Consider the following 144179-nt stretch of genomic DNA (forward strand, 5'->3'; position numbering starts at 1 on the left):
GGGTGTGCTTTCCCCTCTTTCTCCTATAGTCCACGATCATCTCCCTTGTCTTGCTGACGTTGAAGGAGAGGTTGTTGTCCTGGCACCACACAGTCTCTGACCTCCTCCCTGTAGGCTGTCTCATCTTCGCCGGTGATCAGGCCTACCACCGTCGTCTCATCAGCAAACTTGATGATGGTGTTGGAGTCATGCGTGGTCATGCAGTCATGGGTGAACAGGGATTACAGGAGGGGACTAAGCATTCACCCATGAGGGGCCCCCGTCTTGAGGGTCAGTGTGACGGAGGTGTTGTTGCCTACCCTCACCACCTGGAATCCAGTTCCAGAGGGAGGTGTTCAGTCCCAGGGTCCGGAGCTTGGTGATGAGCTTGTCAGGGACAATGGTGTTGAACGCTGAGCTGCAGTCAATCAACAGCATTCTCACATAGTCATTTCCCCTCTTGTCCAGGTGGGAGTAGGCAGTGTGAAGTGCAATTGAGATTGCATCATCTGTGGATCTGTATGCAAATTACGGTGGGTGCAGGGTGTCTGGGATAATTACAGATGTGAGTGCTACAGGGCGATACTCATTTAGGAAGTTTCCCTTGGAGTTATCAGGAACAGGGACAATGGTGGTCACCTTGAAACATGTTGGGATTATAGACTGCAACAAGGAGAGATTGAAAATGTCAATGAAGACACTTGCCAGCTGGTCTGCGCATGCTCTGAGAACGTGACCTGGAATTGTCTCTTCTGGTATTCCGAGAGAGAGGAGGGAGAAGCGACGAAGAGGACACACATCAACACTCACAGTAGATGGAAAGACTCCCGTCTGGACAGACAGCAGGACAAGAAACACAGACATGAGACATCCATCAGAGGAGGGAGACAACTATGCTCTATGACATCAGAGGGCTACTATGGCTTGTTGACCAAACTTCCCCCTGTAGGTGTGCCAAAGAAGATGAGAAATTCTTCAGTAATCACTGAAACATCTGCCCCTCCTCTTATATTCCCCCATAGAGAATATAACTGGCTTTTGACTGCTGAAACATGCTGGACAAGTCAAGCTAGTATTATTGATGTATGGTCCAACTTCCAAGCTGTCAACATTGTGTTTATTCCTGACGTCTTGCACTTCTGAGATTTTAACGATTATCTACGATCATGATTACAGTACAACTCCAAGTCTCATCTGATTACAAGTATATTGAGTGTAATAACACTGGCAAGGTATACAGAGTTCGTAACGGCTTTGCTCATGTTGTCTGCGGTACTACTTTGGGTAACTGCCACCAAAGTATTTCTCCAGAGAATAAAAGAGGGAAAGAAGCAAATTAGGTTTCTGTTCAGGCTTTGTTTTCAGTTAATGGATGGGAAACAATCCAGGGGGAAGAGAAAAACTCAATTGGTTCTTTTGCATAAGCACATACTTGGAAACTATTATGTGGATAATCAGGTTGATTTAAACTGAAATATGAATCCCTCCACATTATGGATCCAGAGATGTATAACAGATATTATGTTAGACAACTGCCTTCATTCAACCTGAGTTCCAAACTGTGGGGGAAAGAGAATGGAGTACTGCCTAGAATGGGTGGTCTGTTGATAAAAATAGAATAGTCCTCTTGGAAAGTTACCACAGTCTGAGGGGCTTTGTTCCGTCTAGTAATTGTTTTCTAAGGGTCTGTTACTCAACTGTCTCGACCCATGATGTATATAAACCCTGGATTGTTGATCCTATGTATTGGCCATTGAGAGGCTTTGAAGCCACCGGTCGGCCATATTGGCACTCCCCAGTAGGAGCAGTCCTCTATAATAATGAATGGAATTCTACAGTATTTCAATTAAATGTTTCAAGTACAAAATTACATGAATTTAAGTAATATTTTGTTGTAGTGGGGATAGTAACATTATACTTTTGAATTTGATTTAAATTGTACTTTTTAAAATGTAGATCACATACTAATAATTTAAAAGTATGCAATATGGTGTCTGTAGTAGAATAAATGTGGCAAAAACTAAAACAAATGTAGACATTAATACATACATTTCTATAGCTTCCAAAATATTTTTACAATGGTGGGAGTGCCAAGATGGAGGCACGGTGACTTCAACACAGCACCCCCTATCAGTCATCTAGTGTATATTTAAATCATTGGTCTCACTCAATCTAACTTTAACATCTTAAATAAGGACCCAATATTTCCAATTATTTTCTGTGATTGAAACTCCAAGGCCAGCTGAGCCTTTCCTGACCTGTCTGTTAGAGAAGGATGATTGAAAAAGACAGCCGCTGCAGCTGAAAGACAAGAGAGTGCCATTAATCGGGAATTCAACAAACACATAGCAGACTCCTGAGAAGAAGCAACACCACTCTTGCAGATGGTCTTGTCAGTGGTGAGACTATAGCCATACAGTGATGTACCCTTTGGAAGTGGGTATCATTTAGCCTGGTCCCAGATTTGTTTCTGCTGTCTTTCCAACTCCTGGTGTGATCAATGGACATAGGAGTTGGCAAGACAACACAAACAGATCTGGGACCAGGTTAGGTATCGTTGCATTTGGGGTAAATAATGAATGATGATTTGGGTGAATGTTTAAGGGTTAATATGGGAAGTAGAGTGGATTTCAATGCAGCAGGTCAGGTTTGATTAGACCACCCGTCACCAGAGGAAAGGCAGATGCAATAAAGTGTCTCGCTACAGCTTTTGAACTGCCAAAACCAAATCCTATTTTATTAAATCAATTCATCACTGCTGACAAAAAGTGAAAGCATGCAATTTGATTCACTCCAACTGAGGGGGAAGATTTCTACCTTCTACTAAGTTAAATTGATTAACTTCTAAATATACGTTTTTTTTCCCCTTTGTCATGCAACTCACAACAAAGTATAAATTGTACAAAATGCCACTGACTTATAAAGAAAGCACATCTTTGCTATTGTTCTATAACAACTCTGGACCAAGCACAGAAACAAAGGATTTAGCGTTAGCTTGAGGATATGCCAATGGGAGTTCACTTGGTAATAAACTCATGACAGCACTGTGCAGTATTTGCTGTTGTCGTCCGTTGACAGATAACAAGTAATGCTCTTCTTTTAAATGGCCGTATGTAAATCTTTGCTGCAGATCAAGCTGCAGCCTGACAGGGTCAAACAAGGTTCAGGCTTTGATCATCGACCAATCAGAAGCACCGTATAATCAGCTGCCATCTAATAAGTCTATCTGACAGCCATCAGGTCTTCCTATAAAAGAGCCATTTTATTAGGAACAAATTATTTACATTACATTTAAGTCATTTAGCAGACGCTCTTATCCAGAGCGACTTACAAATTGGTGCATTCACCTTATGACATCCAGTGGAACAACCACTTTACAATAGTGCATCTAAATATTTTAAGGGGGGGGTGAGAAGGATTACTTTATCCTATCCTAGGTATTCCTTAAAGAGGTGGGGTTTCAGGTGTCTCCGGAAGGTGGTGATTGACTCCGCTGTCCTGGCGTCGTGAGGGAGTTTGTTCCACCATTGGGGAGCCAGAGCAGCGAACAGTTTTGACTGAGCTGAGCGGGAACTGTACTTCCTCAGTGGTAGGGAGGCGAGCAGGCCAGAGGTGGATGAACGCAGTGCCCTTATTTGGGTGTAGGGCCTGATCAGAGCCTGGAGGTACTGAGGTGCCGTTCCCCTCACAGCTCCGTAGGCAAGCACCATGGTCTTGTAGCGGATGCGAGCTTCAACTGGAAGCCAAAAATTATATCCAAATAAGTCCCCTTTTCTTTCCTTCGGGTTGGCTCTGGGGTCACAGTCATTTGGGGTCACGGTAATGGCACCACTCATACATGAGTTAACCCCTTCTTTGCCTTCTGTAACGGCTGTTGGAAGGAGAAGGAGAGAACCAAGGTGCAGCGTGGTACGTGTTCATGATCTTTTAATTACACTGAACACTAGAACAAATAGAACAAAACGGAACAAACGAAACAGTCCTGTCTGAGACAGAGACAGAAAACACCTACCCACAACTCCAGGGCGAAAACAGGCTGCCTAAGTATGGTTCTCAATCAGAGACAACGATTAACAGCTGCCTCTGATTGGGAACCATACCAGGCCAAACACATATACAACATAGAACAAATATACAACATACAACATAGAACAAAACATAGAATGCCCACCCCTTTCTCACGCCCTGACCAACCTAAAATAGAGACATAAAAAAGGAACTAAGGTCAGGACGTGACAGCCAGAGTGGAAGGTGACACTGGCAGCTCCTGACTGACGAGCGGCTCTGGCAGCTCCTGACTGACGAGCGGCTCTGGCAGCTCCTGACTGACGGGCGGCTCTGGCATCTCCTGACTGACGGGCGGCTCTGGCATCTCCTGACTGACGGGCGGCTCTGGCATCTCCTGACTGACGGGCGGCTCTGGCAGCTCCTGACTGACGGGCGGCTCTGGCAGCTCCTGACTGACGGGCGGCTCTGGCATCTCCTGACTGACGGGCGGCTCTGGCATCTCCTGACTGACGGGCGGCTCTGGCAGCTCCTGCCTGACGGGCGGCTCTGGCAGCTCCTGACTGACGGACGGCTCTGGCAGCTCCTGACTGGAGGGAGACTCTGGAGCGTCCGGACTGGAGGGAGGCTCTGGAGCGTCCGGACTGGAGGGAGGCTCTGGCAGATCCGGACTGGAGGGACACACAGGAAATGTGGTTCTTAGAACAGGCATAATACTCACCAGGCTGGAGAAATCTACTGGAGGCCTGGTCCTTGGAGGAAGCACAGGATAGACCGGTCCGTGGAGGCGCACTGGAGGTCTCGAACTAAGGGCCTGAACAACCAGTCCTGGCTGGATGTTGATTTTAGCCCAGTACTTGTGGGGCGCAGGCACAGGAAGCACTGGGCTGTGCAGACCCACGGGAGACACAGTGCGTAGGGCTGGTGCCATATAACACGGACCGAGGAGACGCACTGGATGCGCTGAGACCAGATGCGCTGAGCTGGCTTCATCCCTCCTGGCTCGATGCCCACTCTAGCCCGGCCGATACGAGGAGCTGCGATGGGGACACCGTGCGCTTCACCGCATAACAGGGTGCCTGCCCGGTCACTCTCTCTCCACGGTAAGCACGGGAAGTTGGCTCAGGTCTCCTACCTGACTTTGCCAATCTCCCCGTGTGCCTCCCCCAAGACATTTTTGTGGCTGCCTCTCGGGCTTCATTGTCAGCCATGTTCCCTCGTGCCGCTGGTTCACCTCTCCTGCTGCCTCCGCTCTCCTGGCTGCCTCCACCTGTTCCCATGGGAGGCGATTCCTTCCAGCCAGGATCTCCTCCCATGTGTAGGATCCCTTGCCGTCCAGAATGTCCTCCCATGTCCATTCCTCCTTCTTACCACGCTGCTTGGTCCTTTTGTGGTGGGTAGTTCTGTAACGGCTGTTGGAAGGAGAAGGAGAGAACCAAGGTGCAGCGTGGTACGTGTTCATGATCTTTTAATTACACTGAACACTAGAACAAAACGGAACAAACGAAACAGTCCTGTCTGAGACCGAGACAGAAAACACCTACCCACAACTCCAGGGCGAAAACAGGCTGCCTAAGTATGGTTCTCAATCATTGACAGCTGATAGCTGCCTCTGATTGGGAACCATACCAGGCCAAACACATAGAAACACAAACATAGAACAAAACATAGAATACTCACCCCAACTCACGCCCTGACCAACCTAAAATAGAGACATAAAAAGGAACTAAGGTCTGGACGTGACACCTTCTCCTATTACCCCTGCTCTGATACCTTGACTTGGGGAGGAGCTGCACCATGGAGCAGAGGTAACTCAATTTGGTGAAATGAATGTCAATTCTGAATCATTCATGTCTGAGTTTTTTATCCTTAAGGTCCCTTACGAGCAATAAAGAGATGGAACAGAGATTAAATTAACGAGTCTTCTCTAAGACAAATTAAGTTGAATTGAGATGACCATTTGAGGAGTATGATGAACAGAGATTTGATCCTTTTCCGCCCAAGATTCCAATCATGTCTGATGCTTTTCTCTTTAACTGACTAAAGAGCAACAGCTGAAATATCATGAGGAGCTACAGTATATTAACATGGTATCATAAATCAACAACTCACGGGCACAATAGTATAGATAGGTACAACTGGATAATACCCTCAATGGAAGTTGTCACACAAATGTGCAAACATCAGGCTATATTATGTCACTTCCAGCTGTATTCAATCTGACCTATAAAATTGTAACACATGGAAAGTTCTGTTGTATTGCATCTCTAGCTAGCAATAGTGAACACTAAACTTGTAAGTTAGAGGACACATTCTTCCAACACAGGCAACTACCTCCGATGACAGCCAAAAACAGACCCACAGATACCTGCACGAGCACAGTCACAGAATTCTGACACTGTATACTTCCACTGTGTTGTACTGTGCTGCGCATAAAGTTAACATTGATTGTGAGTTTCTGGACTATGTCTTGACTATTGTATACTGTATGTATTATAATTTTGATTGGCAGCCATGTTAGATTTCAAATGTCCTTGAGCAAACAACCCACAGGGCAAACACTGGTTGAATCAACGTTGTTTCCACGTCATTTCAATTAAAGGACTTTGAACCCATGTGGAATAGACGTTGAATTGACGTCTGTGCCCAGTGGGAAGCAACTTTACCAGAAGAAACTGTTGATTTAATGTGAAAGAAAACAAACTTGAGTACAGCTGCACACTGGGCTAAAAAGAATCCCACGTGTAAAGTGCAACCACAAATACAAAGATGGATGAAAATTGCTGAGGGCATTTTCAATATCACAGTCATCGGAGCTCTCATTTTGTTGGCGCAATCAAAACAAACATAGTCCATTGGAAAAGACAGGTGCCGTCAATTATAGGAAAAAAAGAGACACGATTTTGGTCCCAGCTGTGAGTGAGAGCATTTTCTCAGTCTATGACTTCCAGCCGCATTGCGACACTGTCAAACTGATATTTACATCTGAATCCTCTGAACGAAACGACTGTATTCCTCGCATCATGTGGTCAGCCTTTTTCTCGTCATCAAACAAAGTACAACATACAGAGTACAGGGATGCTTATCTGACTGCACATGCAGAAACAAGAAACCACTAAATGAGTTGTACTACTACAGGTAGCCTAGTGGTTAGAGTGTTGGGCCAGTAACCGAAAGGTTGCTGGATCAAATCGCTGAGCTGACAAGGTAAACATCTGTTGTTCTGAGGAAGGAAGTTAACCCCCGGATGCTGTGGATGTTGATTATGTCAGCCCCCCGCACCTCTCTGATTCAGAGGGGCTGGGTTAATGTGGAAGTAACATTTCAGTTGTACAACTGACTTGGTATCCCCCTGTCATGTACTACTACTAAAGTATGTGTAGGCCCAAGGAGGGGAATCGATTAAGAGTATATAAAAACGTTCTAAAAGGAGGTGACTAATAGAAGAGATAAGAAGTTACGGTAACAGGTGGATCCCAATGTTTTATGATAATGCCTCCCTGTGGTTGATACATCAATCCTGTGGATTTGCACTAAAACTCAACTATTTGGCTAAAGCTCCACCTAGGGGCAAATGTGCTCACTTACAACCAAGAAAAATGATATGAACATAAAGACGGGCATAAGTCATTTATTTTTATGTAAAAAGTTTAAGTTGTTGCTTAAACTTGTGTGATACCAGGGGAGAACTGGTGTTTCATGACTTACCCAGATAACTATCAATCCAGTACAGTACAGTACAGAGAATGACCCTTCTGTATTTTCTAGTTGCAATGGAAATTATTTACACAGTTTAACCTGAATATCTACACTGACATTGGAAAAGATACACTGGATACTATTTGTGTAGCTGCTACGGATATAGAGCAGGGAGTTTGTCCTTGAGAAGCCAGCGACATACTGTACCGTGACCATATGACAGGAACATGATAAGCACCAGAGGGCAATGTTGTACAGCAAAGTGACCCTCCTCGCCCTCTAGTGCTGTCACATACTGTACTGAACACACACGCAGCCAGGAATCATACCAGTCAGAGTGTGTGGCTCAATAAAGACACAGTCTCATGGATGACTGAAGTTTATAGTTTGAACTAATGGTATAGTGTGTTTCATCAACATTTCAATAACATTTAGTAGGAGAGGTGTGGTACAGTATACAGCAGATGTGACTCTGGTATGCAGTGGAGTCATGTAAAAAGGAAATCATTTTCTGAGAATAAGGTGTATGATTAAAGGTAATGTATATGGTAAACTATGTATACATGTTTATATTTAAGCAAAAAGGCCGGGGGGGTGTGGTATATGACCAATATACCAGGGCTAAGGGCTGTACCGTTAGCCGTGGTATATTGGCCATATATCACTAACCCCAGAGGTGCATTATTGCTATTATAAACTGTTTATCAATGTAATTAGAGCAGTAAAAATGTGTGTTTTGTCATACCCTTGGTATACGGTCTGATATACCACGGCTGTCAGCCAATCAGCATTCAAGGCTCGAACCACCCAGTTTATAATATTATAGCATATATCATGCTCATGGATTCTATGTATAAAGTCACTATAACAATGAACAGGAGAGAGGTTAAAATAATAGCCGCAATGTGAGACACATTATACAGAAAACATATAGGTTACAAATAAGTCCACATTTGTGGTATTACTAGTAACCTAAGCAGGCTTAAAAGACTCAACTTGAACTTCCTTCTTTTTCAGTCCCAGCAGGAATTTCTGCCAGGCACGTGTTTCTACATAAAAGAAAACAAAAGAAAACAGGCACAATGTGCCTTTCAACACTGCCAAAAACCCAAAGCGTGTCAAATACTGTTGGAGATTCAAAGTCTAGAGATTGCGTAACTTTCACTGGAAACATATGTTTTCGATGTAAATGAGGACATGAAGACTGGTGGGGTTCCTGCTGATCTTAAACAAGTCTTTCTTTTATTTACTCTATTAAAACTCGATGCTGTGCGCCAACAACAAATACCTGTGGGCACCATCCATCTGGAGAGCCCTATCCATGCATGCATGCCTTGCATCAATGCTATGGCCTAGTCACACCCAGAACCTGAGCAACTAACTGTACGGATGATCAAATTGTGTTGCGCCACTGCAAAAGTTGTGTAGTCTGAATTATTCTTTCTTTTTCAACTTACTGTTTGCTCTCTTGGGGAAATAGCTAAAGGGTGAAATAACATAAAAGTCACCTTTGGAACTGAGTGAATTAATCTTAAAAATATACACTGTATATTTCAAAGTCAAAATGGAGACATACTATTCTATATCCTCTCCTCTCTAAATTGTTTATTTTTTCTCTCTCCTCTCTCCTTTGTTTGTTCCCTCTCTCAAGGAAGTCATCCCATGCTGGGAAACAGACATCGTTTCTCTCCCAAATGTTCCAGCTTTCTGCATAGCAAACCTGACAATTTTCAATATCCTTACTTTCCTTCTCAATGTCCCTCCACAGTAAGGGAGCTTCATCGATTCACTTGTTCCACTCGCCTGTGAAGAATAAGCTTCTGTATTGTGGTGCGGGCAGGTTGGGGGGGGCTTCACCCCAGCAACCACAGGCTTTGCTCTGGATATGTGTGTGAAGATAGGTTGGCCTGAAAGCCTGCTTCCTGGGGCCTACATTTCACTGTTATATAAGTCTCTGACAGCTAAAAGCTTTTACCCTCTCAGTTGCCACAGCGACCCAGTCCTGACAGTCTGTAAATGTGAGGTTATGGTGTATCCATAAGTATCTCCTTTCACCCCAACACTGTGTCCTAACGGGCCCTGGTTAAAAAAGTAGAGCACTAAATAGGGAATATGGTGTCATTTGAGACACACTTATGATTCTCTGCAACCAGTGCACATGAGACAACGCAAAATCAATCTCCTCTATTGCACTCGGTTTCTGATTAAACGAGGCACAATTTTACAAATTGTGGGAGATGTGGAAAAGTGCAGTAGTGAAGTGTAGCCTGCAGAGGCATGTACTATACGTACTGTAGATAGTCAAACAGTTCCCTGGCTCACAGCCACATCACAGAACCCCCCACAGATTGATAAAAGAAGATACTCAGCGCCGGTCAAAAGTAGTGAACTATGTGCCATTTGGGACACAGCCAGCATATCTCTCCAGGAATAGCTGGCCCATTCAATAGAACAGGGCCTCTGAAGGAACAATCCCATTCAAATGACTGCCACCTTGCATAAGACATAGAGCATACCGGGATCTCAAGCTCACTCATTCATCATACTGTAGCAAACATTTACGGGGCTGAATGTTAATATGACATCTTTATAACTACATGTAAACCTTAACATAGTTCACATTGTTTGTTAGATGGGCTGACACACACACATACACCGATTGTTATGTTTGTATGAGGGACAGCCATTGTCAAGGGTAGCTAGGCTACACTAACCAGCTTTGTCTGTCCATGACTATTGTGTAGGGGCTTGCCCACCCATTTGCGTCAGGTCTTTGCATGGGAGTTTTGATGTACCTATGGAAATATAATTATGCATCAGAATACCAGGTCTGTCATGAGTGTTCCAGTCAAATTGTTGTGGTCTAAGGGTTGTTGTCCCTTCTGGTAATCCTATTTCTATGCATACCACTTCCCCTTGTGTGTATAGTATGTATAGTGTGATATACCACTAGATAGCCTCTGTGTATGTTTAAGGAGGCAAGCCAAGCCTTAATGGTTCAGAAAACCGCCCTCTTAACCACAGTTCCAGACCAGAACGATTGTGTATAGCCTAGTCAGACAAAATGATTCCCCTTTTATCATCTCCACTTCACCCAGCTGTTACGTAAGCATTCATTCTAATCAAAGCTGTCACTGAAACGCTCAGGAGAGTAGAGGGAGAGAGAAAAAACAGTGGAAACACGATATAGATCAGTTGATGTGGATCCCAGGCACTTCATGGAAACATTGACAGAGAAAATCTATCTAAACAGCCCTTGGTTGGATGGGAGATTTTCATGATAAACAATCATTTAGATCATCTCCATGTTGGAAAACAGACGCAGTGATGATGATGATGGTCTTGGGTGAAGCTGGAGGTGTGGGGAGTTGGGGGTAGTCATCACCATGGTTATTATGGGCTCTCTCTCACGTAGAATGATGGTCAGAGAGCAGCAGGGTCTCTAAGGGGCCTCTCTGACTGGCAGCATTACAGCATGTCCCTAGACGCGGCTGCTTGGTCTACCCCTGCCATGTAAAACAATTCACCGGTTCACAGGTTGTCAATAAAAAAAGGGGGGCTTGGATTTGACGATCATGTTTAGTATGTGTACTTTGAGAAAAGATCATTAATGAATGAAATAATTGTCTGATTTGTCATATTGGGCACTCCAAAGGAGGTACCTAAAAGACCATGTGACAATGACCCTGTTCGTTATCAGGTTTGACTAGATTTGAAGAGTTAATCGTTTATCGCCATTGGATTATACTTCATGGTCATATAATGCCATTCGGTATAAAACAGTTTGGTATTATGCAAGCAAGAACAAAACAATCTCTTCCAAGGGTCTGTTCTGATTTCAATTATGGGAGGTCTACAGGTTTCATCCATTTTACTTGTTGCCATTGGAACAGAACCATCTGTCTTCAGGGCACAGTGGGGAACATGGCAAGGCGCTTCGGCAGATTATTATCATTTTTTTTCACACTGATCTATAAGACAAAACGTTGAATTATTGGGATTTTTGGTTTCACATGTACAGTGGGGCAAAAAAGTATTTAGTCAGCCACCAATTGTGCAATTTCTCCCACTTAAAATGATGAGAGAGGCCTGTAATTTTCATCATAGGTACACTTCAACTATGACAGACAAAATGAGAAAAATATCCAGAAAATCACATTGTAGGATTTTTTATGAATTTATTTGCAAATTATAGTGGAAAATAAGTATTTGGTCAATAACAAAAGTTTATCTCAATACTTTGTTATATACCCTTTGTTGGCAATGACAGAGGTCAAATGTTTTCTGTAAGTCTTCACAAGGTTTTCACACACTGTTGCTGGTATTTTGGCCCATTCCTCCATGCAGTTCTCCTCTAGAGCAGTGATGTTTTGGGGCTGTTGCTGGGCAACACGGACTTTCAACTCCCTCCAAAGATTTTCTATGGGGTTGAGATCTGGAGACTGGCTAGGCCACTCCAGGACCTTGAAATGCTTCGTTTCCCGGGCGGTGTGTTTGGGATCATTGTCATGCTGAAAGGCCCAGCCATGTTTCATCTTCAATGCCCTTGCTGATGGAAGGAGGTTTTCACTCAAAATCTCACGATACATGGCCCCATTCATTCTTTCCTTTACATGGATCAGTCGTCCTGGTCCCTTTGCAGAAAAACAGCCTCAAAGCATGATGATTCCACCCCCATGCTTCACAGTAGGTATGGTGTTCTTTGGATGCAACTCAGCATTCTTTGAGTTTTTACCAAAAAGTTATATTTTGGTTTCATCTGACCATATGACATTCTCCCAATCTTCTGGATCATCCAAATGCTCTCTAGCAAACTTCAGACGGGCCTGGACATGTACTGGCTTAAGCAGGGGGACACGTCTGGGACTGCACGATTTGAGTCCCTGGCGACGTAGTGTGTTACTGATGGTAGGCTTTGTTACTTTGGTCCTAGCTCTCTGCAAGTCATTCACTAGGTCCCCCCGTGTGGATCTGGGATTTTTGCTCACCGTTCTTGTGATCATTTTGACCCCACGGGGTGAGATCTTGCGTGGAGCCCCATATCGAGGGAGATTATCAGTGGTCTTGTATGTCTTCCATTTCCTAATAATTGCTCCCACAGTTGATTTCTTCAAACCAAGCTGCTTATCTATTGCAGATTCAGTCTTCCCAGCCTGGTACAGGTCTACAATTTTGTTTATGGTGTCCTTTGACAGCTCTTTGGTCTTGGCCATAGTGGAGTTTGGAGTGTGACTGTTTGAGGTTGTGGACAGGTGTCTTTTATACTGATAACAAGTTCAAACAGGTGCCGTTAATACAGGTAACGAGTGGAGGACAGAGGAGCCTCTTAAAGAAGAAGTTACAGGTCTGTGAGAGCCAGAAATCTTGCTTGTTTGTAGGTGATCAAATACTTATTTTCCACCATAATTTGCAAATACATTCATTAAAAATCCTACAATGTGATTTTCTGGATTTGTTTTCTAATTTTGTCTGTCATAGTTGAAGTGTACCTATGATGAAAATTACAGGTCTCTCTCATATTTTTAAGTGGGAGAACTTGCACAATTGGTGGCTGACTAAATACTTTTTTGCCCCACTGTATATGCAAAGTTAAACTCTCCTTCTCACAGCGGGCCACAAAGCAATGTGTGTGCGTGCGTTTGTGTGGCTGTGTGCATGTTTGTTACAGCTATCGTTTCGTAAGAGATCACTGGAGAACATGAGAACATGCTGAAGCTGCGAGACCCACACCCTAGAGGGATTGTTTCATTAGATGAATCAATAAATATATTGCTTTGGCCACTATCATTCCTACAATGCGTGCAACGTTCACCCAATGTTGTGTCTAGTATAATATTACATTGGGCTTTTAGACTCCAGAGTAGGCCATGAACATTAGAATGTCCCACCCCTTTGGAGACAGCAAAATATTTGGCTCTCATTGGTTGGTGGTTGCATGCAATTGGTTTTGTAACTTCAACAATGGACCAATGCTAAGAAGACCAGGGTCATGTTCATCTGGCACCAAACATAAAAGAGTAGGCTGAAACTGGGAGGGACTACCTGGACTGAAGAGTGTCTGCTAAATAAATGAACTGTAAGCCACTCATTTTTATTTCCGTTGCGAAACATTTAAAAACTGTTTCAGATGCATGCCCTAATGAACACAGACCAGATTGGTGTGTTCTGATTCAATGTTCCTTGTGTGCAGACCCTGCACAGAATACCAGTGTTCTCCAGTCAACAGGTGCTCCTCCTTGACTCACCATACGGCTTTGGTTAAAAGACGGCGTCATCGGGATCAGGGCATGGACGCCTTGCAGACAGTGTTTTCTCTCTTCACACCTGTGTTAATTTATAGTATAGGCTCTCGTTTGATCAACACAGAGAGACAAAGGCCAATAGAGCTCTCAGGTAGAGAGGCGATGACTGTGTTTGATGTTGCAGCTCTGGGCCATTGCCTAAAGAAGATGGATTACCTATGTTCTAGTCATGAACACATTCTGGCTCTTCTTAATGGGGCCATGCTGGCTATATGGCTATGAGTTGTAAATGATTTAGCCAATGAAATGCTCAAATCAAAAGAAACTACTGGACCTCAGCCTCAATGACCTCGCTGTTATGGTCTGGAGAAAATGAGTTTGCATTCATGTTAAATGTTGATAACACTTTAGCCGAAACTAAGACACTAAGACAAGAATGCATTGGGGTGTGGTTTAAATGCGTTGTAGAGTTGTTGTCATAAACATGCGTGACCACCTTATAAAAATCTTCTCATAATGATTCAAACTATTAACAACCATTTTGTGTCATTGAGGCAAATCTGCTATGTAGAGAGACATAACATGTAACTAGCCTTGTAATAAGACATTATAAAAGGCTCGTCATCAAACGTATACATTTTTAAAAGCCTAGTTTGATAATAATTGAATGACAAATGATGTACACTAATCCAATTTTGGTCATTTTATTGGTTTTGGAAATGATCAACACCAGCAAATGTAAACCCCTGTGAGTCCAGTTCTACCACACTGACAGAGTTATTCACATTCATGTGTCAAATGGCACCCAAAGTCTGACGGGTGGAAACTGCATTGGGATTGTAATGTCAAATCAGACACGTGGTAAATTGTATTTTCTCGATTCCTAGCTCCCTCCCCTCTGACCTTCTCCTCCAATGTGTTTTGAGGAGGCAAGGAGAGAGGACAAGAGGAATCGAGAAAATACAGTTGAGAAAGAGCTTTGGTGTTGACAAAAAGGGAAGTTACTGAGAAACGGCGTGACTAGTAGCCATTGCAAGCAGAACCCTTCTGACGAGAAACCAAATAAATGACAAACATTACCTCTTCTGTAAGTTAGTTAATCACTGATAACTTATTTTTATCGTGAGGGTAAACATATTATTGTGTCTATACAAGGCACCATACAGAGGACATAATATCATTTGACTCGAACAAGTTGTAACAAAAGCCACGTAACAAACTTTCAGATTTGCACTCAGAATTCTGTTAAATGACTTACGTGTTGAACATTTCATGTGACGGGATACATTTGAGGACAGGACAATTGTCTTGCAGAATGCAAGCTAACCCTAATGTTCATCACAAAGGATTCAACAGGAACAGAGGTAACAGCTAGGAACGTGTTCAGGAGGGAATAAACATTACAGTACACAACATTCAGCACAACATTAGAACATGCCTTGTCACTGGGGTTTGCTACTACTTTATGACACGATCTACAAAAGGCATGTCCACAGACTCCATAGTAAAGACAGACGAGACCTCTTCCAGCCATGTTTAAGGCAATTTAAAAGCATTTCCTACAGGTATTCTTCTGTACTACTGGTTATTTTTGATCAATATACATTTTCACAGAAAGCAATATTACAATCAAACAAATAAGTTATAGACACACTCAAATAAGTCAATCACATTAACAAGAATACAGAAATAAAGAATGACATATATTATTTTCAGACAAAGTTGAGTGCAGCAGATTGTGTTGGACGTATTGGACCTCTGACATGAGATGTATGCTACTATGCTGCCTGCATGAGCTTTACCTGCCATCAGACCTACCGTACACATTTAAAGGCATTAATAAGCATCAGTAAGAGTGGGGATTGTTAAACACGGTGAACATCTTGTTTCATGCAATGTTGAGAAGTCTTTGTGCCAGTTTCAAAGACATAGGTTAGGCATAGATAGGCGATTACACAGTAGCATGGCCCAAAAATATTTTGGGCATCTCAGATTGTTCTGGCAATTCTCGCATAAAAACTTTACTGGGAGGAAGGATGTGTAACATGCTTTTTGAGAAAAGTGGCCATTTTAGGCCCTTTTTAGACCTACCTATACATGCCTCCTGTAAGACCCTATGATCCGTAAACGGTACATGGTACAGACATCATGGTGTCATTATACTCCTCTGAAATATTCATTATGGCTATAATCTGAAATATATTTTTTCACATTAATATCTCAAAAGTGCCCTTTTTGATTTAGCTTATTTTTAAACATTTTGTTTGAAACAATATACTCTTCGAAAACATCACATTTCCAGAGTGGGCTCTCTACTACTTTCAAAGAAATTATAAACGCTATACATCACTCGATCCCTCCGATGTCAACAATTACAGACCAGTATCCCTTCTTTCTTTTCTCTCCAAAACTCTTGAACGTGCCGTCCTTGGCCAGCTCTCCCGCTATCTCTCTCTGAATGACCTTCTTGATCCAAATCAGTCAGGTTTCAAGACTAGTCATTCAACTGAGACTGCTCTCCTCTGTATCACGGAGGCGCTCCGCACTGCTAAAGCTAACTCTCTCTCCTCTGCTCTCATCCTTCTAGATCTATCGGCTGCCTTCGATACTGTGAACCATCAGATCCTCCTCTCCACCCTCTCCGAGTTGGGCATCTCCGGCGCGGCCCACGCTTGGATTGCGTCCTACCTGACAGGTCGCTCCTACCAGGTGGCGTGGCGAGAATCTGTCTCCTCACCACGCGCTCTCACCACTGGTGTCCCCCAGGGCTCTGTTCTTGGCCCTCTCCTATTCTCGCTATACACCAAGTCACTTGGCTCTGTCATAACCTCACATGGTCTCTCTTATCATTGCTATGCAGACGACACACAATTAATCTTCTCCTTTCCCCCTTCTGATGACCAGGTGGCGAATCGCATCTCTGCATGTCTGGCAGACATATCAGTGTGGATGACGGATCACCACCTCAAGCTGAACCTCGGCAAGACGGAGCTGCTCTTCCTCCCGGGGAAGGACTGCCCGTTCCATGATCTCGCCATCACGGTTGACAACTCCATTGTGTCCTCCTCCCAGAGCGCCAAGAACCTTGGCGTGATCCTGGACAACACCCTGTCGTTCTCAACTAACATCAAGGCGGTGGCCCGTTCCTGTAGGTTCATGCTCTACAACATCCGCAGAGTACGACCCTGCCTCACACAGGAAGCGGCGCAGGTCCTAATCCAGGCACTTGTCATCTCCCGTCTGGATTACTGCAACTCGCTGTTGGCTGGGCTCCCTGCCTGTGCCATTAAACCCCTTCAACTCATCCAGAACGCCGCAGCCCGTCTGGTGTTCAACCTTCCCAAGTTCTCTCACGTCACCCCGCTCCTCCGTTCTCTCCACTGGCTTCCAGTTGAAGCTCGCATCCGCTACAAGACCATGGTGCTTGCCTACGGAGCTGTGAGGGGAACGGCACCTCAGTACCTCCAGGCTCTGATCAGGCCCTACACCCAAACAAGGGCACTGCGTTCATCCACCTCTGGCCTGCTCGCCTCCCTACCACTGAGGAAGTACAGCTCCCGCTCAGCCCAGTCAAAACTGTTCGCTGCCCTGGCCCCCCAATGGTGGAACAAACTGCCTCACGACGCCAGGACAGCAGAGTCAATCACCACCTTCCGGAGACACCTGAAACCCCACCTCTTTAAGGAATACCTAGGATAGGTTAAGTAATCCCTCTCACCCCACCCCCCCTAAGTTTTAGATGCACTATTGTTAAGTGACTGTCCCACTGGATGTCATAAGGTGAATGCACCAATTTGTAAGTCGCTCTGGATAAGAGCGTCTGCTAAATGACTTAAATGTAATGTAAATGTAATTTACATTATAGGCCATTAACCAATCACAGCCCTCCAGCACATTCAGCAAATCACCAGTTGAGAGAGTTCCCTTTGAATCCATTTTCCCATTCACTGTGTTGGTGGTACTCATAAAATATATCATCATTTTAAAAATAGCAGAGAGACCACTGAAAATGGCATGTACTTGTAGAGTACATGATTTAAAACAACCATGTCAGATCCATGGGAAACGTGGCTATCAAGCGCTTTAAAATGCAGTGGCCTTTATCATAAGTTCAAAACGTGTGAGTGACCATTTCAACAGAAACATGTCCGTGGACCATATCAGTACGAGCCAGGCCTCAGGAGTAAGGGAGTAGAGGATGAATGCAACACAGCACATGTGCAGCTTGGTGTAGGGCCAAGGGATCAAAAGGAATAGCGGCATATAACAGGGAACACATAGGCAAGTCATCCCGAAAGGGCAAAGCACGACACAGTAAGCCTGATGTGGGGAAACAATCTAATTGGACTTCTCCAATAGAATATAGAAAGACCACAAGGGATCATGTTGGTGTGGAGTAAATCTGAAATGAGTTTGGTCCAAAGCTGGAGGCTTTAGGAAGCAGGAAAAAGGATGGATTTGGGAAGTTTGGGAAGGCAGCTTTTCCCACACATGCGTGTGTTTGGGCTTTTGGAGATCAGACACGTATTCTGATCAAACAGAAAACAGGTGTTGGGTAATCAAAGCTGCTCCGGATGTGTGGCCGATGTTTGAGGCCCACAAATGTTATGGACTAAATCAGAGACAGACCCGGATGACCTCGGGTCCAAAATGTCAGAGTTAAAGGTGGGGACACATGAATAATGGAATTTATCCAGATACTGTCACACACTGACCATAGTTTGCTTTGTATGTTTCTATGTTTTGTTTGGTCAGGGTGTGATCTGAGTGGGCATTCTTTGTTGGATGTCTAGTTTGTCTGTTTCTGTGTTTGGCCTGATATGGTTCTCAATCAGAGGCAGGTATTAGTCGTTGTCTCTGATTGGGAGCCATATTTAGGTAGCCTGTTTTGTGTTGGGATTTGTGGGTGGTTGTTTCCTGTCTTTGTGTTTTCTGCACCAGTTAGGACTGTTTCGGTTTTGCCACATTTGTTATTTTGTATTTGAAGTGTTCAGTTTGTATTTATTATTAAATAAGTTGAACACTCACCACGCTGCGCTTTGGTCCTTTCCTTCCCAGGAAGAAAGCTGTTACAGATACATTAGGCTGGACTTTCATCGAGGGCTATTCACTGACAGTTGATTAAGCGTGTGTGTGTGCGTGTGTACACCAGTATCGCTCCCACGACTTTCATGGTGGTAGTTTCTCTGCATTTTCGGAGAGACTTTGCAGCAGGTTTTTCTAAAAGTTTTCCTCAGATGTTTCAGGGATGAGGAACTTAAGGAAAAGGTCCCAGATACAGTAGACCAAGTGTCTGTACAGGGTAAGAGTCACAGGTTAAAGGTCAGGGGTCTCCCAGAAATCAACTCTTCAACATTTCCTCCAAAAGTATCCACCATTTAACTATCGACAGTTACAGGTGGACATTTTAAGTTTGTTTAAAATGTTGAAAACTTCATCATTTGGAGCTTGCGAGTTTTACAATGGGCCAAATCACAACCTGATATTTCTGCAACAAAACAAATTCCCCCATTCACACAAAGGCATGATTTAGGCGAAAGCATACAGCCGAAGAGGACCAAAACCTAAACTCCTACGAGGTTCAATGAGCCAAATTACTTCAGCAATGGAATCCTTACAATTGGCCGTGTTCTTCGTTCCAGTGAAGAAAATTCCTGAGACAACTCTCGTGATTTTAACAGCATGTTTCAAACACTACAGGGACTTAGTTGAGTCGTAAATATATTATACTGTACCTTACGCACACACACCTTATTTGAACATTTCAATAAGAAGATTAGGGTGATGCATGCCGCTATAATCAAAACTGATGCATCTTAAGAACAAAGGGCTGGCAATGTATAAATCATCAGCTTGACCCAATGGAAACGTGTCTGGAAAGAGGTATATCATATGGAACACGCTATAAAGCTTGGCTGATGCCCACTGATTCACAACCAGCTCATCACTTAGCTTTAGAACCCTTTATCAACTCCTCATGCCATGTTCCTTCATAATCTATTGTAAGACCATGATGTCAGGTTCTTTAAATCATAGCCAGACAGACAGGCAAGTGACGTAGTGTATATGACTCTGTTTTTTGTGTGTGTGGTCACCTGTTTATGTAAGGGTTCTGCAGAGATTCCAGTGCAGTCTGCCGGTTTAGTCTGTATTTGTCCGAGCACAGCACTTCTGAGAACAGATCTGTAAACACAGAAGAGTACAAATATAGAACTGAGAGGCCATATAGGACTCCACAGAGAAATCAGAACAGCCAAGGTCACCAAAAATATATTAACTACAAACATAGCTAGTTGGATAAAGTAAAACCAGCAGTCCCTGAAATGGCTTCTTAGAAAAATCAATAATTAGTTTACAAAATTTAATTTACATGAAATGCCATTGTATTGCACGTAAGCAATATAAACCACCGTAATACAAATGAATTGTATGTTTGCAGAGGTAGATAGGAATGAGCGAGTATGGGCCAGGGGTTTTTCCTGATCATTTGCTGTAATGGACCAAAGTTACAACCTAGTTTATTTTTCATGGTCAGGTCACAAGGTCAGGATAAACTCCTGGGTCCTGTTTATTTGTAATGTTCATAAAATAGTACATTTGAACGTAAAAACTAAAATTAGCGTTTCTTATTGAACATGTCCATAATCCCTCCTGGTTTCAGTCCATTTTCTTCCATTTGGTGCCTAATGAACATGAGCCTGCCTGTTCGTTATTAGTAATCACTTGCCTGGTAGTAGTTTCATGAGGCAGTGCATGGATTGCTGCTTGGTGTCCTCCTTCTGTTGGTGGCTGTGCGCCGGGGGGTGCTGGGCTGGTAGGCTGCCCCCATGCCACACCTCCTGCAGGACCCGCAGGGTACAGGTCAGGTTGGCCACGCTCACGTTAAGCCAACTGCAAGTAACAGACACATCAGGGATGTGATCAGGACAACATACTGTAGATATATTGAACAAAAATATAAACACATGTAAAGTGTTGGTCCCATTTTTCATGAGCTGAAATAAAAAATCCCAGAAATGTTCTATATGCATAAAACGCTTATTTCTCTTAGATTTTGTGTACAAATTTGTTTACATCCCTGATAGTGAGCATTTATCCTTTGCAGAGATCATCCATCCACCTGATAGGTGTTCCATATCAAGAAGATGATTAAACAGCATGGTCGTTACACAGGTGCACCTTGTGCTGGGCACAATAAAAATGCAAATCTAAAATGTGCAGTTTTGTCACAACACAATGCCACAGATGTCTCAAGTTTTGAGGGACCATATAATTGGCATACTGACTGCAGGAATGTCCAACAGAGCCTTTGCCAGAGAATTAAATGTTAATTTCTCTACCATAATCCGCCTCCAATGTTGTTTTAAAGAATTTGGCAGTACATCCAACAGGCCTCACAACCGCAGAACAAACGTAACCACGCCAGCCCAGGACCTTCACATCCATCATAAATGTCATCACAGTAACTTTAGTTGAAATATCAACTTACTAGTGATACACCGATATTACATTTAGGCCAATACCCAATATTTTACTTGACCCCTCCCCCCCAAAAACGATACCGATAACCAATATTATGCATAATTTATGCATTCTAGTACAGTTAAATACTTAACACACACTGACGCAGCGGTCTAAGGCACTGCATCTCAGTGCAAGAGGCGCCACTACAGTCCCTGGTTCGAATCCAAAAAATCTAGTAAATCACATTGTAGGATTTTTAATGAATTTATTTGCAAATTATGGTGGAAAATAAGTATTTGGTCAATAACAAAAGTTTATCTCAATACTTTGTTATATACCCTTTGTTGGCAATGACGGTCAAAGGTCAAACTTTTTCTGTAAGTCTTCACAAGGTTTTCACACACTGTTGCTGGTATTTTGCCCCATTCCTCCATGCAGATCTCCTCTAGAGCAGTGATGTTTTGGGGCTGTTGCTGGGCAACACGGACTTTCAACTCCCTCCAAAGATTTTCTATGGGGTTGAGATCTGGAGACTGGCTAGGCCACTCCAGGACCTTGAAATGCTTCGTTCCCCGGGTGGTGTGTTTGGGATCATTGTCATGCTGAAAGACCCAGCCACGTTTCATCTTCAATGCCCTTGCTGATGGAAGGAGGTTTTCACTCAAAATCTCACGATAGATGGCCCCATTCATTCTTTCCTTTACACGGATCAGTCGTCCTGGTCCCTTTGCAGAAAAACAGCCCCAAAGAATGATGTTTCCACCCCCATGCTTCACAGTAGGTATGGTGTTCTTTGGATGCAACTCAGCATTCTTTGTCCTCCAAACACGACGAGTTGAGTTTTTACTAAAAAGTTATATTTTGGTTTCATCTGACCATATGACATTCTCCTAATCTTCTTCTGTATCATCCAAATGCTCTCTAGCAAACTTCAGACGGGCCTGGACATGTACTGGCACGTCTGGCACTGCAGGATTTGAGTCCCTGGCGACGTAGTGTGTTACTGATGGTAGGCTTTGTTACTTTGGTCCTAGCTCTCTGCAAGTCATTCACTTGGTCCCCCCGTGTGGTTCTGGGATTTTTGCTCCCGTTCTTGTGATCATTTTGACCCCACGGGGTGAGATCTTGCGTGGAGCCCCATATCGAGGGAGATTATCAGTGGTCTTGTATGTCTTCCATTTCCTAATAATTGCTCCCACAGTTGATTTCTTCAAACCAAGCTGCTTACCTATTGCAGAATCAGTCTTCCCAGCCTGGTACAGATCTACAATTTGGTTTCTGGTGTCCGTTGACAGCTCTTTGGTCTTGGCCATAGTGGAGTTTGGAGTGTGACTGTTTGAGGTTGTGGACAGGTGTATTTTATACTGATAACAAGTTCAAACAGGTGCCGTTAATACAGGTAATGAGTGGAGGACAGAGGAGTCTCTTAAAGAAGAAGTTACAGGTCTGTGAGAGCCAGAAATCTTGCTTGTTTGTAGGTGACCAAATACTTATTTTCCACCATAATTTGCAAATAAATTCATGAAAAATCCTACAGTGTGATTTTCTGGATTTTATTTTCTAATTTTGTCTGTCATAGTTGAAGTGTACCTATGATGAAAATTACAGGCCTCTCTCATCTTTTTAAGTGGGAGAACTTGCACAATTGGTGGCTGACTATATACTCTTGTGGGCATTTACATATGTCCCCATAACCAGTAAAATATAATCAAAACCAATTTCTTTCACTTATTTGCTGTGCTGTTTCGTTGTTCATTTGTTCAAATGGCGTTTCATAGAAATCCTGGTGGAAAATGAAATGACATTTTCCACCAGGATTTCTATGGAACGCCATTTGGGTCTTTGCGTGTCAAAAAAGATACACGTCAAAAAACACAAAACAATCTGTTTCAGTAGCTAGCTAACTATATAGTTATAGCCACAATATTGGACTTTGCGGTTAGCCTTCAAGAAAAAGTATGGCATAATTCTACTATTTGTATTCATTTGCATCACTGTCAATGACACTTTTATTTTGAAGGCAAACTGCAAATTCGACTAATCCTTATTGTGGCTAACTTCACAACACATAAACCAGGCCGGGCGACACTCACTAGCCAGATGAAGCTAGCTGGCTGCTTATAATGTTAGTTTTGGGCAACAGGGTTAAGTAACTGGCTAGCTATTTATTTTCATGAACTGAAGTTCAATTTCAATTAGCCGAACAACAAGTGGCAACCTAGCTAATACTTACAAGGATTCCTAAATCATTGCTAAGAATAATGAAAATGACTGCAGTTTCTACTGGTCATTGTTTTCAGGCTGGTTGTATTGGTGCTAGCTAGGTACCATGCTAAAGCTAGCTAGCTACCCCAGAAGTTGCGGTCAAACAAATATTACCAACGCGGTATTGTAAACACATCGTTCGTGGCCGGTGTTTGCATACTTTTTTGGTACAACTTTGACAGTGCTACTGTATCTTTTTCTACACGAAAAGACCCAAACAGCATTCCATAGTATGAATGTCGTGAAGCTAATAGCAGTGGCACTATTACTGTGTAACTCCGAAAGGGCAACATCTGAAAAATAGCGCACTTGGTAGTGTGTACCGGTGCTTGACCAGTTGGCGAAAGCCAACATCACCCACGACAGAGAACAGTTAGTTGATTGTCAAGGGCAATGAATTCCATTATCTTGGCTTTAATGGATGAAATGTCTCTATGAAATGTTGTTACTCTTTCAAATGACTGCTTGATCCACACAGCAGACATTGTGGGCTAGGTTAGCAACATTTTACGTGGCGTCATTACGTTATGTACCTACTTTATATACGTGGTAGCTTTGACATCGGTTTTTAACATCGGCGTTAAACTAGACATTGGGCCGATACCGATGTTAGCATTTTTAGCTAATATCGTCCGATTCCGATATATTCACCGATATATCGTGCATCCCTACAATTTACTTCTGACAAGGTAAACCGTCCACTTCTAAATGAAGACGTGTGTATGACGATGCTGTCACATGGAGAGGACATTTTATGCCCAACAAGATTAAAACCTGTTCGCAAAAAATACATTGAATAGACAGTATGACACACACACAAACAATAGGGTCCACTCCACACTGACTTATAGCATAAAGGCACAGAACGCAACAACCCCCATCCACATGTGCAGAGGTATTTTGAGCACAAGGTAAACGGCCGTACTACATTCCAATAGCCTTACAGAAATGCAGTAGATGGTATTAATCAACTAAACAAAAGTCGTCCAAAGAACGTGCCATGCTTGTAAAATGATCGGTGTGTTTACAGTCATACATACACAGGGAGAGAAGATTTGCTGTTGGTCTCTTGAGTAGGGTTTACGCAAACAGTGTACACAAAAATGGTTTGTATCCAGACTCTATTCAATTGGATGAGAGACTTGATCAAAATCAATGAATAACACTCTGCAGATGTTACATGATACTGTAAAATCCACAAAAATATGGTTCATGGCACATTTCAAGGCCCTTAATTTAGTTAGTTCATTACAGGTTTTTTCTTTACACTGCTGAGGGACATGGACGGTTCTGAGAAAACATGGATCTCTTATACCCTGTCATTGTTAGTATGTTTCATAACAGCGAGGCTGGCTTACCAAACCAATACATGATGACATCTATGTGGAACCACGATGTGGGACTGTGAGAAAATGTTACTATAAAAAAGCCTATGAAGGATTGCCTGCTAAGAACCTCTCTCAAGATTGATGTGAGCAATTATTGTCTTTGCACATACAGTATGTTGTATGCCTTGGAGGGAGAGAGAAGATAAGTTCATATTAAAAATAGGTTCCAATGAGAGTCTACTTCAGAGTTCAACTAACAAATAACAATGACTAGGAGTTCTAATGAGAAAATACAACTTATGTAACACAAGTCAAATGGATTCCGTCCAAACATTTGATGCATATTGAGCTCAATACTTGTGCTTGACTGAAGAAGCTGTCATGTCTCACAGAGCAGCTATGAATTCTGGGAAGTGGACCGTGAATTTTGTTTTGCCACGGATCTCCTACTCTTCATGCCTCTGAAGTTTACTCTGCTCATTAAAAACTTAGAATGTGGACAATGATGAGTGTCCGTTCAATGCCGCATACCAACCGGAGACAAGTGCATTAGCCTAAATAATGGTCGCTTACGACGACAGAGACGAGTCGAAAACACAAGCACATGAGCACAAGGTGCCGCGACCAAACATACTCTCTTCCAGACAAACACTTAAAAAGTGCTTTCTTTTTTCACTAATTTGGGGAAATTCTTTGGACTTTTCGGCAGATCCTTCTTAAAGCATTGGGAACCTCCCAAGTCTCCCCCGTCTATAATGTCCTGGGATGGCTGGTCTGGTCTGGGCTGACATGCACGCGGCCGTGGTTTATGTCTTGGGGAAGCAGCAGTCACTCCAGCTCCTCCTACCCAGTCACTAGGGAGGTTTATAGCAGCCCGACTGCACTATTTCATCAGGAAACACGGAGGCCCTGGAAACACTCCCAGCAGGGCCTTGCACTCTTTGATACGCTGTGATGTCTTTCACAGTCAGCATCAGAGTACGTCATGTTCACATTGAAATAACGTCGCCCTAACTTAGTGCACCCGGTGAAGGTCTTCTGCTGTGAGTAACGATATAGGGAAACCAACCTAAGAAGTAAGCCTACTAAAGAATGGTATGTTTCACAGTGGGCGATGTTGACTCTGGAAAAGATCAGGCATCTTGATATATCGATGAATGGCACCCGTGTTTTCCCACCACCACATACTATCTAAATCCGTTATATTGTACAGTACATATTACAGTATCATTGATGAAAATTATGCAACACAAAGTGCAATAGCTAACCAGCCTCTCAACATTAGCGTCGGTGGATGGAATGCTGGTGTCTCTGGGATAACATGAAGACAAAAGCTGCACTTGTCCAGACAAACCATTTAAGGGCTGTCGGTGGACCACAGCTAATGTAAGGTGATGGAACTGAAAAGCGAGTTGTTTGGAATCAACAGTGGTACATTTTATTTCGTACTACTGACCCGGTGTTCAGTTTATGAAGTGCGGCCCATTTTGACTGGCAGCGGCTTTGACAGGGACATGCAGCATTAACAGGGAATACATTTCTCCACCTCAGGAAGAATGGAAAAAAAGGGTTACTGCGCTCTCCCGCAGCCAGCCATGTTTAAACAACCCCATTTCAAATTCTAATAGGTGCTTTGATTTCTTCTGACACTGCAAAAACATCAACGTGATAACTATATTCCATTTGGAAAAGTGCCTAATTTGACGTGAAATTCGCTGGGAAAAAGTGACAGCCCGAGACGTGGTGTTGTTCGTGTAGGCAATGGAAAGGGGAGTGAGAAAGACAGTTAATTCATCGTCTGTGACAGACAGAGACGTGGTGTTGTTCGGGTAGGCAATGGAAAGGGGAGTGAGAAAGACAGTTAATTCATCGTCTGTGACAGACAGAGACGTGGTGTTGTTCGGGTAGGCAATGGAAAGGGGAGTGAGAAAGACAGTTAATTCATCGTCTGTGACAGACAGAGACGTGGTGTTGTCGGGTAGGCAATGGAAAGGGGAGTGAGAAAGACAGTTAATTCATCGTCTGTGACAGACAGAGACGTGGTGTTGTTCGGGTAGGCAATGGAAAGGAGAGTGAGAAAGACAGTTAATTCATCGTCTGTGACAGACAGAGACGTAGTGTTGTTCGAGTAGGCAATGGAAAGGAGAGTGAGAAAGACAGTTAATTCATCGTCTGTGACAGACAGAGACGTGGTGTTGTTCGGGTAGGCAATGGAAAGGAGAGTGAGAAAGACAGTTAATTCATCGTCTGTGACAGACAGAGACGTGGTGTTGTTCGGGTAGGCAATGGAAAGGGGAGTGAGAAAGACAGTTAATTCATTGTCTGTGACAGACAGAGACAGACCGTGATGCACATGCTGGGAAGAACCCCTTAATATCAACAGATTTGGAGCATATTGGCTCTGCTAGTTGATTGTCATTTCTTCTCACTGGAGCCCTTGTTGGAACTCCCTAGCTGCTTCTAAGTGACATGATAGTTGAAGACGCAGTAGACCACTCTCTCACCTACATTTAATACCTTGATACACACAGGGTTGATGAAACGTATGGAAAGGCATCTTCTTGTTTTTTTATGTAGACCAGAGGTGTCAAACTCGTTCCATGGAGGGCCTAGTGTCTGCTTGTTTCTGTTCTTTTCCATTCAATTAAGACATGGACAACCATGTGAGGTGAGTTCCTTACTAATTAGTGACCTTAATTCATCAATCAAGTACAAGGGAGGAGCGAAAACCCGCAGACCATGGAATGAGTTTGACACGTGACAGACGATTATCAAAATGGACTTAAGGATTGAGAAGTCCATCATGAAGAATGCACTACAACACTTGAGAATGAAGAAGCTGTGCTTAATTGTTAGGGATATTCTGCCATGACTGTGGGCTGCGAGCCTGTCAAACCAGTTTAAAATGTGAGGCCTGTCTGGGTTCAGGCTTTAACACTCATTCCATGTGATCCATGTAAAAACCCTCCAGTGCCAATCACATAAACTGTAGTTATTATTCTGAAACCTTGGGTGAAAATAACACAAGGACTTGGCACTCGGCAGCCAATGGGATAAACACTTTTTCAAACAATAATGTGGAGGACATGAAAGTGTTTTTACAGAGCTCAAAGAAATGGGGGAAATGAAACGACTACTTTCTCTAAGGTCAGACTCCAGCACAGCTGAATTAGCGTACTATTTTAAAAATAGACGTTGGATGAAACACCCCGTCCAAATCCTGCATCACACTTCAGTTTAAATTACGACAACGCTTAAATTGTCTCGATGACCTAAGCCATATCTGATACATTTCCACTTCACTCAAGATTCAATGTTGTGTTGAGTTAATTACCAGAACCAAAACATCCAACAAAAGTCAGAATGATGGATTTTAAGCATGGCAGGTGTTAGTGTATGCAGATGTACAGTGTAAGTGCACAGGGAAATATAGAAAAAAAAAGCCAACTGCTAGTTGAATTCCGACAATGCTGGTGCCAAACAGAGCAAGATGCCTAGGCAGCCAAAAAGATGAATTATATCAATCTATTTAGCTAGCAGAATAATCAAACTGGGAATAGAGGTCTGCAGCCAGCCTCATTACAACCCATTACATGTTAACAGACTGTTCCACAAACCCAGAGGCACACTGGACTGAGACAAAGTGTTCCTCCTCAGTGCAACGTGTCCGCTTTAGCTCACAGTACTCATTTGCATCAACAATACTAAAGCCTGTCATACACAACAAGAGCATTTTTCTCCTCAACCACCGAAACCAAGGTTCAGGGAAAGATTCCACTTAAAGGACTTAAAGGGATATTTCGGGATTTTCACAATAAGCCTATCTATTTCCCCAGAGTAAGGTGAACTTGTGGATACCATTTTCATGTCTCTGCAGTCTCTGCATGCAGTTTGAAGGAAGTTCCTAACTAGCATTAGCACAATGACTTGAAGTATATGGGTATCTGCTAGCATGTTAGTAGATAGCGCAATGACTGGAAGTCTATGGGTAACACTAGTTAGCATTGGCTCACAAAACTACCTCTACCTTCCTTTATACTGAACACAGACGTAAACATAGTATCCACGAGTTCAATCCCGAAGTTTCCCTGTAAGGGAGGACTTGTTTGTTTGTAAAAACTAAACACAACCACACGGATGTAATAAAGATTGAAAGACAAACAAATAAACACGTATTTACAATACGGTCGGTTACACGAGAGCGCCGTCTTTATCCACCGGCTGCATCCCCAAAGTGGCTCCAGATGGGCTGTGCTGCAAACTCTGTCAGATGAGAGCTAGCCTCATGAATGAACATGGCCTTCAGGTACAGACCAACAACACTGGCTGGAGAGGAGGACAGCTGGGAATTATTTCTGACCAAAGGGACTACCATATCGTGCAACCACAAAATGAATGCCACTCTTCTGTCCAAAGACAATTGAAAATTGTATGGCTAGGCCACCACTAACTGCCAAACACCTGAAACACAATGCCATTCTCCATGTATCAGAGCGCTAATGACAGATCCACAAAACGTCTATTTGGAACTTTAACCATAAACAAAAAGAAACATTTTAGGATCTTGAGATCCTAAACAGAAATGTCTTCCGACAGACGGATGTCATCTCATCTGCGTGACGCCTTCCTTCCTCAACACCGGTAAAACCACCTCTACTTGAGTCAGAGGCACTGCGGCTTCATTCGAACTCTGATAACATCTCTGCACATCGATGTGAAGCCAAGACATTGTTTACTCTGGGTCTCAAAACCACCTCTTCTTCAGTAAGAGGCGCTGCGGCTGCATTTGAACCCCGATAACATCTCTGCACATCGATGTGAAGCCAAGACATTTTTACTCTGGGTCTCAATTAGTCTCGGCCCTCAAGGCCAAGGGCTACATCAGAGGTTTGTGTAAAGTACGAGAGGAGAAATCTCAGGCTTAATCAAAGTCAAGCCAGAGTTTACATCTCCGAAGAGGAGAACATTGGGCAGATGGCCTGTGAGCAATAAGGCGCATCATCGAGGGGCTCTTGAGAGGACTGTCTGTCGAGTCCTGGTGGATGTCTGCTGTGAGGAAAGTCCTTAACTGTCTGTGTGTCCAGAACCTGGGGGGGTGAGAGAGAGTGAAAGAGACATATGGACATAGAAAGAGGCAAAGCTAACGCTGATAGTTCTGTGTGAAGATGGGTGTGTGGGACAGGGGCACAAGAAGGCATAATTTCCAACTTATAAACAGCCAGGATGTTGCCCCCCACCCCACTATAAAAAAAGCTGTGTCCTCTTCACTTGAGAGCTCTCAGGAAAGAGCACACATTTTTCCTTATGACCCAACGTCTTGAATGTCGATCAATTGGAAAGGACTTACAGGAAGTCTGCCACTGAATGACGCTGAATGACTCATGTTAATTACAGGCCCAGCAGAACCTCATAAGGGATAGAGGTTGGGGGCTGACAAATAATGACACAGCAGAGTGGGGGCTATTCAGTGGCAGTGCTGGGGCCTGTGGCGCCATTATGAACAGTGTCTTTAGCACTGCAGGCATACTATAGACACACACTACTGGGTTCACTGCAGCTCCCACAAAACGGGCTGGGGAGGCAATACTATGAATCCCCTCTGGATCCGACAATGCCTTGGTGGGAGACTCATGAGACTGTTAAAAACCGGGGATGAATATTGTGTGTGAAGTTCTGTGAACACGTGTGGTGGCACATTGGCCTGCCGGCAAAGTGTGCTCATCAGAGGGAGACTGATAGCTTGGTGACCACCTCAAATAACCTCTATTGACCTCAACAGAACACACTATGCTGTGCTTCTATGTAGGTCTATTTGGCAAGCTTTTCAAATTGTGTTCAATCTGAATTGTGTAGTAGAGACATTGAGAGCATTTAATTAAAACTCACACAATGCTATCCACAATCCCGTAACAATCTCCCTCTGTTCTTTGCACACAAGTGGTCAAGAGAGGTTAGAAGACCAAATGAACAAGAAAAAGATGGTAGAACAACATGCTAATAAAGATTCAGAAGCCTTTGTAAATTACTTTCATTACAGAACCATAGACTATAAATTGATGGTTCTGGCTATTAAAATACTATAGTCATCTTGTTGCCAGAGTTCTTTAAGTTTCTTAAATAGATTATAATGACAGTCTCCACTGTGATTGTTCATGGAATGCACTTCCAGAGTTGATATTAAAATAACCATGAGCCAGACTTGAGCTGTGCTTACAGGGAACCACCAAGAGTGGGAAGCCATTTGGATGGGACAAAATTAGTAGTTGGCTAAATAAGCCAATGTTTTTGTTCTGAAGTGTTAATAACACATGATAATCAAGCCCCACTCAATACAGCCAACTTCCTGGTAAGAACGGAGGAGTGTGATCGTCTGGGGTGCATTTCTCTTCAAATAGATCCATCTCCACTGTGGTCTTTATTCTGAAAACCTTGTATGGTGTCTGGTGTGCTAATCATTCTGGCATGCCTGGGTATGTGAGGAGAGTGCCGCATCAGAGAGCTAGTGCTTCTCATACCTGGGTTCAAATAGTATTTTAAATATTGCAAATGCGTTGACTGTTTTCTTAAGCCTGCCTGGAATGTGCCAGATGGGTGGGGTTTGCACAGGACTATTTCATTGGTCCCATTCCGCCAGGCGAGCTCAATCAAACATGGCTTACATATTGGAAAGATTTCAAATACTATTTGAATGCAGGTCTTGTGTGAACACGTTCCACTGAAACCTCTGCTGAGCCGGTTAGCATCCAAAAGGTTTTTGGCAGACTGACACCTCCAGACAGCCTCCAGACTCCAGGCAGATTTTGGATTTTGATGGGAATTAATTGTTGGTCCCCAAAAAGTCCTCACAAATATAGTAAGACATAGCTGTGTGTGTGTGTGTGCGCGTGCGTGCGTGCGTGTCGGTGGCTGTTTTCATTGGGAGTATCGTGGTGCCTCATTCCACCGGCTGGTCAAAACACTGACATCTGACGTTACCAAACCAGATCACGTGTGTGGCTGGGGCAGGTTTGCAGAAAGGCTGATTTCACAGTCTAGTGCATCGCATCCAGGACAGTAAGAGGCCATGTATTTATCCAGCGTCCATCTCAAAATCTGACCTTTTCCTGCTAATTGTCCTCTTTGATTCACTTGCGCATACGGCAGGCTCCCTTGAACCAATTTCTGGTGACAAATGCCATGTAATTCTTACCAATGATTGTGGTCTGGAGAACTATGGCATTATAGCTACCATTAGAAGCACCAGAATAATTTTCTCATTACAGTCCATCTAAAATATACTACTAAATTACTAAGAAATGGCATAAAGTTGATAAAGATTGAATACTGCTACATTATGGGGTGAAAATCAAAGAAAGTATAAGGAAAAAGTACACCAACATTCCAATAGGTGCCAAGCCAGTACCCAAATCCTAACACTCAATTACCATACATGGATCGGATGAGTTACTTTGCCAATAGCTTGTTTCATCGTTTTCATTTGCAAACTCTTCACTGCCATAGATATTAGTAAACGAGAGTGATTGAATATATGCAGCCTATGAGACGGTTATAGAAGACATAGTAGCAGACCAGTCAGTCTGGGTGGAATACGTCTCTCACACGAGAAATGAGAGGGGGAACCTGCCAGACAGTATTCCTCTCTGTTAGTAATTACTCTTGTGGGTTGGGGCTTGCCAGGAAAGAGCAATTTACGGCAGCAGGTGACATGTCATCCTGCAAAGAAAATCACCCGGCAGAATTTCCTTGCGGTCGGAGCGGCACACGACGAGAAGAATAACAGGAGCCATGAGCAACCGCCAGCCCATGATAAGCACGGACCGAGAAGGAGAAAGGGTGATGGAGAGGAGCTGAACTCGCCAAAATCCCACCCGTAAGAAAAAAGATTGCTGTCAGAGTGCATTGCAGTCGGAGTGTAGTATAACTGCAGTTACAGTGCAGTATAAATGCAGGTAAACTGCGTCTATAATACCACAGTCGACTGCAGTTACTGCACTTTTACGGAGGTTTCAAAACTGCAATCTTTTTTAGTAATAAATAGTACCTCAAAGCTCAGCAGACAACTATAATCAAATCCATGATGTTAACCTCTCTGGGGTAGGGGGCAGTATTTTGACATCCGGATGAAAAGCGTGCCCAAAGTAAACTGCCTGTTACTCAGGCCCAGAAGCTAGGATATTTATATAATTGGTAGATTTGGACAGAAAACACTCAAAAGTTTCTAAAACTGTTAAATGTCTGTGAGTATAACAGAACTGATTTGGCAGTCGAAACCCAGAGGACAAACCATCCCAAGAAACAATTTTTTCAGCTTACCATTTTTTCAATGACTATTACTCTAATTACAAGTCCAAGTCCTCCCAGATTGCAGTTCCTAGGGCTTCCACTAGATGTCAACAGTCTTTAGAAACAGTAGCAGGCTGTTTTTTTTTATGACCCAGAAATTGTAGTTTTTCTAGGTGGCTCCCATTTTGGCTGTAGTGTTTCCAAGCACGTGGAAGAAAGCGTTCTTTGGTATTTTTCTCCGGTAAAGACAATAATGATTCTCCGTCTTAAATTTTTGTGTTTATTTGCGTATTAGGATACCTAAGGTTTGATTATAAACGCTGTTTGAATTGTTTGGAAAAGTTTATTGGTAACGTTTGGGATTCATTTTGTATGCATTTTGATGGAGGGAAAATGGGTGGATTATTGACTGAAGCGCACCAGCTAAACTAAGTTTTTATGTATATAAAGAATGACATTATCGAACAAAAGGACCATTTGTGATGTAACTAGGACCTTTTGGAGTGCCAAAACAAGAAGAACATCAAAGGTAAGGCATTTTTTATATCGCTATTTCTGACTTTTGTGTCGCACCTGCCTGTTTGAAATATGATTTTCATGTGATTGTATGTGGGGTGCTGTCAATGGCTTTCGCCGTAAAGCCTTTTTGAAATCTGACACGGCGGCTGGATTAACAAGAAGTTAAGCTTTATTTTGATGTATAACACATATATTTTCAAGAATGTTAAATATTTGAATGGAGTATTTTTGAATTTTGCGCTCTGCAATTACACTGGATGTTGGCCAGGTGGGACGCTACCGTATGTATCAACCCGAGTGACATTATCAGAAACATAGCCTAATCAAACTGTCAGGCCATAAACACTTTATGGCAGGGCAACTATAAATACAGTGCTTTCGGAAAGTATTCAGACCCCTTGACTTTTTTCACATTTTATTAGGTTACAGTCTTATTCTAAAATGGATTTTAAAAACATTATCATCCATCTACACACAATACCCCATAATGACAAAGCAAACACAGGTTTAGACATTTTTGCAAATTTGTATAAAAATAGCACATTTACAGAAGTATTCAGACCCATTACTCAGTACTAGGAGCGGCAGGGTAGCCTAGTGGTTAGAGCGTTGGACTAGAAACCGGAAGGTTGCAAGTTCAAATCCCCGAGCTGACAAGGTACAAATCTGTACAAATTGTCATTCTGCCCCTGACGGTACCTAGGCTGTCATTGAAAATAAGAATTTGTTCTTAACTGACTTGCCTTGTAAAATAAAAAATACAACTTTGTTGAAGTACCTTTGGCAGCGATTACAGCCTCAAGTCTTCTTGGGTATGACGCTACAAACTTGGCACACCTGTTTTTGGGGAGTTTTTCCCATTCTTCTCTGCAGATCTTCTCAAGCTCTGTCAGGTTGGATGCTGCACAGCTTTTTTCAGGTCTCTCCGGAGATGTTAGATCGGGTTCAAGTCCGGACTCTGGCTTGGCCACTCAAGGACATTCAGAGACTTAATCCGAAGCCACTCCTGCATTGTCTTGGCTGTGTGCTTAGGGTCATAGTCCTGTCATTGTCCTGCTTCACCGTAGGGACGGTGCCAGGTTTCCTCCAGATGTGACACTTGGCATTCAGGACAAATAGTTCAATATTGGTTTCATCAGACCAGAGAATCGTGTTTCTCATGGTCTGGTAGTCTTTTAGGTGCCTTTTAGCAAACTCCAGCTCTCGGAAGAGTCTTACTAGTTCCAAACTTCTTCCATTTAAGAATAATGGAGGGCACTGTGTTCTTGGGGACCTTCAATGCTGCAGGAATGTTTTGGTACCCTTTCCCAGATCTGTGCCTCGATACAATCCTGTCTCGGAGCTCTACGGACAATTCCTTCAACTTCATACCTTGGCTCTTGCACTGACACTGTCAACTGTGGGACATTTACATAGACAGGTGTGTGTCTTTCCAAATCATGTCCAATCAATTATATTTACCACAGGTGGACTCCAATCAAGTTATAGAAACATCTCAAGGATGATGAACGGAAACAAGATGCACCCGAGCTCAATTTCGAGTATCATAGCAAAGGGTCTGAATACTTAAGTAAATAAGGTATTTCTGTTTTTTTAGCTTTAATAAATGACCAACATTTTCTAATAAGCTGTTTTTTGCCCTAGCACGACACAGCTGATTCAAATGACCAACTCACCATCATCAAGCTTTGATTATTTGAATCAGCTGTGTAATGCTAGGGCAAAAACAGCTTATTAGAAAACGTGCACCCAGGGGGGCCCAGGGGAGATTATGGGAAACCCTGGCTTAACCTACTGAGGTAATCCACCATTTCAATACACATGACTCTCTTTTACTGAGCTTTAACTAACACATTGTTGTACATCGTAACTCAGATGAAATACCAGTGAAGGCAATTACAATCAGTGCCCAGAGGCGCCCCAATCAAAATACCTTAAACTTAGGAATTTAACTAATTTATTCAACAGTTAAAGGGAGTATAGATTGAATACTTGGCCGGGTATCAGTAATGATGAATACTGGTGACTAGTCAGGCTAGTATGCATAAAAGACTGTCAAGTTGGGCCTGAAACTATTCACGTGTTGTTGACATTGGGCTGCATTGCTTTTAGCTGAACACTACTATTTTTGGTCAAAGGAGCATTGATAGTTCCTCCATTTGAACTAAAATTACCAAACAACTTTTCTGAACACGAAGGTCACAGAGCTATGCCTCTGGTTTGTTGTAACAGAGCACGTCGTCCCCATGCAGCTCAGTTGGAAGAAAAAGGATAGCTGAAGTGTGAACAGAGGCATTAGCCTACCGCTGACTTCATGTCACTGACTGTTTATGACAAGTGCGTTTATCGCTTATCAGGGCTAATTTTACCCACCCTCAGATCGTGTTGCAGCTTACGCACTTTTCGGGAATCAAACGATATCTCCCCTGGACCCTTTTGGGTTGACCGTGTTGACCAGAGTTGACTCCATTATGTCCTTGATGTCCAATGTCAGGAGCACAGGGGTGAATGCCACTAAATGGTCCGGCTTAAAGGGATACGTCACTCAAATTAGATGACAATGGCATATCATATAAATGACAATGGCATATCTGTTTCCTGATGCTGAAAGAAGGAAGAGATGAGACCGCAATCCACATTTTGGACTTGCTTACCTAGCCATTGTCCCCAACAGCTAAATTTTGCACTTTTGAACCAAAAACCAACAGAAGTCAATATGTTCGATATAAGCGTGTTTTAAATTGCAAGTATCCTCCAGACACAGCTAGCTGACTGCACTATGGGGAAGACAGTTTTGATAGAACAATGCATTTCATAACATTTGCTTTGGCAGAAAAAAACCTCACCAAGACCTGATCCTTGCCTGGCAGATCACTAGAACCCATAGAGGGTGTCCGTACACTTTCCTCCAGCCAAGATGTTAAGCAGTGGTGGGTGACTTGATTGCAACATAGTCACGAGAAACCTTCCCTCCACCAATGGCCTTCCCATTGGGTACCAGTTCAACACTGATATTGCTCATTATTTTGGTCTCATTCTGATCACACCGTTGAAGAGGATGCCGTGTTACAACAGGCTGTTCCGGATGTCACACCTCCTCAACAGAACAACGAGTGATCGGGTTACATAACAGGGCTCTTTTCCATCCCTGCTATGCCAAATCTGCTGGAAACGAATGGCCTGACCACCAGTGCAGTGGACTCAAACAAAAGCTGGGCGCCTGCAATTGGGGTCTTCCTCCACCGCTCCTTCACAGCTGGGTGAACAACTCATAACTCACAGAGTACGAAGAACAGAAAGACCCTCTGTGCAATGAAAATAACCAGCACCACTGTTAGAAACCACCATCTCGGAGGGAAGTCTATTTTGGGGCCAATCAGTTAGGCTGAACAGCTGAACTCGTCCTGGCTGTCAATGAAAAGCTTTCACCATTAAAGAACAACAAGGCCTCATACTTTGTTAACTCCTGATGAAAATAAATCAGCTTTGACACCTCCCCAAAAAGACGACGGCTAATGAAACATTTTAGTTGAGAGGAAGAAAAAGTGTGTCTTCTGGGACAAGGCGGAATCCAAGCCAGGACATCAACAGAAAAACATTGCCATGAAACAGCTGGTGTTTTTTTAAGTTCTCAATAAAAATAATTCAAACAAACTATTGGGTAACAGTAATACACATCTGTAACGTTTCGGGCCTGTCCACCATTCTTCATTCCATCGTTCCTCTCCGAAAATGGATGTTGGCTGTGGATTCAACATGGCGGGGAGCCCTGCTGTACACTACAGTGCAAATGACCCATTTGACATGGTTAAACATCTCACCGCATGGATCTGCTCCACACATGGCAGCAGAGCTGGAGAGCCGGGCTGTACATGCTGTGCTAAGACTCGTCCTCAGCAGAGTGCAGACACTGTCTTTAAAGGCAGGAGGAGGGAGTGGAATAAGAAGGCCAGGCTGAGTCGAAGACGCATAAACAAGTAGAGCCGGATCCAGAAATATATAGATGCAATTAGCCTACCGAAATGATCATATTTGTCTCTAGCGCTGCATTGTGTCATTGTGAAAATAAGGGCACTTAAACGTGTCTTTTCTAATTAAACAAATAAGAGAATGCAGTGTGATCATTATAATGTGTGAGTGTGTGTTTAGCGTGTTGAAAATACACCAACACTGCTATTTTAAAGTTATCATTACATATTAGGCCAACAACATCGTTAAATCTGGAAGTCTGACCAGAGAGTTTAAAGGCTCATTGCATCCCTGAACATGTGCGGTCATTGCTAAATTAAGCAGAGACTGAAAGTCCTTTAATTAAAGCCAAACCACATGCTATCACCCTGGCTGAAAGCAAAGCTCCACGGCTGCAGTGCCATGGCTGGTCCCAGGTCAGATATTAACAACGGCTAAAGGGAACAGGGGAGAGGGGGGACGCTCCCGTTGACAAGTTTAAAACGCACAGTCTACACTTCCTTCATCAAGCTGTCATCGGGCTCCGAGGCCCCCGGCTCACATTGTTTATGAAAAGTATTCATATTCCAATCAAGGAATAAAAATAAAGAATTGTGTCATTGCACGACAGGTGCAGCGAGGCAGAGGGGGAGGGAGGGGAGGGGAGCGAAGCTCAACAGGGTTAAAGATGTGAAACGTACAGCAGAGCGATTAGCCGCCACACCTCCACCACGAACAAGTGCTCCATTCAAAGCCCTGAGAAAGAAGGTAGTGTGCTGATGGACTTGTATGGTATTTCAGGTGCTACTCCAGCAGGGAACACCTGTACTTTGTCTATTCTGTCCAGGGTCATATTTGGCTTGCTGGTGACGCTGTCGATGCATTACCCAAATACTGAATGGCGTATTTTCTGGACTTGGGAGAGCAAATGTTCCACACTGGAATATGTTGACAACTATGCTCAGCTCAGGTAAAAGGTTGCACCGAAGTTAAGCTACTTCATCCAACTTGACTACTAGGAGGTTTAATCATCACTTCTTTAATCACTGTTATGTCATGGCCAATAAGACTGACATTCAATGCTGGGACAACAGTCCCGTGTCTCACAAACTAAACTAAAACTACAGGTGTCAGAAGTGGGATCCAGAATGACCAAAAAGAGGAAACTATCATTTTATTGAACTGACAAGACAGGGGCTAAAGGTTGGAAATGAAATAGAATGGGAAAACAGTACAAGCGATATGATGCAAAGAAGGAAGTGGAGAGGACACCGACACCTATTTGTCAAAACCTCTTCTCACCTTGGGAATGCAACTGGACAAATTTGAGAGCAATATCATGCAAAACAGATCTCAGATTCCCTTTTGGCTTAAGATGGTCCCTTGAGTAGTACTCTGATGACTGAAGGATACTGCACATAACAAAAACAAGCATATCATCACCCTGTGAGACCACCTTACGGGGAAATGTGTTATATTTAAAGCTTACGTCATTACTCACTTTTCTGAGAGGAGTGTTTGTGTGAAGGACATATCTGCGCATATGAAATTGCTGTCATTCACAAAGCCTAAAGAAGATGTTGCTGCTGTTCCCTGTGTGAGGTTATACAGTATATATAACATCTCACTAAGAGGATGATTTTATCCAAAAATACTTACAAAATGTATGCACTTAATGTCATGTGTGTGTTTTGTGATCCCTGCAAGAATTTAACCTATGACCTTGGCGTTGCTAGCACCACACTCTTGCCAACTGTACTGGACAGTATATGAGGAATTTATTCAATGAGATAAGGTTTCCTTCGATGCCGTTCCTCTGAAGATTGTGCATGCCTCATGTACCGACAAAAGACACAAATCTGGCCTCGAGTGGATTTTCCAGACTTCTGTCTAAGGGTGAATATTTTCATCTATGATTGTCCCAGTTTCCAGTCTATAAAAGTATGCATCTCCCTAACCAGTGCCTTGTACCCCATTTACGAGAGCAAGTCTCCAGCCAAATTCTTCACACAGACCCAGACGTTGTGTGTTGGAGGCCGGCTCCATCACTCGTGGTTCTTGATTAAAGCAGAGCAGACATGCAAGCGGTACCGTTTACTGGCATGAACCGGGTTTCCATAGCCTGCATCTCCTTTGCATTTTACTAAACGCTTATGTCATATTAAATAGGTGGCGTTCTTGGCGTTTTCATATTGTAAATGTAAGTAAACAACTCAAATACTCCTACTGAAATGAAGTCATCGACGCACTGCACTGAGAAGTACTGTGAATCTTTAATCAAATACGGTAGGGTCTTGAAAACCTGAACAGATACAGACAGTAGTCAACAGTAGCCAAAGCTATAGGCCTAGTAACTGTTTAGAATAGCTAACCTTGAGGCCAATCCTTTCCCTTGTGTTAGAGAATTTAAAGTGTGAGAGAATTTAAACCAAATGTGTTTGCCTCTACTGACATCTCCAGAGGCATGGGGGTCCTTAGGGCCTGTCTGTTAGGGTAGAGTTAGCATAGCTGAGCAACGTGTGAAAAGATGAAGAGAGGACTGGTTGCCACAGTGCGGTCTCTGCTGACGGTCTCTGCTGACAGACTGATGCTTTAAATAGTGGGGACCAACAACACAGGGGACACTAATACAGGGCCCTCTGTCTTTAGGGAGGGTTAGGTGACTTAGATCACACAAACCCGAGAACATTGTACGCATTTTGGGTTTACTGGTACAGGGTCAGCTATACTTGTCTATGACCAAACTGCTGTGAAGTTGTTGCTGAAGGCAATCTCAGAGAAGGGAAGCCACCGAAACATATCAAATTCAAGAGTCAGAGGTACCTTTATGACACCAGAAGAACCTTACTTTCCATTCAAGAAAATATGCTTAATGAGTCTAAATTCAAAATATCAATAACCCGAAAAAATATACCTTTATGAACTATCATTATATTAATCAGAATCCTTATTTTAATCTTAAAGATAATCACAGTTTTTACTCATAGAACTGGAATGAAAGGACTAAGCTTCTACTTCATAAACAGGATTGGTCTTTGAATGCTGTATTTAGCCCGTGGTCAATCACGTCCCAGTCTGGCTGATGCTCAGCTCACACATCAAAGCCCATGGCGCCCCTGTGATACGATATTTTCCGATGCTCCCGTCGAACGGAAACCCTTGTAAAAGTCGTCTGAGCGGCAAGAGTCATTGAGGAGAAAGTCTCGGGAGGAAAACAAATTAGCCTAAGCATTATCACAGCATCACCAATATTTATTTGAATGGTACTAGGTCAAGCTTTTATACACCATCCCAGAGTGGGAGTGTTAATACTGATATAGGATTATTTTTGCATTTTAGATCAGATGAATACAATTACAGTGCATTCGGAAAGTATTCAGACCTCTTGACTTTTTTCACAGTTTGTTACGTTATAGCCTTTTTTTCTAAAATTGATTAAATTAAAAATGTTCCTCATCAATCTACACACAATACCCCATAATGACAAAGCGAAAACAGGTTGAAGGAATCATCTATAGAGCTCCGAGACAGGCTAATGTTGAGGCAAAGATGTGGGAAGGGTACCAAAAAGTGTCTGCAACATTGAAGATCCCCAAGCACACAGTGGCCTCCATCATTCTTCAATGGAAGAAGTTTGGAACTACCAAGGCTTTTCCTAGAGCTGGTCTCCCTCCCAAACTGAGCAATCGGGTGAGAAGGGCCTTGGTCAGGGAGGTAAACAAGAACCCGATGGTCACTCTGACAGAGCTCCAGAGTTCCTCTGTAGAGATGGGAGAACCTTCCAGAAGGACAACCATCGCTGCAGCCCTCCATCAATCAGGCCTTTACGGTAGAGTGACCAGACGGAAGCCGCTCCTCAGTAAAAAGCACGACAGCCAGATTGGAGTTTTCCAAAAAGGCATCTAAATGACTCTCAGACCATGAGACCACAAGATTATCTGGTCTGATGGAACCAAGATTAAACTCTTTAGCCTGAATGCCAAGCATCACGTCTGGAGGAAACCTGGCACCATACCTACGGTGAAGCATGGTGGTGGCAGCATCATGCTGTGGGGATGTTTTTCAGTGGCAGGGACTGGGAGACTAGTCAGGATCAAGGGAAAGATGAACGGAGCAAAGCACAGAGAGATCCGTGATGAAATCCTGTTCCAGATTGCTCATGACTTTACTGGGACAAAGGTTCACCTTTCAACAGGACAACGACCCTAAGCACACAGCCAAAACAACGCAGAAGTGGATTCGGGACAAGTCCCTGAATGTCCTGGCCTAGCCAGAGCCCGGACTTGAACTACATCGAACATCTCTGGAGAGACCTGAAAATAGCTGTGCAGCGACACGCCACATCCAACCTGACAGAGCTTGAGAGGATCTGGAGAGAAGAATGAGAGAAATTGCCCAAATACAGGTGTGCCAAGCTTATAGCGTTATATCCAAGAAGTCTCGAGGCTGTAATCGCTGCAAAAGGTGCTTCAACAAAGTACTGAGTAAAGGGTCTGAATACTTATGTAAATATAATATTTCAGTTTTTTATTTTTAATAACTTTGTAAACATTTCTAAAAACATGTTTTTGCTTTGTCATAATGGGGTATTGTGTGTGGATTGATGAGGGGGGAAAAACGATTTAATACATTCTAGAATAAGGCTATAACATAACAAAATGTGGAAAAAGTCAAGGGGTCTGTATACTTTCCGAATGCACTTTATATAGGCAGGTCGGATCTGATCCTAGATCAGCTCTCCTAATCTGAAACGCTTTGTGAATGCTGGAAAAGTTATCAAAACTGCTTCTAATAATCCACAGACTCCATAAATAAATGTCAATACAGATTAAATGCATTATCAAGTTACTATCATTAGGTCTATCAAGTTTTAGGATACTTTGGTAGGCCTATTGATCACAGCAGAGAAGAACATACTGTTTCAAAATCAGTTTCCCCTATAAAAAATGGAAACAGAAGCAATTAATCGCATAACATAGGCCTACTGTAGGTACAGAGGCACAGTGGACGGTTATAAAGTAGCAGGTTGAGGAAACTTGGAAAGAATTGATTTCCAAAGTGATTAAATATAACATATTTACTTTTCTTCCAAATCACTGTAAACTTGCAATGTGAAATAAATAATAGGATTCTGCGAAATGTGAAGAAAACATCTGGCTCAGGGCAAATAGAATAACATTCTTTTACAACACAAGCTCCTGACAGATGGTATTGTGAAGCCATTTGAGGGGACCATGACAGACACGTTTATAACTGTGTGTGTGTGTGTGTGTGTGTGTGTGTGTGTGTGTGTGTGTGTGTGTGTGTGTGTGTGTGTGTGTGTGTGTGTGTGTGTGTGTGTGTGTGTGTGTGTGTGTGTGTGTGTGTGTGTGTGTGTGTGTGTGTGTGTGTGTGTGTGTGTGTGTGTGTGCGCATGCGAGAGAGCGGGCCCTGAGTGAGAGCATGTCAGACTCGGACAGTGGGGAGAGGCAAAAGGTCATTGGAGAAAAATCTCCCCTGCTTGAGACTATCCTGCCAAATAAATGACTGTGACACACATCGAGGCATGCACAGTAACAGGCTACTTGAACGCCAAAATAACGATTACCCTCCAAAGAGCCAACATACCTGTCCCATATGTGCACCAACCAGAGAATGTAAGCGGAGCTGGAGTGGAGCGAGGCGTTGAGCGTACCCAGTAGAGCTCACCTCACCAGCTCAGGGCATTCCCGGCCCAGCATGCATTTGTAGTCTACTTGTGTGCTGCTATAGCCCCTTGCTTTAGCTACTGTCATGGAGTTCGCTAAATATTTTCATAAAGAAACTGATAAAACCCACAGGTGCTAAATCAATGTGACTTACAAAGATCAGGAGGACCAAGAGCAAGAGAGGGCATGCAGTGATGTAGTGTCCACAACTGAAAAGACACGTATCCCGAGAGCATGATGATGTACTTACTATGTGCACATGCTAACAGAAAGGAATGAGGTGGGTAGCTAGCTAAGTGTGTCATTGTAGCAAAGTACACACTACCGTTCAAAAGTTTGGGGTCACTTAGAAATGTCCTTGTTTTCAATGAAAACATACATGAAATTAGTTGCAAAACTAATATGAAATTTAGTCAAGACGTTGACAAGGTTATAAATAATGATTTTTAATTGAAATAATTATTGTGTCCTTCAAACTTTGCTTTCGTCAAAGAATCCTCCATTTGCAGCAATTACAGTGGTATTCTAGTTGTCAATTTGTTGAGGTAATCTGAAGAGATTTCACCCCATGCTTCCTGAAGCACCTCCCACAAGTTGGATTGGCTTGATGGACACTTCTTACGTACCATATGGTCAAGCTGCTCCCACAACAGCTCAATAGGGTTGAGATCCAGTGACTGTGCTGGCCACTCCATTAAAGACAGAATACCAGCTGACTGCTTCTTCCCTAAATAGTTCTTGCATAGTTTGGAGCTGTGCTTTGGGTCATTGTCCTGTTGTAAGAGGAAATTGGTTCAAATTAAGAGCCGTCCACAGGGTATGGCAAGGCGTCGCAAAATGGAGTGATAGCCTTCCTTCTTCAAGATCCCTTTTACCCTGTACAAATCTCCCACTTCACCACCACCAAAGCACCCCTAGACCATCACATTGCCTCCACCATACTTGACAGATGGCGTCACTCCTCCAGCATCTTTTCATTTTTTCTATCTCACGAATGTTCTTCTTTGTGATCCGAACACCTCAAACTTAGATTAGTCTGTCCATAACACTTTTTTCCAATCAAATCAAATGTATTTATATAGCCCTTCTTACATCAGCTGATATTTCAAAGTGATGTACAGAAATTCAGCCTAAAACCCCAAACAGCAAGCAATGCAGGTGTAGAAGCACAGTGGCTAGGAAAAACGACATAGAAAGGCCAAAATCTAGGAAGAAACCTAGAGAGGAACCAGGAACCAATCTTCCTCTGTCCAGTGTCTGTGTTCTTTTGCCCATCTTAATCTTTTATTTTTATTGGCCAGTCTGAGATCTGGCTTTTTCTTTGCAACTCTGCCCTGAAGGCCAGCATCCCGGGGTCGCCTCTTCACTGTTGATGTTGAGACGGGTGTTTTGCGGCTACTAGTGAATGAAGGTGCCAGTGTACTTGTCCTCTTGCTCAGTTGTGCACTGAGGCCTCCCATTCCTCTTTCTATTCTGGTTAGAGCCAGTTTGCGCAGTTCTGTGAAGGGAGTAGTACACAGAGTTGTACGAGATCTTCAGTTCCTTGGCAATTTCTCGCCTTCATTTCTCAGAACAAGAATAGGCCGATGAGTTTCAGAAGAAAGATGTTTATTTCTGGCCATTTTGAGCCTGTAATCGAGCCCACAAATGCTGACGCTCCAAATGCTGAAACTAGTCTAAAGGACAGTTTCATTGCTTCTTTAAACAGAACAACAGGTTTTAGCTGTTGCAAAAGGGTTTTCTAATAATCAATTATCCTTTTAAAATGATAAACTTGGATTAGCTAACACAACATGCCATTGGAACACAGGAGTGATGGTTGCTCATAATGGGCCTCTGTACGCCTATGTAGATATTCCATAAAAAATCTGCCGTTTCCAGCTACAATAGTCATTTACAACATTAACAATGTCTTCACTGGCCTCCCGAGTGGTGCAGAGGTCTAAGGCACTGCATCGCAGTGCATCGTCACTAGAGATTCTGGGTTCGAGTCCAGGATCTGTCGCAGCCGGCCGCAACATGGGAGGCCCATGGGGCGGCACACAATTGGCCCAACGTCGTCCGGTTTAGGGAGGGTTTGGCCAGCAGGGATATCCTTGTCTCATCGTTCACTAGCGACTCCTGTGGCGGGCCGGGCACAGTTCACGCTGACACGGTCGCCAGGTGTTAGCGACACATTGGTGTGGTTGGCTTCCGGGTTGGATGGGCATTGTGTAAAGAAGTAGTAGGGCTTGGTTGGGTTGTGTTTCGGGGGACACATGGCTCTCGACCTTCGCCTCTCCCAATTCCGTACGGGAGTTGCAGCGATGAGACAAGACTGTAACTACTACCAATTAGATACCATGAAATTGGGGAGAAAAAAATAAATTTAAAAATAAAAAAAAAAAAAACTGTCTACACTATATTTCTGATCAATTTGATGTTATTTTAATGGACAATTTGTTTTTGCTTTTCCTTAATAAACAAGGACATTTCTAAGTGAGCCCAAACTTATGAACGGTAGTGTATTTAAACAAAAAAATCATATCTCTTAAAAGTTTGATCCTTTTCGTTCAATTATCTATTCAATAGGCTATCATTGATTTTGGCCCAATAGGCCTGCTGACATATTACCTCTTGCAAGGGGCTTTCGGTTTTGATGGGGTTATTTTGCCTAAAAATCTTTAGGCCTACCTTGAGTATAAAAAAAAATACAAAAATGACAACTCTGCATCTCTGCCCAGCCTGTCAAGAGAGGCCCGAGGGGTGTTAGCGTCCACCGTGGCTCTGCAAGTGCGGAGAGGCTATTCTCCACTGCTGACCGGCTCACCAGGCACCATCGTATCAGCCAAAGACTCTGGCCAAACTAGTGTTTCTAGCTCAGTTGGTAGAGCATGGCGCTTGTAACGCCAGGGTAGTGGGTTCGATCCCCGGGACCACCCATACGTAGAATGTATGCACACATGACTGTAAGTCGCTTTGGATAAAAGCGTCTGCTAAATGGCATATATTATTATATTATTATTAAAAGTGATTTCAAAGGCCTAATAAAGCATTTTTCGATTCACAGACTATATGCTAAATTTATAGATAAATACACCAAAATGTTGTTTAAATGCTGAGCGCTTAATGTTCATGCCAGCCTAGTGTGTTGCACTCACCAGTGCTCCACCATGTATTTCTTTGTAGGCTATAGCCTTGAAATAATAATAATACAGTCGTAATAATAATTTTGGTTCCTTCTTTGGTTCCTTCTTTGTCTGGCTCCTGACCTACTTAGAGTGTTGTTGTTTAAAGCAACATTTAGCCTATTTAAAATGATGAGTGCATTTTACTGTCACCTATTATTGTTGTTCATTCTGATCTGATGGTTTGGTTTCAATACTTCACAAGCAAATGATAGGTCCAGGTCGGCACAGAAATGTTGTTGTTTCAATTGTGATTTTAATGAATGGAGCAGTTTGGCAGTTTGTCTTCCTGTGAAGCGAGGAGCGGTTTTCCCCGTGAGCGATGAGTGGGATTTCCGACCGCTCAACTCCGCTCACATGCTCTGGCATCAACTACTGACCAGACGTACCTTACAGCCAAGTACATAACATCGCTCAGGTGCAAATTCTTTACAAGGACAGAGATTGTGCTCTTGCACAATAGACGAACAGTTTCCAGTTATTCAGCAGAAACCACCACAACAACCACATTGGCCCCTTTTATAAACTCCTTGAGATATGTAAGATACCTTAGTTGTTGGACAAAATAATACTGGAACAATACTGTATCCACATAAGCCTTTTCCTAATTGCTTAATTATAATACGAGTTTGGGTGCACAGTGAATCTAAATTAAATCCACCTACACTGTCAATGTTCTGAAAAGATCACATTTCAAAATTATTAAGTTCCTAACTTCCATATGTTCTGATATACAGTGTACAAGATATGGGAGGTCAGTGTTGACTGGTGAGTGGTGACAGATGTGTTCTATGGCTGTCCATGCCATAGAAATAGAATGGAGTAGAGTAATAATTATATTTCTATGGTCCATGCCATAGACATTAGTACAGTACCTGTCAATGAGGGTTCCATGAGGATTCCAAACAGCAGCCGGATAGTCTTCCGGGATGTTGTCGGTGCACAGCCAGCTCCACTGGTCCTTCATCAGCAGACACATGATGTCTAGGGCCAAGTCAGCTAGGGCCAAGTCAGCTAGGGCCGTCTCCACCACTGTGGACAGTGCCACAAAACACACACACACAAGTAAATGACACTCACTTTACTAAGTAGCACACATGCTTAAAACAAGCACATTTAAAACCATAGGCTCGAAGCCTTGTTTATGTATCACCATGCATTAGCAGTGGTCCAAAGTAAAATAATTTCAAATACTAAATATCATTCTGGCTATGAAATTTGAAAATCTCAAAACAATAAAGCCTCATGTAAGTGTTAGATATCTATTGTATGGCTTCAACATTATTGACAAAAAATTGTCAGAGGGAATTTGTCAAAAAAGAAAAACATATGATCCGCACAATGTCAAACATTGACACAACCTGTAACCTCTTGCTCCTGGAAAGATTTCTCAGCAGACAATAAAAGATTTTCTCTTTTAAATACCCCCAACAAATGTTTGCCAAGACTTCCCTCTAGTGGTGACATTATAGTACTTCAGGAGTATGCTGGTCACAGCATTCAGGTTGTTTACCTTTCACCCTTGAAATGTTCAGGAGAGATCTGGAACAGGATGTTTCAGACCTGTCTGGTCAGCGAGAGGGAGCCAGACGGCTCACCATCAAAGTCTGGCCCACATCTGAAACACGTCTCCTTCAGACAAGACAATGAGCAGACTTTAAACATGGAAGCCCCAGCTATTTGGATTCAAATAAAAGGGACATATTCATTCCAATGTCAAGTCTTGGGAGATTGTTACCATATGGAGTCAATGGGATCACCCATTTTTTCTAAGGCCATTCACTGGATTGGAGACATAAAATATCTTACCAGTTAGAGGGCCTTAACCTTCTGTGCTTTTCACCTTCCAAAACACTACACATTCATAGACAGGACCAGTCACTGAACTTAAACTAAGTAAGAAGAGTACAGTAAAAAAACAGCATTTCACAATAAATGACTCACAGACAGACACTGTCGGGAAGAACAGGAAGCAGTCATGACGCAAACATCCACTATCACGAGCCAAGATTGATGTAAGAACTTAGTTCCCGTTTTGAACTGATGGGCCAATGAACAATATTGTGAGTGGTCATGTAAGTTTAGCCATCCACCACTACTAAAACAATCCACGTTTCTTGCAGTCCTTACCAGAATCTTGAATAGATGTACCTGGTAGATTATTCTGTGGGCCTCCCACTTCTCCTCTGAGGCCTGGACTGCCTTCCCTCTCAGCCTCTGCATTACCGCAAGTTCCCGCTCCTTGATGAAGGCCTCTAGACCAGCTACTGACAAGCTGTTAAACCCTTGCAAAAAGAGAAGCATGACATAAACATTCATGGGTTTAAGGAGTAAAAATACTGATAACAGAATTTAATGCGACAGGCATCACTATAGTCAAGAGACCACAGCAAAGCACAGTACTTACTGTGCTCCCCTCATCAAAGCAGTATAGCACTTTAGACCTCATGTCAGAGACATTAAGGACTGGGGTGATTTACTGGAGAACCTTAGCCAGGACCTGAAAACAGACACAAAAGCAGGTAACACAATCGTTTGAATGGAATCAAACTTTATTTCTATAACAATGCATTTCACAACCCATTTCACATAAATGTCAAGTGCATTTCATTATTAAATATTGTGTATATATATACAATACCAGTGAAAGGTTTGGACACACCTACTCATTCAAGGGTTTTTCTTTATTTTCAACTATTTTCTACTTTGTAGAATAATAGTGAAGACATCAAAACTATGAAATAACACATATGGAATCATGTAGTAAGCAGAAAAATGTTAAACAAAATATATTTTAGTTTCCTCAAAGTAGCCACCCTTTGCTTTGATGACAGCTTTGCACACTCTTTTGAGCTCTGTTGAGCATTGTCTCAACAGGAAAATGATGTGGCTATATCGAAGCAACATCTCAAGACATCAGTCAGGAAGTTAAAGCTTGGTCGCAAATGGGTCTTACAAATGGACATTGACCCCAGGCATACTTCCAAAGTTGTGGCAAAATGGCATAAGGACAACAAAGTCAAGGTATTGAAGTGGCTATCACAAAACCCTGACCTCAATCCTATAGAAAATTTGTGAGCAGAACTGAAAAAAAGTGTGTGTGAGCAAGGAGGCCTACAAACCTGACTCAGTTACACCAGCTCCGTCAGGAGGAATGGGCCAAAATTCACCCAACTTATTGTGGGAAGCTTGTTGAAGGCTACCCGAAAAGTTTGACCCAAGTTAAACAATTTAAAGGCAATGATACCAAATACTAAATGAGTGTATGTAAACTTCTGACCCACTGGGAATGTGATGAAAGAAATAAAAGCTGAAATAAATCATTCTCTCTACTATTATTCTGACATTTCACATTCTTAAAATAAAGTGATGATCCTTACTGACCTAAGACAGGGACGTTTTGCTAGGATTAAATGAAACACTTAGTTTAAATGTATTTGGCTAAGGTGTATGTACATTTCCGACTTCAACTGTATATATATACACACTTGTGCTGAAAAGTTTGGGGTCACTTTTGAAAGAAACGTTGAATAGGCGACTCCGGGATGCTGGCCTTCTAGGCAGAGTTGCGAAGCAAAAGCCATATCTCAGACTGGCCAATAAAAAGAAAAGATTTAGATGGGCAAAAGAACACAGACACTGGACAGTTACTCATCCCGAAGTCGCCTCTTCACTGTTGACGTTGACTGTTTTTTGCGAGTACTATTTAATGAAGCTGCCAGTTGAGGACTTTTGTTTCTCAAACTAGACACTCTAATCTAATGTACTTGTCCTGTTGCTCAGTTATACATATTCTGAGTGTACAAAACACAAGGAACACCTTCCATTTTGCCCTCAGAACAGCCTCATATCGTCGGTGCATGGACTCTACAAGGTGTGGAAATTGCTCCACAGGGATGCTGGCCCATGTTGACTCCAATGATTCCCACAAAACCCAGCAGTGTTGCAGTTCTTGACACACTCAAACCGGTGCGCCCTGGCACTTACTACCATACTTCATTCAAAGGGCACTTCACCCTCTGGATGGATCGCATACACAATCCATGTCTCAGTTGTCTCAAGGCTTACAAATTCTTCTTAGACCCATCTCATCCCCTTCATCTACACTGATTGAAGTGGATTTAATGGGTGACATTAATAAGAGATCATAGCTTTCACCTGGTCAGTCTATGTCATGGAAACACAGGTCTATATATTCAGGTTTGGACGAATTACTTGAAACATGTAATTACATCACAATTAAAGTAATTAGTCAAATAATTGTCCAAATTAGTAATCTAATCTGATTACTTTTGGATTAACGCCTTCGTAAACCAGCATCTGCTTCGTCAGCTTATGTTGTAAATGATCAATTCCATCTCTGAAGCTTTAATGCATGCTTCCCAGTCGAAACAGTTTGTGCATACATTATGACAACATTTTGCGACGTTTTGGTTCGTTTGGTGTTCGGCAGGAGTTTTTTTTGACTGTTTGAGCACACAAAATGTTTTCTTGAGGCTTGTCGAAGTTCGGGAGCCGAAGTCTACACCCCTTTGTTGGTGATTGGTCAACAGTAGGGATTCTTCAATTAAGTGTTGTCATTCAACGACAGATGACTACTTTTCACGCACATCTTTTCATTTGAGAAATACTGCATTCAAACATCTTAGTTAGATGTCAAATAGCACGACTAAGACCTCCACTCCAAAAACATCCAAATGAACTACAGAGCAACCTGAACTTATGTATTCGGACGCCTTTAGTCTGCCAACTCAACTCCTGAATCCTTGAGCAAGTGCTGTCTCAACTTCATAATGCATATTCTTGATGAAATGGCATTACTAAAATGACAGCTTTACTGTCAAGTTCCAGAAATAGCTTTTCCAGCGCTCATTCTTTGATTTCGAAATTATAGGCTTACACCCAGCCACCAAACAGAATGTGGCCAGTAAAATAGGAAATGGTTTGAATGTCTGGCCCTCCCTTCATACAACAGTCTGGTATGCTGTCTCTGCCTGGCCGGCTCCCCTTTCTCTACTGCGATTCTCTGCCTCTGACCCTATTACGGGGGCTGTGTCACTGGTTTACTAGTGCACTTCCATGTCGTCCCTAGGAGAGGTGTGTCACTTGAGTGGGTTGAGTCACAGATGTGATCTTCCTGTGCGTTGGAAGAGATCTTCGTGGGTTATACTCAGCTGTGTCTCTGGGTAGTAACTTTGTGGTCTGTTGATATCCCTCTAATGGTGTGGGGTCTGTGCTTTGGCAAAGTGGGTGGGGTTATATCCTGCCTGGTTGGCCCTGTCCGAGGGTATTGTCGGACAGGGCCACAGTGTCTCCCGACCCACCCGTCTCAGCCTCCAGTATCTGCAATAGTCTATGTGCCGGCTGTTATATCTGGTGTAATTCTCCTGTCTTATCCGGTGTCCTGTGTGAATTATAAGTATGCTCCCTCTAATTTTCTCTCTCTTTCTCTCCTCTCCCGGAGGACCTGAGCCCTAGGATTATTACTCAGGACTACCTGGCCTGATGACTCCTGGATACCCCCGTTCCACCTGGTTGTGCTGCTGCACCAGTTTCAACTGTTCTGCCTGCAGATATGGAAACCTGATGAGCTCTCCGACCACAAACCTTCCCGTTCGGGTTTCCAGGTGAGGCAGAGGGACAAGGACATGCAGGTCAACAACAGCCCTGGTGTAGTTCACCTCCATGGCCGAGCTCTTCACAGCAAGGTGAGGTGTGCAGACCCAGGAGTATGCTTTCCAGAGGCTGTTCTCTCCATCCGGTTGCTTCTTCAGCTAGGCCATGACATCTTTGGCTCTCAGGTAACTCTGAAGGTGGCCGCCACACAGGTCCAAAACCCCCTGAGCCAGGATCTTACGGTCCACTCTTCTTGACCGACACTTCAGAGCCATTGCCATGGAGTACATGGCACTTTGCACCTCAACCTGAAAGTCCCACTCTGAGGACACTATGCAGTACCAGGAGGAAGTCTTGGATGATCTTGTGCACGGTGGTCTGTATATAGTGGTCTAGCTGCCGCTCACTCTCAGGCGAAGGAGGGATCCTTTCCAATGTTATGTACCTCTCCTGGTGAACAGCGCTGTTGGGAGTCCAGGACAGCCTGAGATCCCAGCCAGCCCCTCAGGAGGCTGGTGAAGACACACAGCAGCCATACATTTAACAGTCAATGGAAGAGAATCAGCCATGTCAGAAGAGCTCCAAAGCCCAGTAGGCTCCTCTGACCCAGTTGGCTCCTCTGACCCAGTAGGCTCCTCTGACCCAGTTGGCTCCGGCGTGGTCCACTGAATTGGGCCAACAGTCTCCGACTGAGTGTGAGACATGGCTCTTCATATGACTTTTATATTCAGTGTCAAAAAATGCCCGCTTGACCCTATCCCCTCCTCTCTTCTCCAGACCATTTCCGGAGACCTTCTCCCTTACCTCACCTCGCTCATCAACTCATCCCTGACCGCTGGCTACGTCCCTTCCGTCTTCAAGAGAGCGAGAGTTGCACCCCTTCTGAAAAAACCTACACTCGATCCCTCCGATGTCAACAACTACAGACCAGTATCCCTTCTTTCTTTTCTCTCCAAAACTCTTGAACGTGCCGTCCTTGGCCAGCTCTCCCGCTATCTCTCTCTGAATGACCTTCTTGATCCAAATCAGTCAGGTTTCAAGATTAATCATTCAACTGAGACTGCTCTTCTCTGTATCACGGAGGCGCTCCGCACTGCTAAAGCTAACTCTCTCTCCTCTGCTCTCATCCTTCTAGACCTATCGGCTGCCTTCGATACTGTGAACCATCAGATCCTCCTGTCCACCCTCTCCGAGTTGGGCATCTCCGGCGCGGCCCACGCTTGGATTGCGTCCTACCTGACAGGTCGCTTCTACCAGGTGGCGTGGCGAGAATCTGTCTCCTCACCACGCGCTCTCACCACTGGTGTCCCCCAGGGCTCTGTTCTAGGCCCTCTCCTATTCTCGCTATACACCAAGTCACTTGGCTCTGTCATAACCTCACATGGTCTCTCCTATCATTGCTATGCAGACGACACACAATTAATCTTCTCCTTTCCCCCTTCTGATGACCAGGTGGCGAATCGCATCTCTGCATGTCTGGCAGACATATCAGTGTGGATGACGGATCACCACCTCAAGCTGAACCTCGGCAAGACGGAGCTGCTCTTCCTCCCGGGGAAGGACTCCCCGTTCCATGATCTCGCCATCACGGTTGACAACTCCATTGTGTCCTCCTCCCAGAGCGCTAAGAACCTTGGCGTAATCCTGGACAACACCCTGTCGTTCTCAACTAACATCAAGGCGGTGGCCCGTTCCTGTAGGTTCATGCTCTACAACATCCGCAGAGTACGACCCTGCCTCACACAGGAAGCGGCGCAGGTCCTAATCCAGGCACTTGTCATCTCCCGTCTGGATTACTGCAACTCGCTGTTGGCTGGGCTCCCTGCCTGTGCCATTAAACCCCTACAACTCATCCAGAACGCCGCAGCCCGTCTGGTGTTCAACCTTCCCAAGTTCTCTCATGTCACCCCGCTCCTCCGCTCTCTCCACTGGCTTCCAGTTGAAGCTCGCATCCGCTACAAGACCATGGTGCTTGACTACGGAGCTGTGAGGGGAACGGCACCTCAGTACCTCCAGGCTCTGATCAGGCCCTACACCCAAACAAGGGCACTGCGTTCATCCACCTCTGGCCTGCTCGCCTCCCTACCACTGAGGAAGTACAGTTCCCGCTCAGCCCAGTCAAAACTGTTCGCTGCTCTGGCCCCCCAATGGTGGAACAAACTCCCTCACGACGCCAGGACAGCGGAGTCAATCACCACCTTCCGGAGACACCTGAAACCCCACCTCTTTAAGGAATACCTAGGATAGGATAAGTAATCCTTCTCACCCCCCCCTTTAAGATTTAGATGCACTATTGTAAAGTGACTGTTCTACTGGATGTCATAAGGTGAATGCACCAATTTGTAAGTCGCTCTGGATTAGAGCGTCTGCTAAATGACTTAAATGTAAATGTAAATAAGTAACGTTACATTTATTTCACATGATTTAGCTCTGTGATAAACTAATTTCTTCCCTGCAACCTGCAGGAAGAATTTGTATTATTGCCTGGCTAGCTAGCAACCGGTGCTAAGTTAGCTGAGTAGCTCAGGCTAGCAGCAGTGGAGTGGACCTAGCTAGCTAGTTATCGTTATACTAACGTTAGCTAGCTACTGTACTAAGCTAGCTTGTTGCTATGTAAAAGTGAAAATGTTTCATCTAGCTTCATCTAACGATTTTGTAATGACACATTGACTTTACAATGAACTGATCATATGTTATATTACATTATTGATATGATGGGATGTCGGGTTGCCTTTCCTTTCGTTAGCTTGCTACAGTAACTAACGTTAATAGCTGCTAGCCAAGCATTCCAATACTTTAGGCTAAATTACCCAAGCTCAATTTACCTTAGTCAATGTAGCTAGCTGTATGTTTCTGAAAGTACGACAAGTAAAATTATACAAGCGGTCATGGCAACTGTATCACTTGCAAGAAGCAGGCAACGTCTTGTCTTTTTTTGACAGCTCGGGCATTAGTTTTTTTACTTCCTGTATCCCTTGACCAGGGTTGCCAGGTATAGCTAATATTTCTAGACAATGATACTTCAACTGACACATGTCTTGGGGCGCAGCAAGAGAGGTGTTGCCAAATTTATCCAATTAACTCCTTTTTCAATAGAGTTATGGAGCGAATAAAGAAGGAATATCGATGTAATGTGTAACTACGTGGACTAACATGCAAAATTCAGTTTTCCATTAAAATAATGATTATTCAGAGTTTCAGAATATATCGCAAGAAAATATAAAATATAATTTCCTTTTACTAAACTCGCCAGATCATTTCCCATCAATGCATGTCGATTTAACTTGATTTGACTACTATGATTAAGCAAAAATGCAAGATGATGTGTGGTTTATGGCAAATATACCACGACTAGGGCTGTTCTTAAGACACAGCCCTTAGCAGTGGTATATTGGCCATATACCACAAGCCCCGGAAGTGCCTTATTGCTATTATAAACTGGTTAACAACTTTATTAGAACAGTATAAAGTAATTGTCATACCCATGATACAGGGTCATTGGTTAGAGTTAGCTAAAATCCTCTCATAACCTTCTACGAAAAGTCACTTCCAGTCCTAGACACAACCTTTCTAAATGGACCAGCTAGAAGGGACTAACATTATCTAAAAACGAGTGAGAAGCAAACTTCTGCAAAAAAAATGTTGCTCAAGGTTTTTGCTATACTTACAGAGTAGGGTTAAAGATAAAAACTATTTATTGATGTCAAGGTTAGCCAATAAATTCTAATTTCATTCAAGATAAAACAAAATCAAAGGTGATATATTGTGGTCTAGGGTGAAGATGGCCTGTTGTCCGGACCTCTGGCAGTCTCTCTGGGGGTACCACAGGGTTCAATTCTCGGGCCGACTATTTTCTCTGTATATATCAATGATATAGCTCTTGCTGCGGGTGATTCCCTTATCCACTCTTCGCAGACAACACCATTCTGTATACATCGGGCCCTTTTTTGGACACTGTGTTAACTAACCTCCAAACGAGCTTCAATGCCATACAACACTCCTTCCGTGGCCTCCAACTGCTCTTAAACACTAGTAAAGCCAAATGCATGCTTTTCAAACATTCGCTGCCCGCACCCGCCCGCCCGACTAGCATCACTACCCTGGACGGTTCTGCCCTAGAATATGTGGACAACTACAAATACCTAGGTGTCTGGCTAGACTGTAAACTCTCCTTCCAGACTATTAAACATCTCCAATCCAAAATCAAATCTAGAATTGGCTTTCTATTTCGCAACAAAGCCTCCTTCACTCACGCCGCCAAACTTACCCTAGTAAAACTGACTATCCTACCAATCCTCGACTTCGGCGATGTCATCTACAAAATAGCCTCCAACACTCTACTCAGCAAACTGGATGCAGTCTATCACAGTGCTATACGTTTTGTTATCAAAGCCCCTTATACCAAACACCACTGCGACCTGTATGCTCTTGTCGGCTGGCCCTCGCTACATATTCGTCGCCAGACTCACTGGCTCCAGGACATCTACAAGTCTATGCTAGGTAAAGCTCCACCTTATCTCAGCTTACTGGTCACGATAACAACAGCCACCCGTAGCACGCGCTCCAGGTATATCTCACTGGTCATCCACAAAGCCAACACCTCCTTTGGCCGCCTTTCCTTCCAGTTCTCTGCTGCCAGTGACTGGAAAGAATTGCAAAAATCGCTGAAGCTGGAGACTTATATGTCCCTCACTAACTTTAAACATCAGCTATCTGAGCAGCTAAACGATCGCTGCAGCTGTACATAGTTTATCTGTAAATAGCCCACCCAATCTACCTACCTCATCCCCATATTGTTTTTATTTACTTTTCTGCTCATTTGCACACCATATCTCTACTTGCACATCATCATCTGCTAATTTATCACTCCAGTGTTAATCTGCTAAATTGTCATTACTTTGCTACTATGGCCTATTTATTGCCTACCTCCTCACACCACTTGCACACACTGTATGTATTATTTTTCTATTGTGTTATTGATTGTACACTTGTTTCTTCCATGTGTAACTCTGTGTTGTTGTTTATGTCGCACTGCTTTGCTTTATCTTGGCCAGGTCACAGTTGTGAATGAGAACGTGTTCTCAACTAGCTTACCTGGTTAAATAAAGGTGAAATTAATAAATAAATAAAGAGCTGGTGTAACTGGGTCAGGTTTGTAGGCCTCCTTGCTCGCACACGCTTTTTCAGTTCTGCCCACAAATTTTCTGTAGGATTGAGGTCAGGGCTTTGTGATGGCCACTCCAATACCTTGACATTGGTGTCTTAAGCCATTTTGCCACAACTTTAGAAGTGTGCTTGGGGTCATTGTCCATTTGGAAGACCCATTTGCGACCAAGCTTCAATATATCCCCATAATTTTCCATTGTCATGAAGCCATCTATTTTGTGAAGTGCACCAGTCCCTCCTGCAGCAAAGCACCCCCACAACATGATGCTGCCACCCCCGTGCTTCACGGTTGGGATGGTGTCCTTCGGCTTGCAAGCTTCCCCCTTTTTCACCAAACATAACGATGGTCATTATGGCCAAACAGTTCTATTTTTGTTTCATCAGACCAAAGGACATTTCTCCAAAAAGTACGATCTTTGTCTCCGTGTGCAGTTGCAAACCGTAGTCTGGATTTTTTAGAACAAGTCTCCTTCCTGTGCGGTGTGACGGCTGCGTGGTCCCATGGTGTTTATACTTACGTTATTGTTTGTAAAGATGAAGGTGGTACCTTCAGGCATTTGGAAATTGCTCCCAAGGATGAACCAGACTTGTGGAGGTCTACAATTTTTTTTCTGAGGTCTTGGCTGATTTCTTTTGATTTCCCCATGATGTCAAGCAAAGAGGCACTGAGTTTGAAGGTAGGCCTTGAACTACATCCACAGGTACACCTCCAATTGACTCAAATTATGTAAATTAACCTATCGGAAGCTTCTAAAGCCATGACATCATTTTCTGGAATTTTCCAAGCTGTTTAATAAAGACACAGTCAACTTAGTGTATGTAAACTTCTGACCCACTGGAATTGTTATACAGTGAATTATAAGTTAAATCATCTGTCTATAAACAATTGTTGGAAAAATTACTTGTGTCATGCACAAAGTAGTTGTCCTACCGACTTGTCAAAACTATAGTTTGTTAACAAGAAATATGTGGAGTGGTTGAAAAACAAGTTTTAATGACTCCAACCTAAGTGTATGTAAACTTCCGACTTCAACTGTAGATCAACAGTGCTGTTCTGATATATACTATTGATTCCACTACCCAATTTCTATTTGTAAATACAGTGTAAATACAGCACACTACATCTTCTATTACTTCCACTGCATGTGATTTTTCACTTTTCTATTTTCATCATTATTATTGATTAATGTACTGCATTGTTGAGGGAGCTAGCACATAAGCATTTCGCTGCACCTTTTATACCTGCTGTAAACGGTGTATGTGACGAATACATTGGATTTGATTTGACTCATGTGGCTCTACTTTGGCTGTTGAAAGAATCTATTCTAGTGTTCAGCTGCTGCTCAGACAACCTGAAAAAATATGCCACAAAGAACGTCAATGTGGCACAATGTAGCGTAGGAAATGCTTAAATCTAGAATCCTTAAAGGCTACATCAATTTGTGAACTTAGAAATGAATGATATAAACAGTGGTGGGAAAAGTACTCAATTGTCATACTTGAGTAAAAGTAATAGAAAATGACTAAAGCAAAAGTGGAAGTCACCTAGTAATATACTACTTGAGTAAAAGTTTAAGTATTTGGTTTTAAATATACTTAAGTCTCAAACGTTAATGGAATTGCTAAAATATACTTAAGTATCAAAAGTAAAAGTATAAATAATTTCAAATTCCTTATTTTAAGCAAACCTGATGACACAATAATAAAACATAAAATAAATAAATATGTGTATATATATTGGTGGATATCCAGGGGTACACTCCAAATCTAAGATATCATTTACAAACTAAGCATTAATTTGTGTTTAGTGAGTCCACCAGATCAGAGGCAGTAGGGATGACCAGGGATTTTCTCTTGATAAGTGCATGAAGTGGACTTGGATCATTTCAAAATGTAACAAGTACTTTTGGGTGTCATGGAAAATGTATGGAGTAAAAAGTGTATTCTTTTTTATAGGAATATAGTGAAGTAAAAGTAGTCAAAAATATAAATTGTAAAGTACAGATGCCACCAAAAACTACTTAAGTAGTACTTTAAAGTATTTTTACTTAACTTTACACCACTCGATATAAACGCATTGATTCTTGAAGAATATAACTTATAAAGGCCTAATGCGCTTAGTTAAATTATTGTACCCTATCAAAACCCCAAATATAAGCTTGTTTTACTGAAATGTTTATAAACAATGTAAATGTAAACAAACTCTGTATAGCCTCAAAACATATTAAAACTATAATGTTGATATAATGGTTGGTCAGTCCTTGCATTCATACCGACGGGAAAAATATTGTGGGAAGTGAGTTGGCAACTGGAGGGTTGCTGGTATCAAATCCTAGATGCCATTGCCTGCCGTTGTACCCTTGACCAAAGCAACAACAGCTTCCCGTTGCCCACCGTAGCAGCCCCCCGCACCTCTCCAAAAACCTGTATGTGTGTCTTTCGGGAAGGGTTGGGTTAAAAGCGGAAGTCAAATTTCGGTTGGAACTTGTGTGCAATTTACCAATAAAGTGATCTTAATACATTTGAGAATGGTTATATTTCGCCGTCGCTTAGCTTTTTACTAAAACAGATGCGGGGTTCGCTGTGTTATTGTTTCAATTAAGTATCCTAGCTTTAATAAGGCTCAAATGCCAATCTGTCTACAACACCCAATATAATAAAAACCAGGTGAGCGTCAAAGTTTTAGGGTTCAATTCTAAATGACACCCTTTTCCCTTTGTAGTACACTACTTTTACCCATCCCAAATGACTTCTTTTTTTGTAGTACACTACTTTTGATCAGGACTCAAAGCGCAATGTATAGAATATGGTGCCATTGGGATGCATCATTAATGCAGTCCAGGAAGTAGGAAACATTTACTTTCGTCTTGTTCTTTTTCTGTTTATAATTTTTGTGATAAAGAGTAATATAGCAATCAGGTTATTATGCATGGTGAAAGATGCATTGTGGAGCACATCCATTGCATTATCACAGTTAATGTGTTGCCGACTGTTTGCATCACATGAATTAAAAGGCTTATCAATCGGCTTTTGATATGTATCCAATTCTCAATTAACGGAAACAAAGGAATTCCAATGATGTAACCCTTTTGAAACCTTCACGTTTACTTTCGATTGCACTCCTCCTGCACTATAAACGAAGACGGGCTTATCATTTGACATCACACTAAGGTGCGTAGACGTTCTGATTGATTTAGCCTAATTGTCAATGTATGTATCCAATTAAATATAACTCACTGTAGAATCTTATCTTCGATTCTTAAAATACAATTCCTCTATATCAGGTTAGGTAAGGCAAGGTGCACTTCAGGTGACACTAAAAATGCACTATAAAACATATATTATGTTGGTGGGAAGGGGGAAATGAGGTATGCTGGTGAATAGTAAACCTAACTAATCTAATTTGTTCAGTGTGGTTGAATCTCGAGCCGGTGTCGGAAAATATTTATTTTCGACCTCAGGAGCCCACATAGGTCACTCATTAACATACGTTGGGTGCAATTTCACACATAGCATGTCTCCAATGAAGGTAGCCTACCTGTATCTCAGTTTATGTCTGTAGACCTAATGATTTATTCATATATAGGTGTTTTAAGGTGTTATGATATGCATGATTCGCAAATTAATGTTAATGTTCTTAATTTAATAAGCAACGAAAACAAATGTGTAACTTAATATTGGTGGGGTTCAATATTATATAACATATATAATATTAGTAAAACCAAGTCAATCACATTATCTAGGCTACAGTACGTGCCTCCATGTTTTTGCTTTAGGTTTCTATTTCTCCGGTGGGCGTGAGCATCACTAGAAAAGGGAAAGCAAGGACTCTGGGCTTAGGAATCAAGATGATACCCTATGTGGCGTTGTGCAAATATTGTAAGTATTTCCTACAAATCATTGGAAAGTAGTGGAGGGGATGTTCAGGAACAATCTAAAAGTCATTGTTTTGTGATTTTGGGTGGAAATAAGAATAGCCCAGCAGATTGTATGCCATTCATGTATGTTGCATCTACTTTAATAACATATCCCTCTGTAGCCCTTTTAAAAATACATTTGTACATGTTTGTTTAATATTGTAAAGCCTAAAGGCCTATTAAACATTTACTTTGGCTCTTTTCCTTCCTGTCGTTATAGCTGTGATCATAGTTTGCAGTGTCAATGGATACATTGAGGATCCTCTTTTTGAGTGCCTGCAAGATTCAGACTATGCCGAACTCCTTGAAATTGTGGACAGAGGTCTTCCCTTCACAAAGACACCCCATCATATTGCCATCGTCGGTGGTGGTATTGCTGGACTGACTGCAGCTAAGCTTCTGGAGGACGTAGGGCACAAGGTACGGTATCTTTTGTATAATTTACTGTATCAATGTCAACACAATTAATATCATTGACATATGCTAATTTACTTATGATTGACATAGTGAGAAAGGAATTTAGTGTCAGTATTGTAATTATCTGGTTATGACTAATAATAGACCTACAGTGTAAAAGGGGGAAACTGATAGCGTTTGTTTTTTTTGGACAAGGTGACTTTAATAGAGGCAAGTGATCGAATTGGAGGACGGGTGGAGACCTACAGAAATAGAAGAGAGGGATGGTATGCAGAGCTGGGTGCTATGAGGATCCCTAGCTTTCACAAGTGAGTAAGGCCTGTTGTCCTATCACATGAAATAAGTAGCTACCTCTTATCCCCTGTCTTCATATGTTATTGTTCAAAAGAGGTCAAGCATCCTATCTCAAATGAATCATTATCAGATACTGGTGCATGTCCTATAGAGTTGCATAAGAATGATAGCAAGTGTACTTTAACCATCAATACAATGTTAACTATGGCATTTTTAATTCAACAGAATTCTTTTATCATTTTCATCAAAAATGGGCCTTGGACTGAATCCATTTATCCAGGATGACATCAACACATATTACCATGTGAACGGGTTGCTGCAGAAAACATACAGAGTTAAAGAGAACCCAGACGTGCTGAACTATCCCTTGACTGACAAGGAAAGGGGTATATCGGCTGGTCAGCTCTTTGACTTGCCCCTGTGGAAGGTGTGTCTAATAGAGGGGGGGCTCCCACCATTCGTGTTGCAAAATAAATGTACACATTATTCAATCATTGCACCCACACGGCTTGCGCGGGTCAAAGAACATCTGTGTAGCCAGGCACTTGTAAAGATCTTCATCTGTTGTTTGTAGAAAGTCAGACCGAAATGCAGCGTGTAGGTTACTCATGACTTTTAATGAAGCTAATACGGTACATGAAATAACGAAGAAGAAAACAACAAACGAATGAAACTAATACAGCCTATCTGGTGACTAACACTAAGACAGGTACAATCACCCACGAAATAAAACGCGCACACAGGCTACCTAAATACGGTTCCCAATCCGAGACAACTAGAATCAGCTGACTCCAATTAGGAATCACCTCAGGCAGCCAAGCCTAACTAGACACACCCCTAATAAATACACACTCCTAATTAATACAAACCCCAATACGAAATACAACATATAAACCCATGTCACACCCTGGCCTACCCAAACATATAACAAAAACACAAGATACAATGACCAAGGCGTGACAGAACCCCCTTCCCCCCTAAGGTGCGGACTCCGGGACGCACCTCAAGAGCATAGAGAGGGTCCGGGTGGGCGTCTGTCCATGGTGGCGGTTCTGGCTCGGGACGTGGACCCCACTCCATAAATGTCCTAGTTCCTCCCCTTCGCATCCTAGGATAATCCACCTTCTCCGCCGACCATGGCCTAATAGTCCTCACCCTGATCCCCACATAACTGAGGGGCAGCTCGGGACAGAGGGGCAGCTCGGGACAGAGGGGCAGCTCGGGACAGAGGGGCAGCTCGGGACAGAGGGGCAGCTCGGGACAGAGGGGCAGCTTGGGACAGAGGGGCAGCTCGGGACAGAGGGGCAGCTCGAGACAGAGGGGCAACTCAGGATAGAGGGGCAACTCAGGATAGAGGGGCAGCTCAGGATAGAGGGGCAGCCCGGGACAGAGGGGCAGCCTGGGACAGAGGGGCAGCCTGGGACTGAGGGGAAGCCCGGTACTGAGGAGAAGCCCGGTACTGAGGAGAAGCCCGGTACTGAGGGGAAGCCCGGTACTGAGAGGAAGCTCGGTACTGAGAGGAAGCTCGGTACTGAGAGGAAGCTCGGTACTGAGAGGAAGCTCGGTACTGAGAGGGAGCCCGGTACAGAGAGGGAGCCTAGTACTGAGAGGAAGCTCAGTACTGAGAGGAAGCTCAGGCAGGTAGTAGGCTCCGGTAAATCCTGGCTGGCTGGTGGACCTGGATGATTAAGGTTGTCTGGCCGATCTAGAAGATCTTGGTAGACTGGCACTTCTGGCGGATCCTGGCAGACTGGCACTTCTGGTGGATCCTGGCAGACTGGTGACGCTGGGCCGACAGGAGACTCCGGCAGCACAGGAGAGGAGAAAGGCTCTGGCTGAGCTGAACAGGCGGGAGACTCCAACAGTGCAGGAGAGGAGAAAAGCTCTGGCTGCGCTGAACTGGCGAGGCGCACTGGACGCGCTGGGCCGACTGGTAGCACTGGTGGCGCTGGACAGACAGGAGACTCCGGCAGCGCCGGAGAGGAGAAAGGTTCTGGCTGCGCTAAACAGGCTGGAGACTCCGATAGCACAGGAGGGGAGAAAAGCACTGGCTGTGCTGAACAGGCGATGCGCACTGGACGCGCTGGGCCGACTGGGTGCACTGGTGGCGCTGGGCAGACAGGAGACTCCGGCAGCGCAGGAGAGGAGAAAGGCTCTGGCTGAGCTGAACAGGCGAGGCGCACTGGAGGCCTGGTGCGTGGTGCTGGAACTGGTGGTACTGGCGCGAGGACACGCACAGGAAGCCTGGTGCGGGGAGCTGCTACCGGAGGACTGGTGTGTATAGGTGGCTCTGGATAGACCGGACCGTGCAGGCGCACTGGAGCTCTTGAGCACCGAGCCTGCCCAAGCTTACCTGGCTCGATGCCCACTCTAGCCCGGCCAATAGGAAGGGCTGGTATAAGACACAGCTGGCTCTGCACCCGCACTGGAAACACAGTGCGCTCCATAGCATAACACGGTGCCTGCCCGGTCTCTCTAGCCCAACGGTGAGCACAGGGAGTATGCGCAGGTTTCCTACCTGGCATAACTATTCTCCCTTTTAGCCCCCCCCAATACATTTTTTGGGGTGACTTTCCGGTTTCCAACCGAGTCGCAGTGCTGCCTCCTCATACTCACGCCTCTCCGCTTTAGCTACTTCTATTTCCTCCTTGGGACGGCGATATTCTCCCGGCTGCGCCCAGGGTCCTTTTCCGTCTAATATCATCTCCCAAGACCAGAAGTCCTCATATTGCTGCTCCTCACAATTAACAGGGAGAGTAGGCTCAGGTCTGACTCCTGACTCTGCCACTCTCTCTCTGCGCTTTCCCCCGTTACCTACGTTTTTCGCTCTGTATAGCCGTGCTCTCCTTTTCGATTCCATCCGTGTATAGCCCTCCTCGCATTGCTGTAGGGAATCCCAGGCGGGCTCTTGCACTCGCTCTGGGTCGGACGCCCACCTGTCGATTTCTTCCCACGTCGTATAATCCCGCATAATCCCTGCTTCTGCCATATCGTCCTCCTTTAGCTCCTGCCAGTTCACACGCTGCTCGGTCTGTGAATCGTGGTGGGTGATTCTGTAATGATATTCGTCTGCTGTTTGAAGAGAGTCAGACCGAAAAGCAGCGTGTAGGTTACTCATGACTTTTAATGAAGCTAATGCAGTACATGAAATAACTGAAAATATGAAAACAACAAACGAGTGAAACTAAATACAGCCTATCTGGTGACTAACACAGAGACAGGTACAATCGCCCACGAAATACAACACGCACTCAGGCTGCCTAAATACGGTTCCCAATCCGAGACAACAAGAATCAGCTGACTCCAATTAGGAATCGCCTCAGGCAGCCAAGCCTAACTAGACACACCCCTACTAATACACACTCCTAATAAATACAAACCCCAATACGAAATACAACATATAAACCCATGTCACACCCTGGCCTACCCAAACATATAAAAAAACACAAGATACAATGACCAAGGCGTGACAGCACTAAAATATAACTTGGTTCTATTTGTGGCGCTTGACGCGCTGCAAGTTCCGCCTCTCCCATCTCCTCATTGGTTTTTAGGAGCATATACCCACGTGGGTGATTGAAAGATGAACTGAGGTCCACACTCCAGTCGGTGGTGGTAATGCACCATAAAGTTGGTTGCCAACCACAATATAAAGTCCAAAGAAGAAGCCTGGAAGGAGGAGAGATTACTAGAAATTAACTCTGTTTACCCTTTTATCTGTGGATTCATTGTCGGGAGTAGAGGACCTTGTGCATTTCAGGTAAAATAACAACCCAATGTTTAAATTAGATGGCGCACGTGGACGCACGCGGTCTGGTCAGCATGTTTAGACTCCTGTGGTGGAATACTGTGTAATGTTAAATGTTGTTATATACAGGTATGTGTCACATAACAGTTATAACAAATTATTTATACAAATTATTTGTTGTAGATAAGGGATGATATGAAGACAGCTGGCTGCGCGGCCATGTTGAGAAAATATGACTCGTACTCAGTCAAGGTAAGAAAACACTTGGTTGCTTATAGGTAACCATCAGACAAGATGCAGGATTATTGTCAGACTCTAAATTGGTAGGCACTTTGCCACTTTCCTTACTAGAAACGGGAACAAATGTATTTAAGTATCTTTATTCAGCCATTTTAATGAGTGTTGTTTTCTGACAGGAGTATCTAGTGAAGGAGGGGAACCTGAGTCGTGGTGCCCTGCGCATGATTGGAGATATCCTGAATGAGAACAGCCTCTTCTACACATCACTTTCTGAGATGCTGTATATTCAGTCGGATATCAATGACAACACTGCGTAAGAACACCACTATGCACGTACAATCAAATTAGACACCCCGTCCTACATCTAGTGTTTGTTAAGTAGAGTATTAAAGAAGTGGAATGTTCTGTTTTTCAGCTATTACGAGATCACTGATGGGTTTGACCATTTACCAAGGGCATTTTACCAGGCCCTCAACTGCACTATCCTTCTCAACTCCAAGGTCCGACTCATCAGTCAAACCAGCAGCAATGTGACCGTATCCTACCAGGACTTGCGTGATCCATCCTCTCTGACCAACCTCACAGTCGACTATGCCCTGGTGACAGCTACAGCAAAGGCCAACCTCTTCATGGACTTCCAACCCCCGCTGTCACCCCAGAAGATGGAGGCCCTGCGGTCCGTGCACTACGCCAGCTCCACCCAGGTGGTCCTCAGCTTCAGCGAGAGATTCTGGGAAAAGGATGGTATCAAACGGGGAAAAAGCATCACGGATCTCCCTCTCGTTTCATCTACTACCCTAGCCACAGCTTCCCAGGCACGGCTGGGGGGGGCTCTCCTTGCATCCTACACCTGTTCCGATGACTCCACTCTGTTCCAGGGGGTCAGCGAGTATGAACTGAAGGCCTTGGTGATGGATGACCTGGTTAAGATCCATGGGGAGGCGATACGACCTCTCTGCACTGGAGGATTGGTGAAGAAGTGGGGGCTGGATCCCTTCAGCCTGGGGGCTTTTGCCCTTTACACACCTTACCAGCAGACGGACTACGCCTCGGACCTGTTCAGGAATGAGAGCAGGGTCCACTTTTCTGGGGAGCACACGGCACTACCTCATGCTTGGATTGAGACTGCCATGAAATCTGCACTAAGGGCAGCCAGGAACATCAGTAACCTGGAAGGATAGACATCTGGGGCCTAGGCACATCAATTTTTATTTTGAATAGCTTGAGGTTGAATGTTGACAAACTAAATGACGAAATCCAATGGCCAAACCAAAAACGATTTATTTTGATAAAACATTTTAAGTAGTCTGATGATGCATTCGGTAGTATTCATGTGTTCTGCTCTACTCAATATGAATGGCACAACATGATGAGAGGAGTGTTGACGAAATGTTCAGCAGAACTGAACATGTTTGGCCTATTTACAAGTCCTCTTCAGGACACAATGTTCATACATTTTACCCTTTCGAACCTGTTATTTTTGTGTGTACTGTTTTAAAATGGCAACTTTGTTAAATAGCCTACAGTATTGTACAAAATAACTGTGTCAAATGATGTTGTCACACAGATGTTATAGAGATGTTATGAGTAGCACTGTGTAGGTGTAGTTCTTGGGCCTATTTTTATTTAATTTTTTATTTAATAAAGCTGTATTGTAACCAAATACATTGATTCTCTAGCATGTCCAATTTAGGCCCACCTGTTGAATAATTGTACTGAGGCATATCATCATTTTAGGCAATGCTGTTATGGGTTCGATGCATAAGGGAAAACATAATGCACAGTTCTCTTACAAAATAAAAACATTATAGCCTATTTCTCATCGTCCAGCTCCCATCAATGGGCACCCTTCTGCACCATCTGCGTGAACCGGTTGGTTATAGACAAGGTAGTGTCAATGAAGCGGTCAACACAGCTCACGAGGCAAGCCTCTGTCCGTGAATCCATTTTTGAACTCGGGCTCCCCTCCATGCACTTGTCGAGACAGACATCTGTGAAGTTATGCACCTTCAAAAGAAGCAATGAATCAGCTAAGTCAACTTCCATGTGGAGATCTCAAAACATAAATAGAAGATTCCGTAATCAACTCGCAATTCGGTTTGTCCATTCTGAGAACACATTTGATTGTATAATAAAAAATCAAATGCAAGATACACTTCAGAATAGTTAATGTACCTAGCTTTAGTTGGCTAGCTAACTTCGTAGCATAACTTCTGATGTATGGAGCGAAGCTATCTACCTGGGCCTGAAACTGCGCTTTCTGTTGTTCAATTGCGATCATCCTTTGGAGCTCTGAAGCATCAGCCTTTTCTGACGAATTTAAATCAAAGCCGTCCATTACAGTACCTAGGATTGGTTACAGTCGGGTTAATTCAACCGGTAGAGCTGATAATGACCTTCTCTGTAGGCTTGTGCGTTTGCTGCTCAGTGGTTTGTTGTGGGTTTGCTCTATTACGAAGATAATTGACTAATACATGAGTCATGACTCTCCAATATTTTCAAAGTTCAGCCTCTATTTTATGTAAGGCCAACCCATTTTTTCTAAAGCCACAATATCTAACTTTTTGGGCTACTTGACCAAATCCACATAGAATTTTGAGTTATAGATATATAATTCTCATTGAACGCAAGTCTAAAAAGCGGTATATCTGTTCCGTGTGCGATATTCCTATGCTTCCCCTTCTAAAGTTTTGTTTTTGCTATTTTTCTTTTGGTTTTATACACCAGCTTCAACCAGCTGAAAATACAATATTTTTGGATATGGAAAATATATTTCACAGCTGTTTAGATGGTACAATGATTCTCTACACTATACTTGCTTGTTTTTATCACATGAAATTAGGGGAACTATTCAAACAGGAAATGGCGGAGCATTTTCTGCATTTTGCACCATTAATAAAACAACGTGAACGTTTTAATAATAGGATACACACATGCAATCTAATGGATAGATTCTGTTCAGGGGATAGTTCACCCAAATTATATATTGGTTTCCTTACACTGTAAGCAGTATTTGGACAAGATATGGCATTTGAGGCACAAATTCAATGCAAGTCAATGGAACCTACAATATATTAGCATTTTCACAGTGGTGGAAAAAAAGTACCCAATTGTCATTCTTGAGTAAAAGTAAAGATACCTTCATAGAAAATTACTCAAGTAAAAGTGAAAGTCACCCATTAAAATACTACTTAAGTAAAAGTCTAAAAGTATTTAGTTCTAAATATACTTAAGTATCAAATTCCTTATGTTAAGCAAACCAAATCGCACAATTTTCTTGTTTTTTAAAATGTATTTACATAATGTATTTACACACACTACAACGCTCAGATCTCATTTTACAAACGAAGCATGTGTGTTTAGTGAGTCCGCCAGATCAGAGGCGGTAGGGATGACCAGGGATGTTCTCTTGATAAGTGCATGAATTGGACCAGTTTCCTGTCCTGCTAAGCATTCAAAATGTAACAAGTACTTTTGGGTGTCAGGGAAAATGTATGGGTGTAAAAAGTACATTATTTCCTTTATGAATGTAGTGAAGTAAAAGTAGTCAAAAATATAAATAATAAAGTAAAATACAGATACCCCAAAAAACTTCTTAAGTAGTACTTTAAAGTATTTTTACTTAAGTATTTACACCACTGAATTTTCACGCACCAACCTCAAAATGGATTGTGTAAGTCAATGAAGTCACTTATTTACTGATTTATGAAGGATGGAAATGAAGGATGGAAATGCAAAAATAGGTACATTTGACTTCCTTTGGATTTGTGCCACAAATGTTTTATTTGTATTTTTTATTGAAACAGTAGCCAGGTAAACAAAACCAAAGCATTGATTGCCGTCGTACCTTGTCTATAGACTGCTCAAATTGTAAGGAAACCAATATGGCATAGTTTAATTTGGGTGAACTATCCCTTTAATATAATCACTGCTATCTATTCAGTTTAAAAGGGTAATCTGCAGTTGCTATATCCATTTTTTATTTATAATTTAATGATGTACTGCGGTGTACCAATAGATTTTTTAAGAATGTAATTTATAAATACCTCATTAGCTTAGTTCAACTGTTGTACCCCATCAGAACCAAAAATATGAGCTTGTTTTACTCCAAAGTTTGTAAACGAAGTAAATGTAATCAGACACTATAGCCTCAAAACATAGTTAAAACTATACCTTTGAAATCATGGGTGGTTAGTCTTTGCTACCATATCTCTGTCTATGAATTTGAGAGTGGTTAAATTTCTCTAGCCCCATCCCATTTACCGAAATTGTTATAATACATTTGGTAACATATAGCAATGTGCAGTCTTCTATTTCAACATTGCCCCTAACGTTTGCTCAAAATTGATGTATGTTTCTTATACTTTATTATTGGAAATAGCCTATTAAACCAAGATCAATCAAACATTGCATCATTGTTTGCATTAAAATGAAGTTTATGTGGCACATGAGAATAACACGAAAAAGCATCCACAGTCGACTATCACCCTGTTCTCAAATACTCCTGATCAGCAGTGGACCAAACAGCAACTACATCCGGGTAAGTTGTGTGACCTTGGTTGGTTAATTGTCATGGCGGCCATCGTCAGGATAAGTTCTGTCTGTCACAGAGGTGTCAAACGTAAGTGTCTTTGTGTGTAACTGTATGTTAATTCCACATTTGTGTGTATTTCATATTGTTGTTCTTACCAAAAGTGACGTTACACATTGTAATGTGCTAATAGCTAGCCAGCTAACATAATGTTTAGCTGATGGATGAGCAAGGTACGACTTTTCAAATTCACCTAGTCGGCTCGGGGATCTTTTGGTCACTGGCCCAACGATCTAAACCGCTAGGCTTCCTGCGCGAGCTGTCACTGGAGTCAATTATTGGCGTCACTGCATTGAATCGGATCTGTTTCCGCATCCCGTAATATAGCCTGAAGCAGCTAAAATGATCAACCTCGATTCTAAACTCTTCGTATCAGTTTTAGGCCTCATGCTTGTTAGGAATTAAGGCCATCTCAACATAATCTTATCACTTTTCAAAATATTCTATATACATGTTAGGCTATTCTTCCCTTATCAATTCCACACACTGTGGCATGAATCCAATTCATCCATACTCCTACAGTATATGGTCTTTGGCTGCCTATACTTCAGTTCGTCGAATATCTGACATTACCATATTTGACCTCTAGTTGTACTTATACTACTTTTAACAACTCCCAAGACACACAATTCACACAAACAAGTTACCCTAAAAAACGTATAAACCAGATAGGCTACCTGTGATTGCTGACAACCACAATAATGGAATGGTTTATTCATGACACTCCTTACAGTTTGAGGAAAGAAAGACGCCTCCTCTGATTTATAAAGGCCTATGTGTAGTAATATTCACATTTTGGAACCGAGACGTGTGAACAACTGTCTACATTAAAGTATACCCTAAGCTGTATTGGTTTATGTTGCTTTGCCATCATTTAAAACCATACTTATAATTGAACAGTAAATATTGTGATTTAGTTGAAATATTGTTCATGACACTGATTTCTCGTCTTCTCCACACAGCTCTGTTTTATCGTAGCTCTCTCCTCCCTCGAACCCTGGTTGCACAGCAAAAGGACCAGGACTGTCCCTACCCGTTGACTGCTAGGATTCATGGATCCTCATCTCTCTATGGTTTGTTTCTACAATATAAGAGCTTTGCCGATAGCCTAAAGTTTGCCTGTAGCACTCAAAGATGAATAATAATTGTATGTTTGATTTTTGTGACTTCTTAAAGTAATCAATGTTCAGGCTAGGATACTTGTTATGTATGTAAGGTGATAGTGGTAGGCCTATATTATAAGTATTAGAGCCTACAGCCCTATAACTAAGGCGATTCAAGTATTTTTTTTGCGCTCTCTTGTATGCTGAGCTCTTGTATGCTGTCTCATGCGAGAAGGATTTGAGAGGGGGGGGGTTAAGTCATTTATTGGCAGGGAGCCGGTTAGTGATGTCCCCACTGACATCTTATTTGTGTATTTGGTACATACAGTCCATTCGTTAAGTATTCAGACCCCTTTACTTTTCCCACATTGTGTTACGTTATAGCCTTATTCTAAAATGTATTAAATAGTTTCCCCATCCCCATAATGGCAAAGCAAAAACAGGCTAATATATTTTTGTAAATTGATAAAACATTTCCATAAGTATTCAGACCCTTTACTCAGCACGTTGGCTGTCATGGCCACTCTACCATAAAGACCTGATTGGTGGAGTTCTGCAGAGATGGGTGTCTTTCTGGAAGGTTCTCCCATCTCGACTGAGGAAGTCTGGAGCTCTGTCAAAGTGACCATTGGGTTCTTGGTCACCTCCCTGACCAAGGCCCTTTTTATTTAACTAGGCAAGTCAGTCAAGAACAAATTCTTATGTTCTTCTTCTCCCCGGACTGCTCAGTTTGACTGAAAGGCCAGCTCTAGGAAGAGTCTTGGTGGTTCCAAACTTCTTCCATTTTAGAATGATGGAGGCCTCCGTGTTCTTGGAGACCTGCAATGCAGCATAATTGTTTTGGTACCCTTCCCCAGATCTGTGCCTCGACACAATCCTGTCTCAGAGCTCTACAGACAATTCCTTCGACCTCAAGGCTTGGTTTTTGTTCTGACATGCACAGTAAACTGTGGGACCTTATATAGACAGATGTGTGCCTTTCCAAATCATGTCCAATCAATTGAATTTACCACAGGTGGACTCAAATGAAGTTGTAGAAACATCAAGGATAATCAATGGAAACAGGATGCACCTGAGCTCAATTTGGATTATTTTCTCAGAACAAGGTTAGCCAACATGTGGCATGATGTTTGAACTGTGATATCTAGTGAACCATGAAACTTGAGAACCTAAGCAACAACTTATGATAGCGGGCCACAGGAGGTTGGTGGCATCTTAATTGGGGAGGACGGGCTCGCAGTAATGGCTGGAGCGGAATCAGTGGAATGGTATCAAATACATCATACACATGGTTTCCATGTGTTTGATGCCATTCCACTTGCTCCTTTGCGGTCATTATGAGCCGTCCTCCCCTCAGCAGCCTCCACTGGAGCATGTTTGTAAATTAAAACCTCAAAAGTATATAAACCTCCGTTATGAACTGAATAGGATAATTGTTAAACGCAACAACAAAAATCCGTAGGCTAATAGACAAACGTAATTGCTTCTATGTGCTAAAAACATGTCAGGCCAACTATAAATCTATCTGGCTAAAGGGTTATAAAATACATGTAAATACATGTTTTCAATGATGAGTCTTTAAATGATGACCCCCTCTCTCCACAAGAGGTTAGTTCTGCATGTGGATGTATGATTGGATGTTTTGTTATTTGCCTTTTTGCAGCCGGCTCTGTGTCCAAAGCTGCCTCTCTGCATTGGACAGGAGAGCGTGTGGTGAGCGTACTGCTGCTGGCCTTGGGGCCTGCTGCCTACTACTTCCCCGGACCTGCTGTTGACTACTCGCTGGCTGCCGCCCTCACCCTGCATGGCCACTGGTAAGACGAGTTTCCCCTCAAATTGCTCGTTGGTTTAAAGAGCACTGGCCAGTGGTCTCACTTCCTTATTCTGCTTAAACATTTTTACTTTCATATTTCCACAAATTATCCTTATCCTTTCCGGACTAAAATTGTTGTACGTGTTCTGAATGAGCTCAGACCATAGTTTATCAGCTTGAGAAAATGACTTTGGTTGTGGCTACAGTTGGAAGCTTTTATGAAGGACAATGGTGAATAGAATAGAGTAGGCAAGTGGTTGGGATAACCAACCAAGTCTATGTCCACTACATTTCTGCTCATGCAAAAACTTTTGTTCTTAGCATTTATTTTAATTTAATTTACGAGAGCTTTTAGATTTTTGAAGAGGTGGGTTAAATGTCTCCCTGGAGCACTATGCCATTGCTAGACCACTGACTAAATAAGTGGCAGGTTTAAAGTACAAATCCTAGTTATGTGTGGTGTTAATACCCCTTAGTTTTTCATTTTGGGTACTTGGATATCCTCAAGGCATGCCCCTCTAATGAAAACCAGCTAATTCCCAGTTGTCCAACTTGTTGCCAACTTGTTGCTGAGGAGTTGAAATGCACACTCATATGATCATTTTTTTTAAACATCAAGATTACACATAAGAATGCTGGTCATGTGTAATACACAGTGGCTTTTCCATTTCCTACTTTTGTTAAGTGCCTTGGACTATAATGAAGCCATTTTTTAAACTGAGCTCAGTACTATTGAACTTTGCCTTACTTGCTAATGTTTGAGTGCCACTATTTGAACTGGAGTCATCAAATGGCACCATTGTCCAGTTAACTGAGGAACACTATGAGTACGCCTACGAAACTCTGTCCTCCAAGGCCACTGCTTTGTACATTGGCTTATCTCTTTAGGCATCATTCAAGGAATTCACCATTTCTCATCCCTTAATGCTTCCAGTTCTGTTTGTTCTCAATGTAATGGTGTTGCTTCCGTCCCTCTCCTTGCCTCGCCCTGGGCTCAAACCTGGAACCCTCTAAATACATTTACAACAGTCACCCACAAAGCATCGTTACCTGTCGCTCCACAAAAGCCGCAGCCCTTAGAGCAGGGGAAACGACTACTTCTATGTCTCAGAGCGGCGTCATTGATTGAACGCTGCTAACTCGCTTGCCATTTCACATGGGCTACATCAACAGAACAAGACACCCCACTCTGTAGTCTAAACAAAGAATAGCCTAACTAAGGTCGCATGATGATTCCTTGAGCTATTGGTGTGTTCCTCAAGGACTTGGTGGGTCTTCAGTCATTCAGATTATGCATTTGTCCACTTCCCTCTGCAAAACATTACCCTGGGGGAGCCAATGGTTATGAAGTCAGGACAATGTCCCATCATGACTATGAAGTTAGGCTGGCTATAACCAGTGGTGTAGTGGAAGGTTAACACCAATGTTCCCTCTAAGCTACGCTCAGTAGCCCCGCATGCAGGAGAAATATCAGCCCACAGAGAGAAGCACGAGATTAAACTTCACTCAACTCAGCTGGAAAACATACCTTTGGTTTGTGGAGGAAAGGGAGAGGGAAGGGATGTTGAGGCGGACCTTTAGTCTGCTGCTCTTTTCCTCCACTGAGACTGACCATCAGATGCAGGTACCATCAGCCCAGGAAAATAAAAATAAGCAAAACATTTCAAATGTATTCTCACTCAGCTGTGCCTCAAGTAATACAACAATTGATCAATTACATGTGTGATCATATTGCCTACCTCAAATGTTTGTATATAAAAATACATTAAATGACCGAAGAACAATGCATTGGCAGAGCAATTCAAGAAAAGCCAATATGTGGTGATGGCTTACTGCACAAACCTCATTGCCACAGTACTGTTTTTAATTGGTTAATGTTGCATAGGCTTAAATTTAAGTCAGCTTTTTTTTAAATCTCTGCGGTAGATCTCATCTTGCAGTTTGACTCAAAGTGATCTTGACTCAGAAAAGGTTGGTGACCACTGTTCTAGAGTTTTCCCTGTTAACATTATCAATGTTTCCATTTACTGTGGCAACTGTGATAGAATCAATGCAATATTAGCCACTTTCAATGCAACATACCAAAACAAAATCAACAATGCAAGAGATTGTTGTATACAGAACATATCTGAGTAAGATTCTATTGCATTCACACGCACTACTCAGCCCGTACTCTACACAGACCTGTGCGGCATAAACAATTGGAGCTGCAGTAGGCCTATATGCAAGTAGCCCATTGCCATATATGGATCTGTGCCATTTACTTTGAACTGGACTTTGTTTATAGCATGAGCGGTCGTGAGTAGATGTGCTTGTTTTGAGATCAGAGCGAGAGCTGCATGTAGCCACATATGCACATTTTGTTCATATCCTTTGCTAGTTAGTGAGTTATCCCAGTTATAGATTATTTGTAGTCAGCAATAGGGGATTGATTGCTTTGTACAAGAGCACCAAACTTGTACATTAAGGAGTCATAAGGAGCTTTTTTGTCTTAAAGGGGCAGTGTTGTATTTGAAAACCGGCTTGAATAAGCTAAGTAGGCAGAGGATAGCATAATTTGTCTGATTCTCTAAAATAATGGTATAGGAATAATAATGCTTTTTGTCTTTTTAGTGGTTTCTTGCATCAAACAACATTTTCAGTCATTTCCTTGTCTGATGGACAAGTGGATAAAAAAGGTTAATGTCAAGCCCTGCATGTTTTTTTTTCAACAGTCTCATGGAATGTAGGTCTACATTGAACATCACACATTGTCTGCTACTGTAGGCTGAGTGATAGAGGTTCTATTTCAATGTTAAAATGTTGTTTCATCCATTGTTTTTGATGGTAGGCCACGCTGGTAGGCCTACATTATGATCAAATAGTCACAGTAGCCTACTTGGCCACCGCTAAATGTAAATTAAAGCAGCTACAGCCTCTGTGTTCACAGTAAACACGTTCAAGTTTGCAATCAACAGACCTGAAATTTGCTCAGTGCCCCAAAAAATTAGAGGGAACATTGGTTAACGCTGTTTAGCCACTTCTATTTTGCCCTAGCGTTTACCCACCTTTTGCGCAAAAATACATTGAAGGTATATGGAGCGATACTTTGCTCACCACGATTATAGTTTACCCACCTATTATTATTCCTTTTTATTTTGGCCATACATCACTGGCTATTACGTAATATTGTAGTTTTAAGCAGTTTCATACATTTCTTGTATTGTCTTCTCTCTCCAGGGGGATTGGACAAGTCTTAACGGACTACGTTCACGGAGAACCGAAGATCAAGATGGTCAACGCAGGCCTCTTCCTGTTGTCGACTGTCACCTTTGCCGGTCTCTGCTACTTCAACTACAACGATGTAGGCATTTGCAAAGCGGTGGCCCTCTTATGGAGCAAATGAATGGATTGAGGCTTGGAGGTTTGGGATGGTTGGCGTGGGCACTGGGATATCAGCCGTCTTGTTCTGGTATGATTGTGAACATTCAAGGGATTATATGTACATTTCTATAAATATCATTTCACAATATTACCAGTGATTCACATGTGTCAAATCATGTTGAGTCAGGATTTTGTTTTGGGGGGGGGTAATTTTTTTTGCTTGTTTGTAAGTTCTGGAGGTTTTGTGTTGGGCATCAACAGATCTGTTTTTGGCATGTTAATAATCTGCTCCTATTGATTTATGTGGACTAAACTAAATAAGTAGTCCCCCTGACGCCTACCAAACACGCATACACATGCTGCAGTTGGTTAAATGTTATACGGTTAACTTTTACCTGGTGCCTGTTAAGGAGGGTGCAATTTTACAGAACACTTAGAAATGCATTTTGTAGAACAGATGTGATGATCTTATGTAGATAGAATAGGGAATTGTCAGGTTTATTCAATGCATTTCTAGCTTCCTCTCACTGAGTGCACGCCTGTTATCAACTGCTAATATTCCAAACACTTGTGTGTTGCTTATTATCTGGGGAAGTAGCCAGTGATTTACATATTTGACCTGAATTTAAGGTCCAGTATGGCAAATGACTTCTCATCTCTTCTGTACTAACTTAATTTATTATATAGACGTTGCATTCTTTTGTGGTATGTGTTGTGTCTGTCACCAGTCTGTAAATACCAGCTAGTGCCCTTCAAGACCATTGCAGTCAGCTTAGTACCACACATTTAGTCTGTTTGACCTTGCTGGTCTTGTTTGATTGACATGAGCAAATGGATGTGAGCACTGGCAGTATTTAAACCCCATAGCCATACTGTTCTGGACTTCAGGAGTCTGTTCAGAAAGGGTGCAACGTTATAGAACATTGAGAGATGCATTTTGTGTAATTGATATGATTTGTCATGTGGAATTGGGCATCACCACAGCTCTATTCATTAAATGTCTAACTGCAATGTTCTGAACGTTTCACCTCACTGATCACATCCCAGGAGCATGTAGAAGAGTAGCCATACTGATCTGTACACCATTGCACTTCCTCCTGTACCAGGCTGTTTTAAATTAGTCAGTCAATAATTATCCTATGACAATATCCTGGTTTTGTAATAATGTGCATAATTTACTTTCTCAGCTGTGCCTGGCATCATGCTCTTGCCTGAGTATTTAGCAATCTTGTTGGCAGGAATTTCACTTTCCATTTATCTGAACAAGTGTGTTTATGTATGAACAGCTGCTAAGCGTCAAGTTGAGTACAGCTAGCATCAAATACTAAGTGAAGTCAACAGCGGGCGCATGCACTTGGTCAAAATGGCAGAGCTTTGTCTTTGTTCTGTTGGGAGTGTTGGCAGAAACAAGGAAGGGTTGTCCTTGTTAAATATCTAAGAAAGATGAAGGTATGTCTTTGTTCTCATATTACTCAAATGTCTAAAAGCTTAAATGGCTTTGGAAATTCAGCTGTGTTGTCTGTTTATTAGTTGTCGTCGATTTATACATCACCAATCTGTTCAGATTGTTAATCACAAATTAGCTTCGGGAAGAAAAATGCACCTTAAACCTCTTCAGAATTAATGTGGATACGGATTTGATTATGTATTAAATCAGTTTAATACAGAGCGTATACAGAGGACGGTAGACTACACACAGGTAGAAACAGCTTCTGGTAACTGTTCAGAATGACTAAGCAATCAAACTTAAGTGTATATTACTACTCTATAATGGGTATTTAAGCATTTAAAAAAACAATTTTATAAACTGGACCAATACCTTTATTCTATAAACACTGAGTATTTACAGTGGCTTAACAAAAGAACCATAAACTCAACATGCCAGTAAGCGCATAATAGAGTTCTCATCCACAACATCTTTAGGCACCTCCCTGAGAACTAACTTTATGAGCTCTGCATCTGGTCCAGCCTCAAAGCTCAAGTACGAATTAGTCCACAGCGATGACTGAAATCTGTACTGAGATGTACCAGGAATTACTTCCATGAAGAACACAGCCTCATGTTTTGAGCAGCCAATTTGGTCAGGCAAAGGTTGCTCCTGGGGGGAAATAAGAGGGAGGGGGTTACCTTTGTCTTGTCAGTGTGAAGTTTGTGCGAACAGCTGGTATGAAGGTACAGTAATAATCACACCTGGGTTGTATTCAGCGGGGAGAAACTGCTAAGTGGGAATGTACTTCCTGATCTTATCTCATAAGGAGAACACCGATTTTTGTTTTTCTTGAACGACTGCTGAACCCAACCCCAAACGAAGGCTAAAGAGACTACAGAGGGTGTCTATTGCTTTGTGGAAAGTTCAGCTGTAAAATGTGAAATGAAGCCATACGTTAAATGTTACCGTAGATGTAAGCACTTCATTTCTAAATAAATGCTTACCAGTGGTTTAGCAGAAACTCCTTCTTGGTCCCCGTTCTTGCAGCACACCATGTAAGTTTGCTTACAAGGTGATGTCACAGAGAGAATAACAGCAATTCCACTGGCCTTGGCAATGGCATTGTTTTTATATTGTTGGATATTGAACCGGCAATCATCTAGAAACCAGATAAGACAAAAATATGCAGCCAACAGAGGGAAATATGTCTTGCAGCAAATATGCGAAAAGTACTTTTGCACGTTTTAGTCATATGGATGTCACCTGATCTTCCCTGATGCACGGGGTTGTGATATGCAGCAAGCGCATCAGTAGCCTAATCTCTGTATTGTACTTTGAGGGCCAGTTTACTGGACAAAGATTCAGGGGTTAAAGCCCCCCCAAAAAATCCCATGACTTAAACTTAGAGGTAGACTCGGCGAAAGGAAGTTGCCACGAGCAACACCGCAGATTTGAAATGAACGGTATTCAAGACTTCACTCTCATCATTTTGTACATGTATTAAACCGTGAGTGGCCAATTCCATATGACAGAAATCCTTCACAATGATGGATAACTTTAACCCCGGCAAATTGGGTTCACTAGGTACATTTACCTGCTTTGCATTGCTCCTTATTCCGCTCTTTAAACTTGAGAACGTCTTCATCTACAACCAGGAATCGGTTGTTCTTGATTTGGATCATTTTTTGGAAGCATTTTCTAGTCTCCTTTTGAAAATCATCCGACTCTAAATCTGCAGACGAGGAGGGAATGTGTGAACCCAACAAAAAACATTTTACAGTGTGATATACACAGAGTATACAAAACATACTAACCAGGTGAAAGCTATTACCCCTTATTGATGTCACTTGTTAAATCAACTACAAAATCAGTGTAGATGAAGGGGAGGAGACCGGTTAAAGAAGGATTTTTAAGCCTTAAGACAATTGAGACATGGATTGTGTATGTGTGCCATTCAGTGGGTGAATGGGCAAGACAAACGATTTAAGTGGCTTTGAACGGGGTATGGTAGTAGGTGCCAGGCGCACCGGTTTGTGTCAAGAACTGCAAAAGACATCCAGCCGACTCGACAACTGTGGGAAGCATTGGAGTCAGCATCCCTGTGGAACGCTTTCGACACCTTGTAGAGTCCATGACCCGACAAATTGAGGCTGTTCTGAGGGCAAAATGGGGGTGCAACTCAATATTAAGGTGTTCGGTGTACATGTTTTAAAGTAACTGTCCAGTGTTTTAAGATTTATATGAAATATGACCAAGAATTAATTACAATACGAGTTAATTAATATTATTTGAAAGAAAAACGATTTAAAGTATATTAAAAAGCAACGTATCTGTGTTGGAATGGTGTGGGCGTACACCAACAACAGAATGGTATGGGCATATACCGGTCCTCAGTAGGATGACATCAGAGAGGAAGAGGCTAAGCGAAAAGAGTCACTCCCGTCAAAATCTGTCCAAGTGGGAATATAGCGATAAGCAGACCGCCTGTCTTCCCACCTTTAGGACAATGACTCCCATTGTTAGGGTGGAGACAAGACCATCTCGTCATTATATACAGCATCTCTGATGGCATCATCCTCTATGAGGAAATAGAACATTTTAAAAATGATTTCTGTTTGAGATACAAGTTTGAGGTGTGGTTTTTGAAGTGTTTTTTCTCCAATGTATGCTTTGGCAACAAACATGAGTATAGCATGAGTCAACAACATTATTTGGGTATGAGCCAACAGAATGTGAGATTTTCAGTTACTTTAACATTCTATGTTTTCAGCTGGAACTAAATAGCACATGGTCTAGGTAAGACGAGCCACATCTACATAACTTGTAATAGTAATTGTTAGAAATGTATATTACCGTCATGTTCAACTTTACAGGGAATCAGTCCACACAGATAACATGAAGAAAACACAAAGACACAAGGAGCAGAGGGTGACATCTCTGACAAAGCTTTGAACATTATTCACATTTAAAAATAATAATAATAATTTAAATTGGTAGTTTACACGTGTGGACATAAAAAAAACAAAGTTCAGTCAACCTTTTAAAGCACCACTTTACCTTGAAAAAAGATGTCCTCCTTGTCTACTACCGCAAACTCAACACACTTACATTCGGAGCTGCTTGCCATCTTCTCCGGATCAAGCTTGAACGTCACTAGAGGCAAAAATATGTTATGAGGCCTAAATTTATGACAAATATTGTCATACATTAATTATTTCACTCACTGGCCATGTGCCCTTCACACATATATACATATATAGATCTATAAGTAGGCTAGTTAAAAGCCTACTCAAGTAGCCTTTAAAATACTATAATATAGCTTATATAATTTACATTCAATAAAACACTACTAATTAGAATAGCCTCTACTCAAACCAATGCAGATGTGGGATTTTCTTTCAAACACCAGAGGGAGACATTTCACTTGATTATGCCATGAATCGAGCTGCACTGAGGAATACCTTCCCTTTTCTTGACATAGACTGAGCGGGTGAGGGGTGCAACTCAATATCAGGAAGGTGTTCCTTATGTTTTGTGCACTGTAATCGCCATTCCAGGACTACAGTTTGCGCAATTACCTTACCCCTACATTTACCTTACCCCTACATTTACCTTACCCCTACATTTACCTTACCACATTTGAAGTTTGAATGATCCTATATTGCAAGGACCCTAGAGCTATCAGCTTTGATCCATCATTAAGAGCCATTGGCAGATCCGATCATACACATAGCCCTACTTTTAGTGATAGGAAACACTGCCAACTCAGTAAACAGAACCTAACATGTTTATCATACACTCATATTATTGTCATTATCATTGAATCAATGTACATTGTCTTAATAAAACGAACCAATTGGCCTACTCTCAGGCTACATGTGTGTTTTGTTCCACACGTGTTTAATGCCGTGTTCAGAACAACTGGAAGCTCAAAACTCTGAAATCGATTTGAAACAGTCATCCAACTCGAAATTCCTACTCGGGAACTCAGACCTGAAGCTCACTAAAGTCATTATTTGACCTCGTATTTTCTCAGTTCTCAGTTGTTTTCTCAGTTCTTTGAATGCGGCATAAATGCCCGTCAGTTGGGGCACAACCAGGAAGTGGTTTCCATCATAAACCATTTAGATTTAACTTGTCAACTCGACAGTAATTCTTAAAGATGAAGTGTGGCTATATCTTACCTCTGAAATGTCGCCTGAAATGTCGCCTTCTGTAGGCTATTCAGTCATGACTTGAACTTAGAATAGATACTTTGTACCGACAGATGTAGCCTATTCATGAGGGGCACCTCCGACACTCGGTCGCATTCCTGCTAAACCCAATTTATGCTTTAAACAATAAAGATCCGGAGGGTGTGATGTAATCGTGGCGCATCCGGGGGCTTGCAGAGGCCAAATCGAGCACCACAACGCCATGCGCCTCCCAAATTTTGTAACGCAAAAAGTAGAAAGGGTGCTAATGACTGTTTGTCTACCTTAAACTATACACTTTTGGGAATATGATGACATCGCTAAATTAGTGCACATATCAAATTGCACGGTCAATCCGCAGGGTTGGGTACGTCACTTTATAAATGTAATCCTTTACCATTTTGGACAAGTAACTAGTAACTAATCAGTAACAGGACTTTTGGATGACCCAAACTCAGTAACGTAATCTAATTACATTCAGTAACTTTTAGAAATGTACGTTACCAATTTAACAACATATTCCCGGATAAATCAATGTTCAAGTTTATATAGCTGTCCATATATGGATGTTAAATTTTACCTAAAGAGTTGATATGTAGGCTTCTTCTAACCCATCGCTTTCTACTACATATAATAATAATATGATTAAATTATATCTTTACATTAAAAAACAAAGTCTATCAGAATGTTATACCCCTTGATCTTCAAGAATAGGACTTGGAAATATGCAAGTATAGATTAGTCAAATTGTTTTACCTGAGCATGACCCCAAATCTAAGGACTAGCCAGCCCTACTCTGTGGTTTATGATTTTGTTGTCATGGAGGACTGATTGGGCTCATTGATTCGATGCTGCGCTTTGAGCACTACTGAAAAGTGCTATTTACATGTGAAAAATTAATGCCATATGCAGCATTTGCTATAGGCCTCATTGTTTACCTTTTTGTTGGTGACACATTGATATCTTGATAATATGTAACTGTTTGAAGGGCAAATCATCAGATGAAATAATAAGTAAACAGTCACCCCACCTCTGTTTTCAGACAATAGACATAGCTATGAATGCAAGGACTGATTATCCATGATATGTTTACAAACATTGGGGGAAAACAAGCTTATATTTTTGGTTCTCATGGAGTGTGACAATTGAACTAAACTCATGAGGCATTTATAAAAGTTATATTCTTCAAGAATCAATGGATGTATATATAGTACCAGTCAAAAGTTTGAAGACACCTATTCATCCAAAGGTTTTTCATTATTTGTACTAGTGAAGACATCAAAACTACTATGAGATAACACATATGGAATCATGTAATAACCCCCAAAAAAGTGTTAAATAAAATATTTTATATTTGAGATTCTTCAAAGTAGCCACCCTTCGTCTTGATGACAGCTTTGCACACAGAATCTCAAATATATTTTGATTTGTTAAACACGTTTTGTTAAAAAGTTGTTTGTTGTTTGTTTCACACTTTTTGTGATTCCATGTGTGTTATTTCATAGTTTTGCGGTCTTCATTATTAACCTACAATGTAGAAAATAGTTGAAAATAAAGAAAAACCCTTGAATGAGTAGGTGTGTCCAAACTTTTGACTGGTACTGTATATAAAATAAAATAGGTTTTCTAAACAGGGCACATTTGTTTTGAAAGCATGGTGTAATTTGTACCCAATTTGAAATGAAACAGATTGATGTTATGATCAAGTTGTTTCCTGTTAGGATAATGGCCATGGATACAAAAGGAAACTTTATTCTGTTTTGTTTTTTAGTGAGGAACATAATTAGCATAACTGATCAACTCAAATCTGTAGTCCCAAGGCTGTCAATTTAGTATGGCAAAAACACCGTACTATTACATTTACATAATTGTTCTCTAACAGACATGTCTGTGGTATTGACCAAAATGCCAGTTATAGTTATTTTGAAACTATTAAATATTTCTTACATGCTAAATACTGTAGAAGGTTTGCTGTCTTGTGAACATGTATTATCAAAACTCACTGCACAGTACACTCATCATATGATTTATCATCAAACATGTGTACCGACTTCAAGGTGAAATTGAGAAGATATGAAAAGGTGTTTGTTTGAGAACTAATACTTCATAAAAAGTCATAATAAAGGTAGGGAACCATGATAGTTAAGTTGATTGAAATAGCACAGCTTATCCTAAATCCAGGGAAAAGAGGGTTAACTCACATTGCAATATTCCAATAACTTGCATTCAACCTATGGTCAGGAATTCAACATCACTTCAAGTTTGTCAAAAACCCCTGGTTTATCTTTGCATTTATGATGATGATATAACATTGAGCGGTTTCACATTCATGTCACATATATGGTTTCCCTTTTCATCTGTGCCTACACTGTATAAATCAGCGCTCATCAATTCAGATGGGTTGATGCGAGGGGAAATGGTTTATCTACCTACACCAGTTATTGCATTAACCACTTTAACATGCTCGCCTACTAATTATTTCCCTGTCAAGTTTGTCAAAGCATTCGTGCTCGTTTTGTCAAACAGACAGTTTGGTTCAATTTAAGTGGGGCATCGCAGTAACTGATGACACAGGCAGGCTATGGTATAGTTTGGCCTCACTGTGAGAGGATGTGAGTAGAGTCAGAAAGAAAACATGCTGAAATGACTGAGCTCTGCATCTGCAGCATTGCATATTTAGTGTTTTTGATGAATGTCCATGGGGACAAGAGTGACGCCAATGGACATACGAAAATGTACAGTAACTGAAAGGATTAGGAAATAGCTCTCAGCTTTAGACCACACACTGCTGAAAGGACACTGTACTTATTGTACAAAAATAACCATTTTGGATGTTAGATGATCGGAAATGCAGAGAGCATTTAAATTCAGACCTGGGTCAAATACACATGTCAAATGTGTGCTTGATTTAACCGTTTGCACTTTGGGGACTATACTATTGGTTCCATTGTACTGGCTAAAATTAAGTATCTGAAAGTATTTGGAATACTGTAGGTCAGGGTTCCCCAATATGCCAAATTAAGAAAAAAAATATATCTTAACTAATATCACCAGGAAATCATCTCAAAATGATTTTGCTTTAGGAAATCTGTACTCAAGTATTCCCACGCATACATGGAGGCATACGTTTCCCAATGTAATCAAGATTTGAAGTGTTCTGTTTTTGTCAAATATATCTGTTTGTGATTCTTGCAGTCAATTTGCAGTGTACAAATTATTTATAACTATGTTCCGCCCCATCGGCCCACGGCTGAATGTAATTGGTGACCCATCCATATCATGCGATAATGATAACTAGAACCATAAGTTTATAAATAATATGACCACAGTTTAAAATTATAATTTAAACGAATACTACTAATTTGATGGTTGTAGTCATCAAATGTCCCATTAACAACCACCCATATCAGCTAACTTTTTAATTTCACATTTCCCCTCACCACTTGACGGGCCACCCCCAGGTGGTGAGGGTAGGTAACAACATCTCCTCCCCTCTGATCCTCAACACTGGGGCCCCACAAGGGTGCGTTCTGAGCCCTCTCCTGTACTCCCTGTTCACCCACGACTGCGTGGCCATGCACGCCTCCAACTCAATCATCAAGTTTGCGGACGACACAACAGTGGTAGGCTTGATTACCAACAACGACGAGACGGCCTACAGGGAGGAGGTAATGGGCCCTCGGAGTGTGGTGTCAGGAAAATAACCTCACACTCAACGTCAACAAAACTAAGGAGATGATTGTGGACTTCAGGAAACAGCAGAGGGAACACCCCCCTATCCACATCGATGGAACAGTAGTGGAGAGGGTAGCAAGTTTTAAGTTCCTCGGCATACACATCACAGACAAACTGAATTGGTCCACTCACACAGACAGCATCGTGAAGAAGGCGCAGCAGCGCCTCTTCAACCTCAGGAGGCTGAAGAAATTCGGCTTGTCACCAAAAGCACTCACAAACTTCTACAGATGCACAATCGAGAGCATCCTGGCGGGCTGTATCACCGCCTGGTACGGCAACTGCTCCGCCCTCAAACGTAAGGCTCTCCAGAGGGTAGTGAGGTCTGCACAACGCATCACCGGAGGCAAACTACCTGCCCTCCAGGACACCTACACCACCCGATGTTACAGGAAGGACATATAGATCATCAAGGACATCAACCACCCGAGCCACTGCCTGTTCACCCCGCTATCATCCAGAAGGCGAGGCCAGTACAGGTGCTTCAAAGCTGGGACCGAGAGACTGAAAAACAGCTTCTATCTCAAGGCCATCAGACTGTTAAACAGCCACCACTAACATTGAGTGGCCGCTGCCAACACACTGACACTGACTCAACTCCAGCCACTTTAATAATGGGAATTGATGGGAATGATGTAAATATATCACTAGCCACTTTAAACAATGCTACCTTATATAGTGTTACTTACCCTACATTATTCATCTCATATGCATACCTATATACTGTACTCTATATCATGGACTGCATCCTTATGTTATACATGTATCACTAGCCTCTTTAACTATGCCACTTTGTTTACATACTCATCTTATATGTATATACTGTACTTGATACCATCTACTGTATCTTGCCTATGCTGCTCTGTACCATCACTCATTCATATATCCTTATGTACATATTCTTTATCCCCTTACACTGTGTATAAGACAGTAGTTTAGGAATTGTTAGTTAGATTACTTGTTGGTTATTACTGCATTGTCGGAACTAGAAGCACAAGCATTTCACTACACTCGCATTAACATCTGCTAACCATGTGTATGTGACAGCTAAATTTGATTTGATTCGATTTGATTTGAAGTATAGGCAAATTATCATAATGAATGATAACAGCAAAATGCCTGTGATAAGTGATTGTAATGTTTGGTTTATCATTCCAGCTATAGGCTACTGGCTAAAAAAGTTATGTGAACCCTTTGGAAATACCTGGATTTCTGCATAAATTGGTCATAAAATTTGATCTGATCTTCATCTTCGTCACAACAATACACAAACAGTCTACTTAAACTAATAAAACACAAACAATTATATGTTTTCATGTCTTTATTGAACACCCCATGTAAACATTCACAGTGCAGGGTGGGAAAAGTATGTGAACCCTTGGATTTAATAACTGGTTGACCCTCCTTTGGCAGCAATAACCTCAACCAAACATTTTCTGTAGTTGCTGATCAGACAAGACATACACACCGGTCAGGAGGAATTTTGGACCATTCCTCTTTACAAACTGTTTCAGTTCAGCAATATTCTTTGTCTGATCTCTTGAGGTCATGCCACAGCATCTCAAATCGGGTTGAGGTCAGGACTCTGACTGGGCCACTCCAGAAGGCGTATTTTCTTCTGTTGAAGCCATTCTGTTGTTTATTTACTTCTGTGTTTTGGGTCGTTGTCCTGTTGCATCACTCAACTTCTGTTGAGCTTCAATTGACTGACAGATAGCCTTACATTCTCCTGAAAAATGTCTTGATAAACTTGGGAATTCATTTTTCTGTCAATGATAGCAAGCTGTCCAGGCCCTGAGGCAGCAAAGCAGCCCCAAACCATGATGCTCCCTCCACCATACTTTACAGTTGGGATGAGGTTTGGATGTTGGTGTTTTGTGTTCCTTCCAAACAACTCAACTGTAGTTTCATCTGTCCACAGAATATTTTTCCAGTAGCACTGTGGAACATCCAGATGCTCATTTGTGAACTTCAGACGTGCAGCAATGTTTTTTTTGGACAGCAGTGGCTTCTTTCTGTGGTGTCCTCCCATGAACACCATTATTGTTTAGTGTTTCACGTATCGTAAACTCAGAGATGTTAGCACGTTCCATATATAGATTTCTGTAAATCTTTAGCTGACACTCTAGGATTCTTCTTAACCTCATTGAGCATTCTGCGCTGTGCTCTTGCAGTCATCTTTGTAGGACGGCCACTCCTAGGGAGAGTAGCAACAGTGCTGAACTTTATCCATTTATAGACAATTTGTCTTTTTGTGGACTGATGAACATAAAGGCTTTTAGAGATACTTTTGTAACCCTTTCCAGCTTTATGCAAGTCAACAATTCTTAATCTTTGGTATTCTGAGATCTCTTTTGTTCAAGGAATGGTTCACATCAGGCAATGCTTCTTGTGAATAGCAAACTTACATTTTGTGAATGTTTTTTATAGGGCAAGGCAGCTCTAACCAACATCTCCAATCTCGTCTCATTGATAGGACTCCAGGTTAGCTGACTCCTGAGTCCAATTAGCTTTTGAAGAAGTCATTAGCCTAGGGGTTCACATACTTTTTCCAACCTATACTGTGAATGTTTAAATTATGTATTCAATATAGACAAGAAAAATACAATAATTTGTGTGTTATCAGTTTAAGCACACTATGTTTGTCTATTGTTGTGACTTAGATTCAGATCCAATTGAATGACCAATTTATGCAGGAATCCAGGTAATTCCAAAGGGTTCACATACTTTTTCTTGCCACTGTACGTCAGAGGGACCGTTTCAATTCAGACAGTTTCACCCGCATATAACAAGAGATATGATAGGTGCTATCGTCCCGTTGGTTTAGGCTTATCCGTCATGAACAGGTCATTAGAAATCTGTGGTGTGTTATCTCCAGACATTTTAATTCTCTACACTGCAATAAATGACATGTACAGTGCCTTGCGAAAGTATTCGGCCCCCTTGAACTTTGCGACCTTTTTCCAACATTCCAGGCTTCAAACAAAGATATAAAACTGTATTTTTTTGTGAAGAATCAACAACAAGTGGGACACAATCATGAAGTGGAACGACATTTATTGGATATTTCAAACTTTTTTAACAAATCAAAACTGAAAAATTGGGCGTGCAAAATTATTCAGCCCCCTTAAGTAAATACTCTGTAACGCCACCTTTTGCTGTGATTACAGCTGTAAGTCGCTTGGGGTATGTCTCTATCAGTTTTGCACATCGAGAGACTGAATTTTTTCCCATTCCTCCTTGCAAAACAGCTCGAGCTCAGTGAGGTTGGATGGAGAGCATTTGTGAACAGAAGTTTTCAGTTCTTTCCACAGATTCTCGATTGGATTCCGATCTGGACTTTGACTTGGCCATTCTAACACCTGGATATGTTTATTTTTTAACCATTCCATTGTAGATTTTGCTTTATGTTTTGGATCATTGTCTTGTTGGAAGACAAATCTCCGTCCCAGTCTCAGGTCTTTTGCAGACTCCATCAGGTTTTTTTCCAGAATGGTCCTGTATTTGGCTCCATCCATCTTCCCATCAATTTTAACCATCTTCCCTGTCCCTGCTGAAGAAAAGCAGGCCCAAACCATGATGCTGCCACCACAATGTTTGACAGTGGGGATGGTGTGTTCAGGGTGATGAGCTGTGTTGCTTTTACGCCAAACATAACGTTTTGCATTGTTGCCAAAAAGTTCAATTTTGGTTTCATCTGACCAGAGCACCTTCTTCCACATGCTTGGTGTGTCTCCCAGGTGGCTTGTGGCAAACTTTAAACAACACTTTTTATGGATATCTTTAAGAAATGGCTTTCTTCTTGCCACTCTTCCATATAGGCCAGATTTGTGCAATATATGACTGATTGTTGTCCTATGGACAGAGTCTCCCACCTCAGCTGTAGATCTCTGCAGTTCATCCAGAGTGATCATGGGCCTCTTGGCTGCATCTCTGATCAGTCTTCTCCTTGTATGAGCTGAAAGTTTAGAGGGACGGCCAGGTCTTGGTAGATTTGCAGTGGTCTGATACTCCTTCCATTTCAATATTATCGCTTGCACAGTGCTCCTTGGGATGTTTAAAGCTTGGGAAATCTTTTTGTATCCAAATCTGGCTTTAAACTTCTTCACAACAGTATCTCGGACCTGCCTGGTGTGTTCCTTGTTCTTCATGATGCTCTCTGCGCTTTTAACGGACCTCTGAGACTATCACAGTGCAGGTGCATTTATACGGAGTCTTGATTACACACAGGTGGATTGTATTTATCATCATTAGTCATTTAGGTCAACATTGGATCATTCAGAGATCCTCACTGAACTTCTGGAGAGAGTTTGCTGCACTGAAAGTAAAGGGGCTGAATAAGTTAAAAAAGTTTGAAATATCCAATAAATGTCGTTCCACTTCATGATTGTGTCCCACTTGTTGTTGATTCTTCACAAAAAAATACAGTTTTATATCTTTATGTTTGAAGCCTGAAATGTGGCAAAAGGTCGCAAAGTTCAAGGGGGACGAATACTTTCGCAAGGCACTGTATCAAGGATGATACAATTACCAAGGATTAACAGGGAGCAGCTTGTTCAGCCACCATCCAATCTTGGAAGACCAAAATAATAGTTTTATTGGCTAAATGAGGAAATTCTCGAGAGTTAGACTAAACATTCCAAACCGATAGGGTCGTAGAAGGTGACCACCACTGACCTGGCTCAAAAAGGAAGATGAAGACCATGATCTCTCAAGATAAAACATCATAAACACACATAATTATGGATACACAGAGAAATACAAACAAATATCTCAGGAAATCCCCTATAACTGTCAAAAACAGCTGCAGTTCCCCTTTTTTAACAGCCTCATTCCACAATTTCAGTGTTTAGAGCTGGAGGGTATGTTCAATATTATGAGTGCATGGAAGATTTGTTTTGTCATGGGAATGTCCTGTACTGAAATGAGCTAATTTAACCAATTACTTACTTTCAAATGTAGGGACAGCTAGAGAATCAAAAAGAGCATAAACCCACTCTAAAAACACATGCTTTATTGACAGGGTTGGCTAACAACTTCCAGATTGTAATAACATTCAAATTGGGGGTAATATAACACAGTAAATTCACAGTTCAGCGTACTGCAGGGAAAATAACACTAAACCTACATTTAAGTGATAATGCCAGAGAAGCCACTCAATGGGAACAGACATCAGTTCAACATACATTTTTGTCAACTAAGGTGAAGTCAAAGTTAAATAATTAAACATTTTTACCATGTCAATGGACTTACGTTAAAAGATCAGTAAAAAAAGGGGGGGGGGGGCAGAAATGTACTAAATTCCTTTATGTTGATGACGTTTGCCCGGTTGGAGTCTGACAAGGTTCCAGGCATCCCATAATGTGATTTTTTGAAATGACTGAATTACTTTTAGTTAGTATTACCAAATAAAGTGAAACCACAAGTCTTTTATTAATCTCCATCTTTTAATACATCTGTCCAGTGAGGATGTGTTTGAGCTGTAGCATGACATGTAATAATGACGCGAGTTTAACAGCAGCTGTGCGACATGCTTCATGGGGTTAACGGAGGGACATGTCCAGGGATCGGTTATCATACAATCGTAGGTCTGTTTTTGTAAGTTAACATTTACGGTTCGTGACCGTAAACGTACCCTCATCTCAAACTTCAGCACTGTGCAATTGAGGTCAACTCTTAAAACACCCAGGCACGTATTACACCAATCTCTTTGGTATTACTCTTTGCCGTGGCAATGTTTTAAAAGGTTTACATACAGCAATTGTTCTGCCAAATATGGCCACTACAATATTTAATTACACTATACTGAAAAATATTATACAAGTGTATTATAATAAAGATGCAAATTATTTAATAGAATAAGGATAGGATCAACTTTAATGTCCCTGAGGCATCTTAGAAAATTGGATGAAACTTTTAAAAAGAAGGTGAGGAACATGATCTCCAAGATGGATTACAGTTCACATAAAAGCATGCATAATAATACATTTAAAAAAAGCTCCATGTTCATTGTCTGGAAATGATAAGCAATGCCTCTGAAAATCCCCGGACACAAATAGCTGTTGTTGTTTTATTAATAAAACAGCCTAAGGATACAGAGCTGGAGCGTGTCAAATATTATGACTGGACGGTTTGTTCTGTTGGACTTTCCTGGTCTAGAAACAAAACTGTAATAATGAGGTCTGCTGCTTTATCGTAGCCCTTTCCTGCAGTCAAATGGCCTAGTGGCCTCATGGTGGAAGGTTAAGAGTTTTCACAATTTCATAATTAATAAACATTGTTTCAAAAACCCGTCGAAATCCAGTGTTTCTTTGACTTTTTTCATACATAGGCAGCCGCTAAGGTCAATAGCGACAATTGATAACCTTTCAGACAGTTAACAAAGTGCCACATCAGAAGCATCTGTACCTTTTCAGACAGTAGAACTCTGTTCCTGTACAGAATGTTCAGTAAACAGTGGTGATTGATGTGCGGTGATGTTTTTCTGCTGTTTTTTTTATGGTAAGGTAGATTGATGTGTTTTCTTTCTACTAAATGTATTGGTACGTCATTGTATTTACAAACTTCAAAATACTTTGCTTAGGAGAGAGTGGTCTGCAAGCAGGCAGGCAGCTCGAGATCATTTGATTGGCTATCTCCCGAGAAAGTTGTGTGTCGGCATTTAAAAAGCTGTAGTGTATGTACCCTTTCAGACAAAACAAACATACCATAGCCGAGGCGCTTTCAAGGAGCCACATTCCATGTCTGAAAGGGGTATAGCTTAAATAGTTTTGTAATATTTCAGTCTTCTGTGTGTATATAAAGATTAATATTGGGATGCAAACTCAAAATACATTCAACTCTATATCTGACATGGTACAGGTGTATTTTATTTTTAAGCCCATAACCATGTGTGTGGGGTGTATACTTTTGTTTCAAAGTAGATTTGTTTAAGACTACCAAGAAACACTGTGTGACCTTGATTTAGCCCACTGCAGTAAAAGGTTAAATAACAAATAATGTACGCAGATCTCTTAAATATACACACAGCTAATGAACACACTCCAAAATATCATGTTTTATACAGTGTAGCTCCTGCTGTGTTAGTTTACAACTTCTGGAGCCGATCCAGAGATCATCCCCCTGATTGGGCTATCAGAGTTCTTTTTTGACTGCAGCCGCAGATGTTTGGGGTTGGGAGTGCTGCAGTTTTTTCACTGACAGGGAAATATAGGACTAGTAAACGCCCAGTGCACCACTTTGTGAGATTTTTTAAAATTACATTTCTTATCCCTAAATATTTTTTTGTTAAGACTTTTCAGGGTGTGCGGCAGCACCCCTACTTCTCACGCCTATGCTTACAGACCTGTTCTGCAGAGACTTATGTAAGAACCACCACGTGGTCTAAAGGGTTGCGCTACAGTGACAGTATAAAAGCTCAGCCTGTTACACTAAGCAGCACACAGGAGCTTCACATGAGAAGAGTCCTCTCACTTGCCCTCCCATCAAGCAAGACCGCCACAGACATACTCAATCCTGACAACCATGTCACCTCCAAGCAATACAGGTAAGTTGATGTTCTCCCGTGAGGGTTAAAACGTTTTGTAGCCAGACTGTATATTGCCTAATTTATTTTAATCTCATCTTTAGAACATATGACTATTCACTTTGTAAATGAAAAAAATCTAAAAGAGTCATTTATTTTAGGTTTATTAATCCTCACAAGCTCCTTTAATACAATTTCTAGTTCTGCTTTAATATCTATCTGCTGTTTTTGCTTTGTAGGTCTTCAGATGTTTTGGGGTAATAATATTGTCTGGACTTTGTCCTTGCAGACTTGAAAAAGAAGAATAAGGATCATCATTACACAGACGTGCACGGCCTGCCATGCATTGAGAAGATCGTGGCCTCTGTGGATGAGACCCCAGAGGCCATCAGCACTAAGATCAGTGGAACTATCCCAGAGTGGATTAGTGGCAATTTCCTCAGAAACGGACCAGGAAAGTTTGAGATTGGTAATAATAAGTGAGTATATTTTAACAAGCCATATATGTTTGACCAGAATCAGATGAGGTGTAAATGACTATTTCTGCATATAAGGAATTATTTACTGTAAGTCTCACCAAGTCAAAGTACTACATTAACTATTTCTTCTGCTTCTCAGATTCAACCACTGGTTTGACGGAATGGCCCTCCTGCATCAGTTCAAAATCGCAGGGGGTCAGGTGACCTACAAGAGCCGCTTCCTGGGCAGTGACTGCTACACGGCTAACAGTGAGAACAGCCGTATTGTTGTGTCTGAATTCGGGACTGTGGCCATGCCAGACCCCTGCAAGAACTTCTTCCAGCGCTTTCTGTCCCGGTTCGAACTGCCAAGTGAGTTTACTGTTCAAGTCTGCAGTTCAAGAGCTTGAGGTAATAGAGTGTTAAATATATGACAGAGAATTGATTTGCATTGTACTAATCAAATGAAAACTGTCTTTGGTCCACAGAAGCATCAGATAATGACAATGTGAGCTTTGTGACGTACAAAGGTGATTACTACGTGAGCACGGAGACAAACTTCATGCACAAGGTGGACCCTGAGACACTTGAAACAAAGGAAAAGGTAGGCCGCTTTTTATTTGATTTTTAAAGGCCTACACACTACCAACAGTAGCCTTTATACACAAAGGGTTTCATTCAGTCTAAACAAATAGCCACATGTTTTGGTTGAAATATTTTAAAAGATACCTATTGCATTATAGGACAGCATGACTGAAGGGCTATTAAGACGTTTCATTGTTGTTGCTGCTCTCAACAGGTGGACTGGAGCAAATTCATCGCTGTCAATGGAGCCACTGCCCACCCCCACACAGACCCTGATGGTACAACATACAACATGGGGAATTCTTACTCTGCGAAAGGTAAGTAAGGAACAATCCCCTGCCCATTCACTAACCACCTTCATTAAGAATGACAAAACACAAACCACAAACCTGAAATCTGCCTGCAAAAAAATGGCCAAAGGTTAGTTTTCCACGTTCCAAATAAAAACCTGTATTTTTATCAGGTGCAATTTACAATATAATCCGCGTGCCTCCGACAAAGACAACGCCAGAAAACCCAGAGGAAACCCTGGAGGGAGCTACTGTGGTCTGTTCTATTCCCTCCGTGGACAAGGCAAGACCTTCATACTACCACAGCTTCGGTGAGCAGACCACACAAAGCCTCCACAGGCTAATGTGGAGCTAATGACACATTTAAATGTAAACAGCCTTTCATGTAAACCCTCTCACGAGTAGATGGCTCACTCACACAACCATGTTCAAAGCAAAATGGTCATGTTTCATCCTTTTGTTAATCAGAATGCACAGCAATGATCTATCAATACTGATATGATCTGACTCAACTCCAAAAGAGTGGCCATTGATATACTGCTCATTCGATTTCAGCAATGTCGGAGAATTACGTGGTGTTTATTGAGCAGCCTATCAAAATGGACCTCTTGAAGATTGTGACAGGCAAGCTGAGAGGAAAGGGTATCAGCGATGGGGTCTACTGGGACCCTAAACTTGAGACCATCTTTCATTTGATTAACAAGCAAACAGGCAAGGTAAGACCTTGGTATAGAAATCCCTGTAACTCTTGGAGTCTCTCAATTAGTTTAGAAAGTTTTGGTAAGAGACAAGCCAGGAACGAGACAACAGAGGATACTAAGCCAACAGTAATTACTTGTAAGTTACACGCTTCATTTCTGATGACTGACTTCCTTTATTCTCTTCCAGCTCTACTCAGTCAAGTATCACGCCAAAGCCCTGTCCACGTTCCACCAGATCAATGCCTGGGAGGAGGATGGCTTCCTTGTTATGGACCTCTGTGCCGCAGACGATGGCAAAGCCATCAACAACTACATGGTTCAGAACATGCGCAAGTCAGGAGAGGCTCTCGACGAGGTTAGTATCTGTCTAAACTGTAGAGTATAACACTTCATAACTTTAATGAATAAGCACTAAAAAAAAAAAAATCCTAACTACAAAATACGTATTTCATTATTTGTAAACGTTTATCTTTAAAAAATAAAATAATTTATAAAGCATTTATAATGGCTGATTCATTAAAGCTATACAGTATACTATAGTTTTGGCAAGTCAGTTGGGACATCTACTTTGTGCATGACACAAGTCATTTTTCCAACAATTACTTAAAGATGATTTCACTTATAATTCACTGTATCACAATTCCAGTGGGTCAGAAGTTTACATACACTAAGTTGACTGTGCCTTTAAACAGCTTGGAAAATTCCAGTAAATGATGTCATGGCTTTAGAAGCTTCTGATTGACATACTTTGAGTCAATAGGAGGTGAACCTGTGGATGTATTATTTCAAGGCCGTCCTTCAAACTCAGTGCCTCTTTGCTTGACATCATGGGAAAATCAAAAGAAATCAGCCAAGACCTCAGAAAACAAATTGTAGACCTCCATAAGTCTGGTTCATCCTTGGGAGCAATTTCCAAATGCCTGAAGGTACCATGTTCATCTGTACAAACAATAGTATGCAAGTATGAACACCATTGGACCACACAGCAGTCATACCACTCAGGAAGGAGATGAGTTCTGTCTCCTAGAGATGAACGTACTTTGGTGCGAAAAGTGCAAATCAATCCCGAAACAGTAAAAGACCTTGTGAAGATGCTCAAGGAAACAGGTACAAAAGTATCTATACCACATTAAAACGACATAACCTGAAAGGCCGCTCAACAAGGAAGAAGTCACTTCTCCAAAACCGCCATAAAAAAGCCAGACTATGGTTTGCAACTGCACATGGTGACAATGATCGTACTTTTTGGAGAAATGCCCTCTGGTCTGATGAAACAAAAATAGAACTGTTTGGCCAGAATGACCATCGTTATGTTTGGAGGAAAAAGGGGGAGGCGTGCAAGCCGAAGAACACCATCCCATCCATGTAGCACGGGGGTGGCATCATCATGTTGTGGGGTGCTTTGCTGCAGGAGGGACTGGTGACTTCACAAAATAGATGGCATAACGAGGAAGGAAAATGATATGGATATATTGAAGCAAAATCTCAAGACATCAGTCAGGAAGGTAAGGCTTGGTCGCAAATGGGTCTTCCAAATGGACAATAACCCCAAGCATACTTCCAAAGTTAGTTGTGGCAAAATGGCTTAAGGACAACAAAGTCAAGGTATTGGAGCGGCCATCACAAAGCCCTGACCTCAATCGTATAGAAGATTTGTGGGCACAACTGAAAAAGCATGTGCGAGCAAGGAGGCCTACAATCCTGACTCAGTTACACCAGCTCTGTCAGGAGGAATGGGCCAAAATTCACCCAACTTATTGTGGAAGGCTACCCGAAACATTTGACCTAAGTTTAAATTGTTTAAGGTGTGTCTTTAAACTTCTTACCCACTTGGACTGTTATGAAAAAAAATTAAGCTGAAATAAATCATTATCTCTACTATTATTCTGACATTTCACATTCTTAAAATAAAGTGGTGATCCTAACTGACCTAAGACAGGGAATTTTTACTAGGATTAAATGTCAGGAATTGTGAAAAACTGAGTTTAAATGTATTTGGCTATGGTGTATGTAAACTTCCGACTTCAACTGTAAGTGTAACCAGCTGAAGTCACTAGGATCAGTTATCCTGCGTGTGAACTGGTTGAGTTGATTTTTGTTTTGTTTAAATTAGGTGTACAACACTATGTGCAGAGTGTTCCCCCGGCGATTTGTCTTGCCTCTCAACGTCAACATGGAGACACCCTGTGGGCAAAATCTGAACACACGCCTGGACAGTACCGCCACTGCCACCAAGACTGCTAAGGGCAAGGTGTGTGTACAATAATCATGCACAAGTCTGTTATACAGCACTGCTGAAATACAACACTCATTTTCCAATCAAGTTCATTAAACAAAAGGTTATGTGATTAGCCTCCACATTATGTGAATATTCAGCATCAGAGCCTCACTAAACACTCTCTCTACAGGTGTTTTGTACACATGAAGATCTGCACGATGAGGAACTCCATAAGTACGGAGGTCTCGAGTTCCCACAAATCAACTATGCCAAGTACAACACCAAACCATATCGCTACTTCTACGGTTGCGGTTTCAGACATCTAGTAGGAGACACTCTCATCAAGATGGACCTCCAAGGCAAAAGAATGAAGGTTGGTTCAGTTATATTGATTCTTCCTTCCCCTTTAAACACACTGTAGAATATCTGCATCAGTAACAGTACTCTATTGTGACGAGTGATGTAGGCCTAGGTAATATTTGGCAGTTTGATGTTAGGACATTCAATGCTGACCTTCACACTACTGTGCTTTAAGGTGTGGGAGCATCCTGGACTGTACCCTTCAGAGCCTGTCTTTGTACCCTTGCCTGGTGCTACAGAAGAGGATGAAGGTGTCATTATGTCTGTGGTCATCACTCCAAATAAGGTCAGTTCCCCTTTAAACAACTATGAATGTTGGTAAACAATTGTTGCACTCCTAACTCCCAATGTTAGCCTCTTAACTTAATGTAAACATGTTCTCCTTCTCAAGGACAAAAGCACTTTCCTGTTGGTTTTGGATGCCAAGACATTCAAAGAGTTGGGCAGAGCTGAGGTGCCTGTGAACATTCCCTATGGTTTCCATGGGACATTCAACTCCACTATGACTCATAAAAGGCTTCTATCAGAAAAACATTAGGAGGCCCATCAGAGTAACAACACAAAGGTGTGAATTGTACTGTGTTCTCCATTTTTCATTTCTTGTAAAGTATATCCTTTCTGATGATTGACTAGATAGACAGCCATCAAAGCACCTTATTGTGAAGTTTACTTTAAAGCACTGTGAAAAACTTGTTAGTTCCATGCAAACAAAGAAAATGTGTGTCCACTCCTGTTTTGTGAATATATCAATCCTCTATATAAACAACTTATAATAAAAATATGTATTAAGAAAAGTCATGGGCAAATGTTTTATAATTTTTTTCACTCACCACCAAAAAGGTTGTAATAAATCTTTCAAAAATATTATTAGAAAAAGTGAAATATAGGCTATGATAACACCACCCAATATTCCATGTGATACACAGATGAATTAGTCCTAGTCTGAATGGAATCCATTGACACGTGTGGTCACTCACACAACACAGTTACTTCCTGAAAGTTAGTTTCCTGATTGGTAATGGCTAGGCTATATTTCACTGTCTCAAGTAAAAAGGTTAACTGATTATATACATTTTCAAAGACGAGTGCTTAACTTTGGATATTGCACACACTGAAACGTCAATCTTTTAACCCTATTTATTGTTTAGAGTAGGCTACAAATAAATAGCTCATATATAAAGATATGAACCACAATGGCACTCACATTTTGTTTGCCAGTGTGGGATTAAGAGTGAAGACAGTCAACATAAAAAGCATACATACAGGTAAAAATAAAAGTACTGACATGTTACTGATTGAGATCTGTGAGGAAATATTTACAAATGTCTGTAGCATGCAGGCCTGTGTAGCTAGTCTATCCCTGTAGTTTGTCAGAAATAAGAGCCAAGCTACGCCTCAAGTGTTCTTTCTTCTCTTGCAGGTGTGACTCCAAGTTTCTGGCCTCCATCAGTATGTCTTCCAACTCCCTAACTTGTGAGGCATCTATTGCAGCCCTCTCACTGTAGGAAACAAAGGCACTACGTAGGATGGACATGACAGTGTGTACAGATTATTTCAAGAGAAGCATATTCACCTAATGCTTGTTTATCATAATAAAAAACAGTGTGTGTGTGCAGTATGCTTGCCTGGGTCCTTAATGTAATATGTGATGTGGATTAAGTACTGACATTTAAACTCCAAAATGTGTTCTGACATGACAAAGAATGGAATGAAAACCTGTTCTCAACACATTTGTCACATAACCTTTTTTTGTACCTACCTCAACACTTCAGAGTATTTGGAAAATAGCATGTTGACCTCTCTATTTGCACCTATCATTTGAAGGAAAATAAAAAGAGACGTAAATGTATATATCAATACCAGCCATTTACCAGACACTTTAATCAAAAGCAACTTAGTCATAAGCGCATTCTTTTTACGTACTGGTGGGCCTCGGGAATTGAACCCACTATCCTTGCGTTGCAAGCTCCATGCTCTATCACATGAGCTACATTCTATTGTTAGATGAATATTTTTTCTTGTAAATGGTATCAATTGAGCTAAACATTTATAATTCTAATCTATAAAACATAGAGATACAAATGATTCCAAACCAAATATGTGCATACCTGCAAGTTCAGCCTCAAACAAATCTGAAGAGTATGAAGCTGGTGTTTTACTACTCTGTGCTTTTTTCTTTTTTGCTGGAGAATTGTCACAATAAGCAGATGTTTGTTCAACCTATTGCAATGAAAGAGAAAAGACAACTCAAATACTATAACACACGTTAACTAATAAGAAATGGACATTGATATGGTTGAGTTGAGAATAGATGTAAATACGTAAGTTAGCTAGGCTATCCCAAAGGTGAATGGAATACTTGTTTTTCTAATGGCCCTGAGAAGTTTATGTACTTTTCCAGCAGATGGCATCAAAACTGCAGCATTTCCTGACCTCTTGTGACCATTTTTGTTTTGGGCCTTTGTTGTCCATTCCCCTCCCTGTCGGTGGCATCACTCTGCCTGGCATTGGTCACTTAAACGTTTTTCACACTCACTGCTTGCTAAAACGTTACGTGTAGAGATATCTGCGGTTAGCTACAATGGTTGATGAGAGACTGCATTTTAACACCGTGTAACATACGAACGTTAGCTAATGTTTCTTCGCATGTCTAACGGAACATTTCCAGCTAGCGAACAACAAGCTATCAGCTGCAGAATCAGCGCAGCTGCCCTCAACTAACAAACCCTGCTATCTAAACTAGCTAACGTTTGGTTAGCCAACGGTAGCTGGCAGGGTCTTATCGTTAGTTAGCTACAATGTTTTGCTTAAACACATCCTTAATTGATTTCAAGGTTATTTACAAAAATGCGTTATGTAAAATTGAGTAGCTAGCGACCTAAAACATTAGAAAAGTAGACTTACTTTTACCTATCCGTTTGGTTTGCCAAATTCGAATTCCGATTGTTTTGCGCGAGCCAATCCGAAAGTTTCATACATTTTACGAACCTACTGTTCCTTATTATTTTATAAATCCCTCAAACTTGTGAAACTTAAAAAGTTGGAAAACATATTAGAAGTCGTGTGTCTCTGAATGTCTGTTAAACAATAACGTCCTGAATTATTTATTTTTTTGGAGGTGGGGGGCGTGGGGTGGTTCGCTTGGTGTTTTCATTGTATTCACAGGAATGTCCCTGTATTGATGTGTAATATTGTTATTATTGTTGAATGAAAAAAAAATGATTAAAATACAAAAAATGACTATTATGATCTACGCCACCTACTGTCTAGACAGTGAAGAATATTACAGACAAATCCTAGATCCTATACCCCAAATTTTCAAATATCTTAGTGATAGCTCTGACTATGTAATTAACCTCTGGTACTTTATATACAGTAAGTACTGACTTGGTTGATGTTTATCCTTCTGCGTTTTCAATACATGTGCTGCCTGGCTGTCTTGTCCATAATAAAGGCAGTCTGAATTCTCCCATGTTACCTGTTAATGTATTTAATTACATCTGTAGTTGAAGATAAGTGTGTTTATATGAGAAAATGAATTGCCTTTAAAAATGTGTGTCTGCTGTATGAACACAACAATGACCCTCCTGATATGGCTGTTTCTGAAAAACCTGTGCCTGGTCAGCACAATTGGTATAGGGTAGCTGCAACTCCCTTCATCCTCAATGGCACAGAACCACAGATAGAACAATGAGCTGTTAAAGAACAACCCAGCCAGAGCTAGTTATAACAATATTTGACATAACTACTGAAGATTTCCTCCCCTTGCAAGATTTATGTGCAGGCCCCTAGGGATCTAAGGGCAGGCCTGGTTTATGTGCAGGCCTGGTTCACCAACAACTTCGCACACAAGTTCAGTGTGTCAAATCGGAGGGTCTGTTGTCCAGACCTCTGGAAGTCTCTATGGGGGTACCACAGGGTTCAATTCTCGGGCCGACTCTTTTCTCTGTATATATCAATGATATAGCTCTTGCTGCGGGTGATTCCTTGATCCACCTCTTCGCAGACGACAGCATTCTGTATACATCTGGCCCTTTTTTGGACACTGTGTTAACAAACCTACAAACAAGCTTCAATGCCATACAACACTCCTTCCGTGTCCTCCAACTGCTCTTAAATGCTAGTAAAACTAAGTGCATGCTCTTCAACCGATCGCTGCCCGCACACGCATCACTACTCTGGACGGTTCTGAATATGTGGACAACTACAAACACCTAGGTGTCTGGCTAGACTGTAAACTCTCCTTCCAGACTCATATTAAGCATCTCCAATCCAAAATCAAATCTAGAATAAGCTTCCTATTTCGCAACAAAGCCTCCTTCACTCACGCTGCCAAACATACCCTCGTAAAACTGACTATCCTACCGATCCTCGACTTTGGTGATGTCATTTACAAAATAGCCTCCAACACTCTACTCAGCAAACTGGATGCAGTCTATCACAGTGCCATCCGTTTTGTCACCAAAGCCCCATATACCACCCACCACTGCGACCTGTATGCTCTCGTCGCCAGTCCCACTGGCTCCAGGTCATCAAGTCTTTGCTAGGTAAAGCTCAGCATTCTGGTCACAATAACACTCGCCCATAGCACGCGCTCCAGCAGGTATATCTCACTGGTCATCCCCAAAGCCAACACCTCCTTTGGCTGCCTTTCCTTCCAGTTCTCTGCTGCCATTGACTGGAATGAATTTGCAAACATTTCTGAAGTTGGTGACTTATATCTCCCTCGCTAACTTTAAGCATCAGCTATCTGAGCAGCTTACCGATCGCTGCAGCTGTTTTTATTTACTTTTTTGCTCACCAGTATCTCTACTTGCACATCATCATCTGCACATATTTCACTCCAGTATTAATTTGCTAAATTGTAATTACTTCCCTACTATGGCCTATTTATTGCCTTATCTCCTTACTCCATTTGCACACACTGTATATAGATTTTTCTATTGTGTCGACTGTACTTTTATTTATCCCATGTGTAACTCTGTGTTCTTGTTTGTCGCACTGCTTTGCTTTATCTTGGCCAGGTCGCAGTTGTAAATGAGAACTTGTTCTCAACTGGCCTACCTGGTTAAATAAAGGTGTTCTCAACTGGTGTCACGGTCGTCCTCTTCATCTGAAGAGGAGGCGAGAAGGATCGGAGGACCAATATGCAGCGTGATATGTGTTCATGTTGAATGTTTAATTAAAGAAAGAACTGAACACTGAAACACTATACAAAAACAGTAAACAAAATAACAACCGTGAAGCTAATGTGAGCTGCACTGAAACAAGCCATCAACATAAACAATCACCCACAAACAAACAGTGCAACCCAGGCTACCTAAGTATGATTCTCAGAGACAACTAATGACACCTGCCTCTGATTGAGAACCATACTAGGCCGAAACATAGAAATACCCCAAAACATAGAAAAACAAACAGACTGCCCACCCAACTCACACCCTGACCATACTAAATAAATACAAAACAAAGGAAATAAAGGTCAGAACGTGACAACTGGCCTACCTGGTTAAATAAAGGTGAAATGTTTTTTTCTTCCCATGGCAACATCTATGTTCCTTTCCACACCTCTCTGCCTGTGGAGAAATCATGAGCAATGTGCAGTAGAACGATCTGTAAGTGTAAGGATCTAATTGTGAGTGAATGATTGCAAGTGGCTAGCCTTTTTTCAAGTCAAAAATCTTACACAGGAATTACTGGTGACCTCAATTCAGATTATTCCAAAGGTGTACCTATAACCAACTCACTCATGTTTTTATAATAATAACCCATATGTAGCCTGTTGTCTCTAAGACACATTTACTTCATAATCTGTTGTGAAAGTGTATCACCGATGAATAAACACAATGAAAAAGCCCCCATATCCACTTTACATCATATGAAATTGTGTTGTTAATGTACTCAAATCAAATCCAAATGTATTTGTTGCACGCACCGAATACTACAGGTGTACACTACAGTGAAATGCTTACTTACAAGCCCTTAACCAACAATGCAGTTTTAAGAAAATACCTAAAAAACAGTAAGCAAATCGTGTTGTTAATATACTCGGTTGGAGACAACTGTCATGTTAATTCTGCATGTGATATAAGCGCAGGTTGTGTTTTTGTGCATTTTCAGTACAGTAGGTTATGTTGTGTGATTTGTCATGTCTGCCTATTGTCCAGTGGTAGGAGTGAGACCTACGATACTTGTTTGTGTGAACATAGCTGCTCTATTCCATTCTGATCTATTCTATTTCCCTTGAGGATAATGATGAGAATGTGATGAATCATATACAAGGAAAAGCTTTGCTTTCTGGGGACATGATAATCTAAGCCACTATTTTAAGCCCATGTAGTTTTTAAGCATTTTGCCCATAAACTAAATAAATAAGACAGTTGTGAATTGAATGCAATTCCCCATGTTCTTTGCTTAGCTTATATTTGTTGACAACTTTAAACACAAAACACCACACATGTGGATACAGTACAATGCCATTAAAAGCATAGAGGATAACACAAAAACGTGTCAAACGTATTTCCATTCTGGTTGTCTTGAAAATACATAAAAACAAAATATACACAAGATTATATAACATGAAAACAAAATTCATCTCAAATACATCTCATCAATAGGGAGGAAACCGTATAAGGAATAAAATAGATGACCAAGTAACGTTAGTTGAAACAATTATACTTTCTTTAAGAGAGGACATCAGTTCTGTGTGTGAATCTACGATAACAATGACAGATAAATCAGACTATCTAGAGGGACAATCAAGGCTTTCACCCCTCAGCGCACGCACACACACACACACACACACACACACACACACACACACACACACACACACACACACACACACACACACACACACACACACACACACACACACACACACACACACACACACACACACACACACACACACACACACACACACACACACACACACACACACACACACCAATTGATTAATGGTCTGCTGAATGTATATATTTTTTTTATCTTGCTTTGTTTGCTCTTTTCAGTATTATGTCTATCTCTGATAAGCTACCCAGGAAAGGGCTGAAAGTAGCCCATATTAATATATGTAGCCTGAGAAATAATGTTCATGAAATCAATAACTTGCTCTAACATAAGATAAAATTCAGAAATTAGACGTTTCTGAGACTGAATTAATTTGATGATACATCAGTAGCAATACAAGGATATAACATTATAGACGATACATACATGCTTATGGGGGAGGTGTTGCTGTATATATTCAGAGCCATATCCCTGTAATGCTTAGAGAAGATCTTATGTCGAGTGTTATTGAAGTGTTGTGGTTGCAGGTTCACTTGGCACATATAAAGCCTTTTCTTTTGGGGCGTAGCTATAGGCCACCAGGTGCTAACAGTCAGTATCTAAATAATATATGTGAAATGCTTGATAGTGTATATAATATAAACAGAGAGATCTACTTTCTTGGCGACCTGAATATTGACTGGTTTTCTTCAAGCTGTCCGCTCAAGAGGAATCTTCTCACTGTAACCAGTGCCTGTAATCTGGTTCAGGTTATTAATCAACCTACCAGGGTGTTTACAAACACGACAGGAACAAGATCATCCACATGTATCGATCCCATTTTTACTAATACTGCAGAACTTTGTTCTAAAGCTGTATCTGTACCCATTGGATGCAGTGATCACAATATAGTGGCTAGATCCAGGAAAGCCAAAGTTCCAACAGCTGGGCTTAAAATAGTATATAAGAGATCATACAAAAGATTTTGCTGTGACTCTTATGTGGATGATGTTAAAAATATTTGTTGGTCGGATGTGCTTAATGAGGAGCATCCAGACGCTGCACTTGATGAATTTATGCAAATGTTAATGCAACTGTTAAGAAACTGACTGTTAGAACTGTTAAGGCTCCATGGATTGATGAGGAATTGTAAAACTGTATGGTTGAAAGAGATGGGGCAAAAGGAGTGGCTAATAAGTCTGGCTGCACATCTGACTGGCTGACCTACTGCAAATTGAGAAATTATGTGACTAAACTCAACAAAAAGAAAAACTTTATCATGAAGCCAAAATCAATGATATAAAGAATGATGGAAAAAAACTTTGGAGCACTTTAAATGATATTATGGGCATAAAGACAAATTCAACTCCATCTTTCATCGAATCAAGATGGCTTATTCATCACAAAACCATTTGATGTTGCCAATTATTTCAATGATTATTTCATTGGCAAAATGGGCAAACTTAGGCAGGAAATGCCAACAATGAACAGTGAGCAATTGTATTCATGCATAAAAAAAACAAATAATGAAAGAAAAACATTGCAAGTTTAAATTTTGGAAAGTTAGTGTGGGAGAGGTGGAAAAATCATTGTTATCGATCACGAATGACAAACCTCCTGCCGTTGACTATTTAGATGGAAAGCTACTGAGGATGGTAGCTGACTCTATAGCCACTCATATATGTCATATTTTTAATCTGAGCCTAGAGGAAAGTCTTTGTCCTCCGGCCTGGAGGGAAGCCAAAATAATTCCGCCACCCAAGAGTGGTAAAGCAACCTTTACTGGTTCTAACAGCAGACCGATAAGTTTGCTGACAGCTCTTAGCAAACTTTTGGAAAACATTGTGTTTGACCAAATACAATGCTATTTTCTGTAAACATATTAACAATAGGCTTTCAGCATGCTTACAGAGAAGGGCACTCAACATGTACTGCACTGACACAAATGACTGATGATTGGTTGAACGAAATCGTCAATAAGAAGATTGTGGGAGCTGTACTTTTAGATTTCAGTGCAGCCTTTGATATTATTGACCATAACCTGTTATAGAAACAACTTATGTGCTATACCTTTTCAACCTCTGCCATAATGTGGATTCAGAGCTATCTATCTAATAGAACTCAAAGGGTTTTCTTTAATGGGCGCTTCTCTAATGTCAAACATGTAAAGTGTGGTGTACCGCAGGGCAACTCTCTAGGCCCTCTACTCTTTTCTATTATTACCAATGACTTACAACTGGCATTAAACAAAGCATTTGTGTATATGTATGCTGATGATTCAACCATATTACGCATCAGCAACCACAGCTAAGGAAGTCTCTGAAACCCTTAACAAAGAGTTAAGGGCCAGTAATAACAAAGACCAGTAATAAACTGGTCCTGAACATCTCTAAAACTAAGAGCTTTGTATTTGGTTTAAATCATTCCTTAAGTGCTAGACCTCAGCTGAATCTGGTAATGAATGTTGTTGCTGTTGAACAAGTTGAGGAGACTAAATTACTTGGAGTTACCTTAGATTGTAAACTGTCATGGTCAAAACATATAGATTCAATGGTTGTAAAGATGGGGTGAGGTCTAGCCGTAATAAAGAGATGCTCTGCTTTTTTGACACCATACTCAAAAAGCAAATTCTCCAGTCTCTAGTTTTGACTAATCTTGATTATTGTCCGGTCGTGTTGTCCAGTGCTGCAAGGAAAGACCTAGTTAAGCTGCAGCTGGCCCAGAACAGAGCTGCACGTTTTGCTCTTAATTGTAATCAGAGGGCTGATATAAATACTATGCATGCCAGTCTCTCTTGGCTAAGAGTTGAGGAGAGACTGACTGCATCACTTCTTTTTATAAGAAACATGAAAATTAATTGTTTGCATAGTCAACTTACACACAGCTCTGACACACACACTTATCCCACCAGACATGCCACCAGGGGTCTTTTCACAGTCCTCAAATCCAGAACAAATTCAAGAAAGCGTACAGCATTATATAGAGCCCTTATTGCATGGAACTTCTTTCTATCTCATATTGTTCAAATAAACAGCAAATCTGGTATCAAATAACAGATAAAGCAACACCTCGCGGCACAACGCCTCTCCCCTATTTGACCTAGATAGTTTCTGTGTAAGCATTGACATGTTAAGCTATGTGTGGCTTTATAAAAAAATCTAAGAACGGCACATGTTCTGAATTCTGTCGCTGTACATTTCAAAAGTGCTCAACAAATAGTTATATTGACTACGTCCATCCTAGCTCGCTCATTAATGTCTTAATCGAAATGACATTTTATCTGCTCGTCGTCCCCTTATGCCATAGTTTGTACATCTCAATTGTCAGTAGAAACCACTTTTGTTAAACCAAGTCAGCCATATAAGCTATGTTTTTTTAAAGGCAGTAAATGAGGCTGAATGAACTGTTTCGCTGCCAGACAATACTCTGTCTGATAGCCATTTGTAGCAGTGGTATTGTGCAATTAATGTATTGTTTAGTGTTGTGTAGTGGCTTTGCTGGCATGCATCCCACTTATTTTTCATAATTTAGATAAACAGCATTGGTTGTATATCATGTTGGATATTTTTCAAGTACATCCACTCATTCAAGATACAAAGAATTCGCTAACAATGGGCGAATTCATTTTCCATTGCCTGGTGCCCGGTGTGAGCGGAGTTAAATGTTATTTATACATTCCATTGGTCCTTCACCAAAATCTCCACCAACCCGAGGCTCTGGGCCATGCAAAACGAACTCGACCAATGCCACGAGCAGAATTTGCTTAGGGAGGTGGGTGATGGGGGACGTGCCTCCTACGATTACTCCAATCGCCACTCGAATAAGCTCTTCTCGTTACCTAAACGAAACATACACAAACATGGCGACAAGACAGACACTCAAGATGCTGTCTCCTCTTAGGTTTACAATATATTTGTTATTTTTATTTTCTCCCGGGACATTTTCTTCCACCCTTCGTCTGCATCGAGACCAGCGTTTCTTGCTACCACAGGACAGGGGTTTTTCTACGGTTAACGCAAAGGAAGAATTTATCCATGGAATAGGCGCGGATGCGAAGCGACGAGCGGCACGTAGTGCAAGGGAAGACATAGCTTCGGGCATGTATCAGCATCGCAATCGGCGGAGCGCAGTCCAACCACCCGTGCCAAAGGTGTATGGACAGGTAACGCATTACTTCTTCAGCAGTAACTACACTTCTACTGAAAGCACGTCTCACGTCACGATCGGAAGGCTATCCTAAGTTAGCTACAGTAGCTAGTTAGGTTTAGCAGCTAGCTAGTTTAGTAACGGACTTCAGCAGCCTATATGGCTTTCCCATTTCATGCGACCCTTGACGAGGAGAGGTGAAGCGCAAATAACCAAAGCCAAGCTGTCGAAGTCAGTCTAGCTTCTTGCCAAGTGTGTAATATTCAGTACCACTGTAGCTAGGTAGCTACTAGACTTTTTTAGAACAGACTGTCCCCTTTCAGCATGCGATGCCATGGCGAGCTCTTTCTTCCCAATGTAGTAACCTATTCAATGGCATAACCTATTCAATTACGTTACTCTATCTTGTAAACAAACCCTCCGTTTTAAAATCTACCTACAGACCGACACACATGTATTGCACGAAGTCTTTTGAATTATCTTCTTGACCAACCCAATACAGTATTTTATTTTATCTGACCAGTTTTTCCTGAAACCTGGTGATCATGTCACCACAATCACACAGTTTTGTCTGGAAAATCCAAATGACAGTATACATAAACTTAGCAGTAACACACACCATCATAGCTGGGTGACAGACATCAACAACAATATAATTCTAATTAGCCAAGACTGACACAATAGAGTCTTCCCAATGTGGAGATGCATGCCTTATAGTGGAGGCTGCAAATGTTGTGAAGAGCCAATAGTGGCAGTCTTTGCATATTTGATTTGTGACATGGTTGATTTTTGTAAGACGTCGAAGGCTCTTTGCTGAGTTTCTCTATAATGTGATTTCTTATTTATCACGGTAGTCTGCTCTTCAGTATTCACTGCATTTTACACATCCTCAAATTGGAACAGAAATGGTTGCTTATGTGATCAAGTTTGGAATTCCTCTGCTGGTCAGGTGTCATGTTTTGTTCTGGAGGGTGTTCATTGAATCGGATGTGTATTTAGGTTAACTGCAGGCAAGGTTATGTCTTCTTGGAATGAGAGTAAGCTGTTGTTTAGCCCCCCTCTCCCCCTTTCAGAAATATCCCCAAATAGCATGCAATTATTTGCACAGAACAGAAAATAAACACTGACAGTGTCTCCTCACACACCCATTCCCCAAACTATGAAAGCCAATTTCTTCAGGGATTAAATAGCTTTTTTTTCATTAGATAGGGCACCCATGGGATTTAGCCTAGAGGTTTCTAAAGGTGCTCCAGTGAAAATTCACAGAAAGGTACATACTTTGTTTATAAGTAAGGTAGGCTTTTTGTAGCAACTGTAGGGCTGTTATTTTGGCATTTAAGTTAAAGTAAGCTTCCAGTCCCCTGTCCCTAACCATACTGAGCTATATAGATCCAGATATATATTCTCCCTTTTAAATTGAATTGTTGTACAAACCTGTATCGGATGTTGTCAGTGTGTGTGAAATGTGGATTACACTTAATCAATTTCTTAGTTTAAGAACTAGGAATGTGGCTTTAGAGTTCCAGCTAATTGACCAAATATATAGCCATCATTCCTGATAAGTAGATAAAAACCACTCTGAGACATGGCTTCCAGTAAAACCCCTGAGTCATTCGGTGGAGGCAGTCACGGAGGGGGCTGTATTGGGAAATTCAAGCAGGGAGTGTGACTGAAACCTGCCTTGAGCATCTGCCAGTCGAGATTCTCACTCAAAACAAACAAGAGAGCCAGGCCTCGGCCCTGTTCAGCAGAGACAGAACATCTTGAAATGCAGAGGTCATACCTGAACTTGTCCAATGGTGGTTTTGTGTTGCTTTGCAAATTGTTTTGCTAGTGTGTGCCCTACTCAAAACACCCCTGAAGTCGGTCAATCTATCCCGTCAACCGTTTCCCACAGTTCACAAACATATCCAGGGAAATAACATAGCACACTCTGAAGGTGTGTAGCAAGCAGGATCTGGTTCCCTGCCACATGACCCAATGTAAACAGAGTGTGCATAAGTGTGCATAAGACCACAATACAAGTGTCATGTGCCATGGTGATATTTGGCCTGGGGAATTCTTGGCTGTACTCATTTTCCTCATTCGTGTTCATAGTTGTCATTGTGTCACACGTAAGGAGCCTTGATGAATATATTTGACTATACTACTATGGTGCCTGGACTTGTTCTGATGCCTAATTCTATGAGCCTGTGTGAGCGAGAAGGATACACATGTTTACACTTTTGTGTTGAGTTTCGATAGATTAGGCCTAATGTAGTAGGACAACTGATACTGTTTGCTAACTGCAGCAAAGCGAGTGCTGGGTAAAAATAGGTGCTATGGTAATCAATGAGAATCCTGATCATCTTTATTTCGGCATGTGTGTGTGTGAGCTGGCGAGCAATAGAACAAGCATTGGCAAGTTATACCAGCTTGGTCCCCTTCAAACATTTAATTGGTTTATTTTGTGCTTGTATATAATTTACTACAGTCTGTCACAGTCTATGACAGATCCTTTCAGGACTACAATTACAGACTAGACTCTTTCGGATTGAATTTTACTGCAAGTTGCAGTAACGAAGGTGAACAATGCAGATATGGAAAAGGTATGTCCAAACGGGTATTTTCACTGGTGTGTGTGTGCATGTGTTTGTGAGTTGCATTTCAGCTGACTCGTCTCTCAAGGCCAGATGATAGACGTACTACATTTACATACTAAATCACCTGAATGAATGAATGTGTTTGTGCAGCACTAACTTAACCTCCCGAAGAACACACACACACACACGCATACAGAGGTATGTCTAGCTATGCTTGTTAGGCATTTTCTTGGGGACCAACAATTGATTTGCGTTCAAAATCGTATTTTCCCCGACCTTAACCCTATTCTAACCTTAAACCTAACCCCTAAGCCTAAAATTGTGGATTGGCAAAATGTCCTCACTTCTCTGAATTTTTGTTGGTTTGCTATTCTTGTGAGGACTTCTGGTACTCACAAGTATAGTCAAATGTGTACACACACACACACAAACACACACACACACACACACACACACACACACACACACACACACACACACACACACACACACACACACACACACACACACACACACACACACACACACACACACACACACACACACACACACACACACACACACACACACACACAGCTCACCTGAAGTCTCTCTTCAAGCTTGTTTCTCACATTTGACCCCAAAAGAATGCCAGGCACTCACTAATGTTTTGCTGTCTAGCTTGCTACTCTTCAGCTGGCAACAGCATCGAGACATTCAGCATGATCTGCCATGTTAACCCACTTATCATTCAGCCTTGTGAAGAAGGACTTTAGTCTCTGTCAAGGAGGCTACTTCAGAGATTCCACAGAGCAGAGCAGACCTTTATATAACATAGCCGAGCCCAGACTTCACCATGGGGAGATAAACTAGCCTATAACACATTGATATCAGGGCCTGTCGCAGCTAGTTGGTCATCATTCAGTGTATATAACAGAAGAAAAAAAACTATTGTGCGGCATGACTGTCACAGACAGTGGTGCAATTGGGCTGCATCCAACCAAAAATACACACTGGTAGATTGAAAATGCAAATGTAATGAATGCCAGTTCTGCAGCAGGCGGATGATGTCATCGTCGGTTCAGCTCCGCTCCAACGGTGACACTCTTTCAGCAGTGGTTCATTCTGCTCTCTTGAATAATGAAGGAGAACATGGTGGGGAGATGTAAATACTCTCCCTATTTCACAGGAGTTATTCTTTGCTTGTTGTTGTTGTTGAGGAAACAGATTGACGTAGAGGCACCAAGGTTGTGTTTAGTTGTGCACAAAACCATTTTGCCACTGGAAACGAAAATGAGTGTTTCTTGGACAAGTTCAAGTATTAGCCTACCTCCCTGTTTCACTAGTTTCAAAACAATTTCTCTACTGAACACACCCATGCTTCTCAAAGAAGGGAGGGTACATGAGGGGAGAAAAAGAGAAAAATATATTTTTGTGGCACCACAAAAGCGTCTCCTGGATTACCAATGAAAACTATTTTGAGGAGAGTCCAGATTGATGTGACTGATATGCCCCAGTTGATTTGTGCTTTTCAGTTTGGACTGATGGAATCAGCATTGACCAGTCTCCTTCAGACACTCGGCAATGGCTTTTTTGTAAGGCATGGTTTGTGTACTTCCTTTTCCATTCCGATGGGGTTTTTCAACTGACATCAATCTAGCTTCGTCCAGATAGTGCAAAGGATCATGAGCCGTGAGCTATGGACAGATTCATTTACTGTTCCTCACTGGTGAGTTTCAAGGTTTGTCAGAGATAATGTTGAATAATTTGGGGCTTGTTAGATGCTTCCAGAGCTTATGTCAATGCACTAGTGCAAAGGAATGAGTAGTGTTAGAATCCCTGGCACTTGCTTGGTAAAGACTGATGGTTGCTTTTGTATGACCACCCGTCCTAATGCCCCAGTGACCAACATGCTGCCTAAGAAACCGATGTACTGAGTCACTTCTTTCTTTGCCACTTTTAACTATCACACTAGCAGACTCAACATCTGGAATCTTGACTATCTATGCTAAAAACCGTTTGGGAGAGCTAAACAGGACTCTTTATCGCTATTATCAACGTTAGGCACATTTTCAGGCCCAGCATTTACATGTTCAAGGCCTCAATTGGAGGTGCAACGTCGCAAGACTTCTGGGAACGAAAACAACTTTATGTCGAAGGAGGGCCTTTGATTTTACGGGCCTGCACATGCGCAGGTCGGCGCGAGACGACCGTTAGACCCTACGACGTGTTTCTACGCATGAGCTTAGCTAGCCAACTTCGCCATGACATCACCTACAAGTGTGATCAGGGATTTCTATTGGAGAAGCTGTTTTAGCCTATCTCCATGCTGTACTGTTTTTGGTAGTATCGTCAATCACTTGCAAGACCACAAGCAATAGGAGATGTCATTGTGCTCAAAGCTCAAAATGTCTCCACACAATGATTAGACTTATTATTCCTTTGATCACAAATCCAAATAGAATGCAGTTAGTCAGTCCCATCTACTCTAAAAGCTGTATTATGAGATATGGCTAAAGGTAGCCGGACCTTTTGGGAACCAACGGACGACAGTGAGCGTGAGAAGCCCTAACCCCAAGCATAGTACAATGCTTCACGTAACTAGAGCTAGTTGGAGTGAGGCTCATGTCATTACCTGATTTTTAATGGCCGATTTTGTTGTCGAGCTCGGCCAGAGGAATAGATTGTGTCTCATGCTGCCATTTGCAGCAGTTTACCAGTGCCATCGCTCTCCCGATTCAGCTGTGTCAGGGGGACCACACCGGCACCCTTTTACATGGTCCGCGGGCAACAAGGCTTAAACGGCTCTGAGATTTACCGCAGAGTCATCTCAGCCTCGAAGACGGCCTTGCCTTTGACTCAGCTGACCTCCTGGGATGTGTTTAGTAGGGCCCACCATAGCGAAATGTTTTAAAACCTTCTGAATGAGCGTTTCGTATTAGACAAGTCCAGTTAGTAGAAGTGTTCGACTCTGTTTCTCAGGCAATGAGAATGTTAAATGACATGGAATGAGTTACCTTATTACAATGTTCATGCTGAAATCATGCTTATACACACAACAAATTATTGTAGGCTATTTTGTAGCAATTTGCAGCAGAAAGTCTATAAACCATAGTACCAATAGTTGGTGTAAAGTTACCACTGAAAGAAGAGGAACATTTGTTTATCATTTATACAGAAATAAAAGTCTTTGTGTTGTCCAAGTCTGAAGAAATACTGTAGTATAGGGAGAAAACTGAGCTTTTTAAAGACTCACAGCCCCCTGCAGAATGATAAATTAAATATGAGAGAGGGGAGCGCTCGGATGAGAGGTAAAGGCAGTGGGATTTAAAATGACATACTTTTTGGGGATTCACACTTCACAGACTTATTTTCAGAGCTGCACCAATGGAGCGTTGGCGTTTAATTGACCTGTTGCTTCTGCTTTTACACTACTACATCTACCACAAGCACTTAGTATAGCAGCATTGTGTTGTTTCAATGGACACAGTGAAGGCCTCTGACGGTGGGCAATGTGATGTAAAGCTGGTCACTGCTTGTTTTCACTGTCTCTCTCACACACACACACACAAAGAGAGGGAGAGGAGCCTTTAGCAAGGTGCTCCTCGCAAGGTCATAACAATAACTCCACGAAGTGCGTTGCCATAGTAATATGCATCAATAAGCTTACCCAGATAAAATCATGAATAAAGAAAAGCACGACAGCTCTGTTCAATACACCAGACACAGCCAGGCAAGGTACCGCAACCTTTCACGGAGGGATTTCTACCAGCTAAGAAGATGCCGGAAACACAGCAAAATCATTACAATGTCTAGCTGATATCAAATTTGTTATGAAATGCTATTATGGTCCAAGGACGTTTATCGGAGATAAAAGTGACTGTAATCTATCAGATAGTTGCCTAATTCATTGGCCTCGTGTTGAGCTGCATTTTGATGAAGCAGAACAAAAATACATCCGGTCAGTTGAGAGACTGTTCTTTTCTTTGCAGGCCAACCTGAACGATTCCCACAACCAGATGGTGGTGCACTGGGCCGGGGAGAAGAGCAATGTCATCGTGGCGCTGGCCAGAGACAGTGTCGGAGCCACAGGTCCCAAGACTAGCTCGGTGAGTACACAGTAGTACACTTCCTGTGAGTATACTAATGTAGAAGCCTACATTTCCTGTAAGTACATTAACACACCTTGTGTGCGGGAATGGGGATCCACAATCACGCGAAACAAACATATCCATGAACCTATCCACCACTACATCAGGGTTGGTCCTGGTCAGTTCCTGGATGGGAGACCAGATGCTGCTGGAAGTGGTGTTGGAGGGCCAGTAGGAGGCACTCTTTCCTCTGGTCTAAAAAATATCCCAATGACCCAGGGCAGTGATTGGGGACACTGCCCTGTGTAGGGTGCCGTCTTTCGGATGGGACGTTAAACGGGTGTCCTGACTCTCTGAGGTCATTAAAGATCCCGTGGCACTTATCGTAAGAGTAGGGGTGTTAACCCCGGTGTCCTGGCTAAATTCCCAATCTGGCCCTCAAACCATCATGGTCACCTAATAATCCCCAGTTTACAATTGGCTCATTAATCCCCCTCCTCTCCCCTGTAACTATTCCCCAGGTCGTTGCTGCAAATGAGAACGTGTTCTCAGTCAACTTACCTGGTAAAATAACAGATAAATAAAAAATAAAAAAATAGGATAATGCCTGCATGTTGCTTTACAGCCGTGCTGTTTTCGGACACTTTGAATCTTCTCCTTCCCTCTCAGTTCACATTGCCCTCTTTTCAATCTTACTATGGACTGTACATTTCAGATTTTTCCCCCTATTCAAATGAAGACTCCTTTGTTCAAGGTACCATGGCAGAAATGACAATACTGGTTTACCCACAGTTTGGTTGTGTAATGCAGTGTTTGTGTATCCATACGTGTTTGTGTACATGCATGTTATTCTGTGTGTGCATGGGAGCCCATTGGTCAGTGACAGGCCACATGATGTCAGTGCTGCGAGGCCCAGACCTGTTCCACTGTGCTAATGAGATGGCCTGCCTGCCAGCCGTGAGCTTCCACTCCTCTCCTCGATCAGATTCACTGAGCCATGGATGAATCCCTCCATCTGTTACATCTCTCTCTCTCTATTCTTTCTGCTTTTGATGATATCAGCTCCCTATGCTGTCTGATACTGATGCTCAGCCTACAGTAACCCAACCCAACCCCCACTGCTTTTGTACACAGTGTAAGAAAGACCTCCTGTCCTCTAGGGGTTAACTTGAGATGTGATGCCCTTTGAACTGGTGAAGGACAGTTTGTTTGAACATGAATTGTTAGTTTTGTGTCTCTATCCACTCCCAGTTCAGTACGTTCCTCCACATAACTTCCAGTCGGCGTTGTGGGCTTTGTGTGCTATTCTCTGTGGTCTGAGTTCCTTGGTCTCTGGCACTCTGATGGGAATCTGAGAGCTCTGACCTCACTCATGTATGGTCTCGGGTAGAGTCTGCAGGACAGAACAGCAGGGAACACTGAACACCTCTTAACATTCTGGATTGGAGTTCTCTCTTAAAGGAACTACAGTTCCACTCTGTAGTCAGTTAGCATAGACAAAGCTTTTTCCTAAGTATTGTGTTTCTCTCCGTAGATGGAAAGTCTAGCTACTGCCTAAATGCTTTGATTCCTTTTACAGAGTCAGTTAATGGCCTCCCTCCCAATACACCATTCTAAAATCATTTTGTCCTCTACTATAAATGTGTCCATCAAGAAGCATTCAAAAAATCGAACTTGACAACGCCAAATTTTTCCTGTCCATAAAGCATCACATCCAAAAGTACTGTGCTAGCGGATTTTACTTGTTAACGTGTACCATCACTTCCATGTTCTCACCTCGTTCCTCTCTCCTCTGTCACATGGTAGGTGTACGTGTCTTACGACTATGGAACCAGCTTCTCCCCCATCTCAGAGAGTTTTCAGCTGAGTGGGGAGAAGGAGAAAGAGGGGAACAAGCAGGTCATCTCCCAGTTCTACCACAGCCCCGCTGACAATAAGAGGGTAAGTGGCTGAAGACCATAGAGGTATTGACACTGAGTGTACAAAGCATTAGGAACACCTTCCTAATATTGAGTTGCATCCTCTTTTTGCCCTCAGAATAGCCTCAATTTGTCTGGGCATGGACTTTATAAGGTGTTTAAAGCATTCCGCAGGGATGTTGGCCCATGTTGACTCCAATGCTTCCCACAGTTGTGTCAAGGTGGCTGGATGTCATTTTGTTGATAGACCATTTTTTAAATATCCCCCCCGCCTTTTCTCCCCAATTTCGAACTTGTTACATCGTTGCAACTCCCCAACGGGCTCGGGAGAGGTGAAAGGTGGAGTCATGCTTCCTCCAAAACATGACTTGCCTAACCTCACTCCTTAACACCCGTGAGCTTAACCCCGAATGCCAGCCACAACAATATGTTGGAGGAAACACCATTCAACTGGTGACCGAGGTCAGCCCGCAGGCACCCAGCCCGCCACAAGGCGTCGCTAGGGCGTGATGATCCAAGTAAAGCCCACCCGGCCAAACCCGGACGACGCTGGGCCAATTGTGCGCTGTCCTATGGGACTCCCGGCCACGGCCGGTTGAGCCACAGCCTGGGTCTATAGTAATGCCTCTAGCCCTATGATGCAGTGCTTTACATGCTGACCAAACCGCTCACGTCCAAAATAAATGTACAATTACATGTTATTCATCATTGCGCCCACACTGCTTGTGCATGACAGCGAGCGTCTGCCTGGCCAGGCGCTAAAATAGAAGTTGCTTCTATTTGTGACGCTCAACCCGTTGCAAGCCCTGCCTCTCAAATCTCCTCATTGGTTTTTAGAAGCATATACCCACGTGGGTGATTGGAAGATGAACGTAGGTCCACACTCCGGTAGGTTGTAGTAATGCTGTGAAGTTGGTTTCCAGCCGCCATATAAAGTCCAAAGAAGAAAAATAAGCCTTAAGGAGGAGAGATGATGAGAAACTAATTCGGTTTACCGTTTTATCTGTGGATTAATTGTTGGAGTAGAGGACCTTGTGCATCTCAGGTAAAATAACAACCCAACGTTTATATACGGTAATGTTCCCTGGCTGCTGGAGAGAGAGGTCATGAGCTCCTGCATTTTTCAGCATGTTTTTCCAAAAATAATTGATTTAGGCAGGGACATATACAGGATGATACCCTCACTCCAGATCAAAACTCCAAACCTACAACCTGATTGTGGACAAGATTACCTGGAAGGATTAATACACCATCCAACCTGGAATACAACTTCATTTAGCACTGAGGTGTGAAGTGAGAGGTGTCGAAGCCTTTGAGCCCAACAAATGGCAGGCTACCCCACCCAAATCCAGAGGCCTTGAAGCCAACTCCTGCTGTTCAGAGACCATCCATGGGTACTGGTACCCCCACCACACTCCCCCCTCTCTCCAGAGCTTTCACTCACCTCCAGCATACAGGCACTGTTGGAGCAAGTGACTCTGAACTTATGGCTAGCCCCAAGTTGTTATATATTTTTTTCTTGTGCATTTTGCTATTTCCCTCATGACGTCTGCATGCTTTGTTGACTATGAACTTTCTTGTTCACCCAACCGTGGGGGAGACTATGCTTGTTCCCACATTCGGGATTCTGACTCTCTTTTGGTTACACAGACTTTTGACCTCCCTCCGGCTTTGTATTCATGTTACCTGATGAAACTGCTGTATTACATGATCATGTTGCTATTTAATGCACATTCAAATGTCATAAATCAACACTGCAGAGCTCTCCATGTCCTCTGCTGTGCCTTGACTGTATTACTCTTGATATCTGGAAATGTGCATGTATACCATGGCCCATCTACTGTTGCTAGCCCCAATTCTGACTTGTTCTCTATCTGTTGCACTGATTTCTGCTCTAGTAAAAGCCTGGGGTTTCTGCATGTTAAAACCGCCATAAAAAAAGCCAGACTACGGATGCACATGGGGACGAAGATTGTACTTTTTGGAGAAATGTCCTCTGGTCTGATGAAACAAAAATATAACTGTTTGGCCATAATGACCCAACTGTGAAGCACGGGGGTGGCAGCATCATGTTGTGGGGGTGCTTTGCTGCAGGGGGGACTGGTGCACTTCACAAGATAGATGGCATCATGAGGAAGGAAAATGATGTGGATATGTTGAAGCAACATCTCAAGACATCAGTCAGGAAGTTAAAGCTTTGTCACAAATGGGTCTTCCAAATGGAAAATGAGCTCAAACATACTTCCAAAGTTGTGGCAAAATGGCTTAAGGACAACAAAGTCAAGGTATTGGAGTGGCCATCACAAAGCCCTGACCTCAATCGTATAGAAAATTTGTGGGCACAACTGAAAAAGCATGTGTGAGCAAGGAGGCCTACAATCCTGACTCAGTTACACCAGCTCTGTCAGGAGGAATGGGCCAAAATTCACCCAACTTCTTGTGGGAAGCTTTTGGAAGGCTACCTAAAACTTTTGACCCAAGTTAAACAATTTAAAGGCAATGCTACCAAATACTAATTGAGTGTTTGTAAACTTCTGACCCACTGGGAATGTGATGAAAGAAATAAAAGCTCAAATAAATAATTCTCTCTACTATTATTCTGACATTTCACATTCTTAAAATAAAGTGGCGATCCTTACTGACCTAAGACAGGGAATATTTACTAGGATTAAATGTCAGGAATTGTGAAAAACGGAGTTTAAATGTATTTGGCTAAGGTGTATGTAAACTTCCGACATTAACTGTATATGCAGATGATACAGTGTTATACTCAGCTGGCCCCTCCCCGGATTTTGTGTTAAGCTTTCTTAGTGTCCAACAAGATTCTCTGCCCTTAACCTTGTTCAGAACAACTCCAAAACAAAGGTCATATGGTTTGGAAAGAAGAATGTCCTTCTCCCCACAAGTATGATTACTACCTCTGAGGGTTCAGAGCTTGAGGTAGTCACCTCATACAAGTACGGTACACTGTCCTTCTCTCAGCACATATCAAATCTGCAGGCTAAAGTTACATCTAGACTTGGTTTCCTCTGTCGTAATCGCTCCTCTTTCACACCAGCTGCTAAACTAACCCTGATTCATTTGACCATCCTTCCAATGCTAGATTACGGAGACGTAAATTATAAATCGGCATGTAAGGGTGCTCTCGAGCGGCTAGATGTTCTTTACCACTCGGTCATCAGATTTGCCACCAATGCTCCTAATAGGACACATCACTGCACTCTATACTCTTCTGTAAATTGGTCGTCTCTATATACCTGTCACAAGACCCACTGGTTGATGCTTATTTATTAAACCCTCTTAGGCCTCACTCCCCTCTTAGGCCTCACTCCCCTCTATCTGAGAAATCTACTGCAGCCCTCATCCTCCACATACAACACCTGTTCTGCCATTCACATTCTGTTAAAGGTCCCCAAAGCGCACACATCCCTGGGTCGCTCTTCTTTTCAGTTCGCTGCAGCTAGCGACTGGAACGAGCTGCATCAAACACTCAAACTGGACAGTTTTATCTCAATCTCTTCATTCAAAGACTCATTCATGGGCACTCTTACTGACACTTGTGTGTATTGTTGTCTCTACCTTCTTGCCCTTTCTGCTGTTGTCTGTGCCCAATAATGTTTGTACCCTGTTTTGTGCTGCTACCATTTTGTGCTGCTACCATTCTGTGCTGCTACCATGTTGTTCTGCTGCCATGTTATGTTGCTGCCATGTTGATCAATAATGGATCTTATCTTTCACCTGGATTCGCCTGGGTAGTCTGTCATGGAAAGGACAGGTGTTCCTAATGTTTTGTACACCCACTGTGCAGAATGATGATAAAAGGCCTGTCTATATTTCAAACTGCCCTGATACAGAGGGGTTTTATTATGTTTTCAAAGTATGAGTGTATAGCTCTTTTTCATATGTTCTCCCATCTCCTCAAAACAGCAGAAGGCACATAACGTTATTGAGCTTGTGGTTTCTAAGGGTTGATTTAGGTGTATATAGTGTCTGTGGGTGTGTGCTTGTGTACATGCGTAGTTATCACTCTTGAGCTCGAGATTGTTCGATGCAGTGCCGTGAGGTTTGGTGCGGTGACGTGTTTCGATTATGTCTCACTGTGTGCCGGTGAGTCATAGCCCTGGCCCCGCCCCCATTCCACCTGGCACTCAGCCCAGTGGAGGTTATTTCCAGGTGCATGGGAAACGCAGTTTGTCGGTCTCTGTAGAGGCCGCAGGCTGGGGCCATCCATCTGCAGACAGGAGAGAGAGAGAGAGAGAGGCAGGGCTGCCTGTTATAACAGCAAGAGGATTTCACCATCTTAGTCTGCAACATGCTCCCAACATCATGGAGATGATTACCATGGGAAATTAGTGGTTGCTTCTCATGTGCAAGCTGAGCTGTGAATTCCGGGCCCGTATTTAGCAAGCCTCTTCAGAGTATGAGTCCAGATCTAGGATCAATTAATCTCTGTCCATAATAAGTGGATTCATTATGATTTAAAAGGTAAAAAACTGATCCTAAATCTCCTTCTCTAGACACTTGATAAATATGGGTCCGTCTAGCCTCCCCTTTATAGAAAGCATATGATGAAGTGTCTGAGAGCTAAATTGCAGTGATCACTTTAGGTAGTGATTTATGAATGAAGCGGGATCTGAGATAATGAATGGTTAGCCTATAGCATAACCCGCTGTCATTACATGTCGGCCCTATCCTTTTATACCAAGTCTGACTGGTTATGGATCTGCCTATTTATAAGATCTACTTCAAAGAAAGATTCACCCGTTTTGATGTTACATAATTGTTGTGCATGTCTGTGCATGTCTGAGCGATGTTCTATCTATTCCCGGGGTCATTTCATGTTTTCATGTGTATAAGTACTCAACCCCCTGAGTCAATACATGTTACAATCACCTCTGGCAGCAATTGCAGCTGTGAGTCTTTCTGTGTAAGTTTCTAAGAGCTTTGCACACCTGGATTGTTCAATATTTGCACAATATTATTCTCTGTCAAGTTGGGTGTTGATCTTCGCTAGACAGCCATTTTGTCACTCCCTGACCTTAGTATTCTTTGTTTTCTTTATTATTTTGGTTAGGTCAGGGTGTGACATGGGTGATGTATGTGTTTTTGTCCCTGTCTAGGGGTTTTGTATGTCTATGGGTGTTTAACTAGTCTAGGTGTTATGTATGTCTATGGTTGCCTAGATTGGTTCTCAATTAGAGGCAGCTGTTTATCATTGTCTCTGATTGGGAACCATATTTAGGCAGCCATATTCCTTGGGTATTTTGTGGGTTATTGTCTATGGTTAGTTGCCTGTGTCTGCACTTGTTTTTATATAGCGTCACGTTCGTTTTGTTGTTTTGTATAGTTTGTTTAGTGTTTCTTCGTTAATAAACAGAACAAAGTATTCACATCACGCTGTGCCTTGGTCTCCTCCATTCAACAAACGTAACACATTTTCATGTCTTTCCATATATTTTTCAACTTAGGCTACTCGTGACCATTCAATTTCATCTTGGTAAGCAACTCCAGTGTATATTTGGCCTTGTCTTTCAGGTTATTGTCCTGCTGAAAGGTGAATTTGTCTCCCAGGGTTTTCTCTAGAATTTTGCCTGTGCTTAGCTCTATTCAGTTGATTTTTATCCTAAAAAACTCCCTAGTCCTTGCTGATGACAAGCATACACGTAACATGATGCAGCCACCACCATGCTTAAAATATGAAGAGTGGTACTCAGTGATGTGTTGTGTTGGATTTTCCCCAAATAAAACGAGTTGTATTCAGGCCACATGTTTTGCAGTTTTACTTTAGTGCCTTGTTGCAAACAGGATGCATGTTTTGGAATAATTTATTCTGTACAGACTTCCTTCTTTGTCTTTTAGGTTAGTATTGTGGAGTAGCTACAATGTTGTTGATCTTTCCTCAGTTTTCTCCTATCACAGCCATTAAACTCTAGATGTTTAAATTCACCTTGGCCTCATGGTGAAATCCCTGAGTGGTTTCCTTCATCTCTGGCAACTGAGTTAGTAAGGATGTCTGTATCTTTGTAGGGACTGAGTGTATTGATACACCATCCAAAGTGCAATTCATAACTTCACCATGCTCAAAGGGATATTTAATGTCTGCTTTTATTTTACCCATCTACCAATAAGTATCCTTCTTTGCAAGGCATTGGAAAACCTCCCTGGTATTTTTGTTTAAATCTGTGTTTGAAATTTGCTAATCGACTGAGGGACCTTACAATTATCTGTATGTGTGAGGTACAGAGATGAGGTAGTCATTAATAAATTATGTTGAACACTATTGCACACAGAGTGAGTCCCTGCAACTTATTATGTGACTTGTTAAGCACATTTTTACTCCTGAACTTATTTAGGCTTGCAATAACAAAGGGGTTGAATAATTATATATATGTAATATTAATTTGTCAGGTTTCTACTCCCCCCCCCCCCCATTTTGACATGATGCTGTATTGTGTGTAGGCAGTGACACAAAATCTCAATTTAGTGAATATGAAATTTAGGCTGTTAACACAACAAAAATGTGTAGAATGTCAAGAGGTGTAGATACTTTCTGAAGGCACTGAATCTGGTGATATAACAGTGGAGTAAGTCCCTGATGTTTCTCTCTATGATGTGCTGTACATGTGGGACCTACTATGTCCTAGTCGTGACTCCTCTACAGTATGAGACATCATTTCAGCTTTGGATCGTCATCTCATAGCATCCATCTATTTCACTACCTCCCGCTCGGTGCCTTGCGCTACAGAGCTTTTGTTCTCACAGGGGCTCTGTCCCATTTCCAAATGGAGGCCATTGAGAATAGAGGAGTTATTGGGAAGGCAGCTAAAAAAATAGATCAAAGGAAGGACTGACAAAATGGGATTATAGCTCTGTATAATTGCGTAATCTGAATTTTTAATTAGGCATTTCAAATTAAATATCTCTTGACTAGTTCTGTGAATATTTTTAGATTTTGGGGGTAGGGATGTTTGCCAACTCTTTTGAATTAGCGAGACTAGAGATATCTGGAATTGAGATATTAGGCCAGTTGTTGCTATTCTAGTTTGTTGAAATCAGTCAGGCTTGACGTTTTGCCACATCAGAGGTTTATTCACTTCGGAAAGATGCAGGTGCAAATCGAAATGTTATGTATAGAGCAATAATGAATCCCTCTTCTACCATCTACTCTACACAATATACACTGCTCAAAAAAATAAAGGGAACACTTAAACAACACAATGTAACTCCCAAGTCAATCACACTTCTGTGAAATCAAACTGTCCACTTAGAAAGCAACACTGATTGACAGTAAATGTCACATGCTGTTGTGCAAATGCAATAGACAACAGGTTGAAATTATAGGCAATTAGCAAGGCACCCTCAATAAAGGAGTGGTTTTGCAGGTGGTGACCACAGACCACTTCTCAGTTCCTATGCTTCCTGGCTGCTGTTTTGGTCACTTTTGAATGCTGGCAGTGCTTTCACTCTAGTGGTAGCATGAGACGGAGTCTACAACCCACACAAGTGTCTGATGGCACATCAATGCGAGCTGTGGCAAGAAGGTTTGCTGTGTCTGTCAGCATAGTGTCCAGAGCATGGAGGCGCTACCAGGAGACAGGCCAGTACATCAGGAGACGTGGAGGAGGCCGCAGGAGGGAAACAACCCAGCAGCAGGACCGCTACCTCCGCCTTTGTGCAAGGAGGAGCAGGGGGAGCACTGCCAGAGCCTTCAGCAGGCCACAAATGTGCATGTGTCTGCTCAAACGGTCAGAAACAGACTCAATGAGGCTGGTATGAGGGCCCGACGTCCACAGGTGGGGGTTGTGCTTACAGCCCAACACCGTGCAGGATGTTTGGCATTTTCCAGAGAACACCAAGATTGGCAAATTCGCCACTGGCGCCCTGTGCTCTTCACAGATGAAAGCAGGTTCACACTGAGCACATGTGACAGTCTGGAGACGCCGTGGAGAACGTTCTGCTGCCTGCAAAATCCTCCAGCATGACCGGTTTGGCGGTGGGTCAGTCATGGTGTGGGGTGGCATTTCTTTGGGGGGCCGCACAGCCCTCCATGTGCTCGCCAGAGGTAGCCTGACTGCCATTAGGTACCGAGATGAGATCCTCAGACCCCTTGTGAGACCATATGCTGGTGCTGTTGGCCCTGGGTTCTTCCTAATACAAGACAATGCTAGACCTCATGTGGCTGGAGTGTGTCAGCAGTTCCTGCAAGAGGAAGGCATTGATGCTATGGACTGGCCCGCCCGTTCCCCAGACCTGAATCCAATTGAGCACATCTGGGACATCATGTCTCGCTCCATCCACCAACGCCACGTTGCACCACAGACTGTCCAGGAGTTGGCGGATGCTTTAGTCCAGGTCTGGGAGGAGATCCCTCAGGAGACCATCCGCCACCTCATCAGGAGCATGCCCAGGTGTTGTAGGGAGGTCATACAGGCACGTGGAGGCCACACACACTACTGAGCCTCATTTTGACTTGTTTTAAGGACATTACATCAAAGTTAGATCAGCCTGTAGTGTGGTTTTCCACTTTTAATTTTGAGTGTGACTCCAAATCCAGACCTCCATGGGTTGATAAATTTGATTTCCATTGATCATTTTTGTGTGATTTTGTTGTCATCACATTCAACTATGTAAAGAAAAAAGTATTTAATAAGAATATTTCATTCATTCAGATCTAGGATGTGTTATTTTAGTGTTCCCTTTATTTTTTTAGCAGTGTATTTCTAGCTTAACATTCTGTAACACTCATGAACAGACCCCAGTGGGTATTTAGCCTAACCTTGGCCCGTCTTGTCCTTCTCTCGTTCCAGTACCTCTTTGCAGACAGCACCAACAGCTACCTCTGGAACTCCTTTGACTTCTGCAAGACCATCCAGGGGTTCTCCATCCCCTTCAAGCCCACAGATCTGCTGCTGCACAGCAAGAGAGCCAACCTGGTCCTGGGCTATGACGGCTCCCACCCCAAGAAACAGGTAGTCAACTGACTGCTATAGAAATGCTGCTTCCCTTTCTTGAAAAAGGTCTCGGACAGAAACGTAGACAATTAACAACATGCAGAGGTAAGCATGTTTTTATAAAAAATGTTTAACCGGGAAGTCCCTTGAGATCAACCGTCTTTTCATGATGGAGATCTTTGTGTAGGAGGAGTCTATTATAATGATCAGGGCTATAGTACATCAGGCTTTTCCTTTGCCAGTAGCTCTGTGGCCCCCAGTAGGTTCGGGGTTAGATGCCTATGTGGACAAATGGCTCTACTCCATATGCTGGATTACCGTACCATAGCCCCACAGCATTTGATTTATATTACAGCGTGACTGTTCTAGAGAAACAAAGCCGATATTTCTGAATGTAGGACAGTTGCATAATTGCAAATAGAGTGGTGCATATTTAAATACTGGTTAAATGTCACAGCTGCATCTACTAAACGGTCTCTCTGAAAAATACAATACGGAGGACATTTTGTGGAATTTTCCCCTGACTAATTATTCACATTTCAGCTCAACTGAAATGATGGAAAACGGTCGACTCTCAAACATTCTGCCAGTTACATACAGCCTGGAGTCAACATGTGACCATAATTTACTCCCCACCCCCGCCTTACATACAGCCTGGAGTCAACATGTGACCATAATTTACCCCCCACCCCCGCCTTACATACAGCCTGGAGTCAACATTTGACCATAATTTACTCCCCACCCCCGCCTTACATACAGCCTGGAGTCAACATGTGACCATAATTTACTCCCCACCCCCGCCTTACATACAGCCTGGAGTCAACATGTGACCATAATTTACTCCCCACCCCCGCCTTACATACAGCCTGGAGTCAACATGTGACCATAACTTACTCCCCACCCCCGCCTTACATACAGCCTGGAGTCAACATGTGACCATAATTTACTCCCCACCCCCGCCTTACATACAGCCTGGAGTCAACATGTGACCATAATTTACTCCCCACCCCCGCCTTACATACAGCCTGGAGTCAACATGTGACCATAATTTACTCCCCACCCCTCCGCCTCTGTTATTTTTGCAGCTATGGAAATCTGACGATTTTGGAGAGACATGGGTGTTGATCCAAGAGCACGTGAAGGCATATTTCTGGTAAGATCAATGCCTCTGTATACAAAGGTGATGATTGTGTGAGGAGAGGCAGAATGTACAGTCAGCAGTATAATTAATTGTCGCTGTTGAGTGTCAGACTGTCTGCAAAACATTAAAGCAACGATCTGTGAGAGGGATGGGTGGGTTGTGTGTGTCTTCTTTTCCTGTTTACTTCCTGTTTTTCTGTGTTCTGTGACAGCTTGCCTCCTCAATCTGTCCCTCACTAGACCTCAGACAGTGGAGAGATAAACATGTCTTCTGATCGCTGTATGCTTACCAAGCATGCAGCTTGGGAGCTAACTCCCTGCCTCTCCAAGTTAAATACATAGATTAGATTGGCCCTTGTAATTGAATGACAATGCAAAGAAAATGCCACTACGGTCCCCGAGGGAGAGAGACACTGATTACCTGATTGTTATTTGGGACTCACTATGTGTGAATTATTTTGAACCCTCCTATCAACCAGATCTCGGTTCAAATAGTGTTTGAGATCTTTCAAATACTTTTGAACGTTTGCTTGAGCCTGGCTGGAGTGCCAGATGAGCAGAGTTTGCACAGACAAAGTCAATCAAAATAACAAAAACAATCTGATACCGCTAATGATGATTGCGACACATTCAGTGCCTTGTGAAAGAGATCAGCCATGTGTCTCTCACCACGTAATGTAGGCCTAGGCAGGAGAGTGGCCCACTCAAACTTTAAAAAATATGTTTTGCTTTCAAATCCCATCCATAAAAGGATTTGACCGATCTGTTAATGATTTAAAGGGTTAGGAGGAGGGTTAGTTCCGGTTAGACATCACTTTCACTCTCTCGCAGGATCTCTGCCGTTTTTTAATAGGTGACAACAAGAGGCTCTCATTCTCCACTGCAAATATGTAATGCTGCTTGTCAGCTACAGCAGGGGTCTGTTCAGGAGGGTGCAACATTTCGAGAGCGTTCCGATTTGAAATGTATTGTGTAGAACGTTAAGCTTGCCTGTTAAGTAGTATTAGGAATCACGTCCGTTCTTTTCAGTGTATTTCTATCTGTATCGTTCGGAACATTTTCACCTTATTGAAAGCATTTGAATCTCGCCAGGCTATTTGTACACACATCTTCTGGTGTCAGAGAGAGACACATAGCCCTTCTCCCTTTGATTTTTTGCTCACCCTCCTGCGTTCTCTGACGGTGGAGGTGGTCGTATATGTGGCGACTTTGAGGGGCATCGAACAGACTGCCTTCTTTCTGATGAATAAGTGATTGTCTGCCAGGGCCCCACTTAACTCTGTCTGTACAAGTGGCATAATGTAGTCAGTAATACCAGGCAGCGCTGCAGATAACATCGCAGCTACCGCTGCAGTCTCTCCCCCCCGGGCACTTTCTTGTGTTTGGGAGATGATGCCCCCCCCCACCAAGTGTGAACGTTGGAGATCCTCTTAGATCACACTTCTGAGCCTCAGAGTCTCAGGAGACCGTTGCAGAGGGAAGATTTTGACTACAAATACCCATACAACCCAACAACTAACATGAACAAACCATTTCATCCCAAAGCAGTAACTATACGCACAAAGCTTGAAAGTCTTTGCGGACTTCTGAGGAGGAAAGCAGCTCCAGAAGTGTGTACTGCTGCACTCCTCCCCAAATATTTCAAAGCATTGGATTGGTGTAAGAATCGGATTGGTGTAAGAATTGGATTGGTGTAAGCATTGGATTGGTGTAAGGATTGGATTGGTGTAATGATTGGATTGGTGTAAGGATTGGATTGGTGTAAGCATTGGATTGGTGTAAGCATTGGATTGGTGTAAGCATTGGATTGGTGTAAGCATTGGATTGGTGTAAGCATAGGCTAGAAAGAGTTTTTTATTTTTCTCCCCTATATTTTTTCCACCAGTCATTTTCCTTTTAAATCTGGACGCAGCTACCGACTCCGCTGTGTCTAACTGCTTCTGCATCACCAGCTGCATTGAGATCTTTGTCTGGTGCCTCTTCCTCCTCGGCCTCTATGGCCAGTTTTCCTTTTTAACCATGTGTGTCCAGTTCTTTGCTGATTATGGGCTTTCCATGTCTAATCCGTTTGTGGAGGCCACAGAGAAAAGGGCCTGCGCTGCAGATCAGGCTAAGAAGGCTGTAAGCCCTGGGGTTTTGTCTGGTTCACATCCCACTGTTGGACGTGTTTAACCAACTAGCAAATTCTATGTATTTGTTTTCCTTTTTGTCCTAAACATTTGATCCTGTTTGGTAGGAGGATCGAGATAATAAATAAAAAGAATAAAGACGCCCTTGTTTCGCACTGTGGATTAGATAGGCTAACTTTAACCCACTGCCCTGCCAGCGTTACATTGATAGGATAGCCCATATAGGCAAATTCCAAACAGCCCCAAATTCTGCTAGATAGACAGACAAGACCCCAAACTCTGCTACTTAGACCTGCCCCCAAAGTCTGCTATGGGCAATGCCCCCAAAGTCTGCTATGGGCAATGCCCCAAAGTCTGCTATGGGCAATGCCCCAAAGTCTGCTATGGGCAAGGCCCCCAAAGTCTGCTATGGGCAAGGCCCCCAAACTCTGCTATGGACAAGGCCCCCAAATGTTGATATAGACAAGTCCCAAAAGCAATGCAACACACTCTAATTTCGGCAAGGCCTGAAACTCTGCCCCAAACTCTAATATTGGCAGTTTCCCGGCTGTATGCAAAGTCCCCAAACTAACATTAGACAGGCAAGGTCCTAAGTTTGTCTGACTGGGGTCTTTCTTATCCTCTCTACATGGACAGCCTGCTCCCATAAAAACACAACCCCCTCTAAAATGTCACGCTATAGGCCAGTCTAGACCCTAGGCTCTCTCTGTTTGGCTCCATTGTTAGTGAGAACACTCTGTGTGAATCTGGAATGCCTTATGGGAGATGATCATAAACTACTGTAAACCTCTTTCAGTTCTGCTGGAGCTTACCGTAAGTTCACAGCTTAAAATGTCCACACACAGAACTTCTACTGGAAATGTGCAGTTGGGAAACTATAAATACATCAATGTGTGTGGAAAATGGATTCTGAGTTTCGAATGTGTTCACAGGAACACGTAGGCCGTTCCACGATACTAGGATTGTCAGTAATCCGTAAAACATTTCTCGGTTTTTCAGAGTCTGTCAGTGAGTGTGTAACCATAACTCTATGTCCATCTGTATGTTATGACTAAGTTGGGCCCAGAGTTTTCCCAGACCATGTTATCTGAACGGGAAGACCTCCAAGGCCCTTAAGTCCTTCCTGTTCAGTTCACATGGTCAATAAATATAAACTCACAGTCAAGGGCTTTGAGTTTGTCTTGGTCGGGCCACATGGTCAGAGAGAAACTCTTGGCCCTACCTATGTCCCACAGACAGGCGCTAATTTCTGCATCTTTCTAGGGGTGTGGAGCCATACGATTCCCCCACCACGGTGCTGGTCCAGAGGCACGAGCCCCAGGGGGTGTCCAGCATCCTCAGCAGCACCGACTTCTTCCAGAGCGAGCAGAACCGCCGAGTCATCCTGGAGAGAGTGGACAACTTCCAGCTCCGGGACAAGTACATGTTCGCCACCACTTCCACAGTAAGTGACGTTGACCTGCAAGGGGATTATACATGTCAGGTAATCTGTTGCTCTTGCGGTGTTGAGAATGCTCATGTTATTATGGAGAGGGATACCCACGTTGATTATTTGAACATGAATTGGGTGATCCAGCCATAACTATCTTCTAATACAGTGCCTTCAGAAAGTATTCACCCCCACGTTTCCCACATTTTGATGTTAAAACCTGAATTGAAAATGGATTAAAGGGTGTAATAATAGTGTTTTAACTTGATTTTTTGAATGACTACCTTATCTCTGTACCCCACGCATAAAATTATCCGAAAGGTCCCTCAGTCGAGCAGTGAATTTCAACCACAGATTCAACCACAAAGACCCGGTAGGTTTTCCAATCTCGCAACGAAGTGCACCTATTGGTAGATGAGTAAAAATAAATAAAAAAGCAGACATTTAATATCCCTTTGAGCATGGTGAAGTTAATTATTATACTTTTGGATGGTGTATCAATACACGGAGGCACTGCAAAGATACAGGCGTCCTCCTAACTCAGTTGCCGGAGAGGAATGAAACCACTCAGGGATTTCACCATGAGGCCAATGGTGACTTTAAAACAAACAGTTACAGAGTTTAATGGCTGTGATAAAAGAAAACTGAGGATGGATCAACAACATTGTAGTTACTTCACTATACTAACCTAATTGACAGAGTGAAAAAAAGGAAGCCTGTACAGAATAAAATATTTCAAAACATGCATCCTGTATGCAATAAGGTACTACAGTAAAACTGCCAACAATTTACCAAGAAATTAACTTTGTGCTGAAAACAAAGTGTTATATTTGGGGCGAATCCAACACAACACATCACTGAGTATCACTCTTCATATTTTCAAGCATCATGGTGGCTGCATCATGTTATGGGTATGCTTGTCATCGGGAAGGACTAGGGATGTTTTTAGGATAGAAAGAAACGGAGTAGAGCTAAGCACAAGCAAATTCCTAGAGGAAAACCTTGTTCCGTCTGCTTTCCAACAGACTCTGGGAGACAAATTCACTTTTCAGCAGGACAATAACCTAAAACACAAGGCCACTCTGGTTGCTTACCAAGACAATACTGAATGTTCCTGAGTGGCCTAGTTACAGTTCTGACTTAAATTGTCTTGAAAATATATGGCAAGGTTTGAAAATAGTCTGTCTAGCATTGATCAACAACCAACTTGACAGAGCTTGAATAATAAAATGTAATAAAATCTTGTACAATCCAGGTGTGCAAAGCTCTTGGAGACTTACCCAGAAAGACTCACAGCTGTAATCACTGCCAAAGGTGCTTCTAGCATGGATTCAGGGGTGTGAATACTCATGTAAATCAGATATTTCAGTGTTTCATTTTCAAAACATTTGCAAAAGTTTCTAAGTACATGTATTCACTTTGTCATGGGGTATTGTGTGTGTACAAAAAGAAAACAAATAAAAAATCACGTTTTAATAGCAAAATGTGGAATAAGTTAATGGGGCGGCAGTGGTTAGTGTTGGGCCAGTAACCGAAGGTTGCTGCTGTTCTGCCCCTGAACAAGGCAGTTAACTCACTATTCCCCGTTAGGCCATCATTGTAAATAAGAATATGTTCCTAACTGACTTGTCTAGTTATATATATATATATTTTACATCAATTTAAAAAAAGTGTATAAATTCTTTCTGAAGGCACTATAAGTCATTAGTCAAACCCATCATATTCAAGTGGTAGGCTTAAATACCGGATAAGTCCACCACATGCATAGAGGGTGAATCGTTCTAAAGGGATTATCTCTTAACCCTATCTGAAGGTTTGGCCTCAGATGACCCCAGCAGTGTCTGGTTGTGATACAGTCGTACACATTGTTTGTCATATGGAAGCCACAGGCGTACAACTGCTGCTCTTTGAAACGGATGGGGACGGTTTGATCCCGGGCTCCTTCTTTGGCTGTGAATCTGTGTCACAAATATCCAGCATGCTTGGCGTGGTCACATGCGGCCCAATAAAGCATTATACAATGAAAGAGGAACTTAACCATTGACCCCTCCTTTTTCTGAATGTGGAGACTGAAGAGACCGTGCCGTGTCATGTACTGTGGAACACCGGGTTAATGTGGTCTGACACACACAATCCCATCAAAACATGGCTGAAATATGAGTCTATTCTGAGCCAATTACGGTTAATGATTTTTGTTTATGCAAACTCGGGCCTTTCACTGAAGGACCACACAGACTCGCTGCAGTCAGCCCTGTGTTGTTAAACAGGCATGGCCAGATACACATGCTTGTATCTGAATCCTGTCATTACTGCCCAATTTCACACACACACAAACACACAACTGCCTTTTGAGTGAGCATGGAATAATGGTAGCGGAATGGGGAAAGGGAGAGACTGAAAATAAAATGGCAGATGGCTGGTTGGGGCAGTGGAGAGGCAAGGTTCTATTAGCTTAGCTTGTCCAATGTTGACGACATATGAATTCTTAAACCCCTGTAAATATGCATTCTTAAACCCCTGTAAATATGCATTCTTCAACCCCCGTAAATATGCATTCTTCAACCCCTGTAAATATGCATTCTTCAACCCCCGTAAATATGCATTCTTCAACCCCTGTAAATATGCATTCTTAAACCTCTGTAAATATGCATTCTTCAACCCCCGTAAATATGCATTCTTCAACCCCCGTAAATATGCATTCTTCAACCCCTGTAAATATGCATTCTTCAACCCCCGTAAATATGCATTCTTCAACCCCTGTAAATATGCATTCTTAAACCCCTGTAAATATGCATTCTTCAACACCCGTAAATATGCATTCTTAAACTCCTGTAAATATGCATTCTTCAACCCCTGTAAATATGCATTCTTAAACCCCTGTAAATATGCATTCTTCAACCCCTGTAAATATGCATTCTTCAACCCCTGTAAATATGCATTCTTAAACTCCTGTAAATATGCATTCTTAAACTCCTGTAAATATGCATTCTTCAACCCCTGTAAATATGCATTCTTCAACCCCTGTAAATATGCATTCTTCAACCCCTGTAAATATGCATTCTTCAACCCCTTTAAATATGCATTCTTAAACTCCTGTAAATATGCATTCTTCAACCCCTGTAAATATGCATTCTTCAACCCCTGTAAATATGCATTCTTCAACCCCTGTAAATATGCATTCTTAAACTCCTGTAAATATGCATTCTTCAACCCCTGTAAATATGCATTCTTCAACCCCTGTAAATATGCATTCTTCAACTCCTGTAAATATGCATTCTTCAACCCCTGTAAATATGCATTCTTCAACCCCTGTAAATATGCATTCTTCAACCCCTGTAAATATGCATTCTTCAACCCCTGTAAATATGCATTCTTCAACCCCTGTAAATATGCATTCTTCAACCCCTGTAAATATGCATTCTTCAACCCCTGTAAATATGCATTCTTAAACTCCTGTAAATATGTATTCTTCAACCCCTGTAAATATGCATTCTTCAACCCCTGTAAATATGCATTCTTCAACCCCTGTAAATATGCATTCTTCAACCCCTGTAAATATGGATTCTTCAACCCCTGTAAATATGCATTTTTCAACCCCTGTAAATATGCATTCTTCAACCCCTGTAAATATGCATTCTTCAACCCCTGTAAATATGCATTCTTCAACCCCTGTAAATATGCATTCTTAAACTCCTGTAAATATGCATTCTTCAACCCCTGTAAATATGCCCATTGTGTATTGTGAATATTGTTCTACATTGTAACTACCATATCTTTAATCATATTATGTCTCTTACAAATCAATTGACTCAACATTCACAGTTACATGCGTACTTCATAAAGTCATCCCTGCTCTCTCTGGACAAGGCGAACAACTCCATGTAACAAGCCACTATGACAGTCTCCATTGAGGCAAGCATATCCTTTTACAAAGTATATATTTTACTAGGCAAGTCAGTTAAGAACACATTCTTATTTTCAATGACAGCCTAGGAACAGTGGGTTAACTGCCTTGTTCAGGGGCAGAACGACATATTTGTACCATGTCAGCTCGGGGATTCGATCTTGCAACCTTTCGGTTACTAGTCCAACGCTCTAACCACTAGGCCACGCTGCCGCACCATCCTAAGGTGGGTCGCTCAGATTGTCAGAACAGTGACATGGTTTATGTTTTATCGTCTGCTGGGTGACCCAACCAACCTGTTGGTCAGGGCCAGAGAGTGCAGCTTGTCAGAAATGACCGATCTATGTGCTGTTAATGAAGTTGTGGTTTGGTGTCCCAGGGGTGTCAATAACCGCTCAGGCACACATTCATCAGGACTCTGTTGCCGAGTGCAGCCGTCTCAAGTACTGTTGCTATTCCCAATGGGCTGATATGTTCCATTGCCAAAGGATAGTACGGTGTGTGTTTTCTTTCTGGTTAGCATTGTTACTCCAAGCTATATCATTTCACACTTCTCGTAGAAAGTGATATTCCCACTTTCATTGTAGATTTGGATTGTTTTTATAAATGGTAATGAGGCTAAACACAAACAAATGGTTGGACTGTAGTTTATGTTAATCAACACCATTCACATGAATCAAAAATAGGCTAATTTAAAAAACGATATGGATAATCTACACTGAGTGTACAAAACATTAGGAGCACCTTCCTAATATTGAGTTGCACCCCCTTTTGCCCTCAGAACAGCCTCAATTTGTTGGGGTATGGACTCTACAAGGTGTCAAAAGCATTCCACAGGGATGCTGGTACATGTTGTCACGGCTCCTCATCTGCCTGCAGGAGGAACCCCCCCATTGGAACCGCCCCATTGGAGTCAACATTGTCACGGCTCCTCCTCTGCCTGCAGGAGGAACCCCCCCATTGGAACCGCCCCATTGGAGTCAACATTGTCACGGCTCCTCCTCTGCCTGCAGGAGGAACCCCCCCATTGGAACCGCCCCATTGGAGTCAACATTGTCACGGCTCCTCCTCTGCCTGCAGGAGGCACCCCCCATTGGAACCGCCCCATTGGAGTCAACATTGTCACGGCTCCTCCTCTGCCTGCAGGAGGAACCCCCATTGGAACCGCCCCATTGGAGTCAACATTGTCACGGCTCCTCCTCTGCCTGCAGGAGGCACCCCCCATTGGAACCGCCCCATTGGAGTCAACATTGTCACGGCTCCTCCTCTGCCTGCAGGAGGAACCCCCATTGGAACCGCCCCATTGGAGTCAACATTGTCACGGCTCATCCTCTGCCTGCAGGAGGAACCGCCCCATTGGAACCGCCCCATTGGAGTCAACATTGTCACGGCTCATGCTCTGCCTGCAGGAGGCACCCCCCCATTGGAACCGCCCCATTGGAGTCAACATTGTCACGGCTCCTCCTCTGCCTGCAGGAGGCAGAGGAGGAGCCGTGACAATGTTGACTCCAATGATTTGTTGTGTCAAGTTGGCTGGATGTCCTTCGGGTGGTGGATCATTGCTAATACACACAGGAATCTGTTGAGCGTGAAAAACCCAGCAGAGTTGCAGTTCTTGATGCACTCAGACTGGTGCATCTGACACCTACTACCATACCCCCTTCAAAGGCCCCTACTACCCTACCCCTTCAAAGGCCCCTACTACCCTACCCCCTTCAAAGGCCCCTACTACCATACCCCCTTCAAAGGCCCCTACTACCATACCCCCTTCAAAGGCCCCTACTACCCTACCCCTTCAAAGGCCCCTACTACCATACCCCCTTCAAAGGCCCCTACTACCATACCCCCTTCAAAGGCCCCTACTACCATACCCCCTTCAAAGGCCCCTACTACCCTACCCCCTTCAAAGGCCCCTACTACCATACCCCCTTCAAAGGCCCCTACTACCATACCCCCTTCAACGGCCCCTACTACCCTACCCCCTTCAAAGGCCCCTACTACCCTACCCCCTTCAAAGGCCCCTACTACCATACCCCTTCAAAGGCCCCTACTACCCTACCCCTTCAAAGGCCCCTACTACCATACCCCCTTCAAAGGCCCCTACTACCATACCCCCTTCAAAGGCCCCTACTACCCTACCCCTTCAAAGGCCCCTACTACCATACCCCTTCAAAGGCCCCTACTACCCTACCCCTTCAAAGGCCCCTACTACCATACCCCTTCAAAGGCCCCTACTACCATACCCCCTTCAAAGGCCCCTACTACCCTACCCCCTTCAAAGGCCCCTACTACCATACCCCCTTCAAAGGCCCCTACTACCATACCCCCTTCAAAGGCACTTACATATTTTGTCTTGCCCACCCACGCTCTGGCACACATACACAATCCATGTCTCAATTGTCTCAAGGCTTTAAAATGTTGTAACCTATTTCCTCCCATTCATCTAAGTTGTTTGAAGTGGATTTAACAAGGGACATCAATAATCCCTTATAGTTTCACCTGGATTAACCTGGTCAGTCTGTCATGGAAAGAGCAGGTGTTCCTAATATTTTGTACACTCAGTATTTGTGGTTAAATTAGTCACCAGAGCCTTACATTTAATAAATAGTAAAAATAAGGCTATGTTAGTTCCTATCTAAGATCCTCTGTTGTCATATCCTTGCAGCATTAGCTTGAGATGCTCAGTTTATTTTGTTAAACGACTACAGTTGCCCTGTCTGTGACCCCACAGCCTGACCCAACCCACAGAGCAGCCCAACCTCCCGGGATACGGTTGAGCAGTGAGCATGTGAAGATCTCAACGACGCAGCCCAGTTCTCCAGACCATTAGCAGCCCAGTCAACGCTTACTCGTCACTCACTCACTCTCACCCTTCTCTCTAGTCAAACCCACTACCCAGCCCCTACTAATATCTTCGGCTGGAGCTAATAGGATTACCGTAATGAATATCACGAGCTTTTGACAGCACCGAGCTGCTTAGGCTAATTAAAGCCCCAGAAACACCAAGCTTTATCCCAGGCCTGACAATATAGATCCCTGGGTAATGATTGATAATCAGAACTGAAGACCTCTACTCCTTCTCTTAACTCCAAACAACTGGCTTAATAGAAATGGACGTCAATAAGAGGTTTCTTAACAGAGAGCTTTTTGACACATTTCCTTGTTATTTGCAAGGTGTCTCAGTGGAGACGAGGGGGAGGGTAACGAGATCAAGGACTTCCTTATGGAATGGCTGCCTGTGCTTTCCCTGATGCGTCAATACCCCCAACGTGTTTCGTGTACCGTAACGGCGCAGAGCAAACCAACAACAGTGAATGTGAAATTGCAATGTGTAGTTAAGCTGCTGTTTGGACCTCTGTTTTCCCCATTAAAAAAAAGCGATTTAAGTGTTGCAACACCTCAGCAGCCATATTGGTCGCGACGCCCTCAACACTGTAGTGGTCCTTTACTTTCTTCCTTAACGTGTGACGCCAAATCCCACATTTCCCAAGCTCCCACTGCAATATGTGATGCATCTCACACACACACACACACACACACACACACACACACACACACACACACACACACACACACACACACACACACACACACACACACACACACACACACACACACACACACACACACACACACACACACACACACACACACACACACACACACACACACACACAAAATGGCACACACACACAAAATGGCACTTTGCCCGTAAAAAACATGTGACGTGTCCAGTGGGAGAGAGGGAAGGAGGAGATAAATGTGCCGCTTTAAAGCAATGGGAGGTCTGGGAAATGGCTCCGTCTCTCAGATTAACAGCTACCTTCTGGCTGGATAAACAAACATTAGAACCACATCGACAGCTCCCACAGGCTCTGCAGGGGGACTGGAGACGACAGGGTTTCATGTGCTCCCCACAACTGTTCTTCTAGTTTATTGGTTTAGATATAGAACGTGGAAAGGGGGGGGGGTATTCACATATCATCATTTGCATTGGAAGCACAGTGCCTCTGTTCTGAGCAGCTAGACTGCTGAAGGTATATACTTGCTATGAATATGTACAGGTGAATCAATTCAATAAGAATGCTACTCATGATGCTCAGTAGCTGTGCCTGGTATTTATATGAATGGAATGACACTTCAAAATTAATTAATAATCATTTCACGATAGTTTAATGGATCGTTAAGATACCATACATTTGTTAAAGCAAGATTTGAATCCCTGGTAGATAGAATCTATTTTCCACAGATAGTCAGACTACTTTTCAGCCATGGAAGCCAGCCAAGCTACTGTGGTTGAAACGACCCCCCCCCTCCCCGGCCTGCAGTCATTGGAGCATTGAAGCAGTTGTCTTTTCCGACACTAAGTTTCTCTCCCCTTGGTATTCTCCATGCCCACATTGTGTTGTTGTGGCTGCTTGGCTTTCAGAACACGCTGGGCCGCGGAGACGGAGCGTTAACAGCAGCATTAGATAAATCAATAGGTTGAATAGTGCTGTGAGGACCCAGGTGTTCACAGAGGAGGTGAGGCAGACGGACATACGGACTCACACAACGCAAGCAGACACATTGCGTCTCAGGGAACGGGGAGTCACTGTTTTGCGCCTGCTGGGTCATCAGGAAAAAGACAGACTACTTGACAGGAATGCTTGCCTAGATTCATCAGTGGGGGAACTGTGCAAACTGTGTGTGTGCGCATGTTTTGTTTGTTTTTATTTATTGCCTTGAGGACGCTCTCAGTTAATCCAAGATGAAGCCATAAACCTGATTGCCATCCTATGAAGTGAATGAGTCTGCCTGTAGTGCTCTAGCACTCTTATTGGCTGCCTGCTTTCCAACTGTGCACCGCTAGTGTGCCTGCGTGTGGTTATCTGTGTGACCCATCGGCATTATTTCAGTGCATTACCAAAGCCATCTGTCCTCTTCATTGTTAGCATCGTTGTGGGATTTCCATGTCTGTGTGACACATCTCTTTTTTTGCCGCAAAACTGTTGGCTGCTCTTTGATGTAAACGCTGTCCTTTACTCATATTCTATGATATTGTTTTGCCCCAGCTCGGCAAAGGTGTGTGTGTGTGTGTGTGTGTGTGTGTGTGTGTGTGTGTGTGTGTGTGTGTGTGTGTGTGTGTGTGTGTGTGTGTGTGTGTGTGTGTGTGTGTGTGTGTGTGTGTGTGTGTGTGTACAAATAGAATCATATTAGGCTGTGTATTCGGCCTATCTAGTAAAGAGTGTACACGCTTGACATTTATTGCCTGCAGCTTTTAATGAAGAGAATATTCATATTATAGTTGTTATGAGAAGGCCAGACAGTCAATTAGTCGTCCCAATTCTGCTGATGTGAGCCTAGCCAATCCCTGGGAGGCAGATCACAGGGTGCCTATGTTGCCAGACTGACACGTAAGAGGAGACTCATCACAACAGCGGCTCAAATGGAACCCTATTCCCTATATAGTGCACTACATTTGACCAGGCTCCAATGGTTTCTAGAGAATAGGGAGGCAGCCAGTGTCTCAGGTCTCTCTGGGGTTCCGGAGGACGACGGGCGGCGAGTCCCGGCACCTTGGTCTTCCTGCTTGTAATTCATTAAAGATTACACCCCCTACTTCTCCTTCCTTGAACAAAGTGGTCTCTCTGTCATAACAATGAGATTTGGCCATTGATTCTCATTGGCCCACTGAGTTTACAATCTGCCCGACAGTACATATAGATTAATCACGTTCGTCTTTAAACACCCACAGGCCACATCAGAAGAAATCCACTTTTTTGAGCTGAAAGGCGATACCCATAATGTTGCATAACGATTTAAGTTAATAAATCATAGTTTTAGTCCGAGTATGACATTCAGTGCATTCAGAAAGTATTCAGACCCCTTAACATTTTCCACATTTTGTTACGTTACAGCCTTATCCTAAATTTGATTACATAATTTCTTTGGTAATCATTTACATTACATTTAAGTCATTTAGCAGACGCTCTTATCCAGAGCGACTGAAATATAACATTTACTTAAGTATTCAGACCCTTTACTCAGTACTTTGTTGAAGCACCTTTGGCAGCGATTAAAGCCTTGAGTCTTCTTGTGTATGACGCATTTCGCTACACCTGCATTAACATCTGCTAACCATGTGTATGTTACAAATACATTTGATTAGATTTTTTTATTTACAATCCCCTATATTTGGGGATTTTTTTTTCATTCTTCTCTCCAGATCCTCTCAAGCTCTGTCAGGTTGGATGTGGCGCGTCGCTGCACAGCTATTTTCATGTCTCTCCAGAGATGTTAGATCGGGTTCAAGTCCGGGCTCTGGCTGGGCCACTCAAGGACATTCAGAAATTTGTCCCGAAGCCACTCCTGCGTTGTCTTGGTTGTGTGCTTAGGGTCGTTGTCTTGTTGGAAGGTGATCCTTCGCCCCCATCTGAGATCCTGAGCGCTCTGGAGCAGGTTTTCATCACGGAGCTCTCTCTACTTTGCTCCATTCATCTTTCCCTCGATCCTGACTTGTCTCCCAGTCCCTGCCGCTGAAAAATATCCCCACAGCATGATGCTGCCACCACCATGCTTCACCGTAGGGATGGTGCCAGGTTTCCTTCAGACCTCAAACATCCCCGTAGAGACCTGAAAACAGCTGTGCAGCGACGCTCCCCATCCAACCTGACAGAGCTGGAGAGGATCTGGAGAGAAGAATGGGAGAACATCTTCAAATACAGGTGTGCCAATCTTGTAGCGTCATACCCAAGAAGACTCGAGGCTGTTTTCACTGGCAAACGTGCTTCAACAAAGTACTGAGTAAAGGGTCTGAATACTTATGTAATTGTGATATTGCAAAAAATGACAACAACAAAAAAGTTTCTGCTTTGTCATTATGGGTTATTGTGTGTAGATTGATGAGGGTGGGAAAACTATCGAATCAAATTTAGAATAAGGCTGTATCGTAACAGAATGTGGAAAAAGTCAAAGGGTCGGAATACTTTCCGAATGCACTGTATGACAAATCCAGCTCCAAACCAGCCATAGCTGGCTAATCTTTTGAATATGGAATAGGCCTAGTAAAAGAAAAATGTCAACAGAACATTAGCTAGCCAGATGAGGTTCGCATGCTAGCTAGCTTCGCTGACAGTGGTCAGTGCCCTTTTTGCTAATGTTTATCAACTTCACGTGGAAATTCCCACACCCACTTCGTGAATAGGTATACGCAGCTTTCGTCATTCTTCAAAAGTGTAACCTAAACGTGCACATCCTTAGCAAATTCTATAATAACTGAGTCACATTATTCGTAATTATGAGGTAGGCATTAAGCCGTCTCCATGGCTCTGTGTCTCTTATTGATTGATTGATTAATTGTACATCTGTTGGTTCCAGACTTTGTTGGGGAGCCATGAGCCGTCGTCCGTCCAGCTGTGGGTATCCTACAACCGTCAGCCAATGAAAGCCGCACAGTTCATGACCCGCCACCCAATCACAGTGAGTCTCCAGGTCTGCTCCGCTACACCAGAACATCTTCTCTGTGGCTCCCAGTAGACTCCTAGTCCAGAGAACAAACCTGTCACTGTATCGTTGATGAAACTGGGGAAATGTATTTGTAAGGAAATGCTATGCTATGTAGCTAATATGTCGTTGACAGCTCAACATGAGTCAGAAATCACAGAAAATACTGTAAGCAAGTCAGTTAAGAACAAATTCTTATTTTCAATGACGGTCTAGGAACAGTGGGTTAACTGCCTGTTCAGGGGCAGAACAACAGAGCTCCTTGTCAGCTCGGGGGTTTGAACTTGCAACCTTCCGGTTACTAGTCCAGCGCTCTAACCACTAGGCTACCCTGCCGCCCCCACTAGGCTACTCCACTCACAGTAAAAAGCTGTCAATTCCATGACACTATTTATCTTACAAATGTACATGTTTTTGTCTAACAAAAGTTTAATTCTAATCATCAGCTTTTAGTTGTGAGAGAATCACCCCTCTTGTTCTTAATACTAATGCCCTACACAAATAAGGAAAACTGCGCCTCTCTTCTTCTCCTGCAGGAGTACTACATCGCTGATGCTTCGGAGGACCAGGTGTTTGTTTGCGTCAACCACGTCAACAACGTCACCCACCTGTACATCTCAGACACCCAGGGCCTGTCCTTCTCCCTGTCCCTGGAGAATGTGCTGTACTACAGCCCAGACGGTTCTGGCAGCCACACCCTGATCAGGTTGGCAGGGTGTTCCTAGTCAACCAATCTTCGATTGCACCATTTTGTGTCAGGCCGGCCCAGCGCTAACCCATCTGCTTGATCTATTAACTAATCATGGGTTGCACATTTTTGTTTCAGCCCAGCGCTAACCCATTAGATTCTTCTAATCGACTTATCACCATGGTTAGTGGCGTGTTAGTGCTGGCCCAGAACCAAAATGTGCACTCCTTTGGTGTGTCCCCCAGGAATAGATTTGGAAACGGCAGTGTTCTGGATGCGAGATCTGGGTTCAGATAGTATTTGAAAGATACCAATACAACATAATCAAAAGAAAAGTCCCAAAAGTGCAAACCTGCCCATGTGACACTCCAGGCAGGCACAATCAATCGGCCAAAGCATTTAAAATGTATCACATTTTTAAAAAACTATTTGAACCCAAGTCTAAAATATGTTGACGTGACTCACAGTTAAGGCATCCTAATTAGTAGGCTGCCTTCAGAGATATGTAGTGTCTTGCTTGGAACAAACGTAACAGAACTCACTTTGATCAACCAAACCTTCCTTGATCAAATACACACGCCCTTTGATCAAGTATAGCCACTTTGATCAAACGCACC

General features: G+C 42.4%; 7 protein-coding genes across 13 annotated transcripts in view; 4 read left to right on the forward strand and 3 right to left on the reverse strand.

The window, feature by feature from the left end:
- Positions 1-18891: 18891 nt before the first annotated feature.
- LOC123993957 (sorting nexin-19-like) lies at positions 18892-55139 on the reverse strand. 4 transcript variants are annotated; one of them, XM_046296439.1, is made up of 8 exons: positions 55028-55139; positions 48994-49086; positions 48717-48871; positions 48100-48218; positions 47462-47618; positions 20653-20816; positions 20021-20108; positions 18892-19218 (listed from the first exon to the last, which is right to left on the reverse strand). In XM_046296439.1, the coding sequence occupies exons 5-8, from the start codon at positions 47563-47565 to the stop codon at positions 19146-19148; spliced, it is 429 nt and encodes a 142-aa protein (XP_046152395.1). In that variant the 5' UTR covers positions 47566-47618; positions 48100-48218; positions 48717-48871; positions 48994-49086; positions 55028-55139; the 3' UTR covers positions 18892-19145. The 4 variants fall into 4 exon arrangements, with proteins under 4 accessions (XP_046152395.1, XP_046152392.1, XP_046152393.1 ...); XM_046296436.1 differs by having other exon boundaries at positions 48100-48871; XM_046296437.1 differs by lacking the exon at positions 55028-55139 and adding an exon at positions 53007-53068 and having other exon boundaries at positions 48100-48871.
- A 5220-nt stretch (positions 55140-60359) lies between these two features.
- On the forward strand, positions 60360-68562 carry LOC123993959 (L-amino-acid oxidase-like). Its single transcript, XM_046296440.1, is given in 10 exon segments — positions 60360-60539; positions 61145-61247; positions 61491-61705; positions 61898-62010; positions 62222-62423; positions 65928-65996; positions 66161-66297; positions 66400-66755; positions 66758-66809; positions 66811-68562. Coding segments are annotated over 9 exon segments (1530 nt in total). The 5' UTR covers positions 60360-60539; positions 61145-61216; the 3' UTR covers positions 67166-68562.
- Positions 68563-70514: 1952 nt separating this feature from the next.
- Positions 70515-78363, forward strand: LOC123992862 (succinate dehydrogenase [ubiquinone] cytochrome b small subunit B, mitochondrial-like). Its single transcript, XM_046294434.1, has 4 exons — positions 70515-70605; positions 71538-71648; positions 73342-73492; positions 76711-78363. The coding sequence occupies exons 1-4, from the start codon at positions 70557-70559 to the stop codon at positions 76874-76876; spliced, it is 477 nt and encodes a 158-aa protein (XP_046150390.1). The 5' UTR covers positions 70515-70556; the 3' UTR covers positions 76877-78363.
- A 132-nt stretch (positions 78364-78495) lies between these two features.
- On the reverse strand, positions 78496-82673 carry LOC123992861. 2 transcript variants are annotated; one of them, XM_046294433.1, is made up of 6 exons: positions 82468-82673; positions 81392-81436; positions 81137-81148; positions 79878-80015; positions 79288-79442; positions 78496-78952 (listed from the first exon to the last, which is right to left on the reverse strand). In XM_046294433.1, exons 2-6 carry the CDS (start codon positions 81408-81410, stop codon positions 78728-78730), a joined length of 549 nt encoding a protein of 182 aa, XP_046150389.1. In that variant the 5' UTR covers positions 81411-81436; positions 82468-82673; the 3' UTR covers positions 78496-78727. The 2 variants fall into 2 exon arrangements, with proteins under 2 accessions (XP_046150389.1, XP_046150388.1); XM_046294432.1 differs by having other exon boundaries at positions 81341-81436; positions 82468-82655.
- Positions 82674-93661: 10988 nt separating this feature from the next.
- LOC123993960 (beta,beta-carotene 9',10'-oxygenase-like) lies at positions 93662-100039 on the forward strand. 2 transcript variants are annotated; one of them, XM_046296443.1, is made up of 13 exons: positions 93662-93757; positions 94026-94215; positions 94355-94566; positions 94683-94798; positions 94994-95096; positions 95243-95380; positions 95625-95785; positions 95958-96125; positions 97884-98021; positions 98179-98361; positions 98524-98634; positions 98740-98913; positions 99769-100039. In XM_046296443.1, the coding sequence occupies exons 1-12, from the start codon at positions 93736-93738 to the stop codon at positions 98884-98886; spliced, it is 1689 nt and encodes a 562-aa protein (XP_046152399.1). In that variant the 5' UTR covers positions 93662-93735; the 3' UTR covers positions 98887-98913; positions 99769-100039. The 2 variants fall into 2 exon arrangements, with proteins under 2 accessions (XP_046152399.1, XP_046152397.1); XM_046296441.1 differs by lacking the exon at positions 99769-100039 and having other exon boundaries at positions 98740-99142.
- On the reverse strand, positions 99471-100890 carry LOC123993961 (testis-expressed protein 12-like). Its single transcript, XM_046296444.1, has 4 exons — positions 100782-100890; positions 100457-100568; positions 100108-100159; positions 99471-99847 (listed from the first exon to the last, which is right to left on the reverse strand). Exons 1-4 carry the CDS (start codon positions 100854-100856, stop codon positions 99703-99705), a joined length of 384 nt encoding a protein of 127 aa, XP_046152400.1. The 5' UTR covers positions 100857-100890; the 3' UTR covers positions 99471-99702.
- Positions 100891-108912: 8022 nt separating this feature from the next.
- The window catches only part of LOC123992863 (sortilin-related receptor-like), a 77882-nt gene continuing 42615 nt past the window's right edge, over positions 108913-144179 (forward strand). Inside the window, exons 1-8 of one of the 2 annotated variants that reach the window (XR_006831322.1) lie at positions 108913-109281; positions 115819-115935; positions 117724-117858; positions 126644-126805; positions 127873-127940; positions 131320-131500; positions 142749-142850; positions 143411-143580. Coding sequence is in view for 1 of the 2 variants with exons in the window: in XM_046294435.1 (XP_046150391.1) it covers positions 108979-109281; positions 115819-115935; positions 117724-117858; positions 126644-126805; positions 127873-127940; positions 131320-131500; positions 142749-142850; positions 143411-143580 (1238 nt within the window). In the remaining variant the exon portion in view is untranslated. The remainder of the gene's footprint in view (positions 109282-115818; positions 115936-117723; positions 117859-126643; positions 126806-127872; positions 127941-131319; positions 131501-142748; positions 142851-143410; positions 143581-144179) is intronic. The other variant, XM_046294435.1, reaches the window with a different exon arrangement.

The sequence above is a fragment of the Oncorhynchus gorbuscha genome, linkage group LG13 (genome assembly GCF_021184085.1).
Source record: "Oncorhynchus gorbuscha isolate QuinsamMale2020 ecotype Even-year linkage group LG13, OgorEven_v1.0, whole genome shotgun sequence".
Lineage (NCBI taxonomy): Eukaryota > Metazoa > Chordata > Actinopteri > Salmoniformes > Salmonidae > Oncorhynchus > Oncorhynchus gorbuscha.

Excerpts from the sequence above, each read along its gene's own strand:
- LOC123993957 (XM_046296439.1), bottom strand. The coding sequence starts at position 47,565 with ATGTGTCTGCTGATGAAGGACCAGTGGAGCTGGCTGTGCACCGACAAC. Across the intron at positions 20,817-47,461 it reads CATGGAACCCTCATTGACAG|TTGGCTTAACGTGAGCGTGG; the intron begins GTACTGTACTAA and ends TGTTACTTGCAG. Across the intron at positions 20,109-20,652 it reads CCTCATGAAACTACTACCAG|ATCTGTTCTCAGAAGTGCTG; the intron begins GCAAGTGATTAC and ends CTGTGTTTACAG.
- LOC123992862 (XM_046294434.1), top strand. The coding sequence starts at position 70,557 with ATGGCGGCCATCGTCAGGATAAGTTCTGTCTGTCACAGAGGTGTCAAA. Across the intron at positions 71,649-73,341 it reads TGGATCCTCATCTCTCTATG|CCGGCTCTGTGTCCAAAGCT; the intron begins GTTTGTTTCTAC and ends GCCTTTTTGCAG. Across the intron at positions 73,493-76,710 it reads CTCACCCTGCATGGCCACTG|GGGGATTGGACAAGTCTTAA; the intron begins GTAAGACGAGTT and ends TTCTCTCTCCAG.
- LOC123992861 (XM_046294432.1), bottom strand. The coding sequence starts at position 81,410 with ATGGCAAGCAGCTCCGAATGTAAGTGTGTTGAGTTTGCGGTAGTAGAC. Across the intron at positions 79,443-79,877 it reads TAAGGAGCAATGCAAAGCAG|ATGATTGCCGGTTCAATATC; the intron begins GTAAATGTACCT and ends TCTGGTTTCTAG. Across the intron at positions 78,953-79,287 it reads GAGTTTCTGCTAAACCACTG|GAGCAACCTTTGCCTGACCA; the intron begins GTAAGCATTTAT and ends ATTTCCCCCCAG.
- LOC123993960 (XM_046296443.1), top strand. The coding sequence starts at position 93,736 with ATGTCACCTCCAAGCAATACAG. Across the intron at positions 94,216-94,354 it reads TTTGAGATTGGTAATAATAA|ATTCAACCACTGGTTTGACG; the intron begins GTGAGTATATTT and ends TCTGCTTCTCAG. Across the intron at positions 94,567-94,682 it reads GTCCCGGTTCGAACTGCCAA|AAGCATCAGATAATGACAAT; the intron begins GTGAGTTTACTG and ends TTTGGTCCACAG.
- LOC123993961 (XM_046296444.1), bottom strand. The coding sequence starts at position 100,856 with ATGCCAGGCAGAGTGATGCCACCGACAGGGAGGGGAATGGACAACAAA. Across the intron at positions 100,569-100,781 it reads AACAAAAATGGTCACAAGAG|GTTGAACAAACATCTGCTTA; the intron begins GTCAGGAAATGC and ends TCATTGCAATAG. Across the intron at positions 99,848-100,107 it reads AAATACTCTGAAGTGTTGAG|TGAGAGGGCTGCAATAGATG; the intron begins GTAGGTACAAAA and ends TGTTTCCTACAG.